Source organism: Antennarius striatus, chromosome 18 (assembly GCF_040054535.1).
Source record: "Antennarius striatus isolate MH-2024 chromosome 18, ASM4005453v1, whole genome shotgun sequence".
Classification (NCBI taxonomy): domain Eukaryota; kingdom Metazoa; phylum Chordata; class Actinopteri; order Lophiiformes; family Antennariidae; genus Antennarius; species Antennarius striatus.
Window position 1 is genome coordinate 6,647,940 of NC_090793.1, and position 144,179 is coordinate 6,792,118.

The following is a 144,179-nucleotide window of genomic DNA, read 5'->3' on the forward strand; positions in this document are numbered from 1 at the left end:
CTTCATGCTTCCTCACATACACGCAGATACACACACACACACACACACACACGCAATGGTGACATACTGCATGCTGCAAATGTCTACATTTTTCTGCAGCTAGAATATGTTTCCTTTTGTGGCTCTGAAAATTATGTTGAGCACCCATGCTGTTACTGCAAGCATGGATGATATTTCATTGAGCATGTATTATAGAGAATGTGCAGTTATCCAGCGTTGAACAGTGTTCAGGAAAAGAACATTAAAGCAGAGTCATAACAAATTTATCTACGTTCAAATTTTATCTTTCCATCACTAGCCTGATGTGGGGTCAACACACACACACACACACACACACACACACACACACACACACACACACACACACACACACACACACACACACACAAGCAACCACATGTGAGAAGAATAAAACAACCAAGCCTGGTTAACAATATTACTTTAATATGTCTCCTAAGAGACATCGTTTATTTTTTGAATTGTTTGATATGGCAGCGTATCAGTAATTAAGGATGCTAGTAAAAGCTGCATGACACGTGCTAGGCTTGTTATGAAACTGTAATTTCCCCAGACGTTCTGCAGAAGAATCGCTTTTGATGTGTGAGTGTCTTCGAAACACACACGCATACAGTATGTAGTCAGATACACCCTTGAAATGCCTCCCAAAGTAGACTGAGCTTCTAAAAAATCAAAACACCCTCACATCCAACAGTTGATGAAATAATGATCCATTACAATCCTTTCTCTCTCTCTTAGTTTAGTTCACATATAATTTGCTTGTGTTCCTACATTTCATATAATTTGTTTTTGAAATGTGAGTTCCTGTTTGCGTAAATCTCTTTTGGATCTTGTGTCAATGTGACTATCTTGTATTTCAACTTTATGAATAAACGTGATTTTAAAAATAAAATCTTTCTTTCATTCTCTCTCTCTCTCTCTCTCTCTCAGACACACACACACACAATATGACTCTGACTGTGTATTACAGCAGTGTGCTTGATAATCAGGTGTCACTCATGCACAAAGAAAGCAACACAGAGTAATTGAGATTTTTAGCTTCCACTCTTCCCAAAGCAAGCGCATTTTATCATCATTATACCTGCAATACCTGGAATGATTACATCCTTTTAAGCCATTGATCCCATGCTCAGCCATTTAATCTGTATTCCAAACTATGATTTGTTTCTATTTTTTTTTCCATGAAACTTTACAGTACACACTTGTATACTTCTTCTTCTTCTTCTTAAAATCAAAAATCAAATCTTCTTCTTCTTCTTCTTCTTCTTCTTCTTCTTCTTCTTCTCCTCCTCCTTTTGGCTTTTCCCTTCAGGGGTCACCACAGTAAATCAGTTGTCTCCATCTAACCCTGTCTTCTGCATCCTCTTCTCTCACACCAACGACCTTCATGTCCTCTTTCACTACATCCATAAACCTCCTCTTTGGTCTTCCTCTAGGCCTCCTGCCTGCCAGCTCAAAACTCAGCATCCTTCTACCGATATATTCACAATTTCCCCTCTGGACATGTCCAAACCATCTCAGACTGCATCCCTGATGCAGTCCCACCTCCATCTTGAACTCCTCTGTCACACCTACAGCACACCTCACCACTGTCTTACAGTCCTCATACATGGCACCCTGTCATAAGCTTTCTCCAGATCTACAAAAACACAATGCAGCTCCCTCTGGCCTTCTCCGTATTTCTCTTTCAACATCCTCAAAGCAAATACTGCATCAGTAGTAGTCTTTTTTTATATGAAACCATACTGCTGCTCACAAATGGTCACTTCTGCCCTTAGTCTAGCTTCAACTACTCTTTCCCATAACTTCATTGTATGATTTGTATACAATCCATACTAAATCAATAATTTGCATGCTTATATGTTCATGTCTAACTGAAATTAAAGCTCTATTTCTAATAGCAAACATATTTGCCTCATACATAAACATACATTGTACAAATTATTTCATAAGACAGGAAATCAAATATTGTACCACTTGCTGTTTGCAATATTGATGTTTTAATATTAATTAGAGTAACATTAAAGCTGAGAATGTTTCATATAACCAACCAACCAACCAACCAACCAAATGTGTCTAATTCTCAGTTGATATAGTTGGGCTATGTATCGTACATGTATCACACTGACATAATAATGTCTTTTATATTTGTTTTTGAGTTTCTTTGGTTGCTTAAAAAAAAAATCAAGTTTTTTTTTTTTTTTTTACATCAAACCTATCACCAATGACTTTACATTTCATGTATTTGACTAATCACATATCCCACTCTGACTCTACCCCAAAGCTCTTCCAATAATGGGGGTAAACACGAACCCTCCCTCTCCAGTGTTCCAGACAGAGTGGCCTAGTTGCATGGCAAAGAGAGATGTAAGAGAGGGCCGTTTCTGTTATTGACAGTTTGAGGCTACTTTAAAGAAACTGGAAATACACATACTGCTGAAGCAAAGCAGTGAAAAGACATCTAGGAAAATCAGAACTTGTTTTATCAATAACATAATGGTTTCACCAAAGTGAGTGATAGCAGATGTGTGAATGACCACCAACACACTCAATTGAGGTAAGATCATGCAGGAGAAAATGACAATGACACAGAACTGGACTTACGTCCGATTTCTATGAAGATTATTCATGTGCAATTTGAAGTTCAAACCTTTATAAAATGTTTTAATATAGACCATTTGTAAAACGTAATGAAATTAAGAGGAAAAAAAAACTCCTTTCCACTTTTAATGATAGTATTTTATGTTATATTCACATCTTTATTCACCTTCTTTAGATCCATCAACAACTGTCATATTTGAATTCATATTACTCAATTGAATGTGAATCATACCACTCATGTAAAAAATTATCATTGTAGCTGGAGATTGAAGTGGTCCTCGGGAGACTTTTTTCCCCCACAGTTCTCACCATTTCATGTGATTTTGATGAAAACATGTAGCAGTGTTCTCAGCTGTAATCTGAAACATTTTTTTGAGACTCATGCCAACTTCCATTTTTACAGAAATGATGGACTTTTAGAATTCATACAAACCAGGAGTGACATTAGTTTCTTATCTGATTAACATTTAAATAACAATTTTTAAATTCACAATTTCCTTTTGATTATTTCCATGTCTGCAATAGTAAAGATCCCCTCCATTACATACACCAACACATATACATTTAATCGTTAAACCATGTGATTACTGATAGATGTAATAAGTTGTATATTATTCTTGGGAGGATGGAGCCACATCACCTTCAATAAAAATCCTATCTCGACCCTGAGATCCTGGTGCAAAAATGTCTGGTCCTTGGAGACACCATTTACCATCTGCTTCCCTCCATAATTCACATGGACACATTGCCTGGAAATGTATGACTTTTTTTTTTCAAACAGACTGAATAATTCATATATATTTTCATATTTAATGTGTAACCAGGGCAAATTGTAATACATATACCCACAAAAAAATGCACACTTAGACAAGCTCATGCTCAAGTCCATGGGGCAGCAGTGGCTCAGTGGTAGAGCAGGTGGTAGGGCGGGTCATCCAATGTTCTAAGATCGGGGGCACGTTGTAGATCTGAGTGAATGAAATATTTTTATATATATATATATATATATATATTATAATGTGTGTGTCTGTGTTTGATTAACAAACTTACAAGAGTGTGCCGTCCTAATTTCCCTTCGGGGATCATATATTAAAAGAAATGCTCATGTTCATCAATTTCTGAGGTTACACAAAGTATTTTTAAAAAGGAACATCTCAAACATCTTGCTTCCTTAAGACAGGCTCCACAAAAATGGATTTGTCAAAAAATAAAGGGGTGTAACTAAACTATACCCTTATGACTTCTTCACCAAAAATAGAAATGTTTCCTGATTTCTTGGCAGCTTCTCAGCTCAGCTGTCCGATAAGCGTCTTTTATCACATTGTCACCATTAAGCTGCCCCCAGCCACCCACCCATCCCTTCTTTTGCTTTCCTCAGGTCCTCTATTTGTATTTTCTTTACACATTTCAAAATACCGGCAATGTGTTCTGCAGTCAGTTGAACAAAAACTTTACTGCTGATTCATTTCATTTTCAACAACAAGAAAAAAATGTCAGTTACAATATTAAAAGCTATTTCCTAATGCTGTATGAAAAAAAGAAAATCGGCTTCTACAAGTAATATTTCACTTCGTGACAAATACAATATTTAAATTGCAATGTCTTTTCCACTTCTCCCAAGTAAATTTCACTTATACTTTAGTGTTGTCAGACACAGAATACTGTACTGCTCAGACACAAAGAAAGCTGTCATGTGTTTCCTGGACAAAAATAGCTTGAAGGTTTCTTTGTTGCTGTGCTGTAATTTTTGTTAATGTTAGAAAGCATGTGGGGATTCTAATTACTGTGTTTTAACCCTGAGGTTTATGAGAAATTAGCAGTAATTGTTAGGGTTACAGTTAGTGTTAATAAAAGAAAAAAAATGTTAATCTGTCATATTGTATGTGAATTGAATTTTGTACACTAGGAGTTGATCTTGGATGCAGAAGACACATGGATTCGACTGGAGGGACTGGCTGAGACCACAGAGTACACAGTCAAGCTCCAAGCTGCAAGAGGACTTGACACCAGTGCTGTAGTCTCCACTACCTTCATTACGGGTATCACACACTCACACAACATACAAACACACAAACACACTATAATGGAAATTTGTTGGATTTAAGCTTGGAAGGAAATTCCAACTGCTAAATTTTCTTACCTTCTGGGCTGTATTTCCCCTTTTGCAGTGCATTCTTACGTAAGAGTTATCATTACTAAAAGAACACAATAATGGGTCCCAGAAGTCAGACACAGTTTTTATTTGCCCTCCCTATAGCCTTGTAAGAGGTATTTTCCATTAGGCTGCACCTGCAAGGCGACTGACTGCAAGCCTACTGATAATCTAATACTGGGTGCTCGTGGTTGCTGGATGTGACACTGAGGAAAGGCTGCTGAGGATCCTGATTTTTTTTACTCTTTTGCAGTTCGTGTGAAATGTAAAGTACATGTCCAAGTCCTTCATACAAATCAAGAAATTGACACAACAGTAGGAAGAGGGATCAAAGGACTAAAGTTCTGTTTGAATTTAAATGATTACAACACCATCACCTTATGAAACTGGTATCATATTTGTTAGCTAACAGTTGCTTAGATAGACAATAGTACTGCTTTCTCTCTTGGTCTTGAAATGAATATTACATTGATCTAAACATGACTTCCGGCTCTGTTTTGAAATCCAATAATTCAGAGTGCTCATCAGCTAATTCCTCTCTGCTGTTTGGTGCTTTTCCATGAGTGGAAAAGCACCAAAGAGTAAAAATAGAAAACTTCATAGCACAAAAAGAACTATAACTTAAAAGTTAGATTTGATGAGAACCAGAACTGATGGTGCCCTCAGCACTACCAACAACTCATTACATGAAACTATTTAATCCATTGTTGATAATAACACTAATTACCGCACTGTTGAAGATAAGCATACATGTCCCCCCCCAAATGCCATGTAAAAATCAAAAAAATTACAAATCGTAACTTATCGTCATTTGTACTTTGTTTTTTTCAAGGGAGTCGTCTATTTGCAACACCTCAGAATTGTGCTCAACACCTGCTGAATGGAGAAATGCTGAGTGGTGTCTACACAATTTACATCAACAGAGACCCCAGCCAGGGTGTGCAGGTGTACTGCGACATGACCACTGATGAAGGAGGATGGATAGTAAGTCATTGAGGCAAATCTTTTTAATAGCTGAACTATTACAAGTGCAGCAGTGAAGGACTGTGTCAGTTAGGTTAGACAAAGGAAGACGTGAGAAAATATAATTGTCGTGGGTCGACTGTAACTTGATCACAGTCATTTGTCATTTATTTTGATTGAAATAACTGAGTCACAATGTATAATCGTCTTTGTTGTTCAGGTATTCCAGCGTCGTCAGAATGGCCTAACAGACTTTTCCAGGAAGTGGAGTGACTATCGGGTTGGCTTCGGAAACCTGGAAGAGGAATTCTGGCTCGGTGAGACTGAGATAAATTACCAAGAAAAATGATGCATGAGGTATTATTTCAAATGAAAAAATATAGGGACAACTTTGCTTTGCCAAAAACTACTCTTTCTACCATCTTTAAATTGCACGAATGCTTCACTGCATATAAGCATACTATATAAGTCAGGACAGCCATGATTTTAAAGCACTACTTAATTGAGGCAAACAACCGTGATCTATCTGGCACAAGGACTAACTGGATAAGAGATAAAAACCATTGCCATTTAAACATTATGTCCTTCCTCTTGTACTGCATGAGATGCAGGGTAATATTAATCACAACCTGCAACCTATTTAGTTCAATCTGTGTTCTAGTTTTATGAAAGCTGTGTTACTGTTTATCAGCTCACTGTCTCCATGACTAGAGTGGATTTACATGGATGCATTCAATGCAGGGTCAAAAATGTTTTACTTGGTTTCAGTTATTACATCGATTTTATGGAGAAGAGTTATTTGTCATATCTTGTGTCTTGCGCAGTCCATCTACTCTGGAGTTTTTGGGGGGTTTTCTTACATCTTCCAGAACTTCACATTGTCTATCAGATTCATTGCTGGATCCTTGCTCAAGACAAAACAACCTAAAATCCCCATTGTTTTGATGGACTGCTGAAAACAAAATCTCATTATGAAACATTAATTAGATTCATTATAAAATGTGCAAATGAGTCATATTTCTTCATGGGCCACTTTTTATGTTATTGTTTTGGTCCGGATGATTAAAGGGAAATATTACATGAATATTTCATTAACTGAATCAAGACCTTGAGAAGAATATTCTTTCGACTTCTAGATTAAAGACATTAAATAACGCTTGGAGAAATTTTATGGCCTGTATTGTCGCCACATTATAACAGAGGGTTGGCTGTTACTTTCCAGCTGACACATCAGATCATAATTTGAGATAGCTATGGCATGCTTCAGCCCATTATTGTCTGAGTGTCTGAGCTATGATAGGTGAAAGCTTAAAAAGATAATAGATTGGAGCCATCGTAAACAAGAGCTGAGAATCTAATGGAATGTGTTATAAAGCCTGCAATTACAGATTTGGTCCTTCACTGGTTCATTTTTTAGCAGCAGTTTGTGGTGATGTCTATTTTAATTGAATCCCCATGACAGTTTTAGTGCACCAGCACTGGGATGGTGTTCAAACAGGAATGTTAATATTCTGTCACAGCAGAAAACATTGGATTGTTGTCTGCTGGTGTAAATTAATAGATTACCGTTTTCTTTATCCGAACAGGCCGGACAGAATTATTGGACAGATGCTGTATGTCAAGATGATATTATACACCGTCTAGGAGATAAACTGTCCTTTTTGCACATAACTCTGTAAACTATAGATGGTTAACTGTAAACCAACGGACAGTTTTAGCTGTCTGACCGGAATCTGCAGGCATTATGTAGCAGCATTGTGTTACACATTAACTTCATATCTTTCAGATTTGTAATAGTTCTGTTTGTACACTAAGAGCTAAAGATGCCTAAGTTTAGTGAGGACACCAGTTCATCAGAGCCTTTTCCACTTGAGCTGATACAGCAATAATCTGCACTCTCTGCATACCAGTCCTGGACATTTCCACCTCCAGGGTTTGGTTTTACTTTTCAGTGCCTTGGGATGCACTTTCAACCCCCTCATCTTTACGCTATCACACACTGTCCTCTGTCCTTTCAGTGCATAAAAGCAGCTTAATGTAACCTCAGGATGTGAGGACTCAAGAGCTGCTCTTTACTGCCGTGAAAGCTTCTCTGGTGATGTTATCCAAAAGCTGTTGAGTCGATCCACTGGACGTTAAGAAAGTTCTTGAAGACGTTTTGTCTCTCATCCAAGATACTTCTTCAGTTCAGAGAGTGGCTGATAATGTCCCAGCTTATAAAGCCTGTGGGGTGTGGTCAGTGCTTTTCACATTCCAATCTTCTTCTTCTTTTCCTTTCGGCTTTTCCCTTCAGGGGTCGCCAAAGCGAATCAATTTCCTCCATCTAGCCCTGTCCTTTGAATCCTCTTCTCTCACACCAACTACCTTCATGTCTTCCCTCATTACATCCATAAACCTCCTCTTTGGTCTTCCTCTAGGCCTCCTGCCTGGCAGTTCAAAACTCAGCATCCTTCTACCAATATATTCACTATCTCTCCTCTGGACATGTCCAAACCATCTCAGTCTGGCCTCTCTGACTTTATCTCCAAAACCTCTAACATGTACTGTCCCTCTGATGTACTCATTCCTGATCCTATCCTTCCTGGTCACTCCCAGAGAGAACCTCAGCATCTTCATCTCTGCTACCTCCAGCTCTGTCTCCTGTCTTTTCTTCAGTGACACTGTCTCTAGACCAAACAACATCGCTGGTCTCACCACAGTTTTGTACACCTTTCCTTTCATTTTAGCTGAAACTCTTCTATCACACATCACACCTGACACTTTCCTCCACCCGTTCCATCCTGCCTGGACACGCTTCTTCACCTCTTTTCCACATTCTCCATTGCTCTGGACTGGTTCTATTTACTCTGTTAACCCTATGTACTTAAAATCCTCCACCTTCTTGATCTCTTCTCCCTGTAACCTCACTCTTCCACTTGGGTCCCTCTCATTCACACACATGTACTCTGTCTTACTGCGGCTAACCTTCATTCCTCTCCTTTCCAGGACAAACCTCCACCTCTCTAGCTTCTTCTCCACCTGTTCCCTGCTCTCACTACAGATCAAAATGTCATCTGCAAACATCATAGTCCATGGAGATTCCTGCTAACCTCGTCTGTCAGCCTGTCCATCACCATAGCAAACAAGAAGGGGCTCAGAGCTGATCCTTGGTGTAGTCCCACCTCCACCTTGAACTCCTCTGTCACACCTACAGCACACCTCACCACTGTCTTACAATCGTCATACATGTCCTGCACCGCTCTAACATACTTTTCTGCCACTCCAGACTTCCTCATACAATACCACAGTTCCTCTCTGGGCACCCTGTCATAAGCTTTCTCCATATCTACAAAAACACAATGCAGCTCCCTCTGGCCTTCTCTGTACTTCTCTATCAACATTTTCTATCTATCTATCTATCTATCTATCTATCTATCTATCTATCTATCTATCTATCTATCTATCTATCTATCTACCTATCTATCTATCTATCTATCTATCTATCTATCTATCTATCTATCTATCTATCTATCTATCTATCTATCTATCTATCTATCTATCTATCTATCAGCTTTTCACATTCCAATGACCGTTGTTAAACCCGTCTGGCTCCTCAACGATTGTTGGTGGGGGTGTCAGAGGGAGTCGTTGAGATGTGAGTTACACCTTTGTATGCTAATGAGGGTCATTAGCATGAGACACATCACTTGGGTCAATCAGCTGAGACAATCCTTTTGGGAGTTTCGAAAGGACATGATTATAAATTTACCCTCCCACCTACAAAAGCATACGCTTCAGGTTGATTGGCTGGTCCCAAATTGACCGTAGGAGTGAGTGTGTGTGTGAATGATTGTTTGTTTCTATGTGGCTCCGTGGTACACTGGCGTCGTGCCCGGAGTGTCCCCCGCCTCACGCCCTGAGACTGCCGGGATAGGCACCGGCTCCCCCGTGACCTGCGTTAGCGGATTAAGCGGGTTGGAAGATGAATGAATGAATGAATGAATGAATGATTATAAATGGGAGAAAGGTGATGTCGCAGACCAACACCCTCTATTCAGAGATGGCTTCTCCACTTTGACGTGGATGGCCTCTTTCACTCCTCTCTCAAACTATTCATCTTCCCTGTCCAAGATCTGAACATCTGTGTCCTGAAATGAGTGTCCCTCTTCCTTGAGGTGAAGGAAGACTGCCGAGTCCTGTCCTGATGTGTTGGCTCTTCTGTAATGAGCCATGCGTCTGTGTAGTGGTTGTTTGGTTTCCCCTATGTAGACATCTGAGCATTCCTCGCTGCATTTAACTGCATACACCAGATTGCTCTTCTGACTGTGTGGTGTGGGGTCTTTTGGGTGGACCAGTCTTTGTCGGAGGGTGTTACCCGGCTTACAATACACAGGGACCTTGTGTTTGTTAAAGATCCTCCTCAGCTTTTCAGACACTTCAGACACATACGAGATCACTATACCATTGCACTTGCTCTCTTCCGTCCTCACTGGGTTGTTCTCCTTTCTGGATCTTGTGTGAGCTTTCACAAAGGTCCAGTCAGGATATTCACACGTTTTCAGTGTCCCTTTCAGGTGTTGGTGTTCTTTCGCCTGGTCCTGGGCACTGGTTGGTAGCTTATCAGCCCTGTCTTGCAGGGTCCTGAAGAAGCCCAGCTTGTGCTCCAGTGGGTGGTGAGAGTCAAAAAGCAGGTATTGGTCCGTGTGTGTTGGTTTCCTATATACCCCAACATTCAGACTTCTGTCATCTTTTATGCCGACCTCGCAATCCAAAAAGGGCAAACTGTTGTCCTTTACATCCTCTCTGGTGAACTTGATGTTGCTGTCCACCGAGTTGATGTGTTCGGTGAAAGGTTGCACCTCGTGGATTTTTACCCTAACCCATGTGTCGTCCACATACTGGAACCAGTGGCTTGGTGGTGTTCCATTGAACGAGGTAAGGGCCTTGTGTTCCACCTCTTCCATGTATAAATTGGCCACGATAGGAGATACTGGCGAGCCCATGGCACATCCATGTTTCTGCCTATAGAAGTTCCCTCTGTACTGGAAGTAGGTTGTGTTGAGGCAGAGGTCCAAAAGCTTGCAGATCTGGTCGGGGAGGTTTGTTCTGTCGCTGAGGGTGGTGTCCTGTGAAAGCCGTTGTCTCACCGCTTCCACAGCCTCCGTTGTGGGGACACATGTGAACAGGGAGGTGACGCCGTAGGATACCATGGTCTCATCCGTATCCAATCTCGGTCCTTTCACCTTTTCCACACAGTCCATGGAGTTCTCTACAACCCCCTCTGACACCCCCACCAACAATCGTTGAGGAGCCAGACGGGTTTTACGACGGTCGTTGGAATGTGAAAAGCACTGACCACACCCCACAGGGTTTATAAGCTGGGACATTATCAGCCACTCTCTGAACTGAAGAAGTCTCTTGGATGAGAGACGAAACGTCTTCAAGAACTTTCTTAACGTCCAGTGGATCGACTCAACAGCTTTTGGATAACCATGACCTGGATGATTGAGAACCTACAGACATCTCTGGTGATGCCAAATCACTGATTACATGCCAGCAAGAAACACGTCAGCTGCACAAATGTCAAGCTAACTATATGTAACCTTATTTGTCCATTTATTCAGTGGCGTACACCAGTGGATTTGAACAGATCGCTGCAAAACGCAGGAAAAGCAGAGGTGCTAATAAGATTAACATAGGCTCTTGTGCTCTTCAGGTGTTCCAGTCAGATGTGACTGTAAGCAATATGAATAATGCAGTATTAAAACTCTGAAGGAAGTAAATTAAACCCAGTCTTCATGCAATTTCCTCCGGGATTAATAAAGTATCTATCTATCTATCTATCTATCTATCTATCTATCTATCTATCTATCTATCTATCTATCTATCTATCTATCTATCTATCTATCTATCTATCACTTTCATTATTTCCACCTTGTTTTTTCTATTGTAGCTTGTCAAAATGTCTTCTGTAGCCGCAGAACGCACAAGCCAGTGTCTTATTGTGCCGGTCCCAAGCCTGGATAAATACAGAGGGTTGTGTCAGGAAGGACATCCGACATAAAGCTTTAGCCAAACATGCAAAACAAATCTATGACTTCCATACTGGATTGGTCGAGGCCCGGGTTAACAACGACCGCCATCGGTGCTGTCCACCTACAGGGTGCCGGTGGAAATTGGACTACTGTTGGTCAAACAAGGAGAGGGAGAAAGTGCGTTCGTAGGAAGAGAGAGAAGAGGAACGCCAAGAGTATAGGACTGAGAATAGGGACATTGAATGTTGGAACTATGACACGAAAAGGTAGAGAGTTGGTTGACATGATGCAGAGGAGGAAGGTAGACATACTGTGTGTCCAGGAGACCAGGTGGAAAGGTAGCAAGGCTAGAAGTTTAGGAGCAGGGTTCAAGTTGTTCTATCATGGTGTAGATAGGAAGAGAAATAGAGTAGGAGTTATCGTGAAGGAGGAATTTGTTAGAAATGTCCTAGAGGTAAAAAGAGTTTCAGATAGAGTGATGAGTCTGAAGCTAGAAATCAAAGTTGTGATGTTCAATGTTGTTAGTGGTTATGCTCCACAGGCAGGATGTGAGCTGGAGGAGAAGCAGAAATTCTGGTTCGACTTTGTTGAATTGATGTAGATCATACCTAGAAATGCAAGAGTTTTCATTGGTGAAGACTTCAATGGACATTTGGTGCAGGAAACAGAGGTGATGAGGAGGTGATGGGCAGGTTTGGTATCCAGAAGAGGAATGCAGAAGGACAGATGGTTGGCTTTGCAAAAAGGATGGAAACGGCTATAATGCATACTATCTTCCAGAAGAGGCAGGAACATAGGGTGACCTATAAGAGTGGAGCGAGAAAGCTTCTGGAGAAAGCTTATGACAGGGTGCCCAGAGAGGAATTGTGGTATTGTATGAGAAAGTCTGGAGTGGCAGAGAAGTATGTCAGAGCAGTGCAGGACATGTATGAGGACTGTAAGACAGTGGTGACGTGTGCTGTAGGTGTGACAGAGGAGTTCAAGGTGGAGGTGTGACTGTGTCAGGGATCAGCTCTGAGCCCCTTCTTGTTTGCTATGGTGATGGACAGGCTGACAGACGAGGTTAGACAGGAATCTCCATTGACTATGATGTTTGCAGATGGCATTGTGATCTGTAGTGAGAGCAGGGAACAGGTGAAGGAGAAGCTAGAGAGGTGGAGGTTTGTGCTGGAAAGGAGAGGAATGAAGGTTAGCCGCAGTAAGACAGAGTACATGTGTTTGAATGAGAGGTATCCAAGTGGAAGAGTGAGGTTACAGAGAGAAGAGATAAAGAAGGTGGAGGATTTTAAGTACATAGGGTTAACAGAGTAAATAGAACCATACTGATATGATGTGGTGTTCTGATTTATGTTATTGTTCAGAAATGTTATAAAAGTAAATACTTATGAATTTATCACTTTTTATTCATTGGTTATTTTGTTCAGTTAAATTAAATTTCACCTCTCGTAATACTTCAGGCATTGTATAATTTTTGGCTAGTCAGTGAATTGTTACTACTTAACAATTGCCCTTTCATCCTGCATCTGGGTCTCTAGCAGGGTTTGTGATGGCCAACCAGCTTGTCATTTGCCATATGGGGGCTCCCACAAAATCAGGTGGTGGACAGGAAGCTCCCCATGAATATGACAGTGGCCAATCTTCTGCACCTCTGTCTGAAACCCTCAACAGATCTACATTGAACTCTCGGTTGGGAATACGGTCCCTGCAACTGATGTTTAGAGCGGCTTATAACATGCAAGTGTAGAAGCCGTCTAGGGGCTCACTGGTTGTAGTCATTGCCCAGCGCTCTCCACCATATAAAAATTTGGCTCCTAAAATGGACTGAAAAATACGTTCTTGTCTTATGTTGACCATTCAGACCTTACTCATAACATCAATGGCTCTCTAGACCAGAGCCTTGGGGACCTTCATGTCCTGGGAAGTGGAGTTAATCATTGAATGTATTCTCACCTGTCCAGGCCTCAATGTATTGTCTACCTATATAGACCTGTTTGATCCACGCATTTTTCTCTTGAAGCTCCTTGACCATAAGTTTTTCATAGAGCAGTTTATTTTTTAACAAGATTTCAATTTAAACACATATTTGTTCAGAATTGCAAGATGGAAGAATGTTACAATTATATATTCAATTAGACTTCCTTGATTACATCCGGCTTCAAAGTGGTGATGTATTGTAATTGTCAGTGTTCGTGTGTTCGTCCATTCGTTCATTCATTTGTCCACCAAATATCTTCACAACCGTTGCAGATAGAAAGATGAAACAAAAAGCGCATTACTCGGGCAGCAAAGGGGATGAAAATGAGATGATGATCTTGACCTTGACAAAACTAGGTCAAGGTCAATTTTTCAACTTTTGTACACTCAGGAACCGGATAAGATAGAAAGACAAGGAAGAAAGCCAGTGTAAGTAAGACCATAGATCAAAGCACTAGCTTTGATCTACGAAAGTAGGTGAGAGCACTAGCTTTGATCTATGCTAGTAGGTCAGGGTAAAATTTTGAATTCAGGGGTGTTGCGGGATGTTGCAGTCTGTGCCTGCCTTGTTTTCCTCTTTAGTTGTGTGTCACAGCCTCCTTTGCAGTTTTAGCTGCTCACTGCGTTGACCCAGATCCTAACGAGCTTCAAATCTCAACCCAGTTTCAAAAATGCATGTGTGGGGTGTCTAGACATGAAAAATACCATCATGCAATCGTTTGCAAACCACCCCTGTTCATCACGTGCAGTAACACTAATAAAGAATATTGCTCCTGTCAAACCCCTTAAGATTTAAGACTAGGACTCTACTGTATATGCCAACATTTTTGTGAATGTCCCTTAAATAGCTGTTTATTTGTTGCAGCTCCATTCACTCCATTGTTCTTTATGTTTTGCATTATGTTCAGTTTATATGTTTACCCAGCATTTAAATGTAGTACATTTTAAGCATCATTGTTAAAATGTAATGTCACCGAAGAAAGTAAATGGTATCATTATACAGATGGTAACTGCAGTGGCCGTCAGCCATTTGATCCACATTTATCTTTCGACAGATTACACGCCACTCTCATAGCCCTGGAGTCATTATAGTGAACATTTAGCTAATAGATTCCACTACACTTAGAACAGTAATATACTGTATTTAACAGCAAGGTACTATAGATATTCATATTAAATCTATCTAAACTCTGAAAAGTCAAGGTACTTAACTGGCCAGCACTAAAGAATATAGAAATTAAGCTTTCGTTATTATGTAAGGGCTGTACAGAGGACATTTTATTGCTTCTGGAGTGCAGTTCATTCTCCCTACTGACTGACCTCAGCTAAAATCTCATGCTAAACACAATGTCATTTTGATGACGCAATAACAGAGTGGAAGTGGTGATATATGATCATTATCCCATTCCCTAGCTCTGTTTTTTTTATTACTCCATTTTTCTGTGCAAGTGTGAGAGAGGCTAGTAATAAATATGAGGGAGATTGTAATACCCGGAAGTCTGGGCTGCTAGCCGAGTTAGGTCTTCACATTTGTCCATGTCTCTCACTTACGGAGCCGTTTTGGCTTTGTCAAACATAGCAGTTTATATTATTTGATTGTGACAGACCTCATGTGGGGAACCCTGAACTTCACCAGGACCAAACTCACGAAACCGGCGTCTACCTGGATGGCAGCCTTCGTCTTCGCGTTCGCTTTTCCCACACACACAGAGCCATTAAGGCTTCGTGGAACACAGCGGTTTGTTTTCTTGTGATGGCATAGAGAAAAAAAGAAAACAAAGTGTGATATTGTTTTATGGTGGAATTTCCACGGGTTCCCGCTAGTTAATAGTATAATAGAGTGCAAAACTGTGTTGATGCATTTTTAGTCGCAGCAGTTTAGAATAGAGCAACTGATCCCATAAAATGTTGGAGAAAAAAAATGGGTGCAAGATTCATTGATGATAACACATAGATATTGTACAATGGAAATTAATGTGTGTGGTAAACACAATTTAATTACAGGAATTACTTTTCCTCTGTCCCTTTAAATGCCTTAAGGTTATAAAATGGATTTTATCTGCTTTCCAATCATGTAATACAGATGCCCTACTTTCCAGGACTTCTATAATTTTCCTGCTTTTTATTGATTTTAACAACATCTGTGCTGTCAAAAAAGTATGGGTGGGCTGCTGTTGATGATTTAGTAGTAAGGGGGTAAAATATTTTCTGCTTAGATCCGGTCTTAGTCTCTCTCTCTCACACACACACACACACACACACACACACACATACTCACTTATACTACCTTACCGGGTCTCACTCATCTTTGCTACTTTGTGGGGTCCACCCTTTCCACTGGTGCTACAACTTTGTAAAAAATCAGGCAAGCTGGAAAAAAAATCTATTTCACAAATATCACTTGAGTTTAACATATTTCCAAACTTTTGTCTCCAAGTAAGTTTTTTGCTGCATTGTGGGGCCCAATTTCTAGCATTTACTACCTTAGACGCCCTTTTTTACACACCTGCACACACATTTCTAGCTTTTATATCGTAGCGTGGTACAAGACATGTGACAAAGACATGAATGCTTTACATTAACCCAGCTTTATCAACAAACAAGAAAAAACTTAAATAAATATGGCCTCATCACAACAAAATGCAAAATAAAAAACAGGCAGTGACAAAAACATACAAAACCTTACTGCCTTGCTCTCCACTGGGTTTTTTTTCCAAAAAGACCTTCTTTTGAGCTTAGATCACCATAACTTTATAAAAGAAAAAACAAGTGGGCTTCATTTCAAAAATATAAAATCAAAAACAGGCAGTGAAAAACATAAAACAAAAACTTTCTACCCTGAGGCCTTCTTTTAGCCTTAGTTCAATTTAAAAAAAAAAAAAAAAACTTAAAGAAAGATAACTTTATAAAAGAAAAAACTGAAAATAAAGTGGGCCACATCTCCATCCATCCATTTTCTGCCACTGTGTCCACCGTGGCGGGTCACAGGGTGCTGAAGCCTATCCCATGCTGGCGTAGGGCGTGAGGCGGGGGACACTGCGGCTGTTGGAGTGGGAGGCTGCTTGTTTATCACCTATGAATTCAGATCAAAACAATCATTTGCAAGCTGGTAAAGATAAAATCTGCTATTTTTAGATATTTCTGTCTTAAAAGCACTAGTTCAAGTGAAAGCAGCTTCTGAAATGACATGTGAACTCAAAAATAACAGCATTGTTCAGTCTATACTAGAGGAACAAGGAAATAAAACAACAAATGAAAGAGTAACATGGGTTACATTCAACATAGCCATGTCAAACCTCTAATACTTAATAAAGTGCTATTTTATGACAGTAATGACTTCACTTGGTTGTTGACAGGTGTTGCCAATTGTTTATAAAGTAATATATTATAAGTTACAGACGGAAGGGCCCCACAAGGATAAGACTAGAAACGGAGTGTGTAAAGTTAACTGGCTGCAACAAAAGAGAAAACTGTGTGTCCAGGATTTCAAGACCCCACAAGGACAAGACCAGGGACACATGAGTGTGTAAATGCATAGAGGTGAATGTAGACAGAACTAGAAATATGACTAAGGTCAAGTCTGTTACTTCAAATAGGACACAAATCCAGGCAGTAACCATTAGTGAAACACAAGCAGCACTAGCCCTTCTTATTCTGGTTAATGTACAAGTTAAAATAACTGAGAATGATGGCTTCTGCATTGCTACTTTACCTGTATGCTGTCACAGGCGCTGATGTAATCAGTCTGAGATTGTAGATCCAAGGGTACCATCTCTGGTGCGGATGTTGGAATGGGAGGCTGCTTGTTTATCACCTGTGAATTCAGATCAAAACAATCGTTTGCAAGCTGGTAAACATAAAACCTGCTATTTGTAGATATTTCTGTCTTAAAAGCACTAGTTCAAGTGAAAGCAGCTTCTGAAATGACATGTAAACTCAAAAATAACAGCATTGTTCAGTCTATACCTGAGGAACAAGGAAATAAAACAACAAATGAAGGAGTAACATGGGTTACATTCAACATAGCCATGTCAAACCTCTAATACTTAATAAAGTGCTATTTTATGACAGTAATGACTTGACTTGGTTGTTGACAGGTGTTGCCAATTGTTTATAAAGTAATATATTATAAGTTACAGACGGAAGGGCCCCACAAGGATAAGACTAGAAACGGAGTGTGTAAAGTTAACTGGCTGCAACAAAAGAGAAAACTGTGTGTCCAGGATTTCAAGACCCCACAAGGACAAGACCAGGGACACATGAGTGTGTAAATGCATAGAGGTGAATGTAGACAGAACTAGAAATATGACTGAGGTCAAGTCTGTTACTTCAAATAGGACACAAATCCAGGCAGTAACCATTAGTGAAACACAAGCAGCACTAGCCCTTCTTATTCTGGTTAATGTACAAGTTAAAATAACTGAGAATGATGGCTTCTGCATTGCTACTTTACCTGTTTGTTGTCACAGGCGCTGATGTAATCAGTCTGAGATTGTAGATCCAAGGTTACCATCTCAGGTGCGGATGTTGGAATGGGAGGCTGCTTGTTTATCACCTGTGAATTCAGATCAAAACAATCGTTTGCAAGCTGGTAAAGATAAAACCTGCTATTTGTAGATATTTCTGTCTTAAAAGCACTAGTTCAAGTGAAAGCAGCTTCTGAAATGACATGTGAACTCAAAAATAACAGCATTGTTCAGTCTATACTAGAGGAACAAGGAAATAAAACAACAAATGAAAGAGTAACATGGGTTACATTCAACATAGCCATGTCAAATCTCTAATACTTAATAAAGTGCTATTTTATGACAGTAATGACTTGACTTGGTTGTTGACAGGTGTTGCCAATTGTTTATAAAGTAATATATTATAAGTTACAGACGGAAGGGCCCCACAAGGATAAGACTAGAAACGGAGTGTGTAAAGTTAACTGGCTGCAACAAAAGAGAAAACTGTGTGTCCAGGATTTCAAGACCCCACAAGGACAAGACCAGGGACACATGAGTGTGTAAATGCATAGAGGTGAATGTAGACAGAACTAGAAATATGACTAAGGTCAAGTCTGTTACTTCAAATAGGACACAAATCCAGGCAGTAACCATTAGTGAAACACAAGCAGCACTAGCCCTTCTTATTCTGGTTAATGAACAAGTTAAAATAACTGGGAATAATGGCTTCAGCATTGCTACTTTACCTGTATGCTGTCACAGGCGCTGATGTAATCAGTCTGAGATTGTAGATCCAAGGGTACCATCTCTGGTGCGGATGTTGGAATGGGAGGCTGCTTGTTTATCACCTGTGAATTCAGATCAAAACAATCGTTTGCAAGCTGGTAAACATAAAACCTGCTATTTGTAGATATTTCTGTCTTAAAAGCACTAGTTCAAGTGAAAGCAGCTTCTGAAATGACATGTAAACTCAAAAATAACAGCATTGTTCAGTCTATACCTGAGGAACAAGGAAATAAAACAACAAATGAAGGAGTAACATGGGTTACATTCAACATAGCCATGTCAAACCTCTAATACTTAATAAAGTGCTATTTTATGACAGTAATGACTTGACTTGGTTGTTGACAGGTGTTGCCAATTGTTTATAAAGTAATATATTATAAGTTACAGACGGAAGGGCCCCACAAGGATAAGACTAGAAACGGAGTGTGTAAAGTTAACTGGCTGCAACAAAAGAGAAAACTGTGTGTCCAGGATTTCAAGACCCCACAAGGACAAGACCGGGGACACATGAGTGTGTAAATGCATAGAGGTGAATGTAGACAGAACTAGAAATATGACTAAGGTCAAGTCTGTTACTTCAAATAGGACACAAATCCAGGCAGTAACCATTAGTGAAACACAAGCAGCACTAGCCCTTCTTATTCTGGTTAATGTACAAGTTAAAATAACTGAGAATGATGGCTTCTGCATTGCTACTTTACCTGTATGCTGTCACAGGCGCTGATGTAATCAGTCTGAGATTGTAGATCCAAGGGTACCATCTCTGGTGCGGATGTTGGAATGGGAGGCTGCTTGTTTATCACCTGTGAATTCAGATCAAAACAATCGTTTGCAAGCTGGTAAACATAAAACCTGCTATTTGTAGATATTTCTGTCTTAAAAGCACTAGTTCAAGTGAAAGCAGCTTCTGAAATGACATGTAAACTCAAAAATAACAGCATTGTTCAGTCTATACCTGAGGAACAAGGAAATAAAACAACAAATGAAGGAGTAACATGGGTTACATTCAACATAGCCATGTCAAACCTCTAATACTTAATAAAGTGCTATTTTATGACAGTAATGACTTGACTTGGTTGTTGACAGGTGTTGCCAATTGTTTATAAAGTAATATATTATAAGTTACAGGCGGAAGGGCCCCACAAGGATAAGACTAGAAACGGAGTGTGTAAAGTTAACTGGCTGCAACAAAAGAGAAAACTGTGTGTCCAGGATTTCAAGACCCCACAAGGACAAGACCAGGGACACATGAGGGTGTAAATGCATAGAGGTGAATGTAGACAGAACTAGAAATATGACTGAGGTCAAGTCTGTTACTTCAAATAGGACACAAATCCAGGCAGTAACCATTAGTGAAACACAAGCAGCACTAGCCCTTCTTATTCTGGTTAATGTACAAGTTAAAATAACTGAGAATGATGGCTTCTGCATTGCTACTTTACCTGTTTGTTGTCACAGGCGCTGATGTAATCAGTCTGAGATTGTAGATCCAAGGTTACCATCTCAGGTGCGGATGTTGGAATGGGAGGCTGCTTGTTTATCACCTGTGAATTCAGATCAAAACAATCGTTTGCAAGCTGGTAAAGATAAAACCTGCTATTTGTAGATATTTCTGTCTTAAAAGCACTAGTTCAAGTGAAAGCAGCTTCTGAAATGACATGTGAACTCAAAAATAACAGCATTGTTCAGTCTATACTAGAGGAACAAGGAAATAAAACAACAAATGAAAGAGTAACATGGGTTACATTCAACATAGCCATGTCAAATCTCTAATACTTAATAAAGTGCTATTTTATGACAGTAATGACTTCACTTGGTTGTTGACAGGTGTTGCCAATTGTTTATAAAGTAATATATTATAAGTTACAGACGGAAGGGCCCCACAAGGATAAGACTAGAAACGGAGTGTGTAAAGTTAACTGGCTGCAACAAAAGAGAAAACTGTGTGTCCAGGATTTCAAGACCCCACAAGGACAAGACCAGGGACACATGAGTGTGTAAATGCATAGAGGTGAATGTAGACAGAACTAGAAATATGACTGTAAGGTCAAGTCTGTTACATCAAATAGGACACAAATCCAGGCAGTAACCATTAGTGAAACACAAGCAGCACTAGCCCTTCTTATTCTGGTTAATGTACAAGTTAAAATAACTGGGAATGATGGCTTCTGCATTGCTACTTTACCTGTTTGTTGTCACAGGCGCTGATGTAATCAGTCTGAGATTGTAGATCCAAGGGTACCAATTTCAGGTGCAGCTGGTGGAATGGGAGGCTGCTTGTTTATCACCTGTGAATTCAGATCAAAACAATCGTTTGCAAGCTGGTAAAGATAAAACCTGCTATTTGTAGATATTTCTGTCTTAAAAGCACTAGTTCAAGTGAAAGCAGCTTCTGAAATGACATGTAAACTCAAAAATAACAGCATTGTTCAGTCTATGCTAGAGGAACAAGGAAATAAAACAACAAATGAAGGAGTAACATGGGTTACATTCAACATAGCCATGTCAAACCTCTAATACTTAATAAAGTGCTATTTTATGACAGTAATGACTTGACTTGGTTGTTGACAGGTGTTGCCAATTGTTTATAAAGTAATATATTATAAGTTACAGACGGAAGGGCCCCACAAGGATAAGACTAGAAACGGAGTGTGTAAAGGTTAACTGGCTGCAACAAAAGAGAAAACTGTGTGACCAGGACTTCAAGACCCCACAAGGACAAGACCAGGGACACATGAGTGTGTAAATGCATAGAAGTGAATGTAGACAGAACTAGAAATATGACTAAGGTCAAGTCTGTTACTTCAAATAGGACACAAATCCAGGCAGTAACCATTAGTGAAACACAAGCAGCACTAGCCCTTCTTATTCTGGTTAATGTACAAGTTAAAATAACTGGGAATGATGGCTTCAGCATTGCTACTTTACCTGTATGCTGTCACAGGCGCTGATGTAATCAGTCTGAGATTGTAGATCCAAGGGTACCATCTCAGGTGCGGATGTTGGAATGGGAGGCTGCTTGTTTATCACCTGTAAATTCAGATCAAAACAATCGTTTGCAAGCTGGTAAACATAAAACCTGCTATTTGTAGATATTTCTGTCTTAAAAGCACTAGTTCAAGTGAAAGCCGCTTCTGAAATGACATGTAAACTCAAAAATAACAGCATTGTTCAGTCTATACTAGTGGAACAAGGAAATAAAACAACAAATGAAGGAGTAACATGGGTTACATTCAACATAGCCATGTCAAACCTCTAATACTTAATAAAGTGCTATTTTATGACAGTAATGACTTGACTTGGTTGTTGACAGGTGTTGCCAATTGTTTATAAAGTAATATATTATAAGTTACAGACGGAAGGGCCCCACAAGGATAAGACTAGAAACGGAGTGTGTAAAGTTAACTGGCTGCAACAAAAGAGAAAACTGTGTGTCCAGGATTTCAAGACCCCACAAGGACAAGACCAGGGACACATGAGTGTGTAAATGCATAGAGGTGAATGTAGACAGAACTAGAAATATGACTGTAAGGTAAAGAACTTAATTATTTTACATTGAATAATTAGCAGTTGAAATGAAGTTTGTTCCCAAAGATATGTTTTTGCTATGCATCCTAAATATCAACTTTATAACAGTGTATTGTGCACCCAAATAATGCCCTGTACCTTTATTGGCGTCAATATGTCATTCAATAAATGCTGGTTTGTCCCTCGCAGACAGAATGTATGATTTTGCATCATCTGCAGGCCCTAATCCTGGTTCTCCTTGTTGACATTAGGCCTCTGTGAAAATATTGTTAAATTGTTTCAAATGTATCCAACAACACAAACAACATCCTTCCAAACTAATAACTGATTTAAAGACATATTCATAATCATAGTTCATAATCATCTGGAATAGTCATGTTGATGTATACTTGGAAGTTGCACAAATTTTAAGGTACTGTGATAGAGCCAGCCTGTCCTTACCACAATTTTTTCCAATCTCCTACATTCATTACTATTAGTTTAGTGTATTCTAATTCATTTGAACATTTTTTATATCAACATGACCTTGTATTACAACGCGTACACTACAACATCCAATTTAAGTCCTAATTATTTCAGTAGGTTGCTCCACATGGTCAGCACCTCACCAAACATTTGTTTGCTCCACATGGCACACCCTGAACATTTGATGCTGCTAGGCCAGTTATGTATTACATTTTTTTCAGTTTGTCCCAATTTTTATTATGTTACAGGTATACCAAAGTATACCTGGCCCTCATCAAAAGAACTTTACAGGCACTGTCCTTTATAATGGTTAAATATCTGTTTTGTCAAGGTGCAGACATAGGGAGACACAAATGTAAACACATTCCAGCTTCAATAGATCAATATTCAGAACTGGATTCACTCAACCCATAACCAGATATAGTACATTCCCTGATAAACATTTCTACTTATCCCCCAAAAGAGAAGGCGATACATGTTCTTGTTGATTGCTCATATCCATTTTGTCAAGCAAAGATCAATATACTTTTATAGGAATTTCCACCTCAATGCTTCTCACAAGCAAAATGCCACATCATCTACAAATTGTATTGTTGTCACCAGAGCATCTGTATTCACCCAAAACCACAATTTAAAGCAAAATGAATATTTTATTTTTTCCCAAAACTGCACTGTAACTCAAAGTACAGTTAGAGAAAAGTCAGCTATATATATAATCAAATGATGTCATTCAAAAAGCATTCGTAAGTTGAGAAGTGCTCCTTTGGGGTAAAAACATGCATGTAGAAGGGTTGCTGAATCAACCATTCTGAAATCACCACAAACTCAAATTTACATTTCTGCAGTTTGTATGATGGGCTGTATCACACACAAATGGACAGTATCCAAACACCCTGAATGCATCACTAACATTGCATACGGCCTCAAGTCAGTAAATTAAATTACTACAATCACTTTCTGCATATCTCCAAGAAACTACAGATGTATCCAGTAGGATCAGCTGAACATCAGCCTCAGACTCTGGATGAGTGTGAACTACGTTGACACGCCTTCCAAAACGAGCGTTACATGCATGCTAGCATATACGTGCACGACACGTGCACGCAGGTTAAATATATAAAAATAGCATTAATATTTGTATTATTCTGGCTATCAGTCAAAAATAATGTGTAATTACACACATATACGACCAAATACCACACACAAAAACTTTTAAAACGTGATTTACGCACACGGGTACATATCGCGCACAAAAACTAGCATCAGTACTGGTTATTATTCTTGCTGTCAAAAACCGTGCAGTGACGCATCGCCTGTCTGACAACTTTCTGTTAAAGCCATGTTAGATTCGTGACGTATTAACACACTTACCTCGGATTTCACCACAGGAATGTGCTTTCAGCCACAACAGAAACAGAACTTCCGTGTCCGCTGCTCTTCATCCAACTTCTCTCCGTGACTCTAATGAGATGCGGACGTCTGAGGAGTTGACTGGCAGCGCCGGCAGTCGCGCGCGTCTGAGCGTCACGTGCCTGTCACGTGTCAGCGGACTGGCTCCCTGCAGCCACACTGATCACGTGACAGCGGACTGGCTCCCTGCAGCCACACTGATCACGTGACAGCGGACTGGCTCCCTGCAGCCACACTGACGCCTTGAATACATGAAGGAGTTCAGGAGGGAAACCAGGTCTGGTAGCCCAACAGCTACATGACCTCTGAATGTATGCTCACAAATTAAACGCGGTCTTGTGGTCTGTGTAATATTGTAAATTCTGTGATTGTATGACAGCAGATAGTAGATAATTTCTGCCCAGGATTAATAAAGTAAATTTATATACTTTATTAATCCCTGTAGGAAAATTATTAGTAGCACAGTATAGACCCCACTATTAGTTCTGGTGTTATGCATACAGGCCCGTAACACTCAGACACACAAGGGGCCTTCCTGCATTCAGTGACATCTCCCGCTGTCAGCTCACACTCAGAAGTGACCGCCAGTCTCTCACAGCGGAGGGGGGGGAGCGGGGGTGGGGGAGGGGCGGCGGCAGCTCCACACAGCAGGTCAGGACAGCAGAGTCAGGGGAGGCCAGACAGGAGCAACAGGGAGGGACAAGGGTATTCCTAAACACGGTAAAAAGTAGTGCTGTCAGGCGATTACAAAAATAATCTCATTAAAACTAGGATTTGTAATTAATCTAATTAATCACATTTTAATCTCATACCTGCTAAAGGCCCCCAAATAAAGAATTTGAATTCTAGGACATTACAAAATTGTAGCGCATGACTAATCAATAGAATACACCAAGAAGAGATCACGTGTACAACATTCCAAGCATGAAAACCCTCTCTCAAAAAAATCATCCCTGCAAGAGAGGGTTAATAAAGCCCTCTCTAACAACCAACAGCTGGACATCCTGAACCCCCACATCCTTCTCCTCAGTTACCTGTCATTTTATTGAAGACGATAAAATGGTGTCCTGCCTTCTGAATTGTTTTGAGTTCAGTGACAGACACACATCTGAGAACTTAGCAGAGGAACTGCTCAGAGTGGCAAAAGAGTGGAATGTTATAAACAAAGTAGGTGGTTGTGTTATTGACAATGCAGCGAACATAACCAAAGCAGTTAAAACCCTGAAATGAACCCAGCACAATTATGAAATGTCTTGCACACACAATTAACCTGATTGTGAGAGATGCTCTGAAGGTGATGAAGCCTGCTGTGGAGAAAGTCAATAGTGGAATATTTCCACAGGAGCACAACAGCCACACACAGGCTCAAAATAACACAACGACAGATGGACATGCCTGAGCTGAAGCTCAGAGAAGATTGTGTGATAAGGTGGAACTCCACCTTTCATATGATAAAACGGATTCTGGAGTCCAAGGATGCAGTCATCTCTAACCTAGCTGTTATCAATGTACCGGTCGATCCTCCGAGCCAAGAGGAATGGGAGGTACTGCAGGAGGCATGCACTGTTCTGGAGCAATTTGAGGAGGTCGCTGTGGAGATCAGTGCAGACAGGTGCAGTATACAAATGTTGTTACATTATTATTAGTATTATTATTATTAGTAGTAGTAATTGTTGTTGCATTACTGGAATAAAAGGCTGAGTAGACATGAAATAATTTTAATACACCTGCACATAAAACAAAGCGTAATATTAACACCCATTGTTTATTCTTTTTCAGCTATGTTACAGCCTCCAAAATGTTAATCCTGCGCAGGGTTCTGCAGAGAGTGACAGCTCAGAACCAGACCAGCGTAACCACAGCATGTGAAAGAGCTAGTAGAGGCTCCCTGTGCATCCATGGACAGAAAGTTCCATAGAATGGAATATAACACTGTTCTGTCAGAAACCAACATTCTTTATCCAAGATTCAAGAAGCTGACCTTCAATGACACTAAAGCAGTTGATGAAGCTATTCAGAGAATAACTGCAGCAGCAGCAAGGTTCAACCAGCCAACTCCACTTCCAGGGGGCCAAGATGGAGCAGAGGATGAGCAAGAGGGGCCACAAGCATCTGCTGTTTGGAGATTCTTTGAAGAAAGAGCAAGTGAAGACACTACAAGAAGGAAGCCTTCAGCAGATGCAATACTGGAAGTGAGACCCTACCTTGAGGAGCCCCTTTGCCAGTTACGTGCAGATCCACTAAACTGGTGGGAAAACAAGGCTTCACTTTGCCCACACCTCACACACGTGATGACATGGAGACTGTGCATTGGTGCAACGTCATTTCCCTCCCAGAGAATTTTCTCCAAAACCGGGCAGATCATGACTGACAGAAGAAGCCGAATCAGTCCCTCAAAGCGGACACACATGGTGTTTCTGAATGCCAATCTTCACTAAACACATTATTTGGATGCTGATCTTTTTCTTTTGTTTTACATATTTTCATTTATATTTTGTTGTGTTGCGAGGTTTTAAGGGATTCTGTGTTGTTTGACTGTCGATTTTTTTTATATAAAATAAGTTTTAAGTTTAAATTCATTTAAAGTGCACTGTAGAGTGAAAAAAATAAAGGCATACTTATATAATAAACATATATAAATAAAAAGTATGAGATTTTTACATTATTAATTCATTTGTACATAATTTTACATTATAATTTTATATTATTGGTATAATATATTGATGAAAGCAACAAAAAAAGAGCTGGAATTCCCATCACTTAAAGGGACAGTAAAGTTAATTTTAAGTGACATATATGTTATTCATCATTATGAAAAATAGAAGAACATTTTTTATATCTGTATCATCATCCGTTTGGTCAAAAAAAGCTTAAAATCTGCACTGCAGCAGCTTCCGCATTCAGTGGTCACGTGGGCGTCATACGTCACTGGGGCCAAACATAGCTTAGCAGCCATAAGAAACAATGCAATCCACGTCGCGATTAACTCCAAAAATATCATGGTTACCTGCATGGTGAACGGTTGTGTCAACAGACTTGACACAACAGACGCGACTTTCGAATAAATTCACTGTGGAATGAATAACAACTAGAGTTGTTATTCATTCCACACAGTCCAATAGTAATAAATGCAGTTAGCTCAATGCTATCATAATATGTACAATCTCATTGATGGGCTAGCGCATTAGCATTTTTAGCGCGATACCTTCCCAGAAGGTATTCTAAAGAACGACAGGTCCTTGTCTTTGCGTCTTTTTGCTGTTCTGTTGACACAACTGTTCACTGCGCAGGTAATCATGATATTTTTGGAGTTAACCGCGACGTGGATTGTATTGTTTCTTATGGCCGCTAAGCTATGTTCGGCCCCAGTGACGCCCACGTGACCACTGAATGCGGAAGCTGCTGCGGTGCAGATTTTAAGCTTTTTTGACCAAACTGATGATGCTACACATTTAAAATTTATTTTTTCTTCTATTTTTCATTATGATAAATAACATATATGTCATTTAAAATTAACTTTACTGTCCTTTAATAACTTTCATTTTCTGGCGCTGGTTGTGAGCTCTTATAAGTTGACACTAGTTTAACAAGTTAAGAAAGTTTTAAATATTGAAACAGCAAAATTATAACTTCTAACCATTAATGTACCTGCAGCGTTTGTCTGTCTCCCCATGTCCCCTCTCGCGTTGCCCGACTGACTTTCTGTAACACCACTTTAGGGAGACAGATAGGCTGCGCGCGGTTCACAGATAGGCTGTGCGCCTATTTACAATCAGGTCCTTTCGAAACTCCAGAAAAGATTGTCTCAGCAGATTAACCCAGGTGATGTGTCTCATGCTAATGACCCTCAATAGCATACAAAGGCTCGGTGAAACTAGCATTTCAACATTTTTGTTTATTTATCATCTATCCATCCATCTATCCATCCATTGGTCTGTGTCTGTTTCAACAATGTCTGCATTTTATATAAAACCACTGCGGAGGATTTATTATTAGACAACAGTTGTCCTGGCAACATTAACAATTATCGAGCAAATGAAGACCGGTCTGTGAAAATATTGTCTTAGATGAAACCGGTCAGTGGCGCAAAAAAGGTTGGGGACCGCTGCTCTAAAGCATAAGCAAGAGATCCATGTATTGTGGTTTTGGGGCAGCAGTTGCTCAGTGGTAAAGCAAGCGGTAGAGCGGGTCGTCCAATGTTCTGAGATGGGGGTTCAGATTCCCGCTCGTGCCCAAAAACACCCAAAGTGTGAGCTGATGGTGGGAGGTGTTAGCTCACGTCTGGAGCACTGCTGAGGTGCCTTTGAGCAAGGCGCCATCATCTTAGAAGTTGCGCATTGGATGCGCACCACGACGGAGCTGCCCGCCACTCTACCTCCCTCTCACCTGCATGCCCAAAGGCCCCTTGTGTGTGTTACAGGCCTGTACACACTATTTAGATGCATGTAACTACTAACCTGTGTGTAGAGTGGAGTCTTAATTTCCCTTTGGGGATTAATACACTTAATAAAAACTTTTTTTTTTTAATTAAAATGAAAACCTTTTCATGAGAGTTCTAATGAAACATTCAACCAGCTATCCACCCATCTATCTATCATCTGCCCATTTATCTATAATCCATTCATCCATCCATGTATGTGTTTTAAAAATCATGATCATCATGCCCGGCAGTTAACAAAAGAAAGCGAGCCAACCTTAGCTTGTAGCTAGCTAAAAAGCTCTGAAGCACAGGCAATAGATCCATTTGAAGTTGTGGTTAAACATGTGCTGCAGAGGTTTATTGAAATATCCATCCATCAATCCATCCATCTGTCTATCATTGTCATTTAACAATCATCATCATGACCAGCAGTTAGCAATACAAGCTAACGCTAACGCTAGCTAACGTTAGTTAACATTAGCTAACATTAACATTTGCTTCAGAGTTGGATTAAACACAATGGCATAGAAAAACTATCAATGTACAAATGTCATCCATCCATTCATCCATCTTCTGTTTATCTATCATCCATCCATCTATCAATCCATCCATCCATCCATCCATCCAATGATCATCAAGACCAGCAGTTAACAATAGAGTGCTAACACTAGCTTGTAGCTAGCTAACATAAAGCATAAACAAGAGATCCATGTATTGTGGTTAAAACATTTGCATGAGAGTTCTATTGAAATGTCCATCCATCTTTCCACCCATCCATCTCTACATTTCTACTGAAATATCCATCCATCTGTTTATTTTTATGTCATTTAACTATCATCATTATGACCAGCAGTTAGCAATAAAAGCTAATACTAATGTTAGCTATTTCTAGCTAACGCTAACGCTAGCTAACGCTAACGCTAGCTAACGCTATTTAACGCTAACGCTAGCGCTAGCTAACGCTCGTTAGCTAGCGTTAGCATTAATGTTGGCGTTAGCTACGTTAGCATTAGCTAACATTATCTAACATTAACATTTGCTGTAGAGTTGGATTAAACACAATGGCATTGAAAAAATATGTCCATATATGCAGCTCAGCAGCACTTCCTGCTTTTCCTGCTCTTGCAGGAAGTTGGGATACACACTTCCTGGAGTGTGTGTGAGATGCAGTACCATTTCCTACCACCAGGGTGAAAATGCACACACACCTGTACCCAACTTTTGCTACCTTATGGGACATGTCAAAAAAAAGGCAGGGGGCATATCAGGAGTGTCCCCTGAGCCTTTTGCAATGAAAAACCTTGTGGGGCCCACCATTTTGGGGTGCCTAAGGTCTTTGGGCCCCACAACGTTGGTCTAATCCAGGTCTGAAATCACCCTAAGGTAATATAAGTTAGTTCACACACACACACACACACACACACACACACACACACACACACACACACACACACACACACACACACCTGTATTTAGGTTTAATTCTCGATGGAAGCAAACAATACAATAATACAATCAAATCTTTGTTTCTTGTGCATAGGTTTAGACAACATTCAGAGGATTGCTGCTCAGGGCCGTTATGAACTGAGAATCGACATGAAGGATGGACAAGAGTCGGTCTACGCCAATTACGATAAATTCTCCATTGGAGATGCGAGAAACCTCTACAAGCTCAGGATAGGAGAGTACAATGGCACCGCTGGTATGTTTTTGAATGTGATAGAAATATTTATTGTAATTGCAATTCCTTATTTGTTATTTAACTGTGACTGTGTGGATTGGCCCATGTAAGGTACATAAATGATTAGTAAGGATATTAAAATGGAATGGTTTTTGCTATCTTTGAGGTTGATATTTTAATTTACTATGGGCTGAAATATTTACGTATCCATTCCGATTCCTCAGTGCCATCTGCCATTTTTTTCCTGCCTCGTTTCCTATCCTTCATTTTTTTCCCCTCCCTTCTGCCTGAAAGATGCCTTGCTCTTTATGTGTCTCTGTCAACATGACCATATGCTGGAATTACCCATAATCCCCTCCTGTTGATAATTATAATTCTCTATGCCTAAAAAAATTCAAAGAGCCTCTAGCGGGACTCTTAACCTCTCCTCCCCTGGCATGTCCCTCCATCACTTTTCTGCTTTGCTTTGTCCTTTATGTCCCCTCATTATGTCCTTATTCACAGCAGCCACATGTCAACATTGCTCATCTTTTACTGATGCTCTCTCTCTCTCTCTCTCTCTCTCTCTCTCTCTCTTTCCCAGGTGACTCTCTCAGCTACCACCAGGGCAGACCCTTCTCTACAAAAGACAGGGACAATGACATCGCTGTTACCAACTGTGCTTTATCTTACAAAGGAGCCTGGTGGTACAAAAACTGCCACCGTGCCAACCTCAATGGCAAATACGGCGAGTCAAAACACAGTCAGGTGAGTGATCCAATATGGTAGTTAGAGAAAGAATAGTTAATCTACTAGTAAAGACAAAGGTTGTCTATTTCAAAGAAATAAAGGGTTGGTTGAGGAAAATTACAAAATAAAACACTGGGGTGCTTTATCTGGGATGATAAGGACAGATTTTTCTGTAAAACAAGGGGCCCAGGAACCTGGAACTCTGTGGCCCAAGTTTCAATTAACTTGTGTTAGTTAAACTGAAAATATGTTTTGGTGAAATGCGGCACAATAACAAAATATAGTTTGACACATAAAGATGGGCCTTAAGGCTGATGAGCTTCATCCCTGGGGCAAAGTCTTACCTTTGTTATTTTAGTTTTGTGCTCATGTGTTATTTATAATTTCGTAAATTAAATGACCACACAGGAAATCTGAGGCTTAGCAATAGCTACGGGCAATGCCCATAGATTGTTTGAGGAAGTCATTTTTAAATAAGAAACTTTAAGACACTTGCATGGGTGTGGTGCAAGATTTCAACACAGGAAGGACGTGAACGTTAGGGGGAGTCAAGATGAAACAGTCGACCATAGAATAATTCATATGGGAATTCATAGAGTGAAAGACCAAATATAAATCTTGTTATAATAAAAAGCACACAAAGTGCAGACTAGGAATACAGGTGGTGAAACTCAGGAAAATTCTATGAACAGATGTGAAAGAAAGGACATGAACTAAACACACATTGGTAGATTAAATTACTGCACCAAAATTCCCATCACCCAAGACATTAATACTCCTCGGTTTAAAATAGTAACTCAGGAGAAAATAATCTACCTTTTTCATCAGAAAGGCATTGCCCTTTGACACTACATGCTTTAAATCTGCTTTAAATCTGACTATTAACCCCTCCAGGCTAACAAAGCAAATATAATCATGTCAAAGAGCAGGTATCTGTCACGACTCAAACACGACTGGCAAAGGGAACCCAAATGCACGACAGAGTAGCAGGCTCAAAAAAGGGTTTAATAATACGTCAGGTCAGGTTCCAAATAATCTGTCCGATAGGCAGAGGTATCCAATAAATGACAGGCAAATGGTAGAGTGCAGAATCAGGCAGGGTCAGGCATGAAACAATCAACAAACCAGGCAGACAAATCAGATGAGGAGCAGAAAACAGGCTGGGTCAAGAGAGCAGACGGGATTCATACATAGTCACGAAAGCAGGCAGGATACATAGGCTTCATAGAGAGTCAGGGCAAACACTAAACAATCTGGCACAGTACTGAGGGCTGAGCTGGGTATATGAAGACTGGTGGCTGATAAGGAGAGTGGTTACAGGTGAGAGAAGGGAAGGCAGGTGCAGGGAATGAACTGATCACAAGTGGGACCGAATCTGAAATAACATGATATGTTAGTGACCGGCAAACAAACAGGAAAATTATAGTCCAGAGATGTGACAGTATCTTTATCCTGACTGTTCCCTCATGCCGCACCCATGAGTTGAAGGATCAGAGACAGATTGGATTTTCCATATTATGTTAGCATTGAGCTAGCCGCCATTCGTTACTGTTGGACTGTGTGGAATTAATAACACAGTCCAACAGTAGCGAATGGCGTTACTGTTGGACAGCTTCCCAGAGGTATTGTGAAAAGGATAGGTCCTTATCTTTGTGTTTATGTTGTGTTTTGTTGGCACAACCATTCACCTCACAGATAACCATGTTCTTTACCGGGTTTATGGCTTCGATGATCGCACTGTGTTCTAATTGCTGCCCTGACAGATGAAGCGAAGTATGTCGCCAATGACGTATGACCCCCACGTGACCACCGGATATGGAAGCTGCTGCAACGCAAATTTTAAGGTTTTCTGACCAAAGGGATGATGCTAGACATCTAAAAGAAAAAAATTCTTCTGCTTTTCATAATGATGAACAACATATATGTCACTTAAAAATGAGTATACTGTCCCTTTAAGTCAAACCTGTGATATTTGATTACATCATGATTACACCAGCATGAATGAATTTCTTATCGTGAGAGGTGTAACAGAATTTTAAATGAAATTACATGAAAATGCCTGAAGACAATGAACTGATTTGCTTTGCGGAGGACGTGTAATGAAAGGTCAAACTTAAAACGATGCTGCACCGCTTGTTAAATTTGAGTACACGATGTGGGTGTATGATACTTGTCAATATCTCAATATTTAAAGGACAAGGCTTTTGTTAGGTGTCATGATTGTATGAATCATAGAAAGATGTGAAATGATCAAAGCGTGATCTATTTCATTATCCACCCCATTCTAGACAAGGATTTATTTATTTATTTTGGTTATTAACAATCGGTGGAGGTTTTGAGCATTGTCTTATGAAAAGGGCGATGTGTTCTCTCTCTGGCCCCGTCCACATGATGACGGATTTTTTAAAAAACTGATCTTTTTAAAAACGCATCGAAAACGATTCGCGTCCACACGACAGCGTTTTTTAAAAAATCTCTGTCCACACGTAAATGCACCAGTGCGTTTTCGAAGACGGCTATAAGCATGCCAAACCATGTGGTGGCAGTATTGAGTCAAATTTTATCCAATAGGAATCCTCCGTGTTTTGTTGTAACAACACACGTGCCCATAAATATGACGTCACAGCGGTTTTCGTCGCAGCCAAGACGTCAGCGTTTTTAAAAAGTCGCGGATAGGCCGTCCACACGACAACGCAGACCAAGCGTTTTTTTAAAAATCCACCTCGGCCAGCGTTTTTAAAAAGTTGCGTTTTCATTCCGGATATCTGCGTTGTCGTGTGGACGGAAGGTGTAAACGCAACAGAAAAGTTGTGTTTTCAAAAAATCCGTCATCACTCTCTCTCTTTCTCTGTCACATTGCTAGTGCGAATCTCATACGACACCACAAAGAGAGTGAGGTCTTGTGTGAGGCTGTGATTAAACTGAACTACAAAGGCTTTGGAGTATCTGTGCTCCCCTCACTCTGTTCTGTACTCTTCTCTTTTCTGCTTGATGATATGAAATGAGACTGGGTCAGAGTGGAGATTGAAAGGCATAAAACACAAGAGAGAAATTGCTTTTCACAGTTCAACTGCAAATGGGAATGTTTTGGTAGCAATGGGGTTTAGAAGGGTAAGAGTGAAACTGTAGTTGCACTAAATTTGTAATAGTGCCGGCTCTTGAATCAGGATTTGAATTGACTTCTCTGAACATTTATTATTTCCCTCCACAGATGCTCCTTTTATTTTACATTTACATTCTATCTTCTTCTCAAATGCCCTCGCTGGTTCAAATGGTTTCTGCATTCACACTTTTGCTCTTACAGGGAATTAACTGGTACCACTGGAAAGGCCATGAGTTTTCTATTCCGTTTGTGGAGATGAAGATGAGGCCATTCAACTTCCGTAGCATCAGCAGCAAGAGGAGGCGGTCTGTCCCAGTATAAACCACAACCAATACCACCACCAAGGAGCCAGAGTTTGGACGATGTTCAGTGACGAGATTCTGCTGTGTGCCTCACAGATGTGCTTTTTCATACCATTAATGAGGCAAAATAAATTGGTACCACAAAATACCAGTATTAAAACTAACAATAAAAGACATTATTATTAATATACTCCCAACAAAACACAAACTGTTCTGACTTGTGATGAAATAATGGAGCAGAAAGACTGACACAACATTTAAACTCTATCTCTACTTCTGTCTTTTCCTGTTGTACTGCTACCCGAGAACACTGGAGAACACTGTATGTTATTAATTAAACATTTGACTTACAATGGCTCTATTTGCTGTATTTAAAAACAAAACAAACTGGAAAGGGAAACCAAGAAGCTATGTTATTGTTTAACTGTACAATTCGCCTAACGTTACAATGCAAGGGAGAGGCTCGGAAATGCCCTACAGAAGATCTATTATTTTAATTTTGCAAAATATTACTACTTTTAACTGAAAAAAAATACTGTATATGTCCTTATACCCCTTATCTGTAATATATATATTTTTATAAATGATCTTGTAATGTGATTTGATTACTTGATTTAAGTTATTAAAAATGATGACGAACACTGGATATACAAGATAAAATACACATCAAAAAGCGAAAACCTGAGCGAAGCAGTGCACCAGCAACAGCTCCTTTACTGTGTATTTTATTTTATTCCTCTCTATCTGTGTTACAGTTAATTCCAATCCTCTTTGTGTGGTGTTTGAAAGCAAAAGGAAAACCATCAACTTTATTTTAAGCCACAGTGAAAGAGCATTTGCACTACGAGTGGGAACACAACAAAGGTCTTCATTAATCACTCCATTAATCACTGAAATTCTTCAGTCCATGGGCATTTGATATTACTTTCTGGCTTTCTTTCTCAAGAACATCATAAATGCTTAATATTAGGTAGACCCCTGTTGAAGATGTTTTTTTTGCTTGCACAGATGACAGAATAGAATCAAGATTTAACCAGAGGTATGTGTAAAACAGACCTGGTCTAGATTCTAGTCAGTTCCGTCACCAAAGTCACTGATGCAGCTCTATTAATAGATTCTCTCTTTTCAGGGATGTTATGGTAATCATGTCCCCTGGCATTATTTTATGCAATGTGAACACTAAATCCTTGAATATGAAAATTAGGGTGGGCACAGTGTATATTTTAGCCTTGCTTCTCTCAACGAGCTAAACTGAACGTAAAAGAGAAAGTAAAACAGTAGGGAGAGTAAAACTAAGTCTTTCTTCTTTTAGTCCCTTTACTTTTGAAGCCCCCGGCAGAAACAAGAGACTATTCTTTTACCAAGGCAGGTATTATCTGCAGCATGCCCACCAAGCTCTTTGTTCTGTTCAGCTGTGACAGTGCTGTCCAAAGTCTTCAGTGCCAGTGTGTTCAGTTGACTGTTTTCTGCCTCCTCTGTGGGATGAAAAAGAAACTCTGTATTTTAATGGTAAAACCACCGGTTAAGTCTCCTATCTGGTTTCATTGCATCAGTACTAACAAAATGCATGTGATCCTTAAAAAATTAACGTAACCATCCTCGCAAGCAGCATTTGATTTTATAGTCAGTATATTAATTAGATGTTACATTTTTATTCAACTTTTTGGATTTATTTTATTCAAATATTTCAGAAAACCTGGTTTGTATCATATGTGTTTTCAATTTTGTCGCTTTTGTCCTTTTTTGGATGTGAACCCTGATTCTTAACTGTAAACTCTTAATAATACGCTCATTTAGCCTTTAAGACAACATGGCGTTTGATGTGTTCCCATTTAGGTGCAATCAAACAGTTTTCTGATGTATTTCCCATAAACCATGTAACCATTGTGTGTTTAGGCTCTGATGGAAACTACTGCATGTTGAATAAATTGCAATCAAGAGCCTGACAGTAAATAACAAATATTATTTGTGTTTCTTTTTGGTATGACCCATTTCCTTACCAAGCTGGTTTGTGTGGTGGAAAATGTCCTTATCATCAGACCAACTTATTCTAAATACAATTTTGGAAACTATGTGATTTAACAAAGAAACCACTTGAACATGTGATTTTTTTTCAAGGCCTGACTTATTTTTCAGTGTCAGAGTGAACTTTTCAGACTCTTATGTAATCCATCTTCCCCTGTGATTTATAGTCTGCACACTAATTTCAGTAACTACTAAGATGAAATTTGCCTCTGTACATTTTTGTATAAAAAACTGAAGTCATTAGGCTTTTGGAAAATGAGCAGAATTTCATTTGTTTTGGGAGGATATTTGAGGTGCTCTGAAAACCTTTGATCTGGCATTTGGGAGATATATAAAATATTTTTATGATAATTTTTTCTGTCAGTCACCAGAAGAAACATTACATTTGCAGATTAAAAGTTAAATAATAATGCTTATAATTGAGAGCTTTCAAGAAAAGTATTACCAAGAATTGGAGCAATTCTAGACATGACAGGGAATACAAACACAGAAGTAACCTGAATTGTCTTATTGATATTCTGAAAAAAATTATGTTTTCCCTCTAGTATTAATATGAAGTATTTGGTTTCCTGCTGAAACATAAATGGAAATTAAATGTGCACTTTGTACTGTATTTTTATTTTCATCATGTAAAATGTTGACTTTTTAGTCTGCTAGGTGAAATCAACTTTCACAAGAGCATTATTTAAATATTTTAAATACTGGAAAAAACTCGCTGCATTACCAGGCACTGAACTTTTCACAGTACATAAAACCCATTTCCATTTCACTGCTACTTATTCTTCAATGACTGCAGAATGGCAGACTTTCCTTTACGGTATTGAAAATAATAGACTTAATTTCATTTGTTCCTTTTCCAAGCAATTTAAGTTATATAATCACAGATGTATGGTGGTATTTGTTGTATAAGGAAGATGCTGTATTAATTGAATTGATTTGAAATATTGCCATAGAAATGTAAATGTTGACAAATGTGATCTTGAAAATTTGGAAGCTCATACGTATATGCTGAAACTAAGGATTTACTGTTGGATAACTTTCCTGTCAAATTTAGATCTAGTTTGATTTAAACATGTACTATATAGTTCCTTTTTTAATACATTTTCTACATATTAATAAAACATTCAAATAGTCCGATTTCACAGGTTTTGCTTCTATTTCTTAATTTTCCTTAATTTCATTACATTACTTTATTCCTTTGCCTTTTCATGCAAAAGGCTGGTGATATATGGGTTCAGTCACACACATGTGGTACAGTCTCAACACAAGAAGAAGTGTTTGATCAGTCAATGCCTATCAATGACTGGATGGGGTGTGATTGAAGAGATGACACAGTCTACTGTATAAGAGAAGTTGTGAATCAAGCTAATGCAAAATCTTCTAAAAATATTCAACTTCAATAATGTTAACTCAGCCTTGTGTAAGTGAGCTAACTTGCTTGTTCACTGTACTGTATGTTCAGGCAACAATGTTAAATTACATTGCTCAAGCTCAAAGGACTGCGTCTATAATCATTATTGCAGCCAAACTCAAACTAATGGTTATGAGAGAGTTAATATGTGACTGGATGAGAAAAACAAGCACACATGTTGTAGACATGATATTACAGAGAGAGTGTGTGTGGTTGTGTGTGTGTGTGTGTGGGGGGGGGGGGGGGGGTGTTACAGGTGTGTGTGAGCAGTTCATGCAGGCAAACAGTACTCACACAGGAGATGACAGAAAGAGAGAGCAACAGGTTTGGTGCACTGGTGAAAAATAATCCAAGCAAACACTATTATACAGACTCGGGTTTAATATACAGCCAATTTCAATGCCAAACAAGAACCAATGCAGTCAGACCGCAACATCACGCGACACCCCTGAATTCAAAAATTTTACACTGACCTACTTGCATAGGTCATAGATCAAAGCTAGTGCTCTGACTTATTTTCATAGATCAAAGCAGTAGCTTTGATCTACGGTCCTCAATCTCTGTCACCTGCTCTGCTGTTTTTGAGCAGTTTGAGCCCGTGACACTGTCCTTTTTACAGGAGATTGTTGAGTTGAGGCCCTCAGGCTCTCCAAATGATGCTGTCCCTCCTCGACTGCTTAAAGAGGTTTTTCCCACGGTTGGAACTTCTGTTCTCACAATTATTAATAGCAGTCTCTCCTCAGGTGTCGTCCCTGTGTATTTTAAACATGCAGCAGTGCAACCCGTGATCAAAAAACCTGGGATAGATCCTACAGCTCTTGCCAATTTCAGGCCGATCTCTTCAAACTACCTTTTCTCTCAAAAATCCTTGAGAACATAGTCTACAGTCAATTAATAGACTTTCTGAAAGACTACAATATTCTTGAAGTTGTCCAATCCGGTTTTAAAACCCTGCACAGCACAGAATCAGCTCTTTTAAGAGTTTTTAATGATACCTTTTTAGCTACAGACTCTGGTGACTGTGTTATTTTAGTGCTTTTAGACTTAACTGCTGCATTTGATACAGTGGACCATGAAATCCTGATCTCCCGCTTGGAATAGTGGGTGGGCATCAGAGGCATAGCACTGGAGTGGTTCAGGTCATACTTGACAGATCGAACGTTCTTTGTCAGCCTTGGCGACTCGGTGTCCTCCTCTGCTCCTCTCTTGTGTGGGGTCCCACAGGGCTCAGTTCTAGGCCCTCTCCTCTTCTCTATCTGCTCCCTCTTGGCTCCATACTTGGGAAGCATAGGATTCTCTACCACTGTTATGCGAATGACAGCCAAATTTATGTTCCACTCAAAAAGAACAATGCATACTCTATCGCTGCATTAGTTAAATGTCTTGATGACATTAAGGCCTGGATGGCTCTGAACATTTTGAGTTTCAATGAAAAGAAAACCGAAGTTATGTATTTTGGTGGCACTGCTGGTACACCCCTTCCAGATCTGGGATCTTTGGCCCAGCATATCAAGTCAAGCATCACTAATCTTGGGGTAAAAATGGATTCAGGTCTCAAGCTTGACAGCCAGATCAGGGCAGTAGTGAAGTCAAGCTTTTATCATTTGAGGCAGCTGGCCAAAATAAAACCAATTCTTTCGAGGCAACACTTTGAAACAGTCTTCCATGCCTTTGTCACCACTAGGCTGGACTATTGCAATTCCCTTTATGTGGGGGTCAGTGCTTCTTCCATCTCCCGTCTCCAGATGGTCCAAAAAGTTGCTGCACGTCTGTTGACCAGCACCCGTGAGCATGAGCACATTACCCCCATTTTAGCCTCACTCCACTGGCTGCCCATACATTTTAGAATCCATTTTAAAATTATTTTATTTACTTTTAAATCCCTGAATGCTCTTGCCCCACCTCACCTCTCTGAGCTTCTACACACCTATGTACCTGCTCGCTCTCTCAGGTCAGCTGATCAGCTGCTCCTGAATGTGCCTAAAACCAAACGGAAGCTCAGAGGGGACCGTGCCTTTGCTGTTGTGGCGCCTAAATTGTGGAATAATCTGCCTCAGTAAATCAGACAGGCCTCTTCTCTGTCTGTTTTTAAATCTCGTGTGAAGACCTACCTCTTGTCCTTGGCTTTTAACATCTAGATAGACACTGGATTTTATTTTATCTTATCTTATTTTATCTTATTTTTTTATTGCTCTGATTATATGCTTTTGCTTTTATCCATATTTTATGTTTTTAATTGATTAATTTTACTTATAATATTTGATCCATTTTGTCTTTTATCTATAATGTTTGTTCTTTTTTATTTATTCATCTGTACAGCACTTTGGTCAACTGCGGCTGTGATAAAGTGCTCAACAAATAAAGACTGGATTGGATTGTATTGGACGGTCTTACTCACACTGGCCTTGTTCGTCTTTCTATCTTATCCAGTTCCTGAGTGTAGAAAAGCTCAAATTTGACCTTGACCTAGTTTTCTCAAGGTCAAGGTTATCATCTCATTTTCATTTCCTTTGTCGTCCGAGTAATGTGCTTTTTGTTTCATCTTTCTATCTGCAACGGTTGGGAAGATATTTGGTGGACTAATGGATGGACGGACGGACGGACGGATGTACGAATTAATGGACACACAAACGCTGACATCACCACTTTGAAGTGGGATGTAACAATCCAAAAGCAATGGGAAAAGGTAAACAAGAAATGCATGAGTCCTAGCCTATTTATTATATATGAAGAATAAGTTGATATGGTGTTGAGTTAATAACAACCATATGTCAAGAGAAATGGTCTGCAGCAGGTAGGCTCTGCTTCTACAGTGCTACTAAAAATATATTCAAGTTGTCAGATCTGAGTTTGTGTGGGTTAAAGTATATGGAGAGGTGTTCACATTCCTTGTTGAACATTTTTGCAAGAACAAGCCCTTTTTCTCAGTTTTCTAGTTATTGATGTCACGTTGTACATTACAAAAATTAACCTGTGGTTGTTGCAACAACCCTTCTGTACTCCTGTGGGATAGTGAACTACCAAGAGCTTGTTGGCTCCATGTCACAAACTTCTCAAAGTGTCTTCACGTCTAATAGGAAGCCGTTAAAAATGAGGCCAGCAGCAGCAGTATGTGAACAGTGAAAGCTGCCGTCATAGCCTGCCAGTTGGTTTTGGATCCAAGACCTCTAATCTATGCTCACAGGCAGAAACCTAGCAGACCTGCATGGACATGATGCAAATCTACATTGCACATACTGGCCGTGGCAGCCTTTAAAGAAGCTTCTGGTGCAATATGCTGAACTGCATTTGTGTGTATCCCTTTGTTTTTGTTTAGGATCCATGTCACCAAATTTGTCTATTGAGTGTGATTGTCTCAGATTACATTATTCGAATTAAGCAGGGAAAAGCTCGTAGCTTGGCTCTGGCCCCGTCCACACAATGCCAGAACTTTTTGAAAACGCAACTTTTTTGTTGCGTTTACGCCTTCCGTCCACATGACAATGCAGATATCCGGAACGAAAACACAACTTTTTGAAAACGCTGGCCTAGGTGGATTTTTTTAAAGATGCTGGGTCTGCGTTGTCGTGTGGACTGTGTAACCGCAACTTTTTAAAAACGCTGATGTCTTGCCTGCAACGAACACCGCTGTGACGTCATATTTATGGGCCCGTGTGTACAAACATGATGGATGTACGAACCTTGTTGATGGCAGCATTCTTGCAGCCGTTTTGTGACAACAAAACACGGAGGATTCCCATTGGATAAAATTTGACTCAATACTGCCACCACGTGGTTTGGCATGCTTATAGCCGTCTTCGAAAACACACTGATGCGTTTACGTGTGGATGGAGATTTTTTTTGAAAATGCTGTCGTGTGGACGCGAATCGTTTTCGATGCGTATTCAAAAAGTTGCATCTTCAAAAAAATCTGTCATCTGTCTAGTGTTAAAATTCACCCACCAGCCATCACCTCTAAAAGTAATTCACATGTGTAACCCTCACAGAGGTGACAGAAACTGCGCTCATGAAGCTCAGGATGCAGCAGCTCCTGCTGTTTCTGGATGCAGCTGTCTTTGTAAAAAAGGTTGTAAAATCCTCTGATGTGTTTACATGCAAATGGGATTGTGCTGTAAAGTTTTTAAAAAAAAGCTATCTTTGATGCGAAACAGCTATGATAATGTAATGTTGGCCAGTCAGAACCTGTTTCTGAGATAAAGCAGTAAATGGAATGATTTTGATTGTTGGTTACTACTCATGATTTACTGGGAGAATGTGGCCTTTTGTTGTTCCTCTGTCTCCATGATGTGATCATTAATATATTTTATTAATTAAGCTGTGCCATTTACTGGAATTTCTTTTATTCTGTTTATTGATTCTGAATCTGTTTAGGGATGGTGAGTGTCCACCATGTCAGATGGACTGTCCTGCCTCCAGGTTGCCGTAGCTGTATTCTGGTTATGTTGCCCAACCTGAGGCATCCTTATAGATGTTATTTCCAATCATAGCCTCTTTTTAAGGGATTAGTTAGTTTAACACAGTCTTCTGGAGTTAATTTGGATGAAGCCATTGTTATTATTTCTCTAAAAATCTTAAAAATAAATACTCTCAACTGCAAACCCAAGTACAAACAGTCTTGTAAATTTAATTATTTGAGTTTCATGACACTGTTTGTTATTACGGTGCTTTTCAATATTTTACTGAAATATCTTGTATAGGTACCTGGATAGTACAGTGGTTCAGTCAACTGACTTGAATGCAAGAGGTTGTGAGTTCGAATCCCGGTCGGGACAAACACTATCCAGTCAACTTACTCAAATGCAGGAGGGGCGTGGTCTGGAATGCAGGAGGGCATGATTTCGAACCCCAGTTATGGCGGACACCATCCAGTGAGGGTCCTTAGGCAATACCAGCCTACCTCAGTCGTGAGCAAACACAATAAAGACAGAGTCATACCGGCTCGGCTTCGCCCCGGTTAACAAGGTCTGTGCCAGTTGCTAGGGAACCCAAGCAATCTGTTGAGAAATGGGTTACTGGAACAAGACATACATGGACAAGGGCGGAAAATACTGAGTTGTTGGAATGCTACTATACGAGTAATCCCAGCGAGAGAGGATATATGGGGCGGATGTGGGACCAATGGATGCTTCGAAACCCACAATCGAGGCTAACAAAGAAACAGCTGTTAGCCCAGTGTTCCAACATCCGTAACCGAAAACTGCTATCACAACTAGGGATCGATGAAATACTACAACAATGCTACGGCAAAGGGGAGCCAGGATGCCAGTTCAGCGGGGGGATTTCCCCCCCCCCCCACAATCCGAGATTGGGTACCAAGCCTCAAGAGACACAATACAAGAGCTGCTGACCTGACAAGGAAGATCGTGACCCAAATGGAAACCTGGAGTCTCCGACAAATACAGAAGCTAAGTAGTCAAGTACCATCAGAAGATCTGCTAGAAGATTTCGCTACGTATTTCGCTCTAATTCTTCTTGTGCCTTCCACTCTTGTTTTTCATGATATGATGGTTGATTTTTCAGCGCTATGTACCTGCTTAGCGATACCGGCCAGTGAGACCGGCCAGTGAGATAATTACATTCCACTTCAAAGCGGTGATGTATTGTGATAGTCAATGACAGATAGTCAATGACAGATCAATGACAGATCAATGTGATTGTCAATGACAGATCGTGGATAACACGCGACCTAAGCTAACGCAAACAAATGAAACATGGGATTTTATCGGTAAGGCCAAGTTTTTCTCTTGTATTTTCCACGCGTGTGTGTGTGTGTATACACACAGCTCTATGATGACTTAGAAGAGCTAAAGCGGCTTTCATTCACCAAAAAACAGACAATATTTCTGAATTAGTAAGTAATATGCAACTGGTTATGTGTTCGCTGTGATGCTAGGGATAGCCTCGGGTGGAAACAAACACACGCACACACACACACTCACACACACACACACACCTGACTGCTAACTTGTTAGGTAAATGCTAGCTGAATTCAACAGCTTGTGAGGACCTTTTAGTGTGTAGCTCTGAGCCAGGTCATTACCACACACCGCTATGTAGCCTAATCATGAACCACACACACAAGCGTGCACACACACACGCACACACACACACACACACACACACACACACACACACACACACACACACACACACACACAGACACACACACACACACACACACACACACTCACACACATGACCGAAGTGGACCTAACTAGTTAGCGAAATGCCAACTGAGTTCGACAGTTTGTGAGGAACTTTCAGTGTGTAGCTCTGAGCTAGGACATTACCGCACAATGCTAACATAACCTGAACGAACTCCCCCTTCGGGGATTGCCACGCCCTTTGGCATGTCAACCAATCAATATCATCAAATCACTCCGTCCAATCACAGAGCACCCTTTGTGATGTCACAAATACCACCCTAGCAAAATCTGATCGTTTTGATTCGGTCCAGATCATGAATTTCTAAAACTCCAAATATCTATTGATGCAAGGAGCATTTGTTTACCAGATTCTAGGAGTTGGTCGGGTTAGGAACGACCACTATTTTCATAATAGGATCCCTTTAAGGAGGTTCCGTCAGAGAAATTAACTTCTCTGTCGCACTACACACAGCACAGTGAACACACAATTGCACACAGAAAAAGCACCAACACCTCAAAAAAATAAAAAATAACCCACCAAGAATATACAAATAAAAAGGCCTAAATAGGCATAAGAAAGTAAAGTGTTTATAGCGTTTTCAGTATCCACTACCATTATGCATGGTAGTGGACATTAGGAAGCATGGCAGCATTGACAGTGCCTGTGACTAACCCTAACATAATTTGCAAAGAATAGGACTGTGACAGCCTCTTTCTGGACTGCAGTATAGCTAAGGCCTTAAGTGACTGAAGCTACTATTCTGGGATGCCCATCCTGTCAGCACTCCAAATATAAGATGAGGTGTCGAATCTAAGACATCAACTCTGTAATGCTGCAAAATTTCAGTGTCTCCATCTGGTACTTCATGATTTTTCTGATGGGACCTTTCAGGGATTTTTTTTTTTATGACAGTGCAACGCAGTAAAAATGTACACATCGAAAAAAATCCCTTATTGCAGGATTTTCTCTCTGAGAAAATTAGATACAATTTTTTTTTTTTCATAAGAACCAGAATTAAATCCAGAAGAATCCACCAGCTTAAAGGTCCCATATTGTACTTTTTTAAATTAATGTAACACAGCTACCAGATGTCCAACTACACTGTATTTGAAATGTCTAGGCACAAATTAATTTGTGGTCCTCAATATCTTCAATTGAAAATTGGATCCACTTACACTTAATGCTAGCCCAGAGCTTTTGAACTTTCAATAACATTGTTACTACGTGTTTCCCTCCTATTTCTATCTTGATTTTCACTCTCATTTTTCATTATATACTGTAACTATTAATTTCTCCATGGTAATCATGAAGCTTCTTTCACAGTCAGCCAAATGTGACTCTTAGATCATTAGATCAGCTGATCGAAGTGAAACCGATTGGTAGGATTTGTCAAGAAAAAACACCATTATTCTCCTCAAATCCTTTGTCTCCTAAGTGGAGGAGACAATGGATGATTTTAGAGAGGAGATAATTAAAGCTGTGTCTACGCACACACTGGCTAATAAGACAGGGAGCTTAAGCTCACACAGTCTGTTTCGGTGAAACATGGATACAATCCCGGAGAACTATATTTCCACTGAGGGCTTGAAGACTTTATAACGAAATATACTATATATTCTATACTCATATACTATAACAAAAAGCAATTCCCCCATCGGCACCAATATAGTTTGTATCAATATAGCACTTCACTCATATTCATAAGCAACTGTAAATAAAATAAAAATGTGCTGTGTATGTATCTGTGTAACGCAGTGGAGCTACCTCTTTAGCCTCTTTAGCCAAATATAACCTCACTTTACTAAAGTAATTGGGCTGGTGATACAGAAACCTCCTTGTTTTGCAGCCTGGGAAATGCTGACTGGTATAATCTAATATCACTATCTGATTACCACCAGTAGGCCAATATCTGTACACCTACCTGAGCAACCTATTGGATGACAACGCCAAAGATGCCGCAAAGACAGTTACGCCCCTCGGAGCCTGCGCTAGCAATCGTCTCAATCAACATTGACGGATTCTCCAGATGCAAGGCAGGCATACTAGTGACAGTGGTGAAATGTTTCAACATAGTGTGCATTCACACCCTGATCAACACAGACCCACCCTGCCTGGAATGAAGCTGGCGGCGGAGCTCTGTCACAGACAGTATGAATCATCCGTATTCAGCAGACCAAACCTCACAATCCGAGAGGTCTACACCCATACCACCAAAGGGAAAATGGAAACCATCAAGTCACCCTCCCAAATGACTATCACCATAACCAGCCAATCCTCCAAGCAACAAACGTCCCCTTCTGTAGAAAGTTCAACCTTCAGAAAGCTGACTGGTTGTTGTACCAACAGGAGATCAAACTCTTAATCCCCAGCATCCCACCACACCCCAAGAACTAAACCAAGTTTACAGACCTGCTGAAAAGCTCAGCCAGAAGAAATATCCCAAGAGGATGCCAGACCGAGTACATCTGTAGCTTGTTAGAACCATCTAGGACCTTTTCTCCTCCACCACCACAGAACTTGGAGAGATTCTACTGAACAATGTCAGGGAAGATTGCAGGCAAGTCTGGAGGAGCTGATGGAAAACACAAACATGACCAACAACAGCAGGAACGGGTGGGCCACAATCCGCTGCCTTGGTACAGACCATACCACACACCCCACACTCACAACAGTTACAGCAAACTCAGTTTCAGTACAGCTGGTGTTAAATGGGCGCAACCAAACCCGCTGCAGATCCACTGGAGAGCACCGCTGTACAGCGGTACCAGACTACCCACAACCAGCAAGTGCCCTAACGAAGTCTTTCGACCTAGAAGAACTTGAAGCAGCTCCTTGTTCACTGAAACCCGTGAAAGCAGCAGGAATCAATAATTTACTTCCGGAAATGCTACAGCACCTAAGACCATAAGCAAAAACCTTAATCCTAGAAATGTTGAACTCATGCTTGGCAAAGAAAACCATCCCACCTGTATGGAGAAAAGCCAAGACTGTTGCTATCCCCAAACCCAGAAAAGACCCATCATCACGAAAAAGTTTTAGACCGATATCCTTCCTTTGTATAACCTACAAGCTGTATGAGAGGCTATTACACCAACACGTAAAACTACACACAGACCCCAAACTTACTAAAGATCAAGCTGGTTTTCGCCCTGGCCACTCCTGTGCTGCACAGCTACTGAACCTCACCCAACACATAGAAGATGGTTTTGAGCACAAACTCATTACCGGAGCAGCTTTCATAGATCTAACTGCTGCCTATGACACTGTCCAGCACCTTGTCATGATCAGAAAATGATGGCCATGACTTGCAACCTCAATCGCTGTCAAGTCATAAAATGCCTCCTCCACAACAGATGCTTCTTTTCTAAACTAAATGACAAGGACAGCATGTGGAAAGTCCAAAAGTACGGCCTATCACAAGGCAGCGTACTGGCCACTTTTCTCTTCATCATCTATTCTATACTAATGACCAACCACTCCCCCTATAATGCCTCCGCTTCATCTATGCTGATGACCTCTGCATCACCACTCAACAAGAGAACTTCAGCAGCATTGAAACCACCCTGGAAAGTGCCGTCCAAGACATGTCCACCTACTACAGTTACAACCAACCCAAAGGACTCGAAGAAGACTAAAGCAATTGTAAATGATATAAAAATGTGTAGTATGTGATGTCTCTGTGTGTGTGTGTGTGTGTGTGTGTGTGTGTGTGTGTGTGTGTGTGTGTGTGTGTGTGTGTGTGTGTGTGTGTGTGTGTGTGTGTGTTTGCGCAGGTTACACATACACAGACCAAAGCAGAGCTGCAGTAACTAGTTAGCCAAATACTAACTGACCTTGACAGCTTGTAAGGAACTTTCCTATCTGTAGCTCTCAGCCAGGACATTGCCACTTTGGCCTGGAGAAGGAGTGTTCTTGGCATATGTCAGTCATTCTGTTAATCACACACACACATACTTCACAATGGCCAATGATTTGAAACACATTGTTTTTATGGAGTTTTGCACAATTTTCCGTTTTTTCTGTTGATATAGGAAGTATTTGTTTTCTACATTCTAAGAGTTGATGGGGTTGGAGAGGACCACTATGTACATACAGAAACCTGAAAAAAAAAATCATTTTCATAATAGGACAACTTTAATTGCATTGATTTCATATTACAACGTACATATATAATAAATGCAAAATTAGAAACATTTATTACGAACATAAATAAATGTTCACAAATAAATGTTTATTTGAACATTTATTTGTTCATCCCAAATAACAAATCCTAAATATTTGTTATTTGGGATGAAGAAATATTTTGGGACATTTGTTCATCCCAAATATCTGAACATATGTTTTGGATGAACATATATTTACTGTAAATGTTCATCCCAAATAGATCAGCTTGAAGCAGTGAGGTTATAAGTCTACAAAAACACCGGACTGCCTAGTTTATTTAGAAGAAGGACCCAAAAGTTGCATGGCCAAGACAGCTGGAGGCATTTGTTTACCCCCCCCCCTCTTTTTACTGTAGTTGTTCATCTGGACATCAACTTCAATCTGATTTCATTTGTACAGCCCAGATTCACAAAGAGTACCAAGTATACAACTATCATCATCAATAATGATGATTTTTTTGAAGAGGTGGACACAGATTCAGTCCAGGAACCATGTCATGGAAATGCCTCCATCATGGGAATGAGGTTGGTGAATAGCAGTATTGTAAGCTGTGTCCTGCACTCATAGGGTCGCAGTTCACATCTCACTGAACCCAGAAAGTTAACATACCCTGGCAGTCATCTGAATAACAGGGAGGCACAACCCAGATCTCTCCATTCCATTCTCGCTGTGATAGGACCATAAACATCGATGCTTAATTAGGAATCCTGCTGGGAGAAACTTGATTTTCATCAGTCATTTATTATTTCTCAGAGCTGTAGTGTGAGAATGTATGAGACTCCATGAAGTCACAGAGGAACAGATACTTGTCTGTTCACAACCAAAGCAGAGGTGATTGTTAGGAAAGACCTCATGTACTGTTTGATTTTCACTTTCCTATACAGTATTTAGATTTGTATCCCACAGATGCTCATCCATCGACAAAACCCAGCACAAATCAAACCTCTGGATGGATCACACACTACATAGATCACTTACATCCCAAATAGATCAGCTTCAAGCAGTGGGTTATAATTCTACAAAAACACCGGACTGACTAGTTTTTTTATTCGTGGCTGTTAGCAAAATAGAAAACCTTAGTTTTTCCAGTGTCAATAGTGTCACATCATCTGAACTACACAGAAGTCCTCAGCAGCCATTCAGATATGAGACTGGCAGACATGAAAGTCAGACTGCTGGGCTGCAGCGACCTGAGGAATGAGTTCAGCAGAGAGTTACATACTTTATCACATTTCCTGCAGGATGGTTTGAGGGATCGTGTTTTCAAGCTGCTGCAAGAGAGGTCACATTTGCACATTTGAGAGTGCTTTATTTGGTTCAAAAACACACAAACACACACACCTCGCTAAATAAAAAAACGGATTTAGATGTTTAAAATCATGTCTGCCATGTGCAATTTAAGGAGTGAAATAGTCACATTAGACTCAAGAGACCTTGTCATTACAATTAGATAATATTGCAAAAAGTCTGCATAATATCTGCATAATCACAAGCATGTGACAAGCACAAGTTTCTGTCAATGGGTCTGTTCAGCTCAGCAGGTTAGAATGGTCAGGCTGCAGTCATGTTTTGGTTTATTAACAGATGATTTTATTCAGCAGTTGCAGTTCACCGTAAGAAAATACTACTTTTTTTCACTCAGCTGTCCAAATGCTACTCAAACTCAATGAAAATGTTCATTTAGCTACAAATTTGGAATTTATAAGCTTGTTTTTTTCTTTAAAAAATTTATTTAAGCCACTGTTGTGTGAGGTTAATCACTCTGAGTGACAGAAAGAGGAAGCTGTGTTTTGGTGCACATTTATCCCATGACCACATGATTATGTTATGTCATCTGTGTCCTTTTAAGACCATGACACTGGGTTTACAGGAAATAATTGACATCTGACTGTAAAAGATAGAAACTGCTGTTATTGTTCAGCAGCAGTTTATCTACAAGGTCATTCTATTTAATCACTCAGCTGTGTACAAAATAACAAGTTAATTAATATGACATTTAGATTTTACTACGTTAAAATAGTCTTTGTTCTTGTGTGGGGACCCCACACGAAGCTGGCGTCTGCCCTGTTGGCCAGAGCGTAACACCAAAGCGGCCTTCGTCTTAGCGTTGGTCCATCCACACACACGGAGCTGTTACGGCTTCGTCGGACACAGCGGTTTGTTTTCTTGTGACGGAAAAGAAAACAAAGTCTGATATTATTGTTTTATTGTGGAATTTCCACGGGTTCCAGCTAGTACAGTGCATATACTGTATATATATATATATACTGTATATACTGTATATATATATACACATACAAAATATATACATATATATACATATATATACATATACAGTATATATATATATGTACATATATATATATATATATATATATATATATATATATATATATATATATATATATATATATATATATATATATATATATATATATGGCACTATGCAGACGCTATGCAGATGCACATTTGAAAAGAAGCTCTAGTGAGACAAGGTAGGCTGATCCCTGAACTTGCTAATTTGTTGCTGGATTTTTTTGCTGGTATTAAAATACACGGATAAACTGTACAACCAAGCCATCAAAGTGTTCTTGAGGAAAGAAAGGAGAATGTTTTTTTTGTTTAAATAAGGCGTTTAAACAGCTGCTTTGGTGAGTACAAGCATTTTATTCATTTAATCTTTCATATTTAAAAGAGACTTGTTTCATGGTAACACCGTGATTGCTGGAAAATAGCCTGATTTATACTCCATAGAGGTGATGCAACATGTAGTAGTGTATTAGTGCACTTCTGTACAGTAATCCCTTGCGCATTCACGCACAACAGACGTGGCTTCACTACATCGCTGATCGCTTTTTTGTGAGTCTCGGAACGTAGCGGACACAAAAGTGCTTTAAACAAGAGGTCCCTAACATTTTTTGCGCCATTTATCTAAGACAATATTTTCACGGCAGGAAAAGGACACCAGGACGGTTGTAGTCTAATAATAAATCATCGCAGTGGTCTTATGTCAAATGCATATATCTACATACATTTTACAACGAAAATCCTTTCTGATAAGAAATAATTATAATGAAAAACCCAATTGAAGTGACTACACTGATGAAGTTTATTTTGGAATACAGATATTTACAATCAGTTCATCCAACGTAGAAGAGATACTGATTATTCCTTTATAAAAGGTTGAACAAGTCAATCAACTAATAGTAACAACGAAAATTAGTGTTCAATTAGAAGTTCAGGGAACATGTCCTTAGCGGCGGGCAGCATAACTTCTTCACCAACAGTTAAATGTTTCTTCGCTTTAGCAATATTAGATTAGCCACTAAGTATGACGTTCTCATTTCGCTCACATTTGTTGATATGGTGGCCATCGGTAATGGCTTCTGCCCTTCGTGTTCATGTTTTTTTCTCTCAAAAATTTTCAAAGCTTTGTCTTTTAGTGCTTTGGTGCTTTGATCTCCAGGTGCTAAAAAGCAGCTTTGAAGGCTTCATTGACTTATTTGCTAGCTTGTCGCCACATGTTATACACATGTTATACACAGTGGGCTCAGCGCATGAGATTCACCTGTAGGAATAAACCCATATTGTAAGTAGGACTCCTCACTTTATCTTTTAAAAGTAGATTTTGTGTTCTTGGAAGTGTAGGCTCTTCTGTTTCCTCATCGGGCCTTTTCCCCTTTCCAAAGAATCTCCCCCAAGATGTTTTTTTTACTCACTTTTTCTTGTGGGCTTAATTTTGAGGGTAACGACAAGTAACCTGTCACGTGACCAAGACCTGTCAATGTCATTCCGCACATAAATCACTTTTCAAACTAAAACATCGTTAGACTGATAATCAATGAAAAAAAGAAAAATTCAAACGTTCTGTGTGTCCTAATGGCCCACGACCCGGTACCTAATGGCCCAGTGGTTGGACACTGCTACTTTAAACAGTCTATAAGAGTGTGTGAAAAGATAACACAGATAAAGGGTGGTTTAATATCAGTATGTGGAGGGTCCATAAACATTAAAATTATCATAAATATTAAAATAAATATTTTTCGTTATTGTGGGTGGTTGCTGGAATACATTAACCATTTCTCTATCTGTGGTGGCGGCACGGTGGAGTAGTGGTTAGCACTGCTGCCTCACAGCAAGAAGGTCAAGGGTTCAAACCCCATCATTTCCAACGTGGCCTTTCTGTGAAGAGTTTGCATGTTCTCTCTGTGTCTGAATGGGTTTTCTCCGGGTTCTCCGGTTTCCCCTTATTATCAGGAAAAACATGCATCTAAGGAATATTAGGTCAGGTTGGCCCGTAGTGGCGGCGCACCCAGGGTGCAGCGGCTCTAGACCGACCTTCCATCTGGCCTTTCAATTTCATTGTACCAGCCCTGTGTATAATGACAAATAAAGATATTTGTCTTTGTCATAAATCATGGTCATTGCTGTCGATTTTGTTCTGTGACATAGTTGTGTGACATCTATAAAGGTGAAGCCGCAGGGTCTTCTGTGCGAGTGACAATAAAAGGATAAGAGCTGATGCCTCTTCAAAAGTGATGGCTTTTGTCCAATTTGAGTGATGTTATAAACACCTCAGTCCTGAACGCTACATTAGTGGCAGTGGTGGAAGCCACTTACAGTATTATGGGATGTATTAATGGAAGTTTGACTAAGTAGGACATCACTGAGGGCCTAGGTGTAAAATGCATGGCCCACCACCGGGCTAACATGTATCTCATTTTGCTTTGCAGTACTGTGAAACATTTACAATATATCAGAAAAAAGAGGAACTTAGAAAATCCCAAAACTGATCCATGGTTTATGCAGTAGAAAAGTCAAACCTCTGTTTCTCAAAAGCCAAGAACAGATTGTTTAATATACTCGATCCAGAAAACTGTGTGTCATATGCTAACAACGACTGTATTACACAATTACATTTTAAAATAGCTGAGTTTGACTTCATGGATAGAATCATTTGCCCTTTTAAAAGCCTTTGGTTTACATGCCAACCAACAGTTCTTCAATAATGTCTTTTCCTTAGAGCAAGAAGCACTGCCTTATATAGAGGGATCAGGTCTGTCCTGCCGTGCTCTCTGGCTGCTTTCACAACACTGAGTCCAAACATTTTGTAGCTGTGAATCACTGCTAACATTTGTCTCTTGGGAAGAAGGGTTTTATTAGCAGCCTATTTCTGGAAACCTGTCTAGAGTCCACTAGAGCAAATGTTTAGTAACTTTTCTTTTCATATTCGAGAACTCTGTCACAGCGTGGGGCTCATTTTCAGTCATATTTCAACTAAAGTGATTTCTAGTGCCCTTTTGCACGGTCACATGAATTCCACAAGGGCTTCCTTAAAGCTGCTTGTCACGTCATAGTCGCTTTTTATGCTGCCGTGCTTGCATGAACGGTGATCCAGTGCTCAGTGGTCTTTCCTTCTATTTGTTCAGCTACACATTGGAGTTGACCTTTACTGAGAAGAGGTATCAATGAACCCGATGGGTGCCACACCTGTTATAGTATAGTGTCAAAAAGGTGTAAATTGGTAGCGTGGTTTCCAAGTTAAACATAAGTTATCCTCAGAGGAAAGTTAAGGTACAATAGGATCCTTATATGTACCATAAAAGCGGAATAAAGTCTGTATCATGGAGCTATGAATTATACTGTTTGCCTCATTATGCCTTCATCCAGGAACCAAAACCTATTTGTCTTGCAACAGTCACTGCAGCCTCATGTTTTGGAGTTACAACAGACCATGGTAAGAGGCATTGTCACAGCAAGATCTCAGCGCCTCTTAAAATTGTTTCTTGTGTCTTCTCCTTAGCTAAAAGCAGACAAAGTTGGATATTTTTCAATGACACCTGAACATATGAAAGTGTGTGTGTGTGTGTGTGTGTGTGCGTGCGTGCGTGCGTGCGTGAGTGCGTGTGTGCGCGCGTGCGTGCGTGCGTGTGTGTGTGTCTATGGAAGATTTATGCTTATGCTAAACATGCACAAGCAGGTTGAATATATGCCGCAATCATTTCCATATAAACTACAGTAAAGAAGGATTTCCATCAAGGGGGAAGTGCTGCTAACACTATGATTAATCAGCTGTTGCAAGGATGTGTCTGTGTATCATAGCGCCTCAAAAGCATCTGTGATATAGCTTCACCACATGCCCTGCCTGTCAGACAGCTCTATCTGTGTTAGCGGTGTGTCTGTGTGTGGGGGGGGGGGGCATAGCTGCTATTTGTCTAAGATGGATCAGACGTACCTGAGCCTACGTGCCCTGTCACCATGAAATAACGCTCCACTTGTAGAGTCAGTCAGATGGCCTTGTTTTCAAGATTATTGCCTGAATCACTATCAAATGTTTGCATCTACAGGAGCTGTGGCAGTTTTCTCATGCCAGTGGGGATCTCTTTAGATGAAGGGTACAGAGTATTCACAACTTAAGGAAGAATCAAATGTGAGATTCCTCTTTTTCCTTTTTTTCTGTGTTATTCAGTAGCTGAATTTGGAAACCAATTTTATAAAAGAAACAGCAGAGTAGGAAACATATATAAAAAATATTTTTAAGGGAAATTCAGTTGACCTACCTGGTATGAGTTCATATTTCAGGCTTACTGTACAGTATGTTCACATTAACCCACCCCTTGAAGGAGCGGATAGTTAATAGACTCTGTTTCCTTTCAGCGACTTGAATAAAAATCCTCTTTTGCTCGACTGAACTGAGTGTGCATCAACTGCCAAAGGCGTATTAAAAGTATGTGTGTGTGTGTCTATGTGACTTGTGAGTGTGTGTGTGTGTGTGTGCGTGCACGTGAGTGCGTGCGTGCGTGTGTGCGTGCTTGTGTGTGCATGCTTGTGTGACCTCTTTCATATCTCGCTCGTATTTAAATGTCACCTAGAAGTAATCACAACACAGTTTTTCTGTGTTTCAGTTTGCTTAAGTTTCCTTTGCTGCCTGACATCACTCTGGGCTTGTATGAGTAAAGTAAAGCAACCACAAGAATCCAGTTCACAGGGCAGGAAACACACAAGCACAGACAGAGGGCCCATTCTTACACAAAGTGGGCAGGTTCAGTGACGTGACCCAAACACTTACTCAGTGAGAGGGGAGGAGGGCGAAGAGGAGGGGGGGAGCAGGAGGAGGGGGAGGAGGAGGACGGGAAACAAGGGCAGAGAGGGAAACAGGAACAGAAAGTGAAGACTTGTCAAGATGTCTGGGTGTGGGGGACCAGAGGAGAGCAAACCCGTGATGCAAAAACAGAACCAACAGATGTTTTAGCAGCTGACTGGATTAGACAGGAGCAGAGAGCTGACCTGACACTTCACAAGTGCCTGAGGGGTAAGATGCTGCTTTCAAAGAGATCCTCAGTGCCAGCAGCTTAGAACGCTATGAACTTGTTCTGAGTGATTTATATAGGCTATTAATGCTTTTGCTGTGTGACTGTGAGGGAAACAGAGGCCAAATTGCTACTACCATGCAAAAACTCCTTTAGAAAATGTATTTTGGATTTGACAGGATGTTTAATAAGTTATAGTTACAAGCTGAAGCATATTCCTCCCTTTGAGTGCTTTGAACATTAGTGGAAAAAGCTTTGCTGGTGTTACTTCTTCTATTGTTATTTTCAAATTTCATTTTAATGCAGAATGAGAAACAAATTAACACTACCATTTGTTGTCATTCAACATGTCTACATTTACTGCATCAACCCAAGAGAAAAAAGAAGTACAGAACAAACTTGCCTTAAATCTAAAGTGAGGACGACCCAAATCCGTCGTTTGATGGGGATAGATCTAGATAAAGCAATCATGCTCAAGTTTTAGGTTTGTTTTTTTTAAATAGTGAGATTAAAGGGGGCTGATGGACCTCGGTGGTTATATGTGCTCTGATCAGTACCATTCTATTTGATGACAGTAGTAGGAGTTTCATATGAAAGTTTTTTTCCTCCTGCTCTGACTGTAAGAATGTCCTCCAATATGTCATCAGTGATTCAGGCCTAGTTGAAACAAGTCTGAACTGTGCTGGGATTATGTAGTCACTCACTGGAGAACTGCTCTCCTCCTATGTTGGCCTCAATGATTATGCAGTTAATAATCCAAAATAGCTCCTGTCATTTCCTGTGGCTTTCATAGTTATTGCTACTTGGTTCAAGTCAAATCTAATGGGTCTAAATGCTTGATACTGACAAATAAATGAGGAATCTGTTCTGACTTCCATGCCTTGGTGTGAGTCATTAAATATATGTTCTGCACCCTCTGTCACAAGCTTGTCTTTTAGGTCACACATCTTTCTTAAAAAGCAGCAGGGGCTAACTATGTGGAATTGTAACATTTTTCTCAGGCCCTTCCTGGCTTTGTGCTGCCCAGCTTAGGGCTTTTCCTGGATTTGAATAGTTCCAAGAGAGCACAATTGATGAAAATGCAAAGTACCTCATCAAATTCTTGGAATGGCCTTCCAATGAAATTATCACAGTATAATAGTACATGCACACGCACACACACACACACACACACACACACACACACACACACACACACACACACACACACACATACTGTATATATATACAGTATATATATATATATATATACATATATATATATATATATACTGTATACACAACCACATATATGTATATTCTATATACTGTATATGCAGTATATACCGTATATATTCTATATATTGTATATACAGTATATATATATATAGTATATACAGTATATATACAGTATATACAGTATATACAGTATATATATATATATATATATATGTGTGTGTGTGTGTGTGTGTGTGTGTGTGTGTGTGTGTGTGTGTGTGTGTGTGTGTGTGTGTGTGTGTGTGCGTGTGTGTGTGTTTTAGTCAAAGCACACATCATGTTGTGTATAGGCCCCTGAAACACAACACACTAAGAGCCTGTAGGCATGCTATTAGTCCAAGCAGTACAGGGGAGACAGAGTGGCTGGTCGCGACTTCGGGGTGCACCCCAAATGAGCAGCTTGCAGGCAGGGATGGTGCCTTGCTCAAGCGCCTCGGCAGTGTCTTTTAGGTGAGCTGACACCTCCCACAGTTAGCTGAAACTTTGAGGATGTCTGGCGGGAGCAGGAATTAAAAACCACTGAGGTATGGGCAATGTCTGCACATAAGGCACCCGCTCTACTGCTGAGCCACTGCTGCCCCAGACATGATCCAGAGTTATAAAATAACCCCAATATAACTGTTGCTGATCGACCTTGTTGTCTTGTCAACATACAGTGTTTAACACCATCTATTATTGCATAATACAGTGATCACTCGTTCCTCGTGGTTAACGCTTTCCAGGACCACCCGCAAATAACAAAATTCTGTAATATTGCAACAAACTATTTATTTTATTATTTACTGTAATTTAAACGTTTAAGAACCTACCCCATACAAATATTAAACCACGTCATATCTGTATTACCTTTTTCCACACTCTTATATATTATTCAAAGCACTTTGAAGTATTTCTTTAATACACTGAAGTGCGCTGCGTTCCGTGAGTCTGGAAACGCAGCGCACTTCCGGATGCTGTCAGCCAATAGAATGCGTGTACGGTATCATGTGACTACCTACTAAAACTCTGCAATGATGTGAAGCCGTGCATCTTGAAGCGCGAATGCGCGAGGGATTACTCTACTGCAACATGATTCCTGTCATATGTCAAATACCACTGTCATGTGGTATACAAACCTGCTAAACTGTAATTAACATGCTCACAAAATGAAAACAAACACTGATGATGTCAGTTTTTTTTCATACTTCCTTTCTGTTTACCATTGTTTGGCATAACACATTTCCTGTTTAGAGACACATCACAATGACAACAGATAATGACTTTACCAGCATCAGTTGTGTTTTTCATGCAGCTGGTTTCCACTTCTGTGATCCTGCCTCCGTGTCCCTCCTTGCAGACATGTTGTTTGGTGATTCTGGCCTTTCATGTTGACAGTGTTTTCGTAATGTCAGGAATATCAGAGTGCACACACAGGTGGTGCCACTGCTCAGCCAAGCTCTTATAAACAGCATGTACTAACCACAGGGAAAACAATCGAGAACGTCCCCTGACACCCCTGAATTCAAAATTTTACATGCGGCATGGGTAGTGCTGTCACCTCACAACACGGTGGGTCTGGGTTCGAGTCCCGCTCTGTGCGGAGTTTGCATGTTCTCCCTGTGTCTGCGTGGGTTCTCTCCGGCTTCCTCCCACCTCCAAAAGCATGCGCTTCAGGTTGATTGGCCAGTCCTAAAATTTCCCGTAGGAGTGAGTGTGTGTGTGCATGGTTGTTTGTCTTTGTGTGTGGCTCCGCAGTGTACTGGCGTCGAGCCCCGAGTGTCCCCCGCCTCACGCCCTGTTCCAGCTGAGATAGGCTCCAGATCCATGTGACCCGCTTCGGCGGATGAAGCGGCAGAAAATGAATGAATGAACCCTGACTTAGTACTTTCATAGATCTAGGTCTTACTCACACTGGCCTTCTCCCTTCTCTTATCTGGTTCCTGAGTGTACAAAAGTTGAAATCTGACCTTGACCTAGTTTTCTCAGGGTCAGGGTAATCATCTCTTTGTCATCCCTTGTGCCGCCCGAGTAATGTGCTTTTGTTTCTCCTTTCTATCTGCAGCGGTTGCAAAGATATTTGGTGGACTAACTAACGGATGAACGAACGAACGGACGGACACTGACAATCACAATCCATCACCGGTTTGAAGTGGGATGTAATAATACAATGGATACACTGTGGTTTAAAGGCGAGTTTCAGAATGTGGCAATTTTAATGAAAAATAAAATGTGAACATATGTGTGTTCCTGCTTTTCACAGGCAGATTTTCACACGTCAGTATCATGATAACAATAGAATGATACATTTCAGTAAGACCCCTCACAGGCTTCAATATACAGTATATATGAGTTCCAAATGACAATGTGGATGTGATCTGCAATTAGACAGGTGTCCAGATATCACAGCAGAACATCAATTCTGGTTTATCAGGGAGACTTTATCATCCAGACTACGTGTGGACATTATACAAGCAGGGCACACAGTAGGTGATAGCTGAAAATGTAAATCTCAGTTAGGTAGTGCAGCAGCAGGGAGAAGCTGTTGTTGAGTGAGGAGGTGTTAAGCATTTTGCCAAGTATTGCTTTGTAAACAGAAATATAGAAAATGCTTCTGTCTCCTCAGGCTTAATGAATACACTGACTGTATGTGTGTGGCACAGTGAAGTGGATATAAGTAGCTATAGAGAACAGAGCATTTGGAGAGGAAAGCGCAGTGAAGGTAGCATACATTTGAACAATGATTGAGGAGTTGAGAAGGTTTGGTTTCTTTTCTGAGGTCTGAATATGCTCTGCAAAGATACGAAAGGTGCCTGATGACAAGAAAAATCAAATGTATTCATAAATGTATATTGTGTTCATTATATAACTTAAATTAATGAATTATTATATTTAGGCATTTTTCAACAATAGTGGATGTAGACTTACTCTTTCTTCTACAGTGACACAACAGTTCCCCACAAGCAAAAACATGGAAAAAATGATGAGGAAAAACTACCGTTAACAAGCAGAAACCATCAACACTTCTAGTTACAAGGCGGGTGGCCCTCTGCTTTGATTGGTTGAGGCAAGATAGAGAGAGAGAAAGATGTGGAGAAAGAGAAAGATTTGATTGATTGTTTTTTTGGGCGGCAAGGTAACGCGGTGGTTAGTGCTGTCGCCTCACAACACGGCGGGTCCAGGTTCGAGTCCCACTCTGTGTGGAGTTTGCATGCTCTCCCCGTGTCCACGTGGGTTCTCTCCGGGTTCTCTGGCTTCCTCCCACCTCCAAAAGCATACGCTTCAGGTTGATTGGCCAGTCCCAAATTGCCCGTAGGAGTGTGTGTGTGCATGTTTGAATGTTTTTTGTATGTGGCTCCACTGTGCTCTGGCATCATGCCCGGAGTGACCCCCGCCTCACGCCCTATGCCAACTGGGATAGGCTCCAGCTCCCCGTGACCCGCTATGGCGGATACAGTACATGACAATGAATGAAAGAATGAATGAATGATTTTTAAAATCACATTTATTCATAAAGTCGATGTTACAGGCTAGTCACATTGACACAAAAAACAAGAGACACACTTCAGAAACACATTATATGAAATGTATAAGCCAAAAATAGGTGAATAAAACCAAACACTGACTGAACACAAGTTCCTCATTTAACACGGAACATAAGACACCTTTGCCACACCATAGGTTCGTAAAAGGGTCAGAAATCATTCATAGCTCTGAAATAGTTAAAATTGCTTCCAATTAACTTCATTTTCCACGGTGCTATGTGTTTCCTGGACAAATTAAACATTTTTTAACATTTATTAACCCTTAGAGCTCTGACCTATTTCGGCAGTTTTTTGGCACATTTGATATTTGTCTTGATGTACCGCATTAAAAATGATTTAACATACCCATGCTTGGTATGTTTATCTTCAGCACAGCTTCAGCTATATGAAGAGATAGTTGTTATTTCCATATAACTTACTATATTGACACATTGGGGCAAAATAGATACACAGTCAAATTCGAAAATGGAAAAATTGTATTTTTTTGCACGTAAAAACCAAAAACATGCTCATCAAATTGATTTTGAACTCCAAAAAGGTTGCCATGGGCTTCTAACATAACTATATACAGTTTGTGTCACTTGTGCCACTCTTCAAAGGAGTTTTTCTAATTAAAGCTAAAGTCCCACTAAAAAGCATGAATCACGAGACATGATGGATCACGTGAATACATGAATTCCCGCTTGTACAATGGCGACTACATTGACAGAAATACGGTGTCTGCCATCTGATTAGACCAATAAAAGAAGCCATTTGAACCGCTTGTCTTAGATCAAATGTAAACAATCATATCTCCAGTTTTCCGGGGTCAATTGGCCCCAAATAAAAACTGGAAAACAGTTTCACATCTATACTGTTGCGTAAACATGCGCAAAGCAATCCACGTGACAGACTTTATTTGTTAAAAATGGTTTAAAAACATCTGATCATGGGAGCGCGATCATAGGGCTCTTCTTTTCTTTTGGCTTTTCCCTTCAGGGGTCGCCAAAGCGAATCAATTGCCTCCATCTAACCCTGTCTTCTGCATCAAAGGGCTACTAGGGTAAAACTAAAAACAGAGGATCTTTTCTCCATGTCCCTCGCTCCATTAATGTTCAGTGTGCCTATTTTAAAATTGCACATTTAAAAAATGGTGCTAAAAACAAACAAGTACTTAAAACCCAGGTTTAAAAAGGCAGACAAAATTTAAAAACAACTATTCGTGAGCCACAACCACGTTTTTTACTTTTGCCATTAATTTCTTAAATCTAAAAACTTCTTTCTCAGTAAAAACTGGTTGCTCACTTCCTTCTGGGTTATGTAAATAAAAACATGATATTTAAAAGCATGTTGAGGTCAGGAAAGAAATTTTCCACTTTAACCGTCAGTCCTGTCTCATGCAGGATTTTTTTTTTATCTTTTGTGAATCATATTTTTTGTTTATGGCTTCTTTTAGACTGCTTTCATTTTCACTGTCAGAGCTACTTGAATAAATCGGTTTCTTTTTATTTACTTTCTCAGCAACTATTTTACCTTTACTATTTCTTGTATCTTAGTTTTTTTCTTTTTGAAGCTATTTTAAAAAAAAAATCCTCATCCATTATCATGTCCTCTTCCTCCTCCTCCTCCAGTAGATTATCCGTGCTTTGTGTGTCGGTTACCTGTGTTCCGCGTGTTACTCTATGGCTCCGGGTTGGTAATTAGCAAGTCAGCAGGCGACGGGGTTGGAAACCATTGAGGTTGTGGAACAGGGATTGCAGCACTAGAAGCCGCTGCAGCCGCAAAAGAAGCGACGGGGCTTTTCCCAATTGTTGCGCAGTCCCAATTGTCGGCCGCACGACAACTACGGCTGCCGGTCTCAGCCATCTGGTCTAATGGCTGGTTCTCATCATTCTTCTCTGGACAGGGACGGATGAGATGTCTCTCCCTCCCGCACTTGAAGCACTTTATGGTCTCAGTAGTGACATGGACCGTGTAATAAAAGTTGTTCAGCTGTTCATCGGTCTTTTTAGGGACCATCAGAACTTGAGATGACATGTTTCAAGTGGGGTCTTTTGCAGCCGAGCCGGATCATTTTTATCGGAGACAGGAGTTGACCGTGTCGAGACAAGTCCTTCTCCACGACGGAGATGCATTCGATATAATCACCTTCTTAGCGGGGTTTGCCTGTGTGGACGGGACGAGGGTGAAGGTGCTCTGAGTCACTTCACCGCTCTCAACTACCTGGTTCACCTTTTCAACGCTGTCAAGGAATATCACCATCGCGCTGTTCATTCGGAAGGCTGACTTTATGCTGCCTTACCCGACCTTCTCTCCCACTGCTAGACTTACCTCTTCCATCGAGCAGCTGACTGTCGGTGCTAGCTAAAGGGCATGCCGATGCGTCAGCCTCTCGACCCCTGAGCTCACCGACATGTCGCCCCTGTGGGCTGCGAGATTGCCCCCTAATCCCCCCAATACACCCAAAAACTCCCAAACCTAACTGTGATTAAACTATATTAAAAGAAATGTGAATAAACATGAAAAATAAGCAAAAAACAGAATGGAAAACGCAAGAAGACGCCACACTCTCCTCTCACTTCCTCTCATGCCCTTTCCCAGCATGCACTATTTTTAGCAAGTGTCCAAATGCAATCTGGCTCTGTTCAGACTGGGCCACATTATCTGCCGATCTGACAGGTCACTGTACAAATGATGTTTGAGGTCATATAATTGGGACGGCGGCAACAACAACGACGAATATGAAGTATTGTAACATTTGCATATTGGCAATATCACTGTCTGGTAGAGGTGGAGAAAACCTCACATACACCAGACATCATCAATTTATTTTTCTGCTTTTTACCACTCTGTAAATGACATCATGGTCCGCCATAACCGATCGGATTGTTTGGAGCTGTTGAGACTGAAGACGCATTTGTCCATATCCGACACAAAACTACCTCCCGTACGTGGTTTAATTCTGTCCCGCAAATATCGGCTATCATGTGGTATGGGACTGTCCTGACTACAAACAAGACATGCAAAATCAATCTGGATGGGCTAAAAATTGGATATAGGCGACCAGTCTGAACAAGGCCAGTGTGAATAGTCAGCCCTAAAAATCGGATATGGAAGGATATCCGATATGACTGCAGTTTGAACGCAGCCTAAAAGATTAAATTTCTCAATTGCCTCTTAAGTCCATGTGCCATGTTTGAAGGTCCTTGTGATCAAATCAGATCTGATTCTGTTCTCTCTGAACCATCACTGACATTGCAAATGATGAACTGTTTAGCTTTAAGTGCTCAACTGTTGAGCAAATGAGCAGGAGTAAACTTAGCAGTCTCTGTACGGGTAAACCAATTTCACACATGAGATGCAACGCATGGCAACAGCCGCACCAAATAGATTTGGTCACCGCATGCAGGTGCATCCGCCACTCTTTCTCTACCACTCGGTCTGAGAAGCATCCACACGTGAGATGAAAATCTTCCTCCCTCCTGCATCAAGATTAAAAAGATTTTTCTAGCCTTGAGCTATAGAGAATCTAAAGAATATATATATAAGTCAAATTTGTTTTGATAACGTACAGTTTTTTAAAACTATTTAAAAGAATATTGCCTCAAGGGAACAATATGGTTTTAGATTGACATTTATTTTGCAGACCTGAAAACTAAACCTCTACTTTCTTTTCTAGGATAGCTGTTAAGAGGAGCTGTCATCCCAGGGACAGAGGAAAATGTTACAATCAGACATTTATATAAACTTAAAGTGCACCACATTTATCTTGGAATCATTAGCCAGGTATATTCAGAGTTATCCTGGAGAGGAGCTTCCATCCTATCTTCTTTCCTGATGCTGTGTTACAGTCTCCTCTCAGCGGGGCTCTTACAAAAATTGGTTACCTCCATCTCTGTCTAGCTTTTCCTAAAAATCTCCCTACATTCGTCCCCTCTATTTTCTCTCTCTCTGTCTTTGCATGTTCATCAGTTGGTCTCTGAAAGGGATTTGCCCTGAATCCAGAATGCTTTCTGTCCATTATTGATGAAGGGAAAGCTGGAAATCTGAAGCTGACATGGATGAGAGGGGGAAAAGTAGAGCAATTAAAGACAGACACAGAAAGATGAATTTGAAGAGAAAAGAAGGGCAGGGGAAAATGATCTCAGTTAGCAAAAAAAAAAAAAAAAAGAAGATTCCATGATCACGTTTCTCTCTTTTTTGATCCACAGACTCAAGCTGAAGCGCCTTTCCACATCTTGATTATACTGAACTAAAGCACAACTGGTAAGACTACAAGAGAAGACAGAGCAAGGGAACAGTAACTGGATAACAGCACAAACAAATTTAGTTGCAGTGCAGATTTGACCTTTTTCCTCCTTCATCAAGAACCTCAAAATAGGAGGATATTAAAAAAAAAACCTTCCAACAAACAAAGAAGCTTTTTGGTCTTTGGAATTTGTTTGAAGAATGCTTTATGTTTGCATTTAGCATAAACAAAACAATCCTGAGCACAAACTTGCCACATTAGTAGGTTGTGATGTGTTTTAGACAACTGTCTAAATCCTAATCTGTCCAGACATATCTGACCTGAAATTTGTTTTAATTCGAAGTCATATTACCACTTCATATATGTAAAACTTCATATAATATATCTTAATAGCTGGAGGTTTCATAAAGGAGATTTTAAGTAAGATAACAATTTCTTTAATTGTTTTAGCTTAATAGGCGAGTTTATAGTGTCACAAACTTGAAAGGATTTCTTAAATCTTTACAGCTTCTATACAGACCCGATTTAAAGCTTCAGCCCCCTATCTGAAAGCCATGGATGGTGAAACAAACAGAATCCAGGAATTTTTCCATCAGCTTTGGAGTTTTGTTGTAGACAAGCACAACCAGGGTGTCTACAATACCATCTGCCTGGGGGTCCTGTTGACTCTTCCCTTGCTGATCCTTTTCACAACGTTGATTGTGTGTTGTCACTGCTGCTGCTGTCGCCATGACTGCAGTTGTTGCTGCTGCTGCAAACGCAGAAAAGCAGCGATGAGGTCACAAACGAAGAAGAAAAAAAGTTCAGCCAGTGCTGAAGAAGACTTGTGGATTTCTGTCAAGACAGGACCGATGACACCTGACAGGGTCAACTTGACAATGGTGTAGGATGCCATTTGTCAGTTTGATATAGCTACTTCTGGCCTTGTTGGTTCGAAGGAGCTGATTGACATATTGGTTGGTGAACTGCAATTTGAGGTCCTAATTTTGGTGGTATGACCATCACTGGTTTCATGGAACCATAAGGGACTAGATTTGGACAGGATGTTGATGCCACATGAGTTATGTGTTGCTGCACTTCTACCTCCATTATTGGATCTGACTGAGAGGCTACAGACACAATGTGTTTTTAACTTGTCAATCAGTAAGTAGCCATGCTCTGAAGAATAACCTGCTTTTTAATTTATTTTATTACTATTTCACTAACTAATTTGCTAGATGGACGCCATGCTAAAAAAGACTTGAAACTAATAAGTAAAACCATAAAAACATTGGGAAACTGTTTACGTAGGTAATAAATTGAGTGAGAAGTGGTTTGATTTTTCTTGTAAGAATACAATGTAATTTTGCTTTGAAACCAGTGGAGTCACACACAGCTGTCCATTAGAAAGATTTCAGGTTTAAAGCATTGATGGATGGGTTTCATTTTTCTAATGGGAAGATTTTAAGATCACTTCTCCGCAGTGTTGGTGACAGAGTTTCAAATGTGTAAGTCCAACAGTCTTGGACTCAAAGGGGGCATTAGGCGTTGTTCAAAGTTATTCACATTGCAGTGGTCACATATTTGCTCTAACATACAAACAGGGTGCAAATGTGTGTGGACAGGGTTTACGACACATGAACATTTTAGTATGTGGCACAAATATGTGGAAGAAATATCAGATATCCGCAAAAGATTGTGTGTTACGTGGCATCTCCTGTGGCATAGACCACCAAGGCAGACACCTCACCGAAACCATTAAGGAAACACATTTAATTTAACTATGTTTTTTTGAAAAACACTCACTTAGCAAATTGTGAACTTATTTACAAAACTGCACTAGATTCATTTTTTAGATTGGCATTTTCATCATCATTAACCATCATGAATCAGATATGAATTGCTCCTAAATGTTGGAGTAAGTTAGGAGTAAGCCTTTATACAGTAATGAACCTATCACTCCCTCTTAGAATTGCCTTAGCACTACATTGTCTTCGGAAGTTCTTATTTTTACTCTTAGTCTTCTTTTGTTCTATTAATACAGGATTAAGTGTTTTCCCAATGATATCTTCTATGAACAACATAGGTTCTTGTCTGGGTTGGTGAGCTGTATTCTATAATGTGACCAAATGAAGCCTTGTGATTACAGTAACACAAACTGTATGCATTGTCAATCCTGTCTGCCACAGGAACCTATCACTTTGTTGCAGAAAACCATCTTTCACCTTTTGTTGCAGGTAATACAGTACCAACCCTTAAAACATTATACTTCATACCATCTACACACTGAATGATGACTTGACAACTATGGGTCATTTTTTAAACCTTGCTTCTGAGGTATCAAGTTAAGGTCCAAGAGTTCCACAGTGTGCATCTGTCAAAGTAATTGCAGTGATAAAAAAATTTCCTTTGTAAATAAATTTCCTCTGGACTTATTTGAACTTACTGTTTTGCTTTTTACTTTAATATTTTTCTTCAGGTTCGTCATGGAACTCCATTATAACAACCTGTTCCTCTTGACTGGAGTGGGGGGGGGGTAGGTAATTGGTCTGCTTTGCATAGGAGATTTAAATGACTCATGAAACAGCCCTTTTTATGGGAACACACACAGAGCCTAAAGCAGAAGCCCTGAGCTAACAGGGTTTAACAAAGGAAGTTAATAACCAAAGCGTTGATCATTATCATTATCTCTGACCAATGTTTTAGGATTGTCGAGTCAACTCACACAAAGGAAAGACGGCTGTAATGAGCATCAATAATATCGGCATGTACAGCAGCCTTTGGTTAAGTTAATTTGCATTTTCAAAGTTATGTAATCAAATTAGAGGTTTAAAGAGTACTCAAAGCAAGTTGAAATTCATCATATCACATCATATTTATTTTAAATATCAAATGAAAAAGACCCTAAAGATAAGCAGCTGATATGGGTTTTAGGTGGACTGTGCCTGAAGGCTCTTTTTTTTTTTAAGTGTCTGACATCTTAAAGCCCAATTAAGTAGAAGTATCTCAGCAGTATCATCATCTTCATGCATTAGCTTACTTTCACACTAAGTTGATGTTTTTGCTCTAGTGCTGTTGGGAAAAGGTTCAGACGGATAGAATTTCCACTGGGGGATTGGGATTTATTTTGATTCACATTTAAGAAAAAAAAACTGTACTTGTTGGTCCAATAAGGGCTGTTTTCAAAGAAATAATAGAGCAATATATTTTTGGCTGAATGTCTGAATGTGCTTTGTCCGATACATTTAAAATATGTTTCCCTTCATAATTATTACACATAATGACAAGCCTTAAATAATTTATTTTTTTTTTTTAAAAATGAGGAGAAAGCAAAAGTGAGGTAAGATTAAAGAATAGGTCAGGATTCCAAAAAATATTTCTTTACTTCTCAAGGATTAATAAGCAACTCGATATGAATGTAGCCACAATAAGCTGTCGGTTAGCTATGGTTGGCATGAAAATTGGAGACGGGGAAAAGACATCCTGCTCTCTCCAAATTATTTAATAAGTAAATATATAAAAATTAGTGAACGTGTTATATCTTGCTAGTGTTACATTGCATTGCATCATAACATCTTGCTTGTATTACCCTGTGATGATGGATAGTAACTAACTGCAGTTTTTTGAAGGTCACGGTTTTTCTTTTGACTGCATATCAATTTCACAATATTTATTTATTTGTCTCCCCACTGCACCCACTTACCAGCTGACTATCAATTTATGATCATTAGCATCATTTGCATTTACGTACATGAATCTTCCAATAACCTGTGAGTTGTATATAAGCCTTAACTCCACACTTGATAATTAATCTTTTCCATGAGGCTGATGGGAGAAAAAGCAGGAACATGAGACATGCGTATTCTCCTTTATTTTCCCTTTTTTAGTCTGCTGTGATCAGAAAAAACAAAGTTGTCATCTCTAAACAACAACTCTTCCACCATGTGTGATAGCATTGTGTTTTATTGTATCCAATTCTGGATGACATTTTATATACAGGACTAATTTTTGTTGTTTCACAGTTGAAGAAATGCTGAGGTGATTCTTCTTTTAATTATATGGATGGCTGGGCTTTGTTGTTAATGCTGAATCCATAATTCTTCCTGACATGTAGAGATGACATGATAAAGGAGAGTACAAGTGTGATATGACAGGGGCAGAAAAAAATATTGCTTTTAGCTTTGCAGAATCTCATCCTTTTATTTCTAATGTAAACTGAAGTTAAAGGAGCCTTACATTTTGACGTACAGTAAAATCATCTTTTTGTGTGAACGTCATATATTGCAAAGACATCTTCATTCACAGTGGGTGCTCAGACAATCTTACAATTACAGTGCGCCCTCACACATTCACACATCAACGCTTGCGATTTCACCTCATGGCGGATTTTTGGTAGGCAGTCACGTAATACCGTACACGCATTCTATTGGCTGACCGCATCTTGAAGTGCGCTACGTTCTGTGAGTCTCGGACTTACGTGAGACACAAAAGTGCTTTAAATAGTTGATAAGAGTGTGGGACAAGGTAATACAGATAGAAGGTGGTTTAATATCAGTATGGGGAGGGTCATAAACGTTTAAAGATAAATCGTTCGTCGCTTTATTGCGGAATTCGTTAATCGTGTGTGGTTCCTGGAAGGCATTACCCGCGAGGAACGAGGGCTCACTGTATTTGACTTTCATACAACTAATAAAAAGCTTTATTTTGAAATATAAGAAATATAAACCAAATAATTACTAAATTTGTTTGGACTACTAGCATATAACAAGATACACACTACAGATGGCTCAGAATTATTTAATTTCCCATTATGCTAACTTTTACTACAGTGAATCAGAGCAAATAAAACTGGGCTTTTATGGTATAAATGGCGTAAATAAAGAGAACTGAGCTGCTGAGTCACTCAAATTAATAGGCCTTCCTGCCTCCAGTGATTTTCATGAACATGCAATTCTCATCATCCTCTTAACGGCTATAGCGGAGCAATCTTTGATGCACAAAAATCGGTTTGGCTTGAAGACCAATTTGTTGTTCAGGGCTTCGATATGCATTTTGGGAAATGTGTTCAATAATGCAGATGCTCACTCTTAAGATCTGCCAAACCATTCTCCGCTTGTTTGTTTGCTTTACATGTTTTTTTAATCACAGTGTGTATAATACAATGTGTAAATATTGGATGGCACCTTGTTATATTGAGACCACGCAATAAATATGTAGTCATTATTTGATTTTTAAAAAAATCAACATTCATTTGAGAACATCCTTATTTTGTGAAAAGATAAAATAATGTTGTGGCATTGAATCACTTGAGAAAATGTAGTATTGATGTTTGATATTGATTATTGTTAGCTAATAAATCATTATTTTGAGATATTTTCATGTTCTTTTTGAGAAGGCTTATAATTAAGCTGAGACAGTACATGATTATTGTTAGATACCAAGTTTTTTGAGATACAAAATAATTATTATGGAATATTAAATCATTTTTGACAAATATTCTGCTTAAATCAACATTTCCTTATTCATTTTCTCAAGCAAACAACTCATTAAATTGAAAGACTATGCCATTTTTATTATGCAGGATGAACTAGAAGGTAAATACCCCAAGCAGCAAAAACTTGATGATGGTGTGGAAGAAGAAGAACAGATGACATCAAGGGACAAGCCCCTCCATAGGAGTTCTCTCATGGAAAATATCCGTCACTCTGAACCCGAGTTTCTACCCAAGTAACGCTGACAAAAACTATGTATATCTGTGAGCCCAAATACAATGTTGGGCAAAACCACCGGGAAACAGACAGAAGGAATGAAACAGAAAATCCTGCAACACCAATTTGAAATTTAGCATTTGCAGTACATGATGGAACCTCATGGAAATTCCATCTTAACTTTGTTGAACTGAACATGGCTTCAAACACTGGTCGTATGTGAGGCCTTTAATTAGGGCTTGCAACCCTAATTACAAAAAATGGTGACACAGTTTAGGACTTTATAAAAACAGAATACGTTTGCAAACACACTGTTTTTCTTCAATAATGGTGCACCTCATCGAGACTTTGACAACACTTCTTTCATATTCAAGGATCCTTGAATAAAGATCCTGGCAACTAGCTCTAAGTAGCCTTGGATTGGGTCATTATACCAAATGGAATAACTTGTTTTATTTGTCATTAGTTTTTTGTATCTCAAGTCTTAGTTAATCAACAAACCAACTAACCAAACACCCACAAACCTAACCAACCATCCAGTTAACAAGCCAACCTGTTATCCACCTACCCAAACAAACAAGCAACCAACCAACTAACCAACAAACCAACCAAAAATAAAACAAACAAAAAAATTGTTAAACAATGATTTACCTATACAACCAACTAACCAATAGACCAACAACTTACAAATCAACGAAAAATAACAGAAAAACCAACCAACAACCCACCAACCAACCAGCCTACCAACCAATATACCAACAACCCACCAACCAACCAGCCTACCAACCAACCAGCCTACCAACCAACCCATGAACCTGTAAGGAGAGGCAGCTCCAGTGCGTTTGTCTTCCAGAGGGAAAAGGATAGAGGCTGTTCCAGTGTTATAAAGAACAAGACACAAGGGTCTTTAGTGTGGTCAACATTTGGAGTGATGGGCAGAGGGACTGGCCCAGTGTGTTTGAAATTATGGAGACTTAATCAGGTCAAACAGAAGTTGCTTTTTTTTTTAAAATTATTATTATTATTATTATTACAGATTTAAGATTCAATTTTAAATAATCAAATATGTATTTATAAAATGTTATTGAATTTTTAGTAAGATGCACTTACAATTTTTACTACATGGTAACTGCTTCTTCTACCCTTTTTCTGTAATGTGCTGTGGTTTTCTGCAGTGTGTTTATGTATTTGTTTGCGTCGTGTTTCCAGTACATCCATTGTTATTTTCTGTTCATGTCCAGACCATTTCTTAAATGTTACTCGTGTGGTGTGTGTTCAACAATAATGTTCTTGATCTGCTTGTCTTTTGTCTATTAGGAGTGCATTCAGTTCTTCCGGCCATCAAAATATGTCTACACCTTAACAACTCAACGAGACAAAACACACAAATCAAAAAAAGTTCTTGATTAACATTTATGTTACTATGACAATACAAATATACACTTATGTTGCTACTTAAATTTGTCATAGGGCACAGAGAAAAGGATTATCACACAAAAAACTTGGCTGCTGCCCAGATGTAAAATAATATAAATTGTATCAGGAGAAAAGCTGTATTTCATTATTTCAACTCAATATTTTGTATTTCCCAGTTTAACTTGCATCTACTGTTCGCTGATTTATATTCACATTTTTATCATAACCGAGAGACTTACTAATGTTTAACTTCAGTTCACTTCAACACAAATTCAAGGAAATGTTTTTAGTTACCATTTTCCCATAGTGACAATACACACCAGGATTTCTGATAATGTTTTTTCCTGCATATAAACAGATAATAACTTACTATTCCTAATGAAAATCTCTCTCTTTGCCATAATATTCTCTGTGAATTATCTAGGAGTTCAGACACAGTTATGTGACCAAAGAAAATCCTACAAGTATGAATGTTTATATGGCAAGAAACATCTAGCTATGCCATCATTTCTCCTGTACGTTTATGGTTCTGCTTTTCCGGGTCATCAATGACCGTCTCTTCTTGCTGGACAAGGTTCCCACGGGTCGGATCTTCATCTCAGTGAAATCGAGGGATGTCAGGTGGCCCTTCCATGGTTTCCAGTTCACTCCCTGACAGTGAGAAGATGGATTGCGTGAGAAACAGATTGCAATAAAGAGAAGAAGATGAAGAGAAGAGGAGAAGCAAATCATGTTTTGAGGGCGAAAAGTGGGGCAAAAAACCGAATGAGAGAGAATTGGTCTTCCGAAATGACAGTCAGATTGACAAACACTAATAAAGTGGGCCCCTGTTCCTCGCGGGTAATGCGTTCAAGGAACCACACACGATTAACAAATTCCACGATAGAACGACTAACTATCTTATTATTTACGGTAATTTAAACGATTATGAACCCTCCCCATACTGATATTAAACCATCTTATATCTGTATTACCTTTCCCCCACTCTTATCGACTGTTTAAAGCACTTTTGTGTCTCACGTAAGTCTGAGACTCACGGAATATAGCGCACTTACGGATGCTGTCAGCCAATAGAATGCGCATACAGTATCACATGACTGCCTACCAAATATGAACGATGAGGGGAAGTCGCTGATGAGTTGATTAGCAAATGTGTGAGTACGCACTGTACATACCATTCCCTGGCTTCATTTTGTGCAACTGAACTTGTTTTGACTGTTATTGCATTTTGCCAACAAACATTGCAGGAGACACGTTCGGTTGTAATATTATGGATTAAATCTAGACAAGAGTAGAGATCTCCCCTGGCATTTCCTTCACTTCCACACTCTCTTAGACATAATAACTGTTGTTCTTACCCCTTCAGCTTAATTAAAAAAAACAACATAAAAAGCAAAAACACTGTTTTTAGCCGGAATGAGAAATATATTTTCTTATTGCTACTGATGTGATGGGCTGAAGTGAAAGCTTTTGAGATAGCTGCCTCCAAGTTAGTATGTTTGAAAAAATTTCCTTAATGAAGACTTAGAGTGGAAACACATTAAAATTGCTGCTCAAATAGTTTTTACACTTAGCAATACAGCGTGCCTTGGTATTTTTCAGTAACCACTAAGGGATCACACAGTCTGTTTATCTCTCTTTTATTGGCAATACGTTTAGAAAGACACCCAAATAACAACCATAGTTGCTTAAGTTGTATATCAAGAAATTGACAGGAGAAGTACTTATGAGTACCTGTTGTAAAACTATTAACTACAGTATAAGTATTGAAGGCTCCAATAACTGCTTAATCAATCAAGAAAAACACTGACATTCCCAACTTGTGAGGAATTCAAGAGGGCAAAAACAGATAACAAAACAATTTCGGAATCCACTTTTGCTTCATTATTTATGAGTACCAATCATTAGTATATAAAAATTAGAATTTCTTTTCAGATTTAAGAACTGGAGAGTAAAACCATGTTAATAGTAAAGGATGAAAGTCTCATGCAGAACATGATATACGGCGTCTTGGTTTAAGGTGAATGTGCCACATAGTGTGCCTCCTATTGGTTTGAAGACTCATTGCACCATCAGAGTAACCTATTAATCCATCAAAGCCTCTTATGTCTGGTGATACTTAATCATGTTTGCAGATTCCCCATGTTTTACGTTTTGTTGCTTTGTTATTTATGGCATTTCAAACTCATATTAGTTGAGTTAAAAAAAATCTCAGAATTTCATCGTACTTGTATGACAAATACAAATAGGACACCTTTGCCCTTATTTGATCCAGAGCAGACCTCCCTCTCTACATACTCACCATACTGTGCCTACTGTCACCCCAGTTGCCATTGAGGTTGGCCAGATGGCAGTTTTTGTACCACCATGCACCACGGTGGGTCAGGGCACAGTTACTGAGGGCGATGTCATTATCTGAATCAATGGTAGTCCAGGGGCGGCCTTGGTGGTAGGTCATAGCATCACCTGTGGTCATCAACAACAAAATATCTCTATTTGTGGTATCAAGGTGTATTTTTGTTTATATTTGGTACATATGGCAACTGTTAACATTTATCTGTCCTAGCAGAGAAGATACTTTAATGTCATTTACAAATGCACACAGTGCAAGGTAATGAAATCTGTTTTCTGAATCTGACCCATCCCTGAGAAGCAGTGAGTAGCCTTTATGGTCTCTGGGGGGAATGAGGGGGGAGGGGGGTTGCTGAGATTAAGTATTGTGCTCAAGGATGCATCAGAAAATAGACTGAGGGAATTTGGGTTCAAGCCACTGACCTTCCAGCACCTGGATAACGCTTTTACCTATTGAGCCTCAGTCACCCCAAACAACTAAAGTCTCTGCTTGGATCTATTTCCTTTCTTTTTGTTTCTGTTAAGCTAGACACCATCTTATGCTGTATAATATCTAGGGGCAAATATTGGTTCCTGATAAAGTAATTATAAAAACTGACTTTACTTACTTAACAATTTTTGAATTTGTGGAAAACTGCAAGCAAAGTCTGCAATTCGGCTTTCCTTTTCCCTCAATATTTTCCTTCTGCTGCTTGTTTTTATTCCATGGGCAAAAGGTGATAAAAGGCAGAATATAGCACGGCAGAGCATATGTTGTTTCAGCACACTGTGGTATGTGTAGACACAGCTTCCCGCTTGCTGTGCTTTTGTGTCTGTCTAGCTTAAAAGCCTTCTAAAACCCAGCCTTCTTCAAATACAGCCTTCCCAATATAGGTACTGTCTATACCTCTGGATGTAAGAATCTGAAACAAGTCTAACCACTTGCTGTTGGTTCATATTTGCATTCTCAGAACCCCACCGAAATCTTGAAACCCCATTATTCCCACCACAGTCTCCTTCATTGCCCTCCATGCCCTCTCCTCTTCTCTGTGATTCTTATTTGAACACACTGTCAGAAAGAAAATATAAGCTTCTCCTGTAGAATTCTCAAACTTAGATTTGTGTATTGTTCTTTTTTTTAAAAGATTTTTGAAGCAAAAGGCCCACCTGCTGTTCCGCTGTATTTGCCTATGGTGAGTTTGAACTTCTGCTTGATAGGTGCAATCTTAAAGTCATCATATACAGCATAAACTCGCTCCAAGCCCAGGCCCAAGTCAAACCGCAGCTCATACTGAGTAGGTGTGTTGGTGAGCTCATATATCTTTTCCAGACCTGAGGGAACATTCAGACAGAAAATGCCAAAGCAAGTGGAAATGCTCCATTACTCTTCACAAGCGCATGCTTCAATATCTGAAGAGAACAGACAGGACATTAGGGCACTTACCGATCCAGAACTCCTCTGTCATGTTGCCAAAACCCGCTATGTACTGTCTCCAGCGTTTTAGAAAATCCAGCTTGCCAACGGTACGTCGTTGGAGTACCTGGAGGCAGAGTGCAGTTTCACAGACAGATTTCATGCAAGCGTTACAAGCTATTCCAGCCACAACAATTCCAGTAGCAATAACTGTCAGCCACTATCAATGAAGGGGTGAATAAATAGACCGTTTCAATAAAGATGGGAAAGAAAGAGATTAAAAAAGATTGGTCAAAAGCGTCAAAGGCTATATTACACAGAAACTTGACTTTTATGTGGACGCAGTCAGGATGACTCTTCTTCAGAGATTATACAACTGGGTTCAGAGGCTTTTCTGTTACTATAGCCAGTGAACCCAGTAGTTTATATAATAATTTATATTAGTGAAGTTTACTGGTATGTACTTAACTGGCTATTTTTATGGGTGATCATAAAACAATATATCATTTCATCAATGTCCACAAACTTCAAAATATTTCTGAAGTTTTTCATAATTTAATCTCTACAATTTATCAATAATTCATACCAGCCAGCCCCCTCCATCAGTGTCCATGTCGCAGTAAACCTCAATAGGTCTGGAAAGGTCATTGTTAATATAGATGGTGTAGACACCACTCTTCTTATTGCCATTTTTCATGATCTGAAGACAGTCCATTGGAAAGGGGTACAGGAGACCAACTGAGGAAAAGGATGTGACAAGAGTATTAACATTTATTTAACACTAATGATGTGGAATAATGCAACATGATGCAAAGAACAAACAAAGACACAGCATCATATACTCAGTCTTTGGATCTGGTTCGACAGAGGAAGATTGCAGACCTGTTTTGAAGATGGTCTGGGTCACCTTGCTCCTCTTTTGTCCTCTGTAGGCCATGATGGTGACAATGTATCTCTTCCCAGTGTTCAGGCCTGACAATGAAAAGCTTCTCTCACTAGTGTCAAGCTGATTTTCAACTGTCTAGTAAACAAAAATAATGATAATCACATAAATCAATCAATCAATCTACATTTAATCCCACTGAACAGAAGTTGTGAAAGAATGCAGCCATTAATCAAGTTTTTGAAGCAGTCTTAAACTTCAATTAGGAACAGAAGTAAACTAGCTCCAGTGATCCTTATAAATAATATTATCTCAATAAAATGGTGAAAAGGGGAATATCAGTCACCTCATCCATCTACTTAAAATTGCTTTTAGTAGATTAATTTTATTTCTGACCAAAAGAGGTCAGCATTCTACAGAGTTCCTGTTCAAGATTCACGTGTAATGGAGCCTCAGTTCGTTTCAAATAGCTAAGGATGTACTTTTCTCAGATCATCGTATACTTCAGCGTTTGCAGGCCAAATGGGTTTTCCATATGACTTGGTTCTCACTCCAATTTAATGAAGCACTCTGATGATAAATTAAAGCAAATACAAATAGCTTATCATTTCATTAACAAATTGTGAACTTTGGAAAATAAACTAATCATACCCACCTTCTACATTTGATTGTGTATTTTAGCACAAAGACAAAACAATGAAGCATTATATGTGGTGTTTCAGATTATCTGTGATGTGAAAACTGGCCTGTCGAGGCAACAGAAACCTCATGGCTACATACCTCCATATTGCCATCTTCATCTCTGTAGGTGATAATGTATCCCTCAATGTCAGCCAGAGGAGGAATCCATGTCAAAACAGCAGAGTTCTGCATTACGTCTGTCGCCTTCAAGTCTGCAGGGGCATCAATCTCTGTGGGTTTATATGAGAATGTACTGTATAATAGCACAAAAACAGCATTTCTAATATCAGTTCATTATGAATGCTGCTATGGATTGGGTTAAAAGAGGAAAAAAATCACCTGTGGGCGACTTTAAAGGTGATTAAAGTCTTTCAAATAAATAAATGTTTTTTTATTCTGGTTAGATCATCATTTTAGTGTTTGTATTGACTGTACATTTTTGTTTGTGCTTCAGTTTTCTCATACTTGTGTGTAAGTTAAGTGTTTTTCCATCACAAACATATCACTCATGTTTTCTTTCAAGCTGAAGCATTACGCTGGAGATAAAAACCACCCCCATGCAGTCATTATTTTCCTCTGGAGATGAGCAGGCATTTATTCCCCAACTATTGGACATTTTTTGGAGGTTCACCAAACAATTAACTGATTTCCCATTTCCTGCTGTAACAGTGGAAGCCTAAATCACCCATGGCTAAAGACAATAGAGGTGGTATATATCACTGCAACATACAACATCAGTTCAGATCATCCTCTCCCTCAACTTAGAGTCCTCTTCTGAGAAAATAACTACCTTCTTTTGATTGTAAAGAATCATCCAATTGCCTGGTTTATCTTTATTTAAACATATAAATATATACTGTAACATATTAGTTTCTGAAGTGCTGATGTTGATTTGAGACAGTATTTACTGACATATTAATGGGGCTTATTACTGGGTTCAGAAAATTCAGTTGTTTCCCATAGGATCTTTAAATGTGATATTTCTAATCTGAAGACTCTATAACCACCGATGGTTTCTATGAGGAGACAGGTTTATCATGGCAAACTCCACTGCCTAATTGAAGACTGGGCTATGAAGACTCATAGGTGCGAGGTGATTTTACACATGATCTGGCTCATAAAAAGATACCCCTGTTGTAAGAAGTTCACCATGTGCTGCTGCTGTTGCTAGCCTGGCTGAGCCAGTGGGAGATATTTGCTATCAGAGCCTACATTTCAGTCTTTCCTGGTAGTTTTAATTTTATAAAAATGAATAAATTATTCTCAAATTCTCTTGGTTTTGCATGCATATAGAAAATGCACCGTTTTATTATGATTGTAGGTTAAAATTGCCCATAGGAATGAGTGTGTGTGCGTGTTTGTATGTCTTTGTGTGTGGCTCCCCGGTGCACTGAGTGCCCGGAGTGTCCCCCGCCTCACGCCCTATGCCAGCTGGGATAGGCTCCAGCTCCCCGTGACCCGCTACGGCAGATACAGCAGCGGTACATGGAAATGAATGAATGAATGAATTAAAGGATGTACTGATATAATAAGGTCTGCCACAAAAATAATTACCTAACAAACTGACTGGTGAATAACAAAGTGTGCTGTATTATCTCATAACTCTATTATGAAGGTAAGCTGTACTGTCAATGGCAAAAAAAATAATAACTTACTGCTCCATCATCTTCCATCTTCAATTTTTCCCTGAACTAGAGCTGCATGAAATAACCCTAAGAGACTGAAAAATCTTTTCAGTAATCTCTGACTGAGGTCTCATAAGACCAGTAGAAAAGTGGCCCAAATAGACACAAACTAGAGGACCCCAGGGCTCAGGCTAGTCAACTTGTTGGAGGTGCTGTCAGAACCAACTGGGATTTCCACATCTGAGCTCATAGAGGAGCAGTGGGCAAGGATTTTGCCATCAATATCTGCCTGGACTTGATCCCATGACAGGCTGAAGCTGGACTCTGTTTCATCTTGGACTAAGAGGTTAGCAGGGTTATTCAGTTCTAAAGGAGCATGTTAGTGGTTAATAAACTACTGATGCAAACTGCAAGATGTATTGTTCTAGTTATCAAGAAAAGTAAATGATAAATAAGTGTATATATGTAATGCATACATATATACATATATATACTGTGTATGTATGTGTATATATATATATATGTATATATATGCATATACATACATGTTATACATTGATATACAAACACACGTGTGTGTGTGTGTGTGTGTGTGTGTGTGTGTGTGTGTGTGTGTGTGTGTGTGTGTGTGTGTGTGTGTGTGTGTATGTGTGTGTGCGCGCGCATGTGTGTATACATTTAAACACACACTGACTCTGTTCTAAATATTAATCATGGAGGCAGCTACAAGGTTCTTTGGTCAGAAGGTGATGAGTGCTTATCATCATGACACCTCAAGAACATGGTGACAGCAGGAGTGAAGAAGGCTGTCAAGCTTGAGAAGGACTGCTTCAAAGCATTTCCAATGTTACCTTCTGGTGAAAGGTATCCTATCTTTTTCAACCAGGTAGGCAGCTGTCTCAGGGATCTGAGGTAATTCTGATTTCATACACAGTGGAGTAAGGCAGAACATTGGGAGTAAGGCAGATCTTTTTTTACATCCCGCAAAGGGGATACATTCTAATTGTCAGTGTTCATGTGTCCGTCCGTCTGTCCATCTGTCCGTCCATTAGTCCACCAAATATCTTCACAACCGTTGCAGATAGAGAGATGAACCAAAAAGCACATTACTCGGGCGAAAAGGGGATGAAAATGAGATAACCTTGAGAAAACTTGGTCACGGTCAAATTTCAACTCGTGTACACTCAAGAACCGGATAAGATAGAAAGACAAGGGAGAAGGCCAGTGGAAGACCATATGCTTTGATTTACCCTGACCTACCCTGAAAGTAGGTCTGGGTAAAATTTTGAATTCAGGGTTGTCGTGGGATATTGCAGTCTCTGACTGCCTTTGTTCTAGTTCAGATTGCACTAATGATGAGACAATGAGCCAAAACAATTTCCAGAGTCCAATTTGTAATCCGCCACAAACATAAGGTTCCCCTTCTTTTTGGCTGACTTCATTCAGTATGAATACATCTTTGAGCTGGGATGGTCTGCTCAGAAAGAATTGGAATAAGTTATCGGGGAAAAAGATGTCTGGACCGCTTTGCGTGCTGTGACAGCATAAGAATTTGACAAGACAGTGGATATACTGACAGTTGAATACATCAGAAAAAACCTTTGAACAGGCTGATTCTGATTAGTTTACCATATGAGAGGCTCATTTTACTTTTGAGCTTTTCAAGAGATTTATCCTGTAAAAATAACAAACTAAAGTGAGCTTGAGGATATAATGTATTGAAATGTAATAAAAATAATAAATTTGAGACCTGTCTCAGCATTTGTCAAGATCTTCTTGCTGGCTTTGTCCCCTTTGATGGCCCAGATGTAGACAGTGTAGGGACGCCCGGGCCTCAAACTAGTCAACATGTAGGAGGTCCTGTCAGGCCCTAATGGAATCTTCTCACTAAAGCCGTCAGATGAGCTGTAGGCTAGGACGTAACCATTTATTTCAGCGTGGACTGGATCCCATGATAGGCTGAAGCTGGATTCGGTCACATCCTGAGCTGAGAGGTTAGCAGGTGCATCCAATTCTAGATGGAGATATTAGTACAGGATATTAATACACTACTGATGCAAACTCCAGATTACAGATGATCAGTATCCCAGTTATAGTTCATCCATCAACTTAATGCATAAACCTGATTTCATCAGATAGTTGAGTTTGATTCACCTTATACCAGTCCCAAGTTTGGTATTAGCAGGTTAGTTAATTTTGTTTTGATATTTACAGAAAGTATTTTTGTGACCTGTCTCTGCTTGTGTTGAGATTTTTCTGCTGACTTTGGTCTCCTTGGTGGCCCAGATGTGGATAGTGTAGAGGACTCCAGGCTTTAGGCCAACTAGTATATATGAAGATCTGTCTGACCCAACTGGGATTTCCTCACTTGAGCCCTCAGAGGAGCTATAGGTCAAGACATAGCCATCAATTTCTGCCTGTGCATGATCCCAGGATACACTGAGGCTGGACTCTGATTCATCTTGGACCGAGATGTTAGTAGGAGCATCCATTTCTGTGTGGGGATTCATGGTTAGACTACTGAAGGAAGTCAGCAAACACAATACCTGCTCACATAAAAATTCATTTAGTTAACTTGAATATATGACCTCCAATCGTTGTTTAAGAGGTTAGCGGATATATTCTACATTCTGCAGGTGTTTTACTGTTAAAGGAAAACCTTTACTTCGTCCGTTTGACTTCATATCACATCTACCATACATGAAAGCCGATGTTCTTGTGTACTATGTTAATGAAAACATGCAAACTATCAATGCAAAGAATAGATAGTAAAAGTGCAATGGTAGCACGAAAAGACTCTCAGTAGAATACAAATAGTACCTCTGGCAAGGCTGGCCAGTCCTACAAGCTGATTGAGATGGTATTCATATCAAATGTTATTATTGTTGATATTAATAATCAAATAAAATCAAACATGGCAACTCTTTCCTCCTTTTCCATTGAACATGTTGAATTCCTGAACATTTTTCCCTGTGTTCAACTGGCATTTTAGAGCTATTTGGATGATCCCCAGTCAGCACTCAAAAGTGTTTATCTGGTCCATTTCAGCTGCTAAGCATCAAAACAACAAAGATTAATAGACAGGAACAAAAAGAAAATTGCTTTGCCAAGTAAGCAAAATTCTCAAACTTCTTTCAGGCATTTAGCACCAGGATAAACAAAACCACCTTTAAATGAGGTGTCCATTCTAATTATGTTAAAATATTTTCAGAGAGAGCTCAAGATTCCCTGTTAGCAGTAAGGCAGAGCGGATAGTTAGTTACTAAGTCAAAAATGTCTCCTGTGATGCTTTTTACTTAAAAAAAAAAAAAGACAAGCAACATGTCTGAAACACTTTAGAGAAGTTCGAAAGGAAATGATTGGGCCATAGTACTTCAGAACTTTGTGAGGTTACAGCAACTTGCAGGAGCTTATGAAAAACAGACACATTAAGTCAAACGAAGTAAAGAACAAAACAAGTACCTGGGAACACTTGAGGGACTTGAGAATCAGATCATTTTGTGAATCCTTGGTTATAAAAGTCTGATATACTGTCTTCAAACAAAAGCATTGTCTAACTTAGTTTATCTCTCATATCTATTGTGGAAAGCTTTTAAATCTCTTTCAACACCAGTCTGTAAATGTCTTGTTAAATGTCTGTCATTATACTGTATAAAGGTCACCTGAGAAGCTTTAATTGTTGTGGGCACACACGGAAATCCAAAAATATCAATCAGTCCTCTAGTGATCCAGGGTAGAATATGATACTTACCTGTTTCGGCTTGTGTAGAAGTCTTTCTGCTGACTTTGTCTCCCTTGTAGGCCCAGATGTAGATGGTGTGAAGAATGCCAGGCCTCAAACCTACAAGCCTATATGAGGTACTATCCCGTCCAATGGCTATGTCTGCGCTGGTGCCATCTGCAGAGATGTACCTCAACATGTAGCCGTCTATTCTTGCCTGGACTGGATCCCATGAAACTTTTGCTGTGTCTTCTGTTACCTCAGTGGTGATTAGGTTATTAGGCATGTCAATGTCTGATAAAATGGAAAAAAAAATAACAAAAAGTCATCAGAAGGCGGCAAGGCAGAAGCATTTACTGATGGCAACACTGAACGCTAAATTGAATGTTTTGCTATTTGATGTTAGTTATTGCTCGGGTTAACTGAGATACTTAACAGAAATAAATCAGAGTAATCAACCATAAGGTGAAGAAGCGTGTACAGGCAGGATGGAACGGGTGGAGAAAAGTGTCATGTGTGATGTTTGATAGAAGAGTTTCAGCTAAAATGAAAGGAAAGGTGTACAAGACTGTGGTGAGACCAGCGATGTTGTTTGGTCTAGAGACAGTGTCACTGAAGAAAAGACAGGAGACAGAGCTGGAGGTAGCAGAGATGAAGATGCTGAGGTTCTCTTTGGGAGTGACCAGGAAGGATAGGATCAGGAATGAGTACATCAGAGGGACAGCACATGTTAGAGGTTTTGGAGATAAAGTCAGAGAGGCCAGACTGAGATGGTTTGGACATGTCCAGAGGAGAGATAGTGAATATATTGGTAGAAGGATGCTGAGTTTTGAACTGCCCGGCAGGAGGCCTAGAGGAAGACCAAAGAGGAGGTTTATGGATTTAGTGAAAGAAGACATGAAGGTAGTTTTTGTGAGAGAGAAAAGGATGCAGATGACAGGGTTGGATGGAGGCAACTGATTCGCTGTGGCGACCCCTGAAGGGAAAAGACAAAAGGAAAGGAGGAAGAAGAAGATCCTTTTTGATTGTTTAACTGTGGCCGCTGCTCAGTCACAATCAGTGTGCAGTCTGCATTTGACAAAGTGATTGGTAACACATCCAGAGTAAGAAAGAATCTATGCAACTGCATATCTCTTCAGCTCTGTTCTTTGCCCCTATTGACACGTTTCCACCCTCATGGGAGCTTCCCTTGACAGTCTGTCACAAGCTACACCACAAAAGGAATTTATAATAGCTCCTTTTGAGATCAAGTGTTTCCTCCTATGCCTAAAAATGAGGGTTATTCTGTCGTGTAAATACCTAAAGGTCACTTTACCTCAGCCTAAAAATGGAAAAACTCAGTTAAGCACATTAAAAGAATGAAGACTTTTACAGGACCAAGAAGAGGATTATTCATCAAATTGCTGGTCCAAGGTTAAACACTGGACTGAAGACTATAAATAATAATAATAATAAAAAGAATCAGTTGGTATAACACATCCATCAAAATATAAATAGAACATCAAAACATTTGCCAAGTTTTAACATTCATGTTAATTTTACAAAACTTAACCTTTATTTTAATATATTTTGTGGGATGCTCAAAGTTACTCAGCACATTTTACTAAAACACTTAATCCTTTCCCACCAGAACTGTGTGAGTCCTAGCAGGCAGACGTTCAAGCAGCATGGGTCAGGGTGTATTGTAACTTTGCAGTAGCTTGGAAGTGATTGTCATACATTTTGCTTTATGACTCTTAGAATAAACATAAAAATGGCACACTTTGCTGTCCACGCATTTTATTAACTTCAGCACAACAAAAACCTTCTTCAGCACATTAAATGTCATACTTTTTGTTTGTAAAACATACCCGATAAGATTTTGATAACAGACACCCTTGGAGTTTATTCGAAGTAAATGAAAAGAATGGGTCTGAAACACTCGAACAGTCACAACAGTGAAACAGCCCAAATTAAAATTGAAGTTTAAAGTGTCCAACAGTTTGAATTGAAGGCAGTTGCTTCTAGCAACACCTATATATTTAAATAAGCTTGCTTGAAAACCTCATGCTGTCATGGTGTTTAACTCCAACCAGTATCTGTCAATCGAGCGCACAACCAACCACGGCGCATCTGCCAGAAGGAATCACGTGAACAATATGGCGTAAGGCGAGGCTTTTTGTTGCTGTTACCCCTTTCGTCCACACGACAACGCAGATATCCGGGACGAAAACACTGGCCAAGGTGAAGTTTTTTGAAAACGCTGGGCATGCGTTGTCGTGTGGACGCTGTAACCGGAACTTTTTCTATTCAGGGGGCGTCTCCGTGCAACGAAAATCACTGTGACGTTAATGAGTATGACCTGTGTCTACATGTACACACAGAATGGACACAGATAAAACCAGCTATTTTCTGACGTATAACAGCTCTGCATCAAAGACGCGTGTGTGTGTGTATGTGTCTGTGTATACTGTATATGTGCGCAAGCGGCACGTATGGGGGTGGCATGGGGGGCGGCAGTGGCTCAGTGGTAGAGCGCAGTAGAGCGGGTCGTCCAATGTTTCAAAGATCGGCGGTTCCCACTCACGCCCAAAAAGAACACCTGGAGCTGAGCTGCCAGCCACTCTACCTCCTCTGCATGCGTACAGGCCCCGTGTGTGTGTGTTTGTGTTCAGGGCCTGTACACACAGGATATGCATGATTTGATTTGAACTAACTAGAGTGTGCTACTAATTTGCGGGGACTATAATCAGTATTCATTCATTCATTCATTCATTTTCCAACCCGCTTAATCCGCTAACGCAGGTTGCGGGGTAGCCAGTGCCTATCCTGGCAGTCTCAGGGCGTGAGGCGGGGGACACTCCGGGCACGACGCCAGTGTACCGCGGAGCCACATAGAAACAAACAAACAACCATTCACACACACACACTCCTATGGTCAATTTGGGACCGGCCAATCAACCTGAAGCGCATGCTTTTGGAGGTGGGAGGAAGCCGGAGAACCCGGAGAGAACCCACGCAGACACGGGGAGAGCATGCGAACTCCGCACAGAGCGGGACTCGAACCCGGGTCCGCTGTGTTGTGAGGCAGCAGAGCTAACCACTGCGCCACCGTGCCGCCTATAATCAGTATATAAAATTTAAAAAAAACAAAAACAATATTAAGCATTTGAAATTAAACAAAAGTAATATCCCTGCGAAAATTATTAATAGATTTATTAATTACACACACACACACACACACACACACACACACACACACACACACACACACACACACACAGTGTACTGCCATCATTAAAATATACATGTTTTGCATAATTCCTTATTTTGCTGGAATTTTTATTCACAGGCTTTCTGCAAAATGTCACAAACTTCAAACTCATGTCAACTGATATTTTAGCATCTAGTAGATGTCGTTCAAGAGCAAATGAAGCCTCATGAAGCTGTGAACCAATTGGGATGAAAAGCATCAATGCTTCATGGGGCTTCATCTGCCCATCATTAACTATACATGAACTTCCCAGTTAACATAATTTTAGAGTGTCATAACTGTTCCAACATTTTCATGTTTTTGAGCAGAAAACCCATGCAGCAGGAACTACACAGAAAATGGCAACAAATTCTGAGTGAAACTATCTGGCAAACACGAACATTCTGTCCAGCTACGGTTTCCGTTTGGAATGGGACAATCGATGTAGTATCCAAAACGCTTCTCGGGCATCTGTCAAAAACGGTCTTTAATTAAGTACATACAGTTCTGCTCATGTAGTCAGCTAACAGAACTATCACGTCTCTAAAATTTCTTTTCCACTTGCTCTTTTGACAGGTGTCTTTTCCTTTAATGTTAGCTCCTTTCCCAATCTCATGATAGTGAGCTTTCTTCCTCCAGTTTGCCTGCTATTCATCTATGACTTTGCAAAGCCCACCCAGCACAATCCATGATTTGCCAACACAAAGTTGTGATGTCACCACCTTGATTTTTGATTACGTTGGGTGCGCTTGGTTTATAATAACAATTTTTTTTTTTCATTTGTTTGGTATGAAGTCTGATATTATTGTTTTATCGAGGAATATTCATTGGTTCCCACTCATTACAAAATATATTTAAATGCTATTTTGATCTCACACCATCTGTAGAGCTTGTGTTTAACTATGCCTGATTATCCTGTACTCTCTCTGGACTTATTCTGTTACCCTCTCCAGATCATGTGGTTTCAATCGAAGGCATGGTCGCTGTCTTGTATGTCTGATACATTGTAGACGTAATTTTCTGACCGCTACGACTTTCTGAGGGAGGTTTGAATTTGAGCTAAAGTAATAGTATATGATGGATCACCAGATGTTCTAACTGCATAGTGACAGCAACTACTGAGCTACAGAACATGAGCTGTGGCTTCAGCCATTTGGAGAACAGCTTATCCATAATGTTTGGCGTGTTCTGCAAAGGCAGTGACCACAAGGCGCACAGTAACAGGCTGTCTTTCATCATTTGCAGCCTCACAGCTCCACAGCCTTTCTGCAATGGAAAACATATAGGAAGTTTGCAAATTGAGGAAAGGGAAAATATCCGTCAGAATTCAGAAATCGTTAATCGAGTGTGGTTCCTGTAACGCATTAACCTCAAAGAACGAGGGCGCACTGTACACCTTATAATCTTTTGGCAGGTTAGTGACTATAAAGTTGCTTCAAGTACAAATCCCATTGGTCCTGTTTTTTGTTTAATCTTTTCAAAATGTAGCTGTCATTAAATTATTGAACTCTGCACATATGGGATTTCCCACAGAATCCCATATCTGCATGTAGATGTCTATATCCTGCATATTCTGCAACATCAGCATAAATCCAAAATACCACAGAATGAGAGAAGATGATTTATGGAGCCACACAAGATGCACAAGAGGAAATCAAGCCATGAATACTAAATAGGAGTTACAAGGCCACAGCAAACACAAACACCATGTTCAGCAGTATTCACGGCATCATCAATAAAACCGAGATTTTTTAAGGTGGCAGGTCAGGAAAGACAGAATGGAGGACAATCTGAATTTACGACATCAATACAGATTTAAGAATATGAATAAATATACTGTATAACTTGATGAAATTAAGAAGGAAGAAAGAGAAAAAGATTAATACAAACAATAAATTTAAAGAGCGCATTTTATAGTAAAATGAGTCAATGGCCTCTGCAGAGAAAGTTTACATTCATACAGTGAATTTTCATTAATATCCACTGAGACCATTTGAGACACTATTTTAGTACTACTTCAATACATCACTATAAATATCCCTATTTCTCCTTTTCAGTGGTGGGCGGTCAGGGCCAGCAGGACCTTCTCTGCTGGCCTAACATTATCAGAATTAATAATAATATTTATGATAAAAGTTAATTATATTTTAATGCACTTTCCTTAAAGGTCCCATATTATGCTTTATTTAATTCATGTCATTCAGCTGCCAGATGTCTAACTACACTATATTTGAGATGTCTTGCACCAAAGTGATCCGTGGTACGCAATATCTTTGATTGAATATTGATAAAATCACTGTTAACGGGGTGTAGCTCTCAGCTCCCTATCTCCACAGCCCTCCCCCCTCCTGAGCCTTCCATATAAACAACTCCCTCCCATGCGTGTTTTGTTTTGATCCAGTGTCGGAGCGGTCGTCAGTCTGAAACTTTTCCGTCAGTAACTTCATTACTACGTATTTCGCTCTTATTTTTCTCGTGTCTGTCTCTCTTGTTAATAACTGTTGATTTCTCTGAGCTGAGCATTCAGCTGCTTTCTCAGCCGTACATGACTCCGTTGTTCATTATGTAAACACTCCATTGGCTGATCCTATTGACCAGTAAACATCGCGAAGAATTTAAAACATAGTGTTTGCAAATGGGACAAAAATCAGTGGCAACGACAACAGATGTTTACTGACAGGACATATAGTCAAACCTCGGTTTTCGAACGCTTCTGTTCTCGACCAAATCGGTGTTTGACCAGAAAATCTGAGAATTTTACGTCTCTGAACTCGACCAAAATTCGGCTCTCGACCAAACCGAAAAAAGCCGAGCGTACCTGAACGCGACTCACTCAGGAGCCGAGCGAACTCGAAGGCCCGGAGTGCCTCCTCCGTAGCACATTCGTGTTCAAAGTTCAATAGGATATCTTTTATTAAAATAAAACACAGTGTCTATTTCTACCAATTTTTATTTATGGTAAACAGTATACCGTGCGGTTTATGGTGTAAAATGGTAAAAAAAAAAATCGAAAAAGTTGTTTTTTAGACTTGAACGGATTAAAATTATTCACATTAATTATAATGGGAAAAATAGTTTCGGATTTTGAACAGCTCGCTTTTCGAACAGCCTTCTGGAACGGATTATGTTCGGAAAACTGAGGGTTGACTGTACGCTGTTTCCCGACAGTCATTGAGAAATAGTGAAACTACCGCAGTCAAAGGCCCCATCCCAAAGATGTCGGATTTTTTAAAAAACGCAACTTTTTAAAAACACATCGAAAACGATTCGCGTCCACACAACAGCGTTTTCAAAAAAATCTCCGTCCACACGTAAACGCATTAGTGCATTTTCGAAGACGGCTATAAGCATGCCAAACCATGTGGTGGCAGTATTGAGTCAAATTTTATCCAATAGGAATCCTCCGTATTTTGTTGTCACAACACACGGGCCCATAAATATGACGTCACAGAGGTTTTTGTCGCAGGCAAGACGTCAGCGTTTTTTAAAAGTTGCAGATACACCGTCCACATGACAACGCAGACCCAGCGTTTTTAAAAAAAATCCACCTCAGCCAGTGTTTTCGAAAAGTTGCATTTTTTGTTCCAGACATCTGCATTGTCGTGTGGACGGAAGGCGTAAACACAACAAAAAAGTTGCGTTTTAAAAAAATCCATCATCGTGTGGATGAAACATGGGACAGGTAAGCCAAAGCGTTTGACTGTTTTTGTGTGTGTGTGTGTGTGTGTGTGTGTGTGTGTGTGTGTGTGTGTGTGTGTGTGTGTGTGTGTGTGTGTGTGTGTGTGTGTGTGTGTCCTCATCAATGCTTGTCAGCATTGATGAGGACTATCGTACCTAATCTCTAAACCATTTTACCACCTAAATGAAGGACTAATCTACACCACTGCTGTATGGTGTAGATTAGCCATTTGACACACATTCCCTATCTCAAATATACATGTGCAATTACTGCATGAGTAGGTGACACACAGGAAAACAGATTAGCGGTGACGGGGCCCCTTGAGCACCTGATCAGTTACAAAAGACGAGGTGAAAATTCTTTCCTAAGACTGATGACTAAAAACCATTAAATTGACGGCCTCAAGGTCTAAGAATCAAAGAGCAATCAACCTTGACACTAATTTTGAACTATATTACCTCTGAGGGTGGATGAGAGCAAAAGTAACTGAGAAAAGGACAGACAGAAGGAAATTAAAGAAGATGAAGGGGGGGGGGTAATAAGTTTCTGGTATGCCTTTATGAACGATTCTTCAGTTATGGATGTCAGGACCAGCTGTCAATGTAAATCTATGTCATTTCCAGGGTATGCTTAATGTATTAGGCCATAAATTTCATCCTGCCGTCATTAACCCATAATCATACTCCTTGTTGACGCTATTCATTATATCATGATTGGAATATTAGCATTGTTTAAGACAACATTATTTTTGATAATGTCCATTCATAACAGGCAATATGGAACATAGATTTTCAAAGTGTGTCATTCATTCATTAAATCATTCATTCATTCATTTTCAATGAATGCAGCACAAACATAAGTCGGCAAGTCTTTGCAATTCCCTTCCTGTGGTAGCCTAAGAATTTGCTACTTCTGGGTTTTCCGATTTGATATACGTACAACAAGCCTCAGGCCAGACTTTGTCTTGTGTTCAACCTCCCAGAAATCTGTGTTCATTGTATAACTGACTGGGAAGCCACAGTTTGTGAAGCATATGAATGCAAAATAACATGGAAATAGCAGCCGAGGCAGAACAACGCAGCTGGCATGCCCAGGTGCTTCCGTTTGAAGCTGGGTGTAGAGGCTTCATTGTCACATCCACAACCAAACTCCTTAAAGGAATTGGAGTGCAAGACAAATCTTACAAAGAGCCATCAAATTGCTGTCTGAGACTGCCAAATGAAGCAGTAGATGGCTATGGATAAAGATATAAGGACCCCAGTTGGGCTGAAAAATGAACACCCAGGGGTGAAAGCAGAGGCGGGTACACCTGGGAGATAGGCGACAGACCAACAACACCTTCTGCAGGACACCACCTTGCTTGGTGTCAGCGAAACACCAAGCAAGGAGGGTGCCCACCTGAAGACCCCAATGAAGCATTCAACCCCCCAGCCCCCTCAACTCATTATGTGCTGATCGGTCTAAGGGATTATACCATCTAGTTCTGAGCTCAACTGCTCACGTGATTGTCAATGAGTAACACATTATAACATATTAATTTAGTTGACACTAACCTGTTGCACCAGTAACAAAGACAGATTTTCCCTCTGAGGTTTCTTTGACAGCTTGAACTGAGATCTTGTACTCTGTTCCTGGAAACAGACCTGCAGAAAGGACACATTTTCTGTAATCTTAAATAAGAAACATGGAACAAACTGCAACCAGTTTATAAAACAGTAATATGACCCCTCGTGTTGTTTTTCATATAAAACATTCATTACTTTAATGTTGTCAATGAATACATTTATAAGATCTTCAATGATGAAGAACCACTCCCACCCACTGCAGGAAACGCAACAATCACTGGAGAGCTCCTTCAGCAATAGTTTGCTTCACCCGAGATGCGTGAAGGAACGCTATCGCAGGTCCTTCCTGCCTACAGCCGTCAGGCTGTACAACTAGCAATCCTCCCAGCAGACCACTCAGAGAACGTCACATTTGAAAGCTGGATGATGACCAACGTAATCTGTTATCTGTAGTTTGTAGTCTGTAGTGCTAATGTAAATTGTAAATTGTTGATAATATATGTTAATATGTATATCATATGTGAATGTGCATATTTCATATGCTACATATGTTAATATGTATGTATTATTGAAGTATTTATGTATGACATAACTCAATAAAATCTGAACGGGTATTACAACTGCATCTCTAGTACTCTTTTTTGGCATGAAACCATACTGCTGCTCACTAATGCTCACTTCTTCGCTTCTACCTTCCACTACTTTTTCCCATGACTTCATTGTACGGCTCATCAGCTTTATTCCTCTGTAGCTGCCACAACTCTGCACATCTCCCTTGTTCTTAAAAATGGGCACCAGCACACTTCTCCATTCTTCAAGCATCTTCTCACTATATAAGATCCTGTTGAACAATCCAGTCAGAAACTCTACTGCCACCTCTCCTAGACACTTCCAAACCTCTACAGGTATATCATCAGGACCGACTGCCTTTCCACTCTTCATCCTCTTCAATGCCCTCCTTACTTCATTCTGACTAGTCTTTGCTACTTCCCGGTCTACAACAGCCACCTCTTCTAGTCTTTGTTCTCTCCCATTTTCCACGTTCATCAACTCTTAAAAGTACTCTTTCCATCTTCCCATCACACTACTGGCATCTGTCAATAGACTTCCATCCCTATCCTTAATCACCCTAACCTACTGCACGTCATTCCCATCTCTGTCTCACTGTCTTGCCAATCAGTATAGATCAGTCTCTCCTTCCTTACTGTCCAACCTAGCATACAAGTCATCATAAGCCCCTTGTTTGGCCTTTGCTACCTCTACCTTCACCTTACGCTGCATCTCCCTGTACTCCTGTCTACTCTCCTCAGTCCTCTCAGTGTCCCACTTCCTCTTAGCTAACCTCTTTCTCTGTATACACTCCTGTACCTCCTCATTCCAACACCAAGTCTCCTTATCTACTTTCTTTCCAGATGACAAACCAAGTACTCTCCTACCTGTCTCCCTGATCACATTAGCTGTAGTTTTCCAATCATCTGGCAGCACCTGCTGACCACCCAGAGCCTGTCTTAACTCCTTCCTAAAAGTCATGCAAGACTCTTCCTTTTTCAGCTTGCACTATTTCGTCCTCTGCCCTGCCTTTGTCCTCTTCATGTTCCTCACCACCTGTCATCCTACAGACCACCATCCTATGCTGTTTGGCTACACTCTCGCCTACCATTATTTTGCAGTCATTGATCTCCTTCAGGTTACACTGTCTACACAAGATGTGGTCTACCTGTGTGCTCCTACCTCCACTCTTATAGGTCACTGTATGTCCCTGCCTCTTCTGGAAGAAAGGATTCACTATAGCCATTTCCATCCTTTTTGCAAAGTCAATTATCATCTGTCCTTCTGCGTTCCTTTCCTGGATACCAAACCTTCTCATCACCTCCTCATCATCTCTGTTTCCTGCACCAAATGTCCATTGAAGTCTGCTCCAATGACAACTCTCTCACTTCTAGGTATGCTCTGCATCACTTCGTCAAAGTCCAACCAGAAATTCAGAAATCCTTCTCCTCTAGCTCACATCCTACCTTCGGAGCATACCCACTAACAACGGTGACCATCACACCTTTGATTTCTAGCTTCAGAGTCATCACTCTATCTGACACTCTTTTTACCTCCAGTACATTCCTACCAAGCTCCTCCTTCAAGATAACTCCTACTCCATTTCTTTTCGTATCTACACCATGATAAGACAACTTGAACCCTGCTCCTTAACTTCTAGCCTTTCTACCTTTCCACCTGGTCTCCTGGACACAAAGTATGTCTACATTCCTCCACTGCACAATGTCAACCAACTCTCTACCTTTTCCTGTCATAGTTCCAACGTTCAACGTCCCTACTCTCAGTTCTTTACTCTTGGTGTTCCTCTTCTCTCTCTTCCTACGAACGCACTTTCCTCCTCTCCTTCTTCAAACAACAGTAGTCCAATTTCCACCGGCACCCTGTAGGTCAACAGCAACGATGGCGGTCGTTGTTAACCCGGGCCTCGACCAATCCGGTATGGAAGTCATAGGTTTGATTCGCATGTTTGATTTTGCAAATGTTTTACACCGGATGCCCTTCCTGATGCAACCCTCTGTATTATCTGGGACCAGCAAAATAAGACACTGGCTTGTGTCCCCTTGCGGCTACATTGGTTTAGGGTGAGTAAACGATGAAATAAAAATTCTTCATAACAAAATTACAAAATATAAATCTTATCACTTGCAACTAACTTTATGAATTCCTACAGAAACTTTTTGTTTTTATATGGATTAAAGGTAAGATTTGTATGATATCACAACCCGTGTTTCAAGACATCTTTAACTGTTTAACCTTTTTTTTTAAACTTCACAATATTCTTCTTATGTACTTGTTGCACAAAATCACATCTGAAATGATCTATGAGATAGAGGAATTACTTTTGTGAGAACAATTATTATCAATTGTCATAGGAATTTGAAGGATATTCCATTGAAGCAATGTTTGGCCTGTGGCTAACAGAATATAAATGAAACACCTAAACCCAGTAGTTCAAACAAAGAGATTCATTGTCTCATTTGATGCTGTACAAGAATCTTCACACACACACACACACGCACGCATGCACGCACGCACGCACACACACACACACACACACACACACACACACACACACACACACACACACACACACACACACACACACCGGTATCTGCAAGTTTTGAAAGAAAAAAAAAGAAAGGCTCTGATTCAACAATTCAAATATACATGTACTTCTTACAATATTTACCCATTATTGTGTGTTGGATGCGTGCCTCCTGGCTCTTCTCTATGTCCAGCACTTCTTGGTGTCCTTCTGGGTCAGTGTATGTGAGCCTGAAGTGATCCACTTCGGCTGCTGGGTTGCTCCAGTCCAACTGGACAGAGACTTCTGTCTGGCCAAGAACTCTGACATTATCAATAGTGCTTAGATCTGTAAGAGATACAGGTCAGACAACAAGGTGGACAAGGCCCTTAAACAGGAAAAGCAGCTACAGAGATCTTTAAATCACAAGTATCATCCCTGATCAGCTGATGTGTGCTTGGGTTTGATTAAGCACTGTATAAGTAAAAGCTGATTGATACTACTCTGATATGAGCTTCATTTTGTATTCTTTGGTTTCTTTTGTGTTTCAACAAATTGCAGTGTATTACAGTAAAAAAAATTATGTAGGATATCCACTAAATATGTTTTAACCTAACAATGCAGCAAACATGCAAACCTATCATTGCAACATTACTCTGAGGTTCTATACTTGGATTATCAGCAGATTCAGTTCTGAGAGGGAAGGAGCAGAGCCATCAAAATATGATATATATGCAACTACATGAACACACAAGTACCATTTATAATATTTGAAACATGGTGGATAAAGAAAAGCTTTTCTAGATTGCAGTTTGAAGTTGAAAACTGTAGCCCGAGAAATATGTGTCTCATGCTGTGTACTGCTCACACAGCCTCAAGCCCGATGATGGCATGGCTTCTTGTCCCCATATGGGATTGGTATGGTCTAAGAGATTTTCCATAGCTAACCAAGCTAAACACACATTACAGTCCAACTAAATCTCTGTCTGTCTTGCCCACCAATCCTGTCTGGTAATGTCTTTTTTTCACTTCTGTCTGTACCACATCTCTGAGCAAGTGTGATATCCATTAAATCTGTAGAGCTATTTCCTTGTAATTATCTTTCACAAACCACTGCTTAATGAAACAATTTATAGTAATGATGGGTCTAAATTTGGGTTTTAATATATGTTTTTTGCCAAAATCATAAAAAATACATTGATGAAAAGTTCTCTTATCTTCACAATTAACTGCAATTTAGCATAAGGAGAACAGATTTTTAATTGATGTGTGAATATAGTAAATATACATATGACATATGTCTATAACTCTTTTTATATAAATTGTTCCCGCCACTTTCCTTTAAAATCTCAACCTTCAAAACCTTCATCATTTGATAGCTTGCTGTGTTTTTTTATGTTTCATGATGCATGTTTAAATTTGACCCTAAACAAAATCATTTAACAGAAAATTTAACTAGAACACCATTGTTTATCTTACCTTCCTATGAAGACTTCAATAGGTAACATATGCCTTTGCCCTGTGTCACAGACACATTCAAGGTAAAATGCTGCACCCATTCTCATTCCACCTCAATGGTAATGGGTTTTATTCAGCTCCATGCTCATTTACCCAAGAATATCAAACATTTAAGGGATATTCTCACCTGTGGTGGCTGCAATCTTGTCTGCCTCACTTTGGAGCTCTTTGATGACAGCACACACTTGGACAATGTAGGTGACCCCAGGGGACAGTCTAGATATGAGGTAGGAGTTCTCTGTATTGGGGACTTGAATCTAGGTCAGATGAGTCAGAAGTTTTGAAATATGTTATAGAAATATACAGGCCTGCTTTTTTCCACATATCTAGGGATACAATCCCATATAGAAAAAATAAAAAACCTACTTGTTGCAGGATATTCTCCTTATCTTTTGGATGATATGCCAAAATATAATACTCTGCCCCATGAACTGGATCCCACTCAACCAGGAGGGAGACGTCAGTGAAGTGGACCAAACGCAGGCCCTGAGGGCCAAAAACTGAAACAGGAGAAAATAATTAATAAAGTTTATAGCTTATTTTAGTAGAACATTATTGAATATATCACTGGTGTGCACATTTAATTTCATTTCAATGAATGGAAGCATGTAGAGACTGAAAATATGCTTCACAAACTCTGTTAAATATCTGAATAAGTAGTCTTTTAGTTTTTGGTCACAGTTGCATTGGCATTATTATTGGCAGTGAAGCCATAATAACTACAGTATTTTCTGCACTATAAGGCGCACTGGATTATAAGGTGCACCTTTAATGAATTGATTATTTTATAATTTATTTCATATATAAGGCGCACCAGATTATAAGACGCATATAACAAAAAAAATTTAAATAGATTTTAAAAACTAGTGTCTGTAGTTGCGCTATCCGTCCACTAGTTAGAGCATTCATGACTGTGAGTACCTTCAGTCAGCTGTGAACGACCGCTATTGTTATTTCTATGAGGCCATTCTGAGGCCCTGTCCACACGATGCCGGAACTTTTTGAAAACGCAACTTTTTTGTTGCTTTTACGCCTTCCCTCCACACAACAACGCAAATATCCAAAACGAAAATGCAACTTTTTAAAAACGCTGGCGTAGGTGGATTCTTTTAAAAACGCTGGGTCTGCGTTGTCGTGTGGACGGTGTATCGGCAACTTTTTAAAAACACTAACGTCTTGCCTACGACGAAAACCGCTGTGACGTCATATTTATGGGCTTATGTGTACAAACATGATGGATGTACGAACCTTGTTGATGGCAGCATTCTTGCAGGCGTTTTGTGACAACAAAACACAGAGGATTCCTACTGGATAAAATTTGACTCAATACTGCCACCACATGGTTTGGCATGCTTATAGCCGTCTTCGAAAACGCACTGATGTGTTTACGTGTGGACGGAAAAATTTTTGAAAACGCTGTCGTGTGGACACAAATCGTTTTTGAAGCTTTTGTAAAAAGTTGCGTTTTTAAAAAATCCATCATTGTGTGGACGGGGCCTAAGTTTAAAGTGGGTTATTTCCGGGGCCACAGTAGTTGGGAAATACTGAGATCAGTCAGTCAGTCAAACTTTATTAATAGAATTGTTGAAAATTCCCTGTTTTGCTACGTTATCGTAGCCAGGTACTGCTGCTCTCCGCAGGCTCAGGCTGCTCTGCAGTCAGACAGCAGGTCAATGAGAGCGGCACTTCTGCGACGCCCCTTGACTACCGTTGTTAGGGGGTGTAGTGCCTTCTGAGGGTGCCTCCTGGTGCGGCATGACTGTCGGCCAGACTGCCGGCTTTTTTTCAGCGATCTTGTTTTTAACCAATACTAATATTAATATTAATCCATATACAAGGCGCATCGGATTATAAGCCGCACTACGGGATAATGAGAAAATGATGGGCTTTTAGGTGCGTCTTATAGTTCGGAAAATACTGTAATTTATAAATGACTGCAAAATAAAAATTTATGACATTAAGCTATTAACATTTCAGTTAGGTTGCTAACATTTTTCACTTTTGCTTTGACCAAACAAGCTACATTTCCTTCACTCACTGGCTACCAATGAGCTAAAAAAGTTGATTTGTGAGCTACAGAAAACACTTTGCAAAGACCAATTTGACATGTTTTAAAGAAACTCCATGTACAGTAATTTAAACCCCGTGATTGAAAGCAGGTCTGGTGTTCATTGTGATGGATTTCTGGATTTAAGCAAATTTCATGTTTTTAAGCATTATAGTATACAAAATTAACAGACAACAACCAATGGCTGCCTGTGACTTGAAATAACATGGAACACAGTTCTGTTATAACCATTTAAAAACCTAATGGGCATTCTTCTCTCCTACGTGTCTGTTCATCCAGACCATGACAGAGTTCATGAACCAGACAAAAACAATGGATTATTATAAATAGTGAGGTTTCTCTCCAAATCTGAGATGGAAATTGGGAAATCTAATGCTGCTTTTAAGTGGTTATACAAGGCCTTCAGTGGTTCCACATTGGAAATTATATGTCAGGGCTGAAATGCCAGGTATGTAACTGCAGAGGAGTACAATACAGCAGCCAGAAATGAGAAGACACCAAGTCAGCAGTGTTGGGACATGAGGCTTTCCCTGTACATTTAGTGGGTACGATTCACGGAAATAAATGGTGGCTGGTGGTACATTTGGAGAAGCACAGCAGTAAATGTAAGCATACTCCAAGTTGAAAAGTGAAGGATTTAGAGTAATGGAGGAGTTTACCACAAATTTGGTTGAGAAAATGTTTCCCTCCATGGTCCTGTTCCATCCAGTAACAATTAATATCCCTCTGTTCCTGTGCTGAGCACAGCCAACAAAAATCTTTAAGTTAAAATAAAATTACTCAGCAGCTGAAATGATTAGTCACATATTAAGATTGTAAAAGTAAAGCTAATCATATTTTATGTCTCTGAACATTTTCATTTCTTGTTATTTTTCTGTGTTCTATTTTCTAGTTCTGCCATCTGTTCCCAAATATTATAACATTAGACATATCAGCTGTTATGTTCCTTGAAAATCCAACACAATGGATGTGGTAGAGTGGGTCGTCCAATGATCACAGGATTGGCAGTTCAATTCCTACTCCCACCCAGTTACCTCGGAATGTGAGCTGATGGTGGAAGGTGTCAGCTCACCTCCCAAGCACTGCTGAGGTGTCTTTGAGCAAGGCGCCATCCCCCCTACAAGCTGCTCATTTGGGCCGCACCAAAAAAAGGGGGCTGCCCGTCACTCTGCTTCTCATTGTATATATTGCATGCCTGCACTCCCCTTGTGCGTGTGTGGGTGTGTTTAGGGGCAAGTACGCACATATCAATACACATCTTATCACTATTATTCCTAACACAAAAATCAACATAATCTCTTTTTTAACACTCCTATGCCTCCTCCCCGACTTTTCCCTGATAAGAAATGTCACTATTGATTTTGGACTACTTCCAATAGCACCTACACTCAGAGCAGCAGATCATTCTTTGTACAGAGAAACAGAAGCAAAATCCTCATCCAGGCTGACAGAGCTGACCTACTGCTGCAAAGACTAAACTATTCCAGCTTCCAAATCACTGGTTCGGGTCCTGAAACTTGTTGTAGATCTTCTTTTAGTGGATCAAAAATTGTATCAGTTGTTGAAAATCCCTTGTGTTTGTGTCTGCACTCTATTTTTGGTTAAATGTAGAGCAAGAAATACCTTTAACAAAAACAATTGTTGCCAAATATACAATAAACTTATTCTGCAAAACTAAACTTTGTGCAGTTTTAATGCAACGAAAACTTTAAAATCTCCTTTGAATTAACTGTCACATTATTAGCTGCTGTATGGCTTAATGCTGCTATTCCCTTTTCTGGTTGTGCAGCCCTAAATTTCCACAAAATGCCATTTTGTACAATGCAATACAGTAATAGTGGTTTGATGAAGAGTGCATGCAAAGAGAAATGATTCTTTATAGGGGTTAAAGATGTATTCCCAAAAGACTGATGGGAGTTCTTATGTATAATCCTGTGGTATACAGTATGTGACCTGATGTCATCTACAGGTCACAGCTGTCAGCGGTCAAAGGTTCAGGTCTCTAAAACAGTCCCATCAGCTGCTATTTCCTAAATACGTAACTGGAGAGATGCTTTAAATTCTGCGCAAGAAGGTCGCCATAGACATAACTGCCACTAAGAAAGCATTAGATTGCTGCATTGCCTGTTTAAAATCTCTAAATTATACTAACTGTCCCTTATTATTGTTAGGTAATGATGGATAACGCTTGATTGTGGACTGTATCATGCAAGTCAGTGAATAAAATTACCTTGGCAAAAACTTTTTTTTTAAAATATTGTAACATTATGGGCACATATAAATTGTTTTCTTGTTCTTCTTTAGCTGTGATTTAATTGCAGTTGTCCCACAACAAACACAGTGGCTCTTCTCTACATTTTACATCATTTTTTGAGGATTCTTCTTTGTTTTGTTTTTATTGTTCTGGAATCCAACAGTAATCGTGGGTGAAATAAGCTACAATCATATCAGCTGGCAATGTTTATAGAATCAAAACTGTTTTTGTTTTTTTTAATCAGATGTGATGTTATTGAGTTTCATTACTTTCATATGTTTTTTTTTTAAATTAAATTGATATGGACTGTGAAATTACTTAACCCTAGAGAACCCACACCCATTTATCCTTACAGGAAAACTATGTGGGTAATACCACAGAACAACTGGACCATATAGAACACATTTCTGAAGTTTTTTTCAGAACAATAAAACTTCGTTTTTGTATTATTTTATTACTATTTCGGAGAGATCACTTTCTGTCACAGACACATGACTGTCACATGATCATGATACCAGGATGTTGTGTATATATCTCTTAGGGACTTAACAAGTTAAAATCAGACATAAAGCTTTATAACGAGACGGACATGCAAAGTGCGTGTCAAACCGGTGTCACCATGGGTCCTCTCAGGTTCAATTTCAATTTTAATTATTCCATAATTTGATTGCAGCTCAAACCAAATGCATTTATAACCCTGTATTTAATGCAATTTGGACAATAGTAAAAACACAAGTATAAATGATGACACGAAAAAAATTATTTTCCTTATAATGGGAAGGTTGGTTGGCTAGGTGATTGGTTGGGTGGTTGGTTTGTCAGTAAGGTTATGGAAAATAGAAGTACTGTAACTACCAAGTTGCCATGAGAATATGAGTCTTTGGCAAAAATAGATCCATAAATTTTGGTGTGGATTTAGATAAAAGGTACAGCTCTGGGATTGTTTTTCTCTTTCTTCAATATTCCTACTAGATGCAGAGTATTTTCATTCCTGACACTGCATTTAATTTCTCTGTAAATAATGCACAAGTGAAATGCATTAGGGGTTTTTATGTTTACATAAAGAGTACTTTGCCCTGTAAATTACGCTCAAAACGCTATGAGCTTGATTTTGGATAAGACATGATTAAATTAAAGGAGACTGCAGGGCATTGTTGCATTTGTACCTGTATGGTTCTATTGAGTGCTATTATAGATCTCTCTATGAAGAGTTGAAGTGTTTGCTGGAAAATAGGATTCATCATAACCAGAACAGATGCTAGCAGATGTTATAAGTATAAACTGATTGATGGAACGCTTAAGAATCGATACAGGTAAATTCCAAAAACTTTTACTCAAGGAAATAAATTTATGTGAAGGTGACTTGAGCTTAAGGGACAAGCATTATATTTTAATAGTCCCAGAGCTCCTTTAAGCATCTGTTTATTTCCATGAGGTACAAATTAATATTCACAGCTTAATGTCAGTAGAGCCATTTAGGTGACTAAATAGAAATGTGAAAGTTAATTCTCAAACTAAGTGTAAACCTGGGTCATAAAAGATATATTAAGCTGCACCCTGGATAATTTACTCATAAAAAGACCATGCTTTCTCAGAGACAATTACTCTAACAGGCACACTGGAAATGTTCCCAATAGCATAATACCAGTCTACAATAAAAAAAATTTTTTAAAAATACTGTATGTCTGCAGAGATACCTAGCAAGCGTTTTTTTGTTTGTTTTTTGTTTTTTTTCAGGATTTACTGACCAAAATTGATGTGCGATTTTTATATTCCACTTTGCATTGTTCTAAACAAACATGACAATGGCATGATAAATGTGTTTATTTAAATAGAATTTAGAGAAATAATATTAGATTCACATGAGGGAACAGAATATCTGCCTGATCACAGGTATATTTGGTTTTTTGTGACATTTATATCTGAATTATTGCGAGTGCCACAAGTGTCACAAACTGTTGTGCTGGTGTTGATTTGTGACCTTCACAGATAAGAGTATAACTAGCGTATACTGTATGATATCCATATATGTCTCCGAGTGTTTTGGGATCTTCCTCGTAGTAGGTTCAGCCACAATGCCCCGTCTGATACGCCATAAAACAATTGTGTTTGTGTTGTTGTGTATTTGAATAGCTTACCTAATGAACAGTCTTCCCCATAAAAGCCTTCATCGCAGATGCACTGGCCATCCACACACTGGCCGTTACCAATGCAGTCATTGAGACACTTCTGGATGCTGCAGTCATCACCAGTGAAGTGAGAGAAGCACTCACATTTTCCATCAATGCAGTGGCCTTTATCATTGCAGTTGTCCGGACACATCACCTGGCTGCAGCTGTCTCCTTTGTAGCCCTGATAACATACACACTTCCCATTCACACATCGGCCATTGTCACTGCACTCATCAGGGCAGGTGGAGTCGGAGCAATCTGCGCCTTCCCATCCCGGGTTACAGAGACAGCTGCACGTGTTGTGTTGGTAGGTACCATGGCCGCTACAACTTGTGTCCATTCCTTGAGAAAGAGGATTTGAGAGCTGTTACTGTGCAGATGGTGAGCAAATTATTCATAGTTACAGGATGAAATGTAGGTTTCAGGTTTTCTTTTAATTAATTATGTTTTGTTTTTTTTAAATAATCACTTTGAGTACTGTAACCTCTGAAGGAAGAATCTCAACATGTATGAAGTTCTTCTGTATCTTTTCTTAATTTCAGTCTCTTTAGTTAAAGTAATTAGTTGTATTCTTTCTTTTTTGTAAATGACTCATAGAAAAACATTTTCAGAGAAGTAGAATAAGACTCCATGTGACTCCCATCTTCTCTTCCAACTTGTTTGCCCTCTAAATTGCAGGTCAAAAAATGACTTAACTACAGTATATCAGGCCATGACAGTCTACCTGCAGCACCATCTCCTCCACAACATCCTTGAGTGCACTGTGTCTTCAGGTAGTTAACTTCCTCTTCCAGCCCATTGACTCTGTACAAGAGTGACTTGAAGCTTTCTGACTCCTCACACTCACACTTTGGTGTCCGCAACCTGATATTGTGTCTGAAGATGATGTTGTCCTCTCCATTTGGAACGGTTCCTGTTTGTAATCATACAAAAATATGACAGTCACTTACTAGTTATTTTCATATTTCATTCATAATCCATGTGTTAAATAATGCTTCAGTTCTCCATCAGTTTTAGATTTTATTATGACCTGTGTCATCCTGGGTTTGTACCGGCTCAAGATTACAAATGGAACTCCCAGGAAGGTCAATTTGATAGACATGACCAAATGTGACCCCCTGTTCAGGCACCGAGGGGTTTGGATGGTTCTCGGCGGAGCTGAAGGGAGAGACAATGCAGAGTAGGGCCAGAAAGCACAATGCTCTCCATCTGAGTCTGATGGTCATGGCTAGGGAAAGAGAGAAAAAGATAAAAATACAGATAATCTTTGACTTTTGTCAACCGTCAGTGAAACAATTGAGATGCCTGTTTCAAATAGGACATCAAATGATTGATGATTTATGAAATATTTATTCAATCTATAATGTTAGATGGAGTTTTTGTGTAAATATTGTATGTTTGACTTGAATTACTTTTAACCAAATACCAAGATGTTTGTCATGGCTGAGTATGGAGGATGTAAAGATCAGTCTGGGCTTTTCAAACATTTAACTGCGTTCATGGTGGTACAGCTGCATATTCAATCTCAGGAAACCTTTCTGTAACCTGTGTGTGTGTGTGTGTGTGTGTGTGTGTGTGTGTGTGTGTGTGTGTGTGTGTGTGTGTGTGTGTGTGTGTGTGTGTGTGTGTGTGTGTGTGTGTGTGTGTTGGTTTCTCATTCCATATTATGGAAGTAGAAAGTGAGCAGTCATCACTTTGCTGAATTGTGCTCATTCAGTGTTTCAGAACTTCAGTAAGCAGAGAAATCCAATCATGTCATTCTGCCTAATGACAATGATGTCATGTCCCTGGGAAGATAAAATTAGATACTTTCAAAACGGTAGGCCTAATGTAACCATCAGTATTCATATGTGGGGGGACTTAGGTCTTATTCTGGTATGAAAATGTGTGTTATTATGGAGAACACTTCTGACCTAAATGTATTGAGCTCGTGTGGTCTATGACATATGGTTCATACAGTAAGTGTTGCAATTAGTGTTGCATGATGGAAACTACATAGCAATATGTAGAGTAGTATCCAATGGAATTTGACTGTAGTGGTAAACCCAAATAGAAAACTGTGAAGACCACAGAAGACAAGATGTTATTATAGATGTATACAACATCAATTTAGATTTGGAGGGCACTTGGCTTTTGGAGTGGTGGGTTTTATACATTCTCAATAACTATAAGGATTCAAAACAACAAACTCCAGTAATTTGATACTTTAAATCAAGTGCATTCTGTGATTCAAATTTTTCACTCCTTTTCAGGGAGTGACTTGTTTCACAGAGTGTAACTCAGTAAGACAGACCTTGTTTGGTGATTTTAGGTGTCATTGAATGTCTTCTGGTTAAAAGTTTGAGTCTGGTGTCTGGTGCCAGTGCAAGAAACTGAACATATGACATCACTAGGAAATTACTTTTTTGACCCTTTGTGGTGGCCATATCCTTACTGGGGGTTATAAGAATAGCCAAGACTAAAGATGAGGTGAAGGAGATATTAACGGAAGGAGCTGGAAAGAAACTGAAAATGAAGGGAAATTGAGATGAAAATCCTCAAGCGGGAGCGAGATTAAGTGAGTGAGATAGAGTGAAAATGTGATCGCTGGAATGATGGAAGGAGTGTTTTGGATCAGTGACAGCCAAGCAGTTAGCCACATTACAGACAGTATACTATACTTGTGTGGAAAGACACTGAGAGCTGTCACATAGAGATGCTTAACGACCATGTTTATAGGTCTCTGTCAAGGTTTTATTCAACGCTCTCTGTTTCCTTCTTTCTCTTAGAGGTGATAGCGAAGCACTGTAGCCTTCCAAGAATAACAGAGGGCAGATGGATTCATAGCAAGAATGAAATAACATGGATGGATGGATGGATGGATGGATGGATGGATGGATGGATGGATGGATGGATGGATGGATGGATGGATGGATGGATGGATGGATGGATGGACGGATGGATAGATGGATATCTTGAAGCAGTGGTAGTTCTAGGGGTGGGGTGGGTGGGGTAGAACATGTGTTTTTTTGTTGTCATGACTGTCTGAAGTAGGCTAAAATCACACATGGCAGAGAATTGTACTGTCCATATTGTGGTGTTTTAGGCCCATAGCAACAATTTTTATTCAATGGTGGAAATGAATTGTTAGTATATTTATATAACAAAGAAGTCTACATTTATTGTATGACATACAGTAAATGTAGACACAACAAAATACATTTACCATGTTTTGCTCAATCCTATTGATTGCTATTTATATTTCAAATCTATATTAATTTATTTGAGGATTCTGCTTTTAATTTAAGAATGTATTTAACTTTTATTGTTTTAACTGACTAAACGTCCAAATCTTTTTTCTCTTTGTTCTATTTTATATACTTAGTTTCTCATTTAGTTTAAAGAACTCATTTAGTCATCAGAGATAGTGCAGCAATACACCATTACCCAGTGGTGGGCTGTCAGGGCCAGCAAGGCCTTCTTTGCTGGCCTAACATAACCAGATATCATGATAATATTTATGTTAAAAGTTAATGATATTGTAATGCACTCATATATATATATATATATATATATATATATATATATATATATATATATATATATATATATATATATATATATATATATATATATATATATATATATATATATATATATATAATTTTTTTATTTTTTTTTAATTGATTAACAGTATATATGTTGATTAACAGTCTAAAGACTGTTCTTTAGACTGGTAATCAGTAAAAACAAAGAATGTCAAGCTTTCCGTGCCGCCTGGTACGTAATGTCCCGTCGCAACCCGGTGGTTAAGGACCACTGACATGGACAGATGTAATAGAGAATCGGGTAATTTTTCAAAATAAAACAGCTTTCAGACTCCGAAATAAATAAAAAGGAATTTAAATTATTTTTTTCTTCTGTGCGGCCCGGTTGGGGACCTGGTTGGGACGTAGCTGTCTTCACACTCTGTGCTTGGCCAATCACAGAACGGTCTCAATTTTGAGACCGTTCTGTCAATAGTTTTAAAATAAACAATAAATATAGCAACTTCTGACCAATCCATATCAATTTCAGACTTAAATAATGTACCAATTTAGGCCCCACACATTTCTGGTCAAAACACACCCACTTCAGGTTTAGGCCCTGCCCATTGCGAGTACAGGTACGAGTACAGATAATTTAGATGGTTGAACAGATAAAGATAGTGGTTTACTCGCTCATTAATACCCATGTTGACCTAACATGGGTATTAATTTTTGACATCAGCCACAGATAATTTATCCACGTAATACTTAGCATCAGAGGTTCTTAATTACATCTGAATGCTGTCTTGACAACTAAATACACCAGGAGTTCTATTCTCAGGAGTGTATCCAATCCTCAATAGTGTGCATGCACCAAGGCGTCACAGCCTATCTCAGTCATGGTGGCTGCATTAGTAATAAAACTAGTGTTCCAGCCACCAAACCTAAAAGCCCACATGCCATACTTAAACCACTAAAACATCCCTTTTTAACTCAGAACTGTCACTGATCATAGTAACTGCTCCCTTAAGAGATGTCCAATCCAGTTAAAAACCAAACATAACACAGTATTTCGTATTTTTATTGACTGACGTGTGGATTTTGTCTGTCAGCCTGGTATACATTTTTAATGCTTTTGATAAGTTGTTGAGTATGATTGACCACTGAATTGATAGACCACTAAATGCAGTTATGGCTGCCGTGGTGGAAAGCAGCACAAAAAGTTCTTGTATGTTTTTCCAGGTAACAGAGGGAAGCCTGGGATGGTTCCCAATGCACTAGAAGCTGTAACAAACATTTACATCGCTCATAATCTAAAGATAGCTGACATGTCATTATTCACTGTGCACAAAGCTGACATTTTAAGGAAGAAACAGAATGGCTTTGATTGTGTCCCGTCCAGACGGCATTTCAACCTGGCTCTTGAACCCTCTCAAGTAAAATTCAGCATGTCCATAAACACAGTCAAAATTCCTTCCTCACAATAACTTCTCCATGTCAAAGCAGAGCTATGTCAATGGACCTGTAAAGTGTTTGATGACTATCTGGTGACGTGTTTTCACTCTTTTACATTTGAGAAGGCAGCTTGTGGGACTCTGCCCATGTGTGTACAGAATGTGTGAGAACTTTGTCTTTCACAGTTTGCTGAGACGGGAGAAGATCCCATCTAAAAGTAACAGCAGTGGTTTAATGGGCTCGAGTTAATGGGCTGCTACAGTATGTGTATCCACAGATGACTTTTACTGGAGAGTTTATAAAAACTATCACTGTATGCTCTTTGGGGAAACAATGTATAGGCACTAAACATTGGGATCAAAAGAGAAAGGGAAGGGGACGCTACCGGCGAAAGTCTTAAAAAATGGGAACACAGATAGTGGGATGAGTAGAAGAAGGTAAGGTGTCTTAGCCAGTCTGTGCACATTTGGCCCATCCTCTCTAGAGGGCAATTACACCTCAGATGAACGCAGTTTATGATTTCATTCCAAGACAAATCTCATTGGAGCAAACCTTCAATCCTGTGGATGAGGAGAACAGAAGTTTTAAAAAGAAACTGTGCCTTTGTGAGTTAATGCAAACTTCTTGAGGATAATCAACCTCTGTTTTTTTTTTTTTTTACTTTCATAGCCATTTACAGAAAGAAAAAAGAATCTATACTCGTAGAAAAAAGAAGCTGAAGGTAATTATTATCAAAGAGCACCCCACATATCACTACGATTCTGTCCGCCTCCTGCTGTCATACCAACCTCAAGTGGACCTCCACAAGGACGTCTTTTCATCAGAAACTAAGACACTTTGTTCAACCTATTGCGGAATGCACATGAAAACCAACCTAGCATTAACCAAAGAACCTATGTTCAAGACCAAGAAATTACTTCAAGACAATATCTTTTTAATGTTTTAAGTAGCTTTCACGGGTCCAGATGTACGAATATTTTGTTATAATGCTTAGGTTGAGTTTTCGGGGATCTGTGACTTACTTGTGGATTTATTCAACTGACAGCTCTTTACTTTTACCCTTTGCATCTTAAGACACTCATCTGTTTGTTTTTATTTCATACATCTTTAAGGCGGCTGGTTATTTTAATTGCTGGTTACTTTAATAGATGTGACATGGTCATTTATGCAGAATATATTTGTTTGCCTATGCTGAACATGTATGTGTTTGGGCAGTAATAGGTGTTTAAGTAAAGTTTTCTGAAGCCTTAAATTACTTGATATTGATGGCTTACATTTTGCTCTAAATCAGAAACAACAGAAATGTCTTTCAGAAAAAATGTTTCCAAACATATGTGTGTGTGTGTGTGTGTGTGTGTGTGTGTGTGTGTCTCTCTCTCTCTCTCTCTCTCTCTCTCTCTCTCTCTCTCTCTCTCTCTCTCTCTCTCTCTCTCTCTCTCTCTCTCTCTCTCTCTCTCTCTCTCTCTCTCTCTCTCTCTCTCTTTCTGTGGAGAATGGATAATTGTTTTTTCTCTCAATTTTGTCTGTTTTTTTTTAGTTTGATGAATTTTTAAAGGATAGATGTTTCTTTGTTCTGAAAAGTAATTTGACAGTAATATTGAAAATCCTCTTCACTGGAATCTCTTTTGGATTCTTAGTCAACGTGATTATTTGGTATTTTGACTTTTATGAATAAATGTGATGCTGAAAATCAAAAATCTCTCTCATAGCTCTCTCTCTCTCTCACACAGACACACATGCACACACACACACACACATACACACACACACACACACTCTCTCTCTCTCTCCCTCTCTCTCCATATTTTACACGGCTGAGGACCCACATCTGCAGCTCATTTCAGGAGGACTCTTGTGTATTCTCCAAGGCAGCACAGTAGCATTAAATATAAATCAATCGATCGACAGCCCACTGAGAATACCTATCACACCAGGACTTGGCTATTATAAATATGCATATTGTTATTTTAAAGGAAAATTAGGATGGACAGTTTTACGTTATAGTATTATCTACGTTATGTGGATATTAACAGGATACACAAATCATAAAAATAAGCTCAAATACGTCTCTAAAAGGTAAAAACAGTCACAGCTTCTCCAAACTGAAAATAACATAGCTGCTGTATTAATGTTAAGGCAGTTTTGAACTGATGCAAAGTTTTATCTTTGTACAGACCACTGAACTGAAATAACAATTTAAAAGGTATTTAGTGTTTTTGTTTTACTTTTTATACATTATAACAACAGTATCCAGAAGGATTTACATACTTAAAAGTATGCATTAAAAGTAGAATTACCATACAAAAAGTAGCATTATCATACAATATAGGTATTCTGTTATAGGTACATTGTTAAGGTTCAAAGTCCAATACTTTAAACGTCTATATGTGAAATGACTTATTTATTATGAAGAACATGCCTAATCATTGTGTACTTGGATTATTGGATTTTTTTCTGATTATGTATTTATTTCGATTTTGATGTATAATGCTTGTCATTGTTAATCTTGAGTTTGGTTGAGACAGAGTTAATTTAACCTGTTTAAATATTAATAATATACCACATGTTATAAGGGTAAATTCTGTAGTCTGTAAAGTACTTACACCATACATCATACAAATGAAAAAGGATTACATGATTTCCCTGAAATAAAAGTATATGGTGACATAAATTGGAAAGAATGAAAGTAGACATTCTTATTACTTTACGCCGCTGAATAATATCCATCACTTTCAGAGATTCTAATTAATGACAGATAATTCAAATTTAACATCTCTTCATTAACACATCACTTCTTTCTGTGAGGCCTAGTATTTATATTTATCACTTGCCAAGAACTTTTTCTTTTCTTTTTCTTTTTTTTTTTACGAACTGCTTCCATGCAAGGTCAAACTATAACAGACTCAGTCCCAGCTGGGACTCTTGATAAATTCCAGGTGTTAAGTTCAACTGAATTTTAGATGGATGGAGAGAAAGATGGGAATGAAAGACACTCTGCCAAAGTGACTGAATGATTTTTTTTTTTTAGAGATGGTGCCAAAAAGAAAGAAAACCTACAAATGGTTCATTTGGAGTTCTGTAGAAATACATATACTTCAGAATCAAAATATGAGCATTCTCTGATGCTCTGCACAACAACATGAACAAATGTGTAAATTAGCCTCGTGAAGTCATTAAACCTAGTTGCATTTTTTCTACTATCTGCCTATAAATGTCATTAAATACATTACAAGCACTAAACTGAACAAAAGCTATCTATAATCAATCTTACCCTTTAGGAGTTCTTTCTCTTCCTTACTCTTTCTTTCAGTCTTTTCTCTGTATTTAATGTTACAAAGCCTGTTCCTGTGTCACCTGCTGACAGAAATGATTCAGAGACAAGTCTGCTGCGAGTGACTTCTGCTCTTTCCCTCCCGCTTCAATTGTTAAAAATATTTTCCGAAATGCCTATTGGCCAATGAGAGGTTAGTTTGGGAGTGGCTCATGTCCCCTTCTACTCAAGTGATTAAATAAAAAAAGGGGGAAGGAGAGGAGGAGGAGAGAGATCATGAGCAGCATTTACTACTTTTTCACGTCAAGTGATTTACCCTCTCTGAACGTTAAACTTTCACATAGAAACTAGAGCCTTAAACATCGCAGTAAGTGATAAAGCAGAAATTTAAGGGGGGGGGGGGTTAAATCAAAGCCAAGACAACTGTAGAGTTGGCTTGCGGCAGAAGGAACCCAAATTTAGAGAGGATACATTTTATAAACTATGTCTTTATGATTTATACTTATACACAAGAATGCGTAAGAATAAAGGAAAAGAAAATTTCCTGTTGGTCAGATGTCTGGGAGCGAGGCAATAAAAAGTCTGTATTGGGTTTGACATTTATATGTTATTCTGCCTGAAATATTTCTCAGGTTATTTGTGTTATACCAAGTGACATGCACAAGTACTTTACCCCCTCAGACCGTAAAGCATACATGGAATATCTTTCCCTATGTGCATGTGTGCAGACAGGGAAAAGACAAACACCATCTCCCACCCTGACCATCACCAAAGAACGTCCATGTCAAGGTCGGCAATACTTAATGCTGACAGCAGTCATTTGTCAAGGTGTCAAATGTATGCAGGATCATTGAGCATGATAGGAGTGCTCAAAGGAAACTCGAGCTGAAAATGGGGAAAAGTTGTTTGCACAGACTGCATGATAAATTTTGACATGGTGGACAGTTGTGTATTTTTTGTTATGTCCATCTTTCCAGTTAATACCTTATAAGAACACAAGAGGACAATTAGCAAAGTATGAACACCATGGTTGTTTGCTGTTAAGACTGAGTTGTAGCTGTACAATATGGCCACTTGGGGGCAGTACAACAACCGTAAGTGTAGTATTTATAATACAATATGTAAGCATTTCAGTATATTGATATTTTTATCGAGTTAATTTGTTGACTTGTTGAAAAACAAAATAATTATCATTCTCACTTTAAATTCATCCATCTTCTGACATATGTAAATTTATTCCCACTGACGGCAAAGGGTTGAATGTTGACTGTTCATCAGAGCTTCCCCCCTGAAAAAAAGCTTTTTGCAACATCTTCAAACAGTATTCATGAAAAAAAGACTGAAACAAGCCCTGGCTGAGAAAAGAAAAACTAAATTTATACCTTAGGTTGATTATTGCGTGCCTTGGTCAACTGTTTAAGTGTAAGTCCCTGGAAATAACAAATTTATAATTATGTGTTCCAAAATGTTGATGAGAAAATATTCACCACAGATGCTTAAGAGCGTGATCATAATATTGCGCATGTAATGTTAATGCAGTCCTGGTGACGGGTATGTCATGGATGGATTATATGAGGTGTTTTTTAGTAACATATTTGCAGTTTTCTCATAAAAGTCTCAGAACAAAGTTATATTGTTGGCACTAAAAGGGAACATAACTCCCGGAAGATAATATCTGTCATTGGGCAGCAGTGTCTGGACGAAGCAAGCTGCTCCCCTAGACCAGGGACAGAGATAAATGAATCCCCAGATGCTCCATAATGACAGTCATTATAGACACTTTACACTTTCTCTAGAAGTTAAGATGTAATCTTGGAACATTGTTGCATGTAATTTTCAGTTTTCTGTCCTGTTGTTGAAGTTAGACCCTCTTTAAATAACCAGAAAGCTATGAAACAAGGACACATTTAATTATGCTGCTCTGCAAGAAAAAAGATTAATTAAGTTGCCTTCAATTTAATAATGCTGAAAGATGTATTTTACACTTAAAAAGCAACCTATTTGGTCTATTTGGTCTTTGCAAAGACAAATCTGGATATTAAATGCGATGAATGACCACATAGTCCAAATTTGTGTTTAAATATACAGTAGTTTCTTTTTAAATGCCAACATACTGTCTTTCAAAACTTGTTCTCAAGAAAATTTCTAGAAATGATTTTCATATGAAATAATATTCAGTTATCGTAATGGCTTGAATGGCATTTCAAGGTTCGGCATTAATTACTATCCTTGCTATTTTTTGTAGGTCAGTTATGAGTGAAAGATGGCCCGTTGGGCTATGACAGGAAAAACATCAGTAAAAAACAGTTGGAAGAATTTGAAGTGGAAGTGCCATTTAGGAAGTGAAAAAAAAGGTGAATCATCTTCATCAGTCACTTTGACTATATTTTTAAGCTTTGGATGCCTAATTAAGAAGAAGAAAGAAAGAAAGACAGAAAGAAAGTCAACTTTATTCCCCTATGGGGAAATTCTCTTTACACTCGTACATGCACTTATGTCAGACCATGCATACAATGTTGTGTACCGGCCCCTGAACAGACACAACACATTAGGGGCTTGTGGGCATGCAATTAATACAACAACAACCATTAGTACATAGGGAGGCAGAGTGAAGGTTTACAACTACAGGGTGCGCCCCAAATGAGCAGCTTGTAGGGGGGACCGCACCTTGCTGAACTGTTTGGTCCAAAAAAGGACATTTTTATTGTTTTTTATGTGTTTCTGTCACAATAAATTAGTCAATTGAAAGGCTAAATATGTGAAATTTTGCCAGTAAGTTTCTTTCAACTTTATTTTCTAAATTCCTTAATGCCTGTCATTGGAAGTGTATAGAATAGCAGATTTTCACTGTGTATACACATTACCTGATTGGGCCAAAAATGCTCCTACTGACTCCCATTATAACCACATATTTTTCATATGCTATAAGCATATATATATATATATATATATATATATATATACATAAAATCTTTATATATTATATATGTATATTATATATATATATATTACTATATACAATAATGCCGACATGTTTTTATGAAACTAGATCTTCATTGTCTGCAGCAAGACAATGACCCCTAAATCACCCCACAACCCAGAAACAGACCCATTGTTTGTGTTCACACACCTGCAAAAACATTTATCAATAGTTGTAATATCTTTATCAGAAGTATTAAACTGTGCACTCACTTGGAAATTTTCCATATTTCATGCTTTTCCCATTGGAAGAAAAACAGGGTTCTAATGGCAAATTCCATATAAACATAAATAATAATAATAAAAAATATAATAAACTTTATATCTATGGATAGGCCTGAAGTAATGGAAAAGATCTGATGCATTGAAAGAAAAATAATAATTCTGTATTACATTTTTTTACACATTTATGAGATGGCTCTTTTTGGACCCAATTAGGTAATGTGTATAGCCATTTTAATCGGTTTTCAAGGGTTAAGGGCGCCTTGGCATCACTGATGTCTGGGCGATGTCTGGCCTTAAGACGTCTGCTCTACCGCTGAGCCACTGCCGACCCAGTTATGACTATCAGCATGAAATGGATCTACTTCATGAGTCTTCCTGTCCCTCATAGATGATCTTTACGGTTTTAACCACCTTATGTCTTGATTGTGGGCCACCATCCTTCCTCTTATATTATTATTACACACTAGTTACCTGTGACTAAGGAAAAACAATGAACAGGTGGGTACAGTAGACCAATGGTAAGATGACTAAGACGGGAGTTAACATTATATTAGCAATGTGGACAGAATCCTTCAGCAAATCAATGTCAATGAACCCCTAAATAATGACATGGTGGACAAATCCTTTTGAAATGTGTCAATACTTACTTTGAGTTCTCCACTCCACACATACACATAAGAGGGTATTAATAACTTCATGAAGTTCATCATCAAAATTATAAATGTTGTCTATTACTGTTCATTTTGTACCATCCCAGTAAGGTTAAATTGAACTACTCCGAAGCAGACATGAACTCACATGAATGTAAAATGAATAGATGATTGCTTTAATAGCTTAGCAGAGGGTAGTAACAAAAGGCACAGATAGAAAAGAAAGAGTAACTAAAGATAATTAGACGTCCAAGTAAATCAATGCAACAATGAGACAAAAATTCAGCAGGTGATGAAAGAACACAAAGATCAGAGTAGAAACAGATACAAACACAGAGGCACTGGGAAAACACAGAGATCAGATAAAAAGGCTTGACAGCTGGAGGAACAGAGAACTGTTGGAAACTGCGAGTACTAAATACAAAGAAGGAAAATAAGGGTTGAGTGAAATCAGTTGTAAAACAAAGATAAGATGAACAAACCTAGACCAAAAAACTTGCAAAAATTGTAATCCTCATTCTTATCATGAATCTGCCTTACATGTCTCTTCTTCCACGTTACAGCTAATATGTTGTCAGCATATGCCTTTATAAACAGTTTGTTAAGCTTTTATGCCCAAACCATGCTTTTTTAGGCTCACATACAAACATGTAAAAAATGAAAGTTTACGTAATCATATAACAGAGACAAACAGCAAGATGAAGAAAACAAGATGCTGACAGGTATTTGTAGCATGATATTATTTATACCAGGGATCCTTGGTGTTATCTCCCTTTGTGTCTGGTATGTGATATGGAACTGTCAAACCAATCAATTGTTCAGAGCAAACTGACACCTGACAACAAATCATCTGTCACTAACAAACAACGGTGTGGAGTATTTTACTCATTTGAAAATGAAGACAGCAGACAAGATTTTGTGATCATGAAGTGTCACAAACTTGGAAAAGTTGTTGATCTTAACCTTCTGCAGCTCCTCGTCCTCATCTTTCCCCCAGTCAAATGAGATGTCAGCTTCCTTGATGCTCATTTACACAAAAGCATTATTGTAGAAGCAGTCACTATCAGACAATAACAAACATGAAACCTGGTGGTTGAGACAAGATTGACAAGTTTGGAATGTCAAGAAACAACACAAAGTTTAATCTCTATACTAAATGAATAAATTAATATATCTTGAGAAATTAAATTAACAAATTTTTGAGACAATTGCAAATTGCACAGAAATGAAACCAGACAAGACAGGAATTTTATATCTAAATGTAATTTTTTTCCTCTATTTCTTGTATTGTAAACATGAAGATACAGCTAACACTACACTGTACCCTACACAAAGATGTTAATGACTAGTCATTTATAAATACAGTATTTTTATCATCACTCACAATGCCTTAAACCTGGATACTTTAATTGAATACACAGAAAATACATTACCACCTCTCTCTGGAACATACGGTATATTTAATCACGTACAGGCTAACAGTGGTTAGGGGAGGTGAGACAACACTGATTACATGTTTCCTTACAGATGAGGAAAGTTGATATTCAAAGGGCTGATTAAATATGAAGGGGAGGTTTGATACAAGGGGCTTTGTGTAAGATGGGAGCCAACAGATAGGTCAGAAAAATCTGTCGTAGGTCACCAACACATGAAAATACAGTAACAAAATATTGTTTACATGAAAATGAAAGAAAGATTTTTAAAAAATCACATTTATTCACAGAAAAAAATCACAAATCCACAAACCCTAACCCTTAATCACACACATACAAAACTAAAAGAGGTTCACAAAAAAAGGAATTCACCAACAGACGAACAAATAAATAATAGAAAAAATAATAAACTAAACAAATACCGTATACATAAATTAAATTAACCAATTATCCAACACAAGCTTCTCACTCAGCACACAGTACATTCTTGACATACCACAAGTTCCTAAATGTTTCCAAATCGTTCATTGCTTTGTAATAATTAAAATCAATCATAATTCTCGTTTGGACCATTCTCTCTGAAATGACTTCTGCATTACAGTCCGAAGAGCCTTCAAACTTTTTTTCCTGCTTAAATAAATAGACATTTTTGTATGTTTGTTTGTTTAAAAATATGCCATTCCTTTTTTTGAGTTTTCCTGCCTTTAAAAGCGATTGTGTAGACTTTTATGTTAAAAACAAGATCAAACGAGAGAAACACTCCCTAAAAACAGGAACAGGTTTTTGAGCCTCTGACAGTCAAGCAAACATTGGAAAACGGTTTCTCTGCGAGAACGGAACGGACAGTTTTCCGACACATTTGGGTTTAAAATCAAAATAAAACTGTTAACACCCACTGCCGCACCATGTAAAACCCTCCATTGGAGATCTCCAACTTTTTTGATTAACAGTGACTTATAGAAAGACTCCCATGAGGGGTTCACGCCCAGTGCCAGACTGAGGTGAATCCTCCATGGTGTGTCAGCCCAATCCTTAAGTTTGTCTGTGTTTAAAATTTTTACCATCAGTTTGTACATGTTTTTACCATTGCTGTCACTGAGGCTGATCGGATCTGACACAGAGTCGTTAAAATAAGGAGACAAGCTCTCTACTGGGAAAGGATCGGCAACATGGTGATTTAGAAGACCTGTACTATAAAAACTGATCAACGAGCCTCACTGACATCACACCCACAGGAGGACAGAGCAGCAACATCTTCTAAAATGGGTCCACAAAACTCCACCACACGCCCAAGGGTGGAGACTTTAGCTGTGATTAACTTGTTTTCTACTGCTGCTCCTGCAATGTCTTTAACATTAAAAAGTCCTCCTTTGATGAAAGATTTTTTTTAAAATCCAATAAAGTGAATTAAAATCCTTTGGTCTTTTCTGTAGTAAAGTACCTCAGATTTTAACCTCAAGTACACTCTCAATGTCTCCATACAGGGTCTGAATCTTGGCAATATAGTTAGAGCTGAAACCGAAACCGAAAGTGTGCCACAAATACGAGTGTTCAACTCTATCAAAATCCTTTTCTTGGTCTATGGAAATAAGAACAAGTTCTGTGCCCAATGAACTTGAGTTGTCTAAAACATTTTGGATTAAATGTATGTTATCCATCATTAGTCTGCCCGGTACACAGTAAGTCTGGTCCAAATGAACAAACTGCTCCATCACTTTTCTTACCCTGTTGGCCAAGACCTTGGAGAGGAGCCGACTTGTCGTCATGCTTTCCCTGAGCACGCAGAGCAGGTCCTCACCAATCACCTGCCAGAATTATTTGTAGAACTCAACGGGCAGGACATCTATCCTGGAGACTTTCCAAGTTTCATCCCCTGCAGGGCTTCAGACAGCATATGCAGGATGATGTCAGCATCTAGATTTTGTTCCACCGACACCAGACCAGATAGAAAGGATGACAATATTTCAGGTTTCTCAGAGTATTCCAAGTGAAACAACTCTTCATAGAAAACTGCCGCATATGTACACATTTCTGCACTGTCCTCCAGCACCATTCCCTCTACAGATTGAAGAGAGTGAATCATCTTTCCCTGCCCATTTTTTCTTTCCAACCCGAAGAAGAAACGAATGGGAGCATCCATCATAGTGATGTTGTTAAGCTTACTTCTTACCACGGCACCCCTTGCGGACACGCTCAGGAGATCAGCTGAAGCACGTTTTTGGTCTTTGAGGGAGGGCCTTAAAATGCCTTTCGTCTTCTGTCGACTCTGCTATTGTCTGCAGTTTGGCCACTTTTTTATCTGTGCTAGATCTGACCAAGTCACCAGAGGCATTTTGAGTGTACTGCAAGCATAGATTTTTTATATGCCTACGTCTCACCATTGCTGCAGAGAGCTATAGTCACTTATTTTTTTTTGTAAAATCGTCCCAAAGAGCAATAAAGGCATTTTGAAAACATCTGTCTGATAAAAGTGTGGTGTTAAAATGCCAGAACGCACTTCTGGCTCTTAAGTTATTTATAAAAATACAGCAGTGCACTAGATCGTGATCTGTGAATCCGACTGGTAAGATGGAACACTTCTTAAAAACATTAAGATGGTGGTTAAAACAATAGAATCTGTCCAGTCTACACAGGTAAGTCCCCCTATACCCTGACCATGTGTACTGCTGTTTTGAGTTGTTAAAACTTCTACATACATCGGTCAGGTCATTTATTCTTATAACAACTGATTCAGCATGAGGTTCCGGGTGATTCCTGTCTAAAGCAGGGTCTGCTTTGCAGTTAAAATCCCCTCCTAAAAACAGGTGCTCGTCTATGCTGCATTTCTGAACTTCATCATTTGAAGTGTTCAAAAAAGCCACTGTATCTGTAGCCACAGTCGGGGCATACACACAGATAAAGATCAATGTGTTTGTTTTCAACCTCTGCTGTGATTTTTAAAACGTGGCCCGGCATAATGTCAGACAGTGCGGGGTTTAAACGCACATGAAAATAAAATCCCCGCTCCGCCCCTGGTGTTGATTTTGTGGCTGAAATATATTTCACTGCGCCATCCTCTTTTCCAGTCAACTTCATTTTCAACAGTACTGTGTGTCTTGGACAAATAAAACATCTAACTTCTTAACATCTATTAAACTAAAAAGAGAAGCTCTTTTCGTCAAGTCTCTCAATCCATTCAAATTTAAAGTGCCAATTTTTAAATTGCACATGTTTAAGAGGGTGTAAGATACACAGAAATATATCAATGATTTAGTTATGTTTTTTGGCCTTCTTGCTTCTTTAGTTATGAGTTTCCTCATTCTAAGGACATCTTGGGACATGAAGAAATCACTTTTTTCTGAAGTTCTTACATAATGATGGATGCTATCTAAAAAACATTTGGAGGTCAGGAAAGAAATCTTCTATTTTGGCCCTCGTGTTTTTCGTATTCTGTAGGAATCGTTTTATCTCCTGCCGATCATATTTTCCTTGTATAACTTCTTTCAGATCATGAACATATTCGTTGTCGGAGCTACTTGTATCAACAGGTGTATCCGGTGTTTCTTTGGCAAGTTTTTTCACTTTGCTTTTTCCACTGTCAATGTTTTTTCTTTTAGAAGCTAACTGTGATAATCCTATATCCATATCCATATCATCCTCCTCTTGTCCCTGTGGCAGCAATTGAACCACTATTGCAGCAGTCTTCCTGGCCTCTTCAGGCTCTACCAAATCACTCTGTGAACTATTTTTAACATTATCTGTGTTAGGTGTGTCTGTCACCTGTATAACCCTTGTTCTGCCACCTGTGGTCCTTGGGTTGATGGCCGAAGCCTCGGCGGGGGATGAAGTTGGAAACTCACATGGCCTCGATGGTTAAACCAGGACCACAGCACCAAAATCGATAACCGGCATTTCAATGGGAGGGGGGGGGGTTGAAAGTACACAAGGCTGTGATTGCATATGATCACAGTAATCAACTTTGAAAATAAGCGTGATGTTCAGCTCTTCATTGTACTGATTAGGAATCATCATGACCTGTTTCCCTAAGGCGAACAAATTTTGTTCTGGGTCAGTGGTACCACCAACCGTGAATGATCTCATATAACCCAGGAGCTTCCCATGGTGTGACAGCTCTCTCTCTAGGACCGTATTGCTGAGGTGCGTTCGATTTTTTTTTTTTCCAGGGGGAGGACGGGGGTGAAGAGGCCCTTAATCACCACTCCGCTCACAATGACCCGATTCACTTTTTCAATCTCATCTAGATACATCACCACTCCTCCAACCATTCGGGACCCTATCTTATAGCTGTCGTATCCCACCTTCTCTCCCACCGCTAAGCCCTCCCTCACCGAGCAGCTGTCAGGTGGGTTGACCCGTATTTGGTGCTTGTGAGTGAGCTTTTTGAGGGCAACTTCTTCGTCTTTGGTTGCAAATCGCGGGGCTTCCATGTTGCCTCCTATTCCCTGCAAACGCCCCCCAAACTGCTGAATGTAATTGTGATGCAACTGGCAGGAACTGAAGCGCAAATATACGCGCAAAAGAATGAAATAGCGTGAATAAACGCGCTAAGGCGCCACGCTCACGTCACGTCCACTCACAATTCACTCATGGTGTTATTTTGTTAGTACATTGAGACATACATTCTGTATATGTGTGTACAAGCCCCTGAAACAACCACGCACACACTAGGGGCCTGTAGGCATGCAATATATACAAGGGGAGGCAGAGTGATAGGCAGCTCCTTCTTTGGTTTGCCCCCAATAAGCAGCTTGTAGGGGGCGGCGCCTTGCTCAAGGGGACCCCAATAGTGCTCAGGAGGTGAGCAGATACCTCCCACTGCTCACACTCCAAATGTTCTGCCCCATCCGGGTCTCAAACCGGAGACTTCTGGTGCCCAGTCCAAGACCTAATGGACTGAGCTACTGCCGCCCAATGACAAGGTCAGAGCAGAAGAACCTAGACCAAATCTGCATATTTACTCTGTTTACTAGGATGCTTTTATTTTTTACCCGTACAAACTTAATGTGTGTGACTTTGGTAGAAAACAGATCAGATTAGATGGTGCAGTGTAGATGAAGCCAGAGTTATTTAAAAGGGAAAAGGAATTGGTGCCATATGGAGTTTTGATGGATGTCTTCCTTACAAAGTCTTACTTGTGCATTCGGCTTTCTGTCATTTGGACTCATACATATAAATAAACCTGTGGCCACACATAATGTCTGTTATATTCAGATAACCTGATCAGTCTGCAGTCATTATGCTAAACTCAATTGAATTTTTTTTTTACATTGCTTGTTAAAAAAAAAAAAAAAGACAAACCTTCCATCAGAATGATAATGAATAATTACTTAATCATCTGTGGTACACGATTGAAAGACTTAATTGTAACTGACCTGGCTAGTCAAGCGACGGTCTGACTGATGAGCTGGTGCCAACAGCTGTTACAGAGCTTCCTGCATGGGCTGATGTAGATACCAGTCCTCTGGCTCCAGTCACCCCGACACCAGAACCCATGTAGCGACGACACCCCGGGTCCACCAGCTGACAGTATCCAGTCCTTTAATGCCTTTTGATCTTAGGGCATCAACGATGCTTTCCTTTTGTTTTAGACAAGGGAAGCAAAGTGACTCTTAAAAAACAGAAGAATTCAGTCAGGCAAACACTGAAAATAAGGTGATGATCTCGGATTTTAGAGTTTTGTCTAAGAGTCTAAATTAATTGTATTTATTTATTTACCACGTTTGGTTTTTTACATTTTAAAAATAAAATCACATGTGAGTGATATCAGATTACAGACAATAGTAAAAAGTAATTTAATATTGAATGACAAGTGTCTTCTTTTGTTTTCCATATGGAATATAGTACCTAAAAACCCATTCTCTTCTTGTACTACTGTGGTTTTAACACACACACATGAAATAGTATGGACATATTCGTAAAAATGTCCTCAGATACTAACACAAAGGAAATACTTCAGCTTAGTGTAATGACATCTGGCATTATCCTTCACCTGAGTCGCAGGGGTCACGACAGGTTTGTTTTTGAAGCTTGCAGATTATACTTCCTGGAGCACAGGTGGTCCAGTAAGTGTAATAACAGATGTGTCTCCCTGTTTCTCTAATTCTCTGTCTTTCAAAGGAACCAGAATCGTTTGGAATTTGACGAACCATCTTGTATTTTTCTTTATATGGATAAGAAAATATTTTATTCACAGTTCTCGATTCTAAATCAATTTTGCTGGTTTCTGAGAATCCTCAGGAGGAAACAAAGCCTATCTGGGACAAAATAATTTTCATTTTAGCCAGAAGACTCAAAGACAAAAGTTTTACTACTTTGTGATTGATAAAATAAAGTAGGTAATCAATTGTGCTAGGCACTTCATGAGTCAGATGTTTTGGGCTAAAGCTTTGTTTCAACGTGCTCTGGAACATTTTTCTATCCATCCATACCACAGACATTGCAACTTGAAACCTCATAATATTTGATTATATGTTTTGAAAATGTGAATCTGCATAAAGTTTATTTTCTCATCACTTAAAAATGTTCACCTGGTATTTATATTTGGCTTTATATATGAGATGTAAGCATGTACGTTAATCATTTGTTTTCCCTGTGTAATCTTTGCATTGGAGACATATTTATGTTGTATGATGTTGGAAAAGAAACTGAAAAGATTAATAATTGCAATATATTCACCATAACATTTACTCTCAAATGAACACACCTGTGACTAAATGTATCAAAGCAATGATTTTCTTTGACGCCTGTGAAAGCTCTGTATGTCTGTGATTAACTGCTTTAAAATATGTGTATAAACATATTCATTATGCATGTCAGCAAACTAACCTGCTTGCTTAACTGCCATGAAGTTGACATTATTCTCTCACTCTCTCTCTCTCTCTCTCTCTGTCAAACAAAGGGGTATCAATTTTTCTTGACGAAATTGAAAAGGTGCACCAGGCGGTTGTGAGCGGGGTGGTGATTAAAAATACGTTCATCCCCGTCCACTACCTGGCTAGCCCGATTAAAACCGTGATCTTATTCAACGCACCGCCGTACCTCAGAGACGAGCTCCTGGAGAAGGAGCTGTCGCGACATGGTCGCCTACTGAGTCCTATCAATGTGTTCATACCACTCAGGCATGTTACGCCTTCCGCAGACATGTTATAATGATCCCAAATCGGTCTGATGAAGAGCTGAATGTCACGCTCACGTTTAAAATTGATCAGTATGACTACATGGTTTATGTCACCAGTGAGGGCATGAAATGTTTCAAGTGCAGATGGGAGGGACATCTCATGCGTAACTGTCCGAAGGGAGAGGATGACCGCTGGCTGTCGCGGCAGGCGTCTGCGCCCGTGGGGGGACCGGCGGCGGGTGGCGTGGAGACAGTAGTTGCAGCTACTTAGGTGGCTGTGGTGGCGTCCGGCACTGCAGCACGGGCTCCGGGACCGCGGCCTTGTGGGTTTCCAACTCCCTTACCCGTTGGGTCGCCGACTGCCAACCTGGAACCGCAGAATAACACGAAGGATACAGGTGACAACGTGAAGGTTATACAACCGGGGGCTGCAATACCTCTGGTGTCTTGCAGTACTGCAGTTCTGATTTAACAATCAAAGCATTGCCAGTTCCCAACTTCACCCCACGCAGAATCAACAGGCATCAACCCAGAGGTCACAGGTGACAGTGCAAAGGTTTAACAGTCGCCAGCCATCAACCCAGAGCCACAGAATAACATGGAGGCTGAGGGGGCCGGAGAAACAACAGCCAGGATGGTTGAACAGTCACCAGCCGCCAACCTGGAACCACAGAACAGCACGCAGGACACGGATAACAGCACAAAGGATGGACAGAGTGATTTGGTGAAGGCTGAAGGGGCCAGAGAGACAACCACCCGGGTGGTAGAGTCTCTCCTGGAGCAGGACGAGGAGGAGGATGATATTGGGATAGACGAGGAATTATTAAAGAAAGCTCTTAAAAGGAAGAACACTGACACAAGAATGAATAAAGCGAAGAAAATTGATAAAGAAACACCTGAGACACATCCTGATACAAGTAGCTCTGAGAACGAAAATGATAACAGTATGAAAGAGGCCATAACAGAAAAATATGATTCATAAAGAAAAAAAAATCCTGCAAGACACAAGAGGTTCAAGGGCAGATGTAGAAAAAAAATGTCCTGACCTCAACATGTTTCTGGATAGCGTCAGCTTTCATATGAAAAATAAAACAGTGGTGGTGAACCAGTTTCAATTATGAAACAGACCAAGAGTTTTATAGATTGAAAAAACTAAGGAAAAAAAGTAAAAGACGTGATTGTAGAAGAGATGATTGTGGAGAACAGATAATTGCCTCCTTTTTTTCTTAATTTTGTCTGTTTTTTTAGTTTGATAAATGTTAAAAGGTTAGATGTTTCTTTGTTCAGAAAACGCACAGTGCTATTGAAAATCCTCTTTACGTGAAACTCTTTTGGATTTTGTGTCAAAGTAATTGCTTTGTAATTTGACTTTTATGAATAAACGTGATGTTAAAAGTCAAATCCTCTATGTCTCTCTCTCTCTCTCTGTCTCTCTTCCTCTCTCTCTCTTTATCTTAGCGGGAAGGAAAAGGTTGAAGGTTCGTCTAAATGCAGTGCAGAATTGCAGAAGAATGTATAAAACAACAATCAGAATCGATTTTATCTATTTTAGAGCTATGAATGATTTAGACACTTTTACGAACCTATGGTGTGTCAAAAGTGTCTTATGTTCTATGTTAAATGAGGAACTCACTTTCAGTCAGTGTTTGGTTTAATTCAAGTATGTTTTGCCCACATTTCATACGATAGCTTCTTTCTTCTTTCTTTCTTCTTTCTTCTTTTGAAGTGTGTGTTCATGTTTGAGTGAGTTTCTCTTGGATGTTGTGAACATAACTATCTTGTCATATCGACTTCATGAATAAATGTGATTTTAAAAATCAAATCTCTCTCTCTCTCTTTCTCTCTCTCTGTCTCTTTTTTCTTCCTGTCTGTCTCTCCTGGGGGAACACTAGACATTCCTGAGGTTTGGAAAGCAGGGACCTGTGACTCAGTCAGGTCACAGCCTCCAGCTAAATGAGCTGCCTAAATGAGCTACTTCAGATGGATACTGACTGGAAAGAGAAGGAGTACCCTTGCCGACATGTCAGTGAAGCTATCATCTTAACACTGCTGAATCAGTGCTTCAGTCAAATTTCGGGAAAAATATTATGGAATTGTAAACGTCTTCAGACATTTCTGTCCACATTTTGATAGCATTTGTTTAAGCACTGTGTCTAGTTATTAAGTACCTAATAGCCAAATAATCTTTTCCCCTTGTCAGTTTGTCTGAAAGTGTTTTTAGAAGGTGTTTAAATACACTCAAGGGCCGTATGAATTTTCCATGATAAAAAATCCAGTCTGAATGGTTTGTCTGTATGGTTTAAATACTGCAACATGTGCTCAATTCTTTAATTTGGCAAAAAAAAACATTTGTCAGAGACATCCGGGAAAACACAATGGTCCAGTTGAGGCTCCTCCTGGGAAATTTACACCATCTAAAAATAAGATTCACACTGAAGGGAACGCTTTTTGTACACGTAATAATAATCAGGACGGTTTTTGACGATAACCCTTTACTTCAGCGATAGCTTTTTAATTCAGAGCTTGTTTACATTTCCAGATTTTCTGCAAAAGTAATAAACAGTGATGACTTGTAATCTGTTCAACCAACAGATTAAAAAATGATGACATTTTTTTTTCTGCGTGTGCAGGTTTTTTTTCTTGTAGAATACCTCGATTTTCGTCCATTGATCATTGATCTTATACTTTAATGATGTAGAAAACAGGAAAAATTTTGTTCTGGATGCTGAAAAAGCCTGCAATTGAACTACTATCAGGTCTGTGAAGTACTTGAGGAATACATACTGGGATTTAATGCTGTATATTCAACCTATGGCCCATGGTCCCTACTGAGGCCACACATTTCTTGGAAAATTCTTCCGACAAGTTACAAATATTTTGCACCTGCTAAGTTAAGTGTGATTATATGATCACAGGGTATTCACACTGAATGCAATTCAACTAAATATATACAAAATCATCATTTATACTACCTTCCTGGGTACTTTCTATTGGGAAGTAGGTGTCCCAATCTCCAACCCCTAAATTTCAATCGCTGAAAGATTTTTTTTCTCCATTTTTTCCAATGGTGAATTTTTGGCCAGGAACTTACACAGCATTCCTGTCCCTTATGGTTGCATGGTGAGCCTTTATCTTTCATCATTTTTAAGTAAATGTGTTCCAAAGTCTGAGACATCAGTATATTACATTAATACGTGTCACAACCGTACACAAATTATCTACAAGTCAGTAAACCTTTAAGGACTCAGACCAAAATATTATGTTTTGTTGTGTTTATAACTGTTCAAATATCTGTTTCCAGCCACTTACTTGTCAGTATGTTTTAGTTATGTTAGAAATTGTCTAAAAATGTCACAACCATTACAGTCTCAACCATCACAATTTTTAATGTGTGTGATTGTTCCAGTGGTGGGCGGAGGGGCCGTAGGGACAGTTGGGCAACCAGGCCTCCGTCAGTCTGCCCCAGGGCAGCTGTGGCTACATATGGGGCTGTAGAAAACAGGGAATAGGGCATCCAATGTAAAAGCATCTTTGAGTGTCCAGAAAAATGCTATATAAATCTAACAGGCAAGGCATTAATATATAAAATTTGACTGCACATTTTCTAGATTTGTACTGTAGAAACATGGCACAATTTATGGATGAACAACATAACTGAATTTTCCACAAATTCGGTAGAATGGTCAATATGGAGGCGGCAGTGGCTCAGTGGTAGAGCGCGCGGTACAGCGGGTTGCCCAATATTCTGAGATCAGTGGTTCGATTCCCACTCCCGCCCAAAAAGAGTATGCTCTTAATTTCCCTTCGGGAATTACCAAAGTATGTAAAATTAAACTATACAGAATATAAAATTATATATTCAAGGTTGCATCAACGCTTGCAACTTTACCTTCATCGCGGATTTTTTTGTAGGCAGTCACGTGAGACCGAACACACATTCTATTGGCTGACAGCATCTGGAAGTAGGCTCGTTTCCATGAGTCTCAGACTTGAGTGAGACACAAAAGTGCTTTCAGCAGTCGATAAGAGTATGGGAAAGGGTAATACAGATAAAAGGTGGTTTAATATCAGTAAACGTTTTAATTACCACAAATAATAAGATATATAGTTTGTCGCTCGATCGCGGAATTAGTTAATCGCGTGTGGTTCCTGGAACACATTAACCGCAAGGAACGAGGGTGCACTGTACACATAATTCATATTTACTACTCACTCTGCCGTGTGTTTCTGTGTGTGTGTGTGTGTGTGTGTGTGTGTGTGTGTGTGTGTTTGTGTGTGTGTGTGTGTGTGTGTGTGTGTGTGTGTGTGTGTGTGTTATATAAATAGTGAACGTTTTGTTCTCCTGGTTTACAACCTAATTTTACAACCTCAGAAACTTCAAAAGACTAATTTTTTGCAAATAAAATTTCAATATGATGGTTTTTATTGAGGAAATATTGTCGACAGTTTTTTCACATGTTAACACATCAAATTAATCTAATAAATTACTCTGCAAATTTTTGAAAAATAAGGGGATCGTATACAAATACTGTCCATTACTATTGTGAAATCCTTTTTCTACCAAAGCAGAGTGCACCAACCATATGTTAACAGAGGACCACACTGCACTGTTTAATATATGATGGCTGCTTTTAATCGACAAGAGCTTCATTGTTAGTGGTGTCATGGGAGAAATGATGGTTCTGGGTTTTGGAGGATTTAAGAACTCAATTTCAGACAGACAAATTAGGCAGTTGAGGAGGAAAAGGCATCCAACACCTCTGGTTGGTGACGAAGAACAGTACACTATTGTCCTTGCAGGGCAACATTGACCCCTTTTGGTTTGTCAGCAGTACAGCAAAGGTCCAAACATTAATTCTAAACTTGGAATAATTTCTACAAGTCAAATCTTTCATTCATTCATCCATCTTCTTGACCGCCACATTCGCTTTTGTGGGTCACAGGGGTTGCTGGAGCCTATCCCAGTTGGCTCACGAGTGAGAAGCAGCGGACACTCCAAGCCCGACACTAGTGCACTGGTGGCATGTCAAACCAAATCAGATTACTGTATATGTTTGTCTTTCATCAAAGTATTGGTTTGTAATTCTTTCATAATTTTTCAAAGAGAATATCCATCTGAAATTTAAAACTCCAAACGAAATAACCATTCTTCTACTACAACCATAAATTTGTGACGTTTTGCAGTTTCTGTATTACTTGTGTTAATATGATATCTTGGGAGTCACTTCAACTACTTTGTTTGCTGTTTAATTTTTACAATAAATGCAATTATTAACTCACATGGATAACAATTTATTTTAATTTTATTATGTATTCGTGTTAAATTGTGTCCTCTAAATTTGTTTGTTTGTTTGTTGTTGTTTTTGTTCTTTGTCTGTTTTGTTTCATCATGTAATGCTGATAGCAACCAGGTTCTCCAGCTTCCTCCCACCTCCAAAAGCATGCGCCTCAGGTTCAATGGTCGGTCCCAAATTGCCCGTAGGAGTGAGTGTGTGTTTGTGTGTGTGTGTGTGGATGTCTGTCTTTGTGTGTGGCTCCGGGGTGCACTGGCGTCGTGCCCGGAGTGTCCCCCGCCTCACGCCCTATGCCAGCTGGGTTATAGGCTCCAGCTCCCCGTGACCCTCTACGGCGGATACAGCTGCAGGGAATGGATGGATGAATTGTTTCCCTGAATCATTTGACCTCCCGGTCGGTAGGTGGCGATGTTTTCAGTGCGTCCACACTTCCCTGGTGATTTCGTACATGCCTTTATTCAATATGGCGGCCAACAGGATAGCATGTTTAGGGTTAAATACCCTTTACTCTACTTTCTGTGTCCCGAAACAGGTATCTTGGTTACTATAGCATCGTATCTTCTGGTTTAAGAGAGTGTATTATTATGAGAATCTTTACGACTCAGTTATTCATACATAACCGAGAAGAGCGCTTTCCGTTTTAGCTTGTACTTACTAGCTTTTGGGCGCTAGCTTGTTAGCCGGCAATGTCACAAACACAGTTTTGTACCTAAATAACTGCGTCGTGTCATCTGTCAACTGTGTAAACACTGTGTGCAGGTCCTTAGGAGCTGCTGGGGAGCAGTGGAGCAAGCGAGGGGTTATTATGTTGACTGCAGAATGCTGAGGGACGTCAAGAGAAGAAAGATGGCCTATGACTATGCTGATGAGAGGCTGCGAATCAATGCACTGCGAAAGAACACTCTCCTGCCCAAAGAGCTTCAGGTAAAATTTCGTATTTATTTTTTAGTCAGTGTGTCATAGAACTAAGAAATAATTCATCCATCCACTTTCTTAATTGCTTTATCCGCTGCCGCGGGTCACGGGGTGCTGGAGCCAATCCCATCTGGTTGAGGGCATGAGGCGGAGGGAACTCCGGGCGCAATGCCGGTGCACCGCGGCAATAATAATCCAAGTTTCAGCAGAATCCTGTTGTGCTGAGTTAGGCTCATCAAAGCTGAATTGAATCCAATTTAATGTTTTTTTTTTATTATTATCAGTTGTTTATCTTTGTAAAAATCTAAGCTGAATGTATAATTTTAAAGAAAATTGTCCCTTTCGGGTGTTAAGCATTGCGCAAGGACTATTTTTCATCCAAGTTGTTTCAATTGATTTTAAAAATAAATAGCTACCAGATTTATAAATGTTATTTACTTTTGCAGGAGATTGCAGATAAAGAAATTGCAGCATTACCCAGGGACAGTTGCCCTGTGAGAATACGCAATAGATGTGTGGTGACTTCCAGACCTCGAGGAGTGAAGAGGAGGTGGAGACTGAGCCGCATTGTTTTCCGGGATTTAGCTGACCACAGCCAGATGTCTGGGATCATGAGGGCAAGGTGGTGACATTGGACAATACAGTCAGATTTGATCATAAAGTGTAAGAGGAGCAGGATGAACATAATAGAGACTTGCTTTACAGTGTTGTGTTGCAAAATTTCGTCTGTAATAAAAACCGTTTCAATGCTGTCCACAGAAGTCTTTGAAGATGTTGATGTTGTAAGTTATTCAATTGAGTATATTGCACTGTATTTAAAGTGTTTTCCTGTGGAGCAAATGAAGAATAACTTTGTAAATGATGCATGCCCAGTTGGATACTTGTAAAAAACATTGAAATGCATTTCATTTAAATGGAAAATGAAATGGTCTCCTGACTCCTCAGTGGAAAGATTAGTATATTTTACTCATTCAGATAAATATGAATAAATATTCCACATTACCTTCTTCATGTTTGTTTTAAAATTTAGGTAAATTTTTTAATGCATTTTTCACATGAATATTATTTTGAATCTATATGGAAGCTGCAGGTTTCTTAGACTTGCATATGAACCTGAACTTCCTCTTAAATCATAGTGTATATTATTTAATGGAAGTCATCCATGCAAAATAAGGCAGAGATCACTGACTATAATTGTTATGACTAAATTGAGAAAATCCAAATTCATGCAATTAAATTTGTGAGTTGTCACCTGCTGCTGAATTACAGGATTACATTTTGTTCCTAAAGTTAACCACTGACGTCACTGTAGTTGAAACTTTTTAATAATGTAATAATTGCATGTTTTGGAGAGGATGCTAGAGAACATGGTGAGAACTGGCACAGAAGCCACACTCCACACAGAGGTTCTGTTAGGGGCCTGGACTAAACCACGGCACCACAGTTCAGCACATTGTAAGAACATCCGTCCATCAATCAATGATCTATCCATCCATCAATCTACTTGACTGCTTCATCTGCTGTCGCAGGGAGCTTGAAGCCTATCCCAGCTGGTTATGGACGACAGGTGGAATAAAACGCAGACATGTCGCCAGCATATCACAGGGCCACATTTGTAAGAGCATTCATAATGTAAATGCACTCTGAGTGGCAGCAGAACTATCCCATACATCCGTCCATCCATCCAAATTGTTATTCTTGATCAAAGACATGAAGGCATCTAAATAAGTCACAAACAAAACTTACTCAGAAGTTAGTCATTTTAATTACAATATTTTGATACTCCCGTCCAATGTAGCTGCAAGAGGGCACAAGCCTGTGTCTTATTGGGCCGGTTCCAAGCCCAGATAAATAGAGAGGGTTGTGTCAGGAAGGGGATCCGACGTAAACCTTTTGCCAAGTCAAACGTGCAAATCAAATCTGTGACTTGCGTACCGGATCGGACGAGGCCCAGGTTAACAATGACCGCCATCGGTGCTGTTGACCTACAGGGTGCCGGTGGAAATTGGACTACTGTTGGTCGAAGAAGGAGAGGAGGAAAGTGTGTTCGTAGGAAGAGAGAGAAGAGGAACGCCATTGAAGAGGATGAAGAGTGGAAAGGCACTCGGTCCTGATGATATACCTGTAGAGGTATGGAAGTGTCTAGGAGAGGTGGCAGTAGAGTTTCTGACTGGGTTGTTCAACAGGATCTGAGATAGTGAGAAGATACCTGACGAATGGAAGAGAAGTGTGCTGGTGCCCATTTTTAAGAACAAGGGAGATGTGCAGAGTTGTGGCAACTACAGAGGAATAAACCTGATGAGCCATACAATGAAGTTATGGGAAAGAGTAGTTGTAGCTAGACTAAGGGCAGAAGTGAGCATTGGTTAGCAGCAGTGTTTCATGCCAAAAAAGAGTACTACAGATGCAGTATTTGCTTTGAGGATGTTGATAGAGAAGTACAGAGAAGGCCAGATGGAGCTGCATTGTGTTTTTGTAGATCTGGAGAAAGCTTATGACAGGGTGCCCAGAGAGGAACTGTGGTATTGTTTGAGGAAGTCTGGAGTGGCAGAGAAGTATGTTAGAGCACTGCAGGACATGTATGAGGACTGTAAAAAAATGGTGAGGTGTGCTGTAGGTGTGACAGAGGAGTTTAAGTTGGAGGTGGGACTGCATCAGGGATCAGCTCTGAGCTCCTTCTTGTTCGCTATGGTGATGGCCAGAATGACAGACGAGGTTAGACAGGAATCTCCATGGACTATGATGTTTGCAGATGACATTGTGATCTGTAGTGAGAGCAGGGAACAGTGGAGGAGAAACTAGAGAGGTGGAGGTTTGTCCTGGAAAGGAGAGGAATGAAGGTTAGCCGCAGTAAGACAGAGTCCATGTGTGTGAATAAGAGGGACCCAAGTGGAAGAGTGAGGTTACAGGGAGAAGAGATCAAGAAGGTGGAGGATTTTAAATACTTAGGGTCAACATTCCAGAGCAATGGAGAGTGTGGAAAAGAGGTGAAGAAGCGTGTACAGGCAGGATGGAACGGGTGGAGAAAAGTGTCAGGTGTGATGTGTGATAGAAGAGTTTCAGCTAAAATGAAAGGAAAGGTGTACAAAACTGTGGTGAGACCAGCGATGTTGTCTAGAGACAGTGTCACTGAGGAAAAGACAGGAGACAGAGCTGGAGGTAGCAGAGATGAAGATGCTGAGGTTCTCTTTGGGAGTGACCAGGATGGATAGGATCAGGAATGAGTACATTAGAAGGATAGCACATGTCGTCAGAGAGGCCAGACTGAGATGGTTTGGACATGTCCAGAGGACAGATAGTGAATATATTGGTAGAAGGATGTTGAGTTTTGAACTGCCAGGCAGGAGGCCTAGAGGAAGACCAAAGACGAGGTTTATGGATGTAGTGAAAGAGGACATGAAGGTAGTTGGTGTGAGAGAAAAAGATGCAGAAGCCAAGGTTAGATGGAGGCAACTGATTCGCTGTGGCGACCCCTGAATGGACGAGCCGAAAGGAGAAGAAGATACTCCTGTCCAGTAGGTGGCGACTGTTCACCGATCGGCTGCTTATATGGGTATCACTAAAGAAGAATAAAGCACCGCTCTTCAGTCACTGAGCGTGAACACTGAACACTTAGCGGAGAAGGCAAAGCTGAAATCTTTCCAGAAACTAACGCAACTTTACACAGATTAAGCCCAAATGGATTTAACTGAACAGGTAAACACATTTGTATTCGGTTAGTTGTGGAAACAATTTGGATTTATATGGCATTAACAAACAGAAGATGGATAAATCTTAACTACACGAAACCACTCGCAGCGATGCTTCGGCTCACGTTAGTTACCTTAGCTTGGTTACTCGGCAAACCCCTGCGATCGCTACTATAATGTTTTTTTGTAGTTCATAAAGTAAATGGATCCGTTTAACTAAACCTAAAACATTTATTTGTGAACGTTCACATCGGTCCCTCGTCATGCCAGGCGGCATGAGCCGATTAGCTTAGCTAGCTACAGCTAAAGGTTGCTGTAGCTAGACGCTAGATAAGATAATGTTATTTTCACTTTTAAAGATGGCATCTGACTGATTAAAAGCTAACTAAGACTTTATCAACTAACTCCGAATGAGGACATTATCCCATCCATCAACTTGCATTGGAAAGACGTTCTGTCCCTTTATTCTTATTCAAGAATTGCAGCTAACATACATCTGTAAGCAATAGTAATTCTACAAAAATAACAGTAACATTGTCTGATATGATATACAGTATTCATAATGCTTTCCGGGTACCCTAAATCGTTATATACTTCTATTATACAGGGTGAAAGAAATATCCAATTAAAATAGAAATGAAGCTGAGATGAAAGTACTCATTTGAGTTGGGGTTTTTTTGTGTATTTTTTGTGTTTTAAGAAATTTTACAGTTAATATGTGCTCTCTATGTACTGTCTACTTTAATAATTTGTATCATTTAGTGATCTAATTCTTGCCCCCAAATACAGATCAACCAGCTGGAAGCAGATTTGCAGGAACTGGGCTCACTCCTGGAGAAGTCAGAGAGGAAGCGAGTGCAGGAGGTGTTAAAGCAGGAGCAGAAAAGGTTGGAGAAGGAGCTTTCTGTCAAAAAACAACAGCAAGAGCAACAAGCAAGGAGAGAGGCAGACCCAGCTGCTGCCCCTAAAGCCACATACACTGTCAAAATCACCAACTATGGTATGGTTCCAATATTTAGTAATACTGCAAATTACTTCATACATTGCAAGACTGACAGAGATATTTACAAATTGTCGACACATCCGTATCTTCTCCGCAGCATGGGATCAATCAGAGAAATTTGTCAAGATATATCTTACATTGAAGGATGTGCACAAAATTCCACCAGAAAATGTTGAAGTCGATTTCACAGATGGGTAAGATGGTAATCGTATATAAACACAATATTTAATAGTAATGGTGTTAATATGATACAACTGTGGCGTTTGTACATTGTTCTGCAGGTCTTTGTCTGTGCTGGTGAAGGATCTAGATGGTAAAAACCATAATCTAGTGATTTTCAACCTGTTGCATCCAATCAATCAAAATGACAGCTGTAAAAAGGTAAATAAGCACTCTTTATTAGTTAAAATGTGTCTCACGTCATCTCCATTCATCTACCATTTTCTTGTAAATGAGACAATTGCAATCTGTCTGTAGCTGCTTATTTGGATGTGCTTTTGGTTGGTTGAGCAATCAACCTAAAGCAAGTCCAGTTGATTGTTTGTTGTTCTTGATTTACCTCATCCAGGATGACTGAGAACCTACACAAATTTGTTAGTTGTGTTTGTCCCAAATTTCTGTTCAACAATTTTTCATATAGAGTCATCAAATCATCTGCCAAAAAAACATGGGCGTCTACATTTGAAAGGCCTGTAACAATCTGCTCCTTTCAACAGATAAAAAGAGACATGGTCTTGATCATGTGCAAGAAGCAGACATCAAAGAATTGGGACTACCTGACAAAAGTGGAAAAGCAGTCCAAGGAGAAAGAGTAAGTTTATAGAAGAGACAACTTTTTTTTACTTCAAATGCACAAAGGAGGAATATTTAAGGATTGAAAGCTTCTGCATGTTAAAAAGAGACTGAGCCAGGTGTTGTGCACTGTATCTGATATTTCCAGAATGATTAGGAGAGCTGCCGATGCTTATGTGTTGACATTAGTGTTATACTCATCTGATTATTCTAAAGAAGAAGAATTATACTTTATTCATCCCGAAAACGGGAAATTCTTTTTACACTCTTCCTAATACAGTTAGACATGCACACAGATATATGTTGTATACAGGCCCCTGAACAAACAAACAACACCCTAGGGACCTGCACTAGGGGCCTGCAGGCATGCAATTATATATGTAGGGGGAGGCAGAGTGAAGTGTCGCGTGAGGGATCGCGATCCCCAAATGAAAAGCTTGCAGTAGGGACGGCACCTTGCTCAAGGGCGCCTCGGCAGTGGCTGGGAGGTGAGCTGACGCCTCCCACCGTCAACTCACAGGATGTCTTGGCGGGAGCGGGAATAGAACTGCCGATGGCTGGGCGATGTCTGGTCTTCAACACGTCTGCTCTACCGCTGAGCCACTGCCGCCCCAACTACTTACAGACTAACAGCAATGTTAGCAAATTTTTTTATAATGCAACCTCTGTGGATACCAGAATAAGAATTTCTCCATTCTGATTATGAATACAAACTGTTGTCCTACTGTCCCAAAACAGAAAGCCAAATCTAGATGATAATGCAGACCCCAGCGATGGGCTGATGAACATGCTGAAGAAGATTTACTCAGAGGGAGACGACGAGATGAAGAGAACCATCAATAAAGCCTGGTCAGAGTCCCAAGAGAAGAAGTTACGAGGAGAGGACACGATGGACTTCTGAATGGCTTTCTCACAGCCAGACCAATGTTCGAGGAGCCAGGACTGCAGCTGACTTAACTTGAATTCATTAATGAAATGGTATGAAGCCAAATCTGGCATGTACATCACATGACCACAAAATCTAGAAATGCAGCAGTCAGATTTGGGATGTAATGTTAAACCTGTGCCGTTTTTTTTTTTTTTGGTTTTTTTTTTTACCTTGCTGTTCTGATGATCAGTGTTCTTAATGCATGCTTGTCTCAGTTGCTCAAACACTTGTTCAAATATAATTCTGCTATCCGACTGTACCTGAGCAACAGGTTGCAGAGATTAAAGTCAAATTTAATCGTTTGAGGTTTATATCAGATAAGACATATTTCAAATTAGAACTGGATGAATGAAATGTGTGAGGCATATAGAGTCATCTTATTTTTTCTGTGCACCCAAATTCAACCGATATAAAGCATGTTTTATAGCGTACCTTTGCCCATGTCATGCTCATATATCTAAATTGAATATACGCAGAGGGCTCTTGTGTTTCACTTTATTTTTTTATCATTCCATAACTTAAAATACAGCTGCGTAATCTTTGCTTGTCATGCATCAATCCAGTGGGATATACATCTCTGTAAGGGTCTGTGTTTTAGTCAGTCTTGTTGCATGGTGTCAAACATTTTAATTCCCTAATGTTTCTCTTGTCTACTGTGCGTGCAGGTCCACTGTTCAAATGTTTCCCATACATTTCTATATATGTAGAAATGAAGTTGGTTATTTTACTTGTGATGATAGAGTGGCCCACTCTTGTGTTCATGGCATTCTCATAATACAGGTTGAACTCACTTTTCCTCTCAGTCGTCTTATTTTTAACACGCCTTAAAAATATTTGTTTTATTTTTACTATTTTAATCAAACATTTACTTGACTGAGCCTAATTCTGATTTTGCAATCCATACAGACCCCACCCAAAAACGTTTTGAGGCAGGAATTACACCTGTGGTCATAAGTTAAAAATATAGACCCAACTGCAGAGCCACAACATTTACAGACTTACATTTCAATCTTATTTTTAATTAGCCTGAAGCTTTAAAATCCAGTAGATGAAAATAATAGAAGTCCTGCTGAGCCTTAACTTTTGAGCTGAACGTGTTATCCACCAGATGGCAGCTGCAATCAACATTTGTCTTGCGATCAACCCACGCTCTGGTGGGGGAAATCCACCAAAGGCCTTTGTGGTAAAAGTTTCAATCTTTTGTTTTTTAAAGGTTTCAAGATTGTATTGAATAAAATCGTCTGCCACATTATTGGTCAAATGATAAAATGTTTCCATTTTAATATATCAGATTTCACTGAACCTGATCCATTTTATAGTTTCCACCAGGAGTTTAGGAGCTGATCATTTGATAATCATTTGCAACAGGCGATGGATGACAACCTAACAGTTAATGCAAAAGAACCAGAGTCTCCTCCATCAAGCTGAACATGAATGGAAGCTGCGGGTTCCAACATGTGACCGGCCTCACTGCAGACGTAAAGCCACACCAACATAAGTTTCGCCATCTTCATTCATTCATTCATTCATATTTCTTCGTCATCCGTTGATGTGAGACCGTGTCTGGACAAATCGTCCGGACTCGCTCCTCCGGTGCGCCTCCTCCTCCTTGCGTGACGTCGCCACCCTCCTATAAAGCCTCAAAGAGCCATGCCCAGACACGACAAACGGAAATGGATGCTTAAGTGAACGCGTCAGTACAAGACCAAACTACTGACAATATAAACGAAGAGGATATCTACATATATTCAGGCTACCCGGACCGACCTTTCGCCCCGCTGTGCCCGGTAGATACGGGCTGTTTTCACCGCGGCGCAGCGTATTTCACGCCGCACCATGAACGCTGATGTGTTTAAACGCGCTCCGGAGCGCGGACCGCAACAGTCCTCTGCCCCGGGGAAAAACGCCAGGAATAAACCCGAGCAAGCCAAACCAGAACTGGCTCAGGTGGTGACAGACTCCAAAACGGGGAGATCCTACAGTAAAGGAAAGCTTTTGGGAAAGGTACGAAGATCGATTTTTAATGCGTTTCCTCTCACCTCGATCCGCGGATGTTTTCAGGTGTTTTATGTGACGCGCAAGACGGGACTTAATATCTTTCTTAATCTAAGAATCGCCGTTTTAAATTGATCCGGATGTTGGCAGATTAAAATGATTCATTTGCCGATCTCCAGGTGTGTTGTTAATGCAGTGTGTTGATAATGACCTCATGGTGGCCAAACCTCCCCTGCGCGTCGTTGCTGAATGAATCAGGCACAAGGTGTGCCCAGCAGCTCTCTTGCGCACACGTAATTGAAGACACCTTATAAAACAAGGGTCTGTATTCACCGGAACGATCACATATGATGACACCTGAGACGAGTATTTAATTATACATCTCATTGATTCCATATGATTCGCATCACCTCCCCACCCCCCCCAAAAAAAACCACGTCTGTGATGATTCTGACGCCGAATGAAATATGTATGAATGGAGCGGCTGTACCAACATGTTGCTGGTTACCGATCCGCTGCATTGGGCATCCACCCAAGTGTGTGCCCCTCTGATGCCTGCCGCAGAGCTGGACACGTCTGTCGGCTTTACGGTTAATGAATGCAGCATCTCGGCCTCCCTCATCCGTCATGTAGTCAAGCCTGTATGGTCCAGATTGCACCTACAATTGTGCACGAATAGGACGCAGAGAACGCAACACAATAGTAATGTATAATTAATGTTAGAGGAGGGTTTTAGCTGTTAGATGGATGTAGAGGGCATCCAAGGTTGCACTTTGTGATTAGTTTTAGAATCCTGATGGATTTTTCAAGGTATATTCACAAATTATTTAAAAATACTGCCTCCACACCAGAGTTTCAGTATTGGTTGACACAGTGTAATTTTCATTGTTGTTCAGATCGAATATAGGATCAAATATAGGAAATTGAGACAGATTTTATCAACACCTTGATGCTCCTCTTTTTTTGTTAACTGGAGTGTCCTATTGGTTTCCCCATAAGGGTGGCTTTGCTCGATGCTACGAGATGACAGACCTCTCCAACAACAAAATGTATGCCGTGAAGGTGATTCCACAGAGCAGGGTATCAAAACCGCACCAGAGGGACAAGGTACGCAGTCACCGGAGAGGAGGCTCCAGCACAGCCATGTGTCAGCATCTGTGTTTTAGGATTGCAGTAAATATGTATATATATTTTTTCTTTTTTTTTTACAGATAACAAATGAGATAGAACTCCACAAAACCCTGTCCCACAAGCATGTGGTGAAATTCTCTCATTATTTTGAAGACCAAGAAAACATCTACATATTCCTTGAGCTCTGCAGTCGAAAGGTGAGACCTGAAGAATGTCTGTCTGCATAGTTTCCATTTGCTTGGGTTGCATGTTTTCAGCTTTCCTTGCATCACTCCAAAGTGACACAATATACTGCACACAATATTCATTCATTCATTTTTTAACAGAATTTAAGTGATTATACTTAGTCCTTTAACTGAAACTACAGCAGTGTAAATGCACGCTGTGTGCTTGTGTGGAGCTGCGTTGTCGGTCAGACAGCTGGGCTGACGGTTCATTCATTGTCTTTTCAGTCCCTGGCACACATTTGGAAAGCAAGGCACACGCTCACAGAACCAGAAGTGCGATATTACCTCAGACAAATCATATCTGGCCTTAAGTACCTCCACAGCCGTGGAATCTTGCACAGAGATCTCAAGCTAGGTATGTAACCTTGCAACTAAAGCGCTGCACTGACGTACGCAAGCATCCCAGGAATCTGCCATGACTTTAGGCAGGCTCATTCCTCCTGTGAAATGCTGACTAGACACATGTTTTTCTCTGTCAGGCAACTTCTTTGTCAATGAGAACATGGAGCTACGGTTGGGAGACTTCGGCCTTGCTGCCAAGCTGGAGACGGTTGAACAGAGGAAAAAGTTAGAATTCTTAATTATGTCTATATATTTGAAAATTACAAATACTTCAACATTTATAATAAAGCTATATGTAGCTTTTTTTGACTTGATGTATATATAACTGGATAGATACATACATTATTAATCTTGGAGGAAATTGCGTACTGTTGAACAATACGGGACAACATTCACAGTGATGCATTGACCTGAAAAGAATACGCAATCCTTGAAACACGTACTTCCTCCCACAACTTTCCTTTTAGCAAGTACCCAACTAAACAGGTTTCCAAGTGGCAGTTGAATGTAGCACACAGAGCGTAGTTTCAGTACCTGTTTGACATCTTCCTGTGGAATACCTGAACACTGACTGCCAGAAAGAACTGTAACCGCTACTTTGTTTGCATGATAGACTTGAATAGCAGAACATAGTTTTGAATTGGACAAACATTAAGTCTATTCTGCCTTTTTTTTCTTTTTTTTTTAAGAACAATTTGTGGGACTCCAAACTACTTAGCCCCTGAGGTCCTCAACAGACAAGGCCACGGTACAGAGTCTGATGTCTGGTCCCTTGGGTGTGTCATGTGAGTTGTTGGTTTTTTTGTGATTTCAACTAAAAATGGCATTTTCAGTCATTTCTTGACATTAATTTTATTTGAATTCTGAGGGTTTTTTTAAAATCTTGGGACAGAAAACCATTAGCTATTTCTTTTTCTCATTCAGGTATACACTGATGTGTGGCAACCCTCCCTTTGAGACTCTTGACCTGAAGGAGACCTACAAGTGTATAAAGGAAGTTAGGTACCATTTGCCTTCTGCACTGTCTCCTGCTGCGCAGAAACTCATCTCTGGCATCCTGCAGAAAAATCCCAGCGACAGACTCTCACTGGATCAAATCATTAACCATGAGTTCTTTGGAAAAGTACGAAACAGTTACAGTAATGTATTCAGTTTAAAGTAGCAATGATAGTTAATTATATGTTTTACTTAGTAATGCTTAGAGAAGATGAAATCCAGAATAAATTTAAAAAAAAATTTATATATATATATATATATATATATATATATTCATATATAAACTTTGAAAAGTAATAATGGGAATAATAGCCTAAAATAAGATGTGTGTGTGTGTGTGTGTGGTCTTCATTCCTCTTGCATCTTTGTCACACTCTTGTCTATTTCATTCTTCTAGGGTTTCACCCCAGATAAACTTCCCCCTAGCAGCTGTGTGATGGTGCCAGAACTCCATCCTCCCAGCCCTGCCAAGAAATTCTTCAGCAAGATGGCAAAGAGTCTCTTTGGAAAAAAGAAACCAAGAGGTTAGCAAGGCTATCTAACATATTTGCTCAGCACCTTTTTCATACAGGAATAAGGAAATGTATTCATCTAGCACTTTTCAAAAATATTTCAAATTATCACTAGATAAGTGTTTGGGTTTTTTTGCAGTGGAAAAGATTCCTTGTGAGGAAAAAGATGACAAAGACATTTCCAAACTGGTGTCAGGCATCGTTAAATGCTCCATCAACCGGCAGATCAACTACAAGACAGTGGGACCAAATGAGGTTGGTGTTTGTCATAGAAGACAACAAAAAAAAAAAGTTGAATTTGTTTACTTGAAACAAAGTGGGGTCATTCCAAGGTCTTGGTACCTTTTTTTTAACATGTTCATTGAAACAGTAAGGCAATCTTATCAGCCACCGCAGTGGGATTTCATGGGATGGATTTCTAATTATGTTGGCGATTATTTTTCCCTCAGAAGTGTATTGTTGATGAGATTTCAAAGTCATCATAGATGATTTTTCTGGTTGTATAACATTAGAAGTGTAAGATTCCTGTCCCAGCTTGTCAACAGATTGTCTATGCTATGAGATGGGTTTTTTTTTTGTGCAGTCTTTAGGTTAATCTTTGTGTGACTGCGGTAGTTGAGGAATTCCACTAATCTGACCAGTCCAGTTGCTATTTCTAGAGAGTGACAGGAACTGCATTCTTCCATGACGTGCAGAAAATATGTTCACCACTCTTGGAGGTGCATTTTTTTCATGGTTGTGCTCTTTTTCAGCATTTTTAAATCACGTCTCTCTGGTTACTCTTCAGGTGTCATCTCCGCCCGGTCAGCTGGTCAGTTCTGTGCCTCTGGAACAGACTCCTGCTGAGGAGGAATCCAGGAAGTCAATCTCACGGTCCTTCAAAGGCACCATGGCCAGCAGCACTGAACGTAGGAATCCAATTTTCTCTCTCTCTGTTTCTGTTTGTGCGCGTTACAAATCAATGGTCTAAATAGGATTTTTGTTTTCTCTCTAGCATGTGAGGCCATCCTTACTCCTGCAGCTATCGCTGAATCATCTGTGAAAGTGCTCAACAGCTGCCTGGCAACCATGCCTGCAGGTAGATCATAAAGTTGGACATACAACTGTGGACTGCAGGAGATCTTCAGACAGAATAATGATGTTTGACAAGTCTGAAATCTCTAAAACGAGGACAACTGGAAACATTGAGTAGCATCTAAGAATCTTGTGGTCTGAGTGGACAGTAGAACACAAGAACATGCTGTTTCTTAAGGGAACTAAGTCCTGATTATTGATAAGGAATCACTTTATCGTTACATGTGGAGGATTTTGCTGTCATGATTTGTAAGAACATAATGTTCGCTGAATTTGTTTTATTACTCATAAAATCTTTATCTCTCTAGCCACAAGAAACCCACCGTGTCTGTCCAGGCCACCGTCCTTTCTGTGGGTGACTAAATGGGTGGACTACTCAAACAAATATGGGTTTGGCTACCAGCTCTCAAACCAAAGCATCGGCGTGCTCTTCAATGAGGGAACGCACCTCAGTTTATGTAACCAGCGCAAGTAAGCAGTTTAAGACCTCCAGTACTCGCTATTACATAAAACCACATGCTTAACTTCTCAAAGAATAACTGCGAAGTAACTCAATTGACGGTTATGTGTTAATCTTCCTCCAAACAGTACAGTCCACTACTGCTTGACCAACAACAAACACTTCACTTTCCCTGCCAACTCCCTGCCTGAGCGGCTTCGCGGCCAGAAACAAATTGTGGAGCTTATGGCCAACTACATGGAGCAGAACCTCATGGAGGTAAGATCAAGAAGTGAGACAGAATTCCAGAGCCATTTTTAAAGGAACACTTAGACTTCAAAAATGTATTGACAAAACAACTCTTAAAACAAATTTTTTTGTGTATTTTTCAAGTTAATTCAAAGCAAGTGCACAATAAAGGCGACATACACACTAAATCTTTTGTCCTTGACTTCTCAGGGTGGAGATCTGGTTTGTGAGGATCAAATTTCAGGCCCTCCTCCTCTGCTGCTTCAGTGGGTCAAGACGGACCACGCTCTTGTTATGCTGTTCAATAACGGCACTTTACAGGTTGGTTAAGATGAATGCTTTTTGTATTGCTGCAACACTTTAAACAAAACTAAAGTTAGACACATGATATATACCTGTTTTACTCACAAGTATTTGATTTGCCCATCTTTCATACCCTTTGTTCATGGTTTGTAATCCTTTCCAGGTTAACTTTTACACGGACCACACAAAGATTATCTTGTGCAAGTCGTCTGATGACTCCTACCTGCTCACCTACATCAGCCGTGAACGTGTCTCATACACTTACCTCCTTAGCATGCTGATTGAAATGGGATGCACCGCTGAGCTAAGACATCGATTGCGATATGTGGTGCAGCTGCTTCAACACCATACAGATGCCTGAAAGCACAGCTTCGTGCCTCCCTGGCTGCCTGAGAGGCAGATGGCTTGGAGGCAAAATAAACTGGTTAACATTTCCTTTTAGGCAACTTGATTTGATTTGTTTGGTATGATTTCTCAAGACTTTATGGGGAGGAGCTGACTTCTTTTTTTGTTGCCAGATGGAAGACTGCTCAGGAGTTTAGTAAATATTCTTGGGCTAACTGGTGCTTATGCAGCAGATTCGAGTAGATTGACCTTGATAAACATTAAGCAGTCAGGACATTACCCAATGGAGCATCGCCCTCAAGGGTATCCACCAAAACAAGAGAACTCCTACTTGGCCTGTAAAGATGGATCCCTCACAAGTTGATGCCTAAATAAACCCCCAAGCTCATGCCTACCTTCAGTTTCTTTGGCTGGATCTTTCCAAGTCACCAACCAGCCCTGCAGCTTTCTCCTGAAAGCCAATAACTCTGGCGTGGGTTTTCAAAGGTATCGCAACACTAGAATTGTCATTTTTGCCTGCAACAAGAAAAATCTTGCAGCTGGAATACTTTTTAGGCTCTGTTTCAGCAGCAGCATATTTTATGGTTTTGACTTGCACTTGTACTGTAATCTTGCAGCAGCGATGCTTTGGGAAGAACTGTGATTTGATTGGAGAGAGACCCTCCTGTCCTCGGTTGGTTTCCGTCCTCTTTGGACTATGGTGCACAGTCTTTTTTTTTTTCTTTAAGAAAAAATGAACCAGCCATAGGATCACACTACGATGTTGACCGCACATGCACAAATAACATTCCTGGCTCTATTTGATAGTGATGCTAAGGAAAAGAGCAAGCATGTCTGCATCTGTTCAGTCACATGAATTTTGTTCTTTTTTTTTTTTTTGAATATTGGAAACAAATCTCACAAGTACACAAAACTAAATTTTGTTGGTTTTAAAATCATTCCTTTTTAAATTCACATAAAGTAGGTGTGTGTGTATCACACATATGCCGTAAATAAAACTGTTGGCTTGAGGGGGTGGGGGAGTAGGGATAAAAGTGCCTTTCTGAGGGATGTCTGTATAGTGCAATAACAGCTCTTTGTGAATGTCAAGCTGGATACAAACAAAAGTTGAGATGAGTTTGACAGATGGAATTTACTTTTGTACTTTCAGCCAAGTTTAGAAGTAAGTTCAAAAGCACTACACTCACTACTTGGTATAAACTTTTAGAGTATCCTATATATCCCAGTAGTATCTACTATGGAAAAACATTGTACTCTGTTGTACTGTACTGTAATCCGTATATCAGTTTACATGGCTTTTTAGACAGAGTTGTATCTTAAAAACTGTGACCTGG

At 39.6% G+C, this 144,179-nt stretch overlaps 6 protein-coding genes across 9 annotated transcripts in view; 5 read left to right on the plus strand and 1 right to left on the minus strand.

Annotated features, from left to right (window-relative positions):
- Window positions 1–37,713, plus strand: part of tnr (tenascin R (restrictin, janusin)) — a 227,360-nt gene extending 189,647 nt beyond the window's left edge. For both annotated transcript variants that reach the window (XM_068339849.1, XM_068339850.1), the window contains exons 24-29: window positions 4,526–4,658; window positions 5,604–5,755; window positions 5,955–6,051; window positions 30,320–30,481; window positions 31,044–31,207; window positions 34,494–37,713. In XM_068339849.1, the coding sequence (XP_068195950.1) occupies window positions 4,526–4,658; window positions 5,604–5,755; window positions 5,955–6,051; window positions 30,320–30,481; window positions 31,044–31,207; window positions 34,494–34,613 (828 nt within the window). In that variant the 3' untranslated portion in view covers window positions 34,614–37,713. The remainder of the gene's footprint in view (window positions 1–4,525; window positions 4,659–5,603; window positions 5,756–5,954; window positions 6,052–30,319; window positions 30,482–31,043; window positions 31,208–34,493) is intronic.
- A 17,789-nt stretch (window positions 37,714–55,502) lies between these two features.
- LOC137611760 (uncharacterized protein KIAA0040 homolog) lies at window positions 55,503–70,199 on the plus strand. Of its 3 annotated transcripts, XM_068339851.1 has the most exons (4): window positions 55,503–55,653; window positions 58,950–59,076; window positions 64,620–64,674; window positions 65,165–70,199. In XM_068339851.1, the coding sequence occupies exon 4, from the start codon at window positions 65,212–65,214 to the stop codon at window positions 65,542–65,544; it is 333 nt and encodes a 110-aa protein (XP_068195952.1). In that variant the 5' UTR covers window positions 55,503–55,653; window positions 58,950–59,076; window positions 64,620–64,674; window positions 65,165–65,211; the 3' UTR covers window positions 65,545–70,199. The 3 variants fall into 3 exon arrangements, with proteins under 3 accessions (XP_068195952.1, XP_068195953.1, XP_068195955.1); XM_068339852.1 differs by lacking the exon at window positions 58,950–59,076; XM_068339854.1 differs by lacking the exon at window positions 58,950–59,076 and having other exon boundaries at window positions 64,620–70,199.
- Window positions 70,200–70,219: 20 nt separating this feature from the next.
- Window positions 70,220–115,090, minus strand: tnn (tenascin N). Its single transcript, XM_068340972.1, has 19 exons — window positions 115,002–115,090; window positions 103,006–103,133; window positions 102,700–102,900; window positions 101,943–102,317; window positions 95,849–95,982; window positions 95,610–95,739; window positions 94,130–94,312; window positions 90,880–90,969; window positions 82,446–82,709; window positions 80,925–81,188; window positions 80,445–80,708; window positions 78,865–79,060; window positions 77,169–77,322; window positions 76,388–76,526; window positions 76,092–76,243; window positions 75,536–75,632; window positions 75,259–75,423; window positions 74,063–74,226; window positions 70,220–72,411 (listed from the first exon to the last, which is right to left on the minus strand). The coding sequence occupies exons 1-19, from the start codon at window positions 115,088–115,090 to the stop codon at window positions 72,265–72,267; spliced, it is 3,336 nt and encodes a 1,111-aa protein (XP_068197073.1). The 3' UTR covers window positions 70,220–72,264.
- A 13,256-nt stretch (window positions 115,091–128,346) lies between these two features.
- mrps14 (mitochondrial ribosomal protein S14) lies at window positions 128,347–129,827 on the plus strand. Its single transcript, XM_068341265.1, has 3 exons — window positions 128,347–128,437; window positions 128,665–128,829; window positions 129,267–129,827. The coding sequence occupies exons 1-3, from the start codon at window positions 128,354–128,356 to the stop codon at window positions 129,447–129,449; spliced, it is 432 nt and encodes a 143-aa protein (XP_068197366.1). The 5' UTR covers window positions 128,347–128,353; the 3' UTR covers window positions 129,450–129,827.
- A 2,559-nt stretch (window positions 129,828–132,386) lies between these two features.
- Window positions 132,387–136,023, plus strand: cacybp (calcyclin binding protein). Its single transcript, XM_068340749.1, has 6 exons — window positions 132,387–132,516; window positions 133,299–133,509; window positions 133,610–133,706; window positions 133,794–133,893; window positions 134,229–134,323; window positions 135,043–136,023. Exons 1-6 carry the CDS (start codon window positions 132,499–132,501, stop codon window positions 135,203–135,205), a joined length of 684 nt encoding a protein of 227 aa, XP_068196850.1. The 5' UTR covers window positions 132,387–132,498; the 3' UTR covers window positions 135,206–136,023.
- An 883-nt stretch (window positions 136,024–136,906) lies between these two features.
- The window catches only part of plk3 (polo-like kinase 3 (Drosophila)), a 7,519-nt gene continuing 246 nt past the window's right edge, over window positions 136,907–144,179 (plus strand). The window contains exons 1-15 of the mRNA XM_068341160.1: window positions 136,907–137,236; window positions 138,227–138,334; window positions 138,439–138,555; window positions 138,811–138,940; window positions 139,065–139,152; window positions 139,617–139,712; window positions 139,852–140,050; window positions 140,321–140,447; window positions 140,575–140,690; window positions 141,223–141,343; window positions 141,430–141,513; window positions 141,818–141,980; window positions 142,098–142,227; window positions 142,408–142,518; window positions 142,664–144,179. The exon at window positions 142,664–144,179 is cut by the window's right edge and continues 246 nt beyond it. Of these exons, the coding sequence (XP_068197261.1) occupies window positions 137,069–137,236; window positions 138,227–138,334; window positions 138,439–138,555; window positions 138,811–138,940; window positions 139,065–139,152; window positions 139,617–139,712; window positions 139,852–140,050; window positions 140,321–140,447; window positions 140,575–140,690; window positions 141,223–141,343; window positions 141,430–141,513; window positions 141,818–141,980; window positions 142,098–142,227; window positions 142,408–142,518; window positions 142,664–142,861 (1,956 nt within the window). The 5' untranslated portion in view covers window positions 136,907–137,068 and the 3' untranslated portion in view covers window positions 142,862–144,179. The remainder of the gene's footprint in view (window positions 137,237–138,226; window positions 138,335–138,438; window positions 138,556–138,810; window positions 138,941–139,064; window positions 139,153–139,616; window positions 139,713–139,851; window positions 140,051–140,320; window positions 140,448–140,574; window positions 140,691–141,222; window positions 141,344–141,429; window positions 141,514–141,817; window positions 141,981–142,097; window positions 142,228–142,407; window positions 142,519–142,663) is intronic.

Coding starts and splice junctions, on each gene's coding strand:
- LOC137611760 (XM_068339851.1), top strand. CDS start 65,212: ATGGATGGTGAAACAAACAGAATCCAGGAATTTTTCCATCAGCTTTGG.
- tnn (XM_068340972.1), bottom strand. CDS start 115,090: ATGAGCATCAAGGAAGCTGACATCTCATTTGACTGGGGGAAAGATGAG. Junction 81,189..82,445: donor TTCTACACAAGCCGAAACAG/GTAAGTATCATA, acceptor ATCCCCACACAG/AAATGGATGCTCCTACTAAC. Junction 75,424..75,535: donor GACAGAGGAGTTCTGGATCG/GTAAGTGCCCTA, acceptor ATGTTCCCTCAG/GTCTGGAAAAGATATATGAG.
- mrps14 (XM_068341265.1), top strand. CDS start 128,354: ATGCCTTTATTCAATATGGCGGCCAACAGGATAGCATGTTTAGGGTTA. Junction 128,438..128,664: donor CTTTCTGTGTCCCGAAACAG/GTATCTTGGTTA, acceptor CACTGTGTGCAG/GTCCTTAGGAGCTGCTGGGG. Junction 128,830..129,266: donor TCCTGCCCAAAGAGCTTCAG/GTAAAATTTCGT, acceptor TTACTTTTGCAG/GAGATTGCAGATAAAGAAAT.
- cacybp (XM_068340749.1), top strand. Junction 133,707..133,793: donor GAAGTCGATTTCACAGATGG/GTAAGATGGTAA, acceptor ATTGTTCTGCAG/GTCTTTGTCTGTGCTGGTGA. Junction 133,894..134,228: donor AAAATGACAGCTGTAAAAAG/GTAAATAAGCAC, acceptor TCCTTTCAACAG/ATAAAAAGAGACATGGTCTT.